Below are 144,179 nucleotides of genomic sequence, written 5' to 3'. Positions count from 1 at the left end.
CACTGGCAGGTCTAGATAAACAGTGAAAAATGGATCTGTTATAAGCCCAGATATAACCTTTACCCATTCAAAATACTTTTTCTTCAATTGCACATAATAATTATGTCCTTCTTTTCTTTTTAGAATACTGACCTTTTATTTCTATGGCTTGAATTTCAGATTTCAGTGAGAATCCACATGCAAGGGGCATAAACAAAAAATTCATCCAAGGACTTTCAAAATATGTTTAAAAGTTTTATTGCCTTCAGTTATCTGTGGACTAGACCCTATTTTTTTTTTTTTTTCAAGGTTCTGGTTATAATTGAATAAATGCAAGATAAAATTCATCTCCATGAAGTGCAGAGGTCAGCTCCAGCTCATTAGTGATCAGTCTGGGTTCACCAACATTTCCACTGAGCTCATATTCTAAGTAAGAGTGGGTGAGAAAAGGATCAGGGAATTTTTAATGAAAACAAATGGGGAAATATCTCAGCACTAAATTTAACCAGAAATCTGTGTCTCTTTGGGGTTTTTAACTCAAGAAGAGCAAAGAATGAGGAATAATGTATCATCAGATGCAATGAATCTTTAGGCAGCTACTCTAAAAAGTAGTGCACAACTGCCATCTTTCAGAGCTCTGCGAAGAATGATAAAATTTGTTACCCTTGTACAGCATTCAGATATCCTGCAATTAGAAACATAACACCTTGAGAAAACACAGAAATTACCTAGCCAGATGACAGTGAACCGATCCAGGTAATTGCTACACTTATAAATGTGCTCAGCCATAATCCAAAATCTCAGCTTTTCAATTTACCACATTCTTTCTCCCAGATCAGTGCTATCATAAGAAAACCTTTTCAGTGAGTTATCCACACTTTTCTAACAGGGAGAGAGGCATACAGCAGTCATTTCAACTTGCATTAACATGTGCCTGACAGGCATGCTTGTTTGTTGTTATCATTGTTACTGTTTTAGTGGCATAAAATGCAATACAATACCTTGGATTGGCCAGGGAAAGTTCACAAGCATTTTTCATTTCTTGACATTACCTGAATCTGGTCTGCCATGTCTCTCCAATGGAAAACAATGTTGATGCTGGATTTCTGCATAAGTTATCTTATATTATCTCATTTTCATTTTTTTTCCTACGTCGTATCATGCAGCCAGTCTAACTGGCTGTAAAACAAGCAGTATAGGTGCAAATGAATGTGCCCATGTCTTTACTAAGGAAAGATATTTCTTCATCTGGGAGAGATCCAGAATAATAGGAAATTGAGAATAAAATATTCCCAAAGCCACTAGAGGCCAAATGGTAGTATTCTCTGAAATGCATGAAAGCTGTGAAAGAAATTATCTTCCAGGTAAAATTAGTCATGTTATTATAGTTGACCCAATACTTCTATCAACTATTTCATATTCATGCCCCTCCGCTCCCCCAGAGGCCAGCTGCGAGAGAAGGCTTCAGGAAGCACAAGGCTAATTATTTGCATGAATAACATTTTCACATGTCCTCTAGCAATAGCATCTGAAAGTCTCTGTCACAGAGTGTTTTCAAAAAGAGCTATCCTCTGAACCTCCCAGGCTGTGAACAACACACAGCATCATTAGGGCAGTAAGAGGCAGGAGAAACAAAGAGTGAAAATAGAATCACCACCACTGACTCAGCACCTGCTTCTGCTCAGAACAGCTTCAGCACAGCTTTTTGATCTTTCTTGGGGTGGCTTTTGCACAGATTAAAGCTGAGTCTTAGTATGTGGGTCAGATTTAAACAATGATTATACATTTTGCAGAACTGGGGCATGGAGATGAGATCCGAAGAAGAGTAAGTTATTTGATTGACTTAGATTTTTTGTTATTGTTGAAAAAAATTGTTGAGGAATTCCATGAAACTGCTCATGCCATATATCTTGTCACCCAGATAGCAGTGGTGAGGTATTTATCCTCTACACTGGTTGAAATGGACCTCATTTAGCATTCAAAGTTCTCTGGACAGTTTTGATTATTTGAAATAGTATGGCATGTCCTAGAGATAAATGTTTTTACTCCAATAATGACTGAGTGGATGCCTTTATATGCATTTTTATGGGTTACTAGCACTAATTGTTACATTCCTGGATTATTTGCCTTTTTTCTTTTTACCCAGATATTCTTATTTCCTGTTTTGATTTTTTTTCCCTGAATATTTCTAGAGGTCAGAGTTTACACTGCAAATTTTTTACTAATTCTGGAGAGATGAATATGCATACAATTTATTTAAACCTATTTATAATATTTCAGAATACCCTGAATATTCTGTTTCACTTTGCCTTTGTTACAATCAAAAGAACCTATCTTCCAAGTTCATTTTCTGCAAGCTTCTGGCTCTGTCTGCCTGCACGAGGTTCACTGATGAACCAACACCACGTCTGCAGCATGCACTTGATCTTTCTGTGATAATTTCAGTTAAGCAGGTGCAACATGTGTAAACCAGGTGTAATGGTTTAACCCTAGCTGTCAACTAAGTACCATGCAGCTGTTCCCTCACACCCATCCCTATGGTGGGATGGCAATAGGAATTGGAAGAAAGAGGCAAAACTTGTGGATTGAGATAAGAACAGTTTAATAATTGAAACAAAGTAAAGATAACAACAACAACAACAACAAAATAGCAACAACAACTACAACAATAACAACAACAGTAATAAATAGGAGAGAAAAAAATAATACAACTGAAGGAAAACAAGTGATGCACAACACAGCTGCACACCACCTGCTGGCTGGTGCCCAGCCTGTCCCTGAGCAGTGACTGGTGACACCTGGCCAGCTCCCCCCAGTTTATACACTGAGCATGACACTCCGTGTGATGGGAAATCCCTTTGTCCAGTTCGCATCAGCTGCCCTGGCTGTGTCCCCTCTCAATTTCTTGTGCACCTGCTCATGTGGCAGAACACAGGAAACTGAAAAGTCTTTGATTTAGAGCAAGTACTACTTAGCAACAGCTAAAACATCAGTGTGTTATCAACATTATTCTCCTACTGAATCAAAAACACAGCACTGTACCAGCTATTAAGACAAAAATTAACTCTATCCCAGCAAAACCCAGGAGAGGATCTGCCTCTTATCCCATAACCTTTTTGTCATGCCAGGTCCCATGCTCCCCAGCACCCCATCACCTTTCCTATCTTTTGATTGATATACCCACTGCTATCATTCCCCAAGTCTATAGACCCTCCTTATAAGAGTCTGTTGCATTCATTTCGTCCAGGACCCCGGACTGTCATAACAGTCAGGCAGAAAAGATGGTGTGTAGTGTCTGATTGTTGCACGCTGTAGACAATTCTGATTCCATCACCACTGCTCTCATGCAGTTTCATCAAAGTTCATTAATGAGGAGATTGAAAATCTGGAGTTGAGGAGATGGATACTGTGAGGCACACTGTGTGATGAAGCAGCCATAGAAATGATGATAAACAGTATGTATATCTTTATATGCATGTAGCAAATAACATCATACAGTTTAATTAATCGGCTATTCTCACCCAAGATGAGGTACACCCCCTTGAGGTACACACTGGACTTCCCCATACTCCTGCACTACCCACCAGGTGCACCCAGGATCTTAAGCAAAAGGCATCCCACAGATGGGTTTGCCTATGCCTAAGGCAGAGATAACCCAAGTTGTTATCCCTTTTTGGTCTGTAAGTAGGCACTGCCCCACAGATGTGGAAATCTCTTGGCTGCAGCATAAACCCAGCCAGTTCCATGCAACAGAGAGTCCTGCTCATCCCAATTTGGAAGTAGCGATTGCAACTCGTGCCTTTAACGGTGCAGAAAGGTGATTTCAAGTGCACTTCGTTACAGTTTTGACTACAGAAATAAGTGATAATAAAGCTGTTCCTTGCAAGAAAACCTGTAACTGCTTGGAAGTCCAAAAAGGGATCATGTCTGCTGGGCCATTGCTGCATGGCATGCTGCATGTTGGAAGCTGACTCAGCTTGAGAGCAAGAAATTTGAGAAGTGAACAGGCATGAAACTGAAAGTTGTAAGTCGCGTGACCAATAGCAATAAACAATTACTAAGTTACTTAAAAACCAGAATAATTTATATTTAATTGAACCAAAGACTTCAATGACATTGAGAGCCCAGTGAAGTATATTTTATCAGCTGGGAAATCCAGAGATGAATTTATTCTCTCAGGTTAATTTCCATTTGCATAACTTGTTTTGCACATCCACTTAAAAATGACATGTTTTTTTCTTCAGGCTTTTTCTTGACTTAAGATTATTTAAATGTTGGGAACACAACAATCTTTGCTGTCTTCTAAGTTCAAAATTCTCAGCCAGATAAGAAACATCATGGCCAGCATGGAACCAGGACAGCCTCAGAGGGGAAAGGAAAAATAGTGAAAACAGGATTTTCTACTTACTACCCATATGACATGACCGAGTTCTTAAAGCACTCAGTGCTTTAAGATTCGAATTTTGCTTTCAGTAGGCCTCAAATTATGTTTCCCATGTTAACTAAGAGATTTCTTTAAAAATTACCCAAGCACTCAGACCTTAGCACTGCAGACCTGCAGCACTGGCCAAGGACTCTGTCATTCTGAGGAAGAAAAGGATGAAGGGGAGAGTCAGTTTGCAGTGGCTAATATATGGAAAAGTTTGAGTGGAGATGATTTTTTTATCCAGCTTCACAGGAGAATCCTATGACTTGGGCTGTACCTTCACTACAGGCTGCCAAAAGCAGTGAGGATGTAACAGATGCAGAGTTCTGGGCAGAAAGGCAAAGTGCAAAAGTCAAACCGATTAAGGACTGAAGGCCAAGGCATCCATTCTGCACAGTGCAGCATAGCACTGTCCAGGATCTACTCAGGAGAGCTGTTTTGTGGATCATTAGCTCTGAACAATAATCTTCTGTTCAGGATCACTACAATGGCCCATTCTATGTTCCTGAATACGTCTTGAGTTTACCTAAGCATACAGCTGTAGAATAGGATCCCAGCTATAGGATAGAATGAGGAATGTGAACATAATTAGTTAGGCATCATTGACATTTACCACTTCAGTTTTTAATCTAAATTTCTGTCTGCTGTTATCACTTGTTTCTTGGATGCCTGGTCAGACTCCAGAATGTTGTTGTGCTTTATAAAACTAAAAAAAAGTTATAATTCTTGCTTTAATGGTCTAATACAATAGGACTGGATAACATAGTGGAAAAACTATCTATGGAACAAGAAAATACAGAAGATGAAATTTAGTATAGCAACAAAGCCTTGCAAATATCTGACAAAGCCCAAGTAACTGTTGTTTGTCCTGAAATAATATGAAAAACCAGGAAACAAGTCAAAGAGAGTGAGTTTCCCCAGCAAAAAATCCATGTGAAAATTCTTAGTTCAGCTCCTGCATTCCTACTCTCAAGTTTCCACTCATTTAATGGTATTTTATGTTCCAACTTTCCTAGGAAAGCAAAAATCCTGGCACAACCTTAACAAAAGCACTGGAGCCAGTCAACACTTGTGTGAGCTGTTTACTGTCTTCATGCCATGGAGAAGCATGAGAGCCAGCTGGAGAGGTTGAGGCACTGCTTGTAGTGGTGGTGCTTCCTCTCGACATTTGCCTTTGCTATGGACATGAACCTGACTTTGGATAATGCAGTCTGAAGACTAAATAGGAGCTATGTTACAGAAAGGTGCAAATGAAACTCCACTCCAGGACAGCATCAAAAGGGCAGCTTTCCTGCCCAGGACACCTCGTTTTTGGTGAAATTTTCTTATCACCTCTTGGCCCCTTTGTTAGAGCAGTCTGAATGACCAGTTCAGTGGGCAAACTTTCCAGCAGAGGCATGCACTATAGCATTTGCTGGATCACAAAAGCTTTGGGATAATTTAGTGAATATATTTGCAGGGCCAGGGAATCAGTTCCCAGGCATTCTCACTCATAAATCAGAGTTCTCAGTTTTACAGAACTCAACTCACACCACAGTGTTTAACTCACAACCTAGCACCTCCCACTCAAAACAATGGAAATTCTTCCTTCATCACCCATTCTCAGGAGAAGAAAATGGGATATGATAATGGCCAGGATTTTTAAAATCTGGATGTCAATGTATCTTTGGGTTATTGTTTATTTTTATTGCAATTGCTTGAGTAAGAGAGAAGATACTGTTTTCCAAAACAAGACTTAGTGAGGAATGGAAGATCTGTAATACCATGGAATTTATACTACAGTGATAAACTATTTTATTTGTTTTTCCTTATTTTCCTTCTATTTATTCCATGTCCACAGTGCAAGAAGCATAGAACCAGCCAGACAAGAAACATCATGGCCAGCATGGAACCAGGTCAGCCTCAGAGGGGAAAGGAAAAAGAGTTACAACAGGAACAATGAATAAAAAACAGGACATATGAATAAGGTTATTAGCCAATATATGAGATTACTAGTGCAAAATACATATCCAGGTGTGAAGCACTGTAATTTAGTTTTACAGTCTACTTTCAGATCAACTAATCTGTAGCTCATTTAAATTCACCATTTTAGAAGAGACTTGTAGCACATGTGGTGGTGCATTCCTGCTATCTCCTAGACTGCTCTGAGATCTGAGCAATTCTTGTTAGGCTTTGTCCTGGATTAATTGTACTGGGGTGATGAATCTCCCCTTGAACTTATCAGAAACATCTTATCCTGGTCCATAGCAGGAAATTCTGTTACCTAACCAAGGAAGGGGACAAGAGATAACTCTGAAAGCCTTGGAACATTACTTGCCTGAATCATAGCCCAGGTGGAACTATATTATTGTTGCTGAAATTTTGAGGAAAATTACTGATCTGGATTGAGGCCAGGATGGAGACTGACTGACGACTAAAGCCAAGCAACTTGCAGCCCTACCAACAGTCCCAAGTGAGGCCCTTTGAGCTCCCCTGGGCTGCAGTGGCTGCACCAGCATCTTGCTCAGGGTCTCTTGGAGCTCACCAATTCACAGGTTTGAAGACTCAGGACAGTCACTGAAAACTGAAAGTGGGGTTTGTGCTGGTACCCAACTCCTTGAGGCTCAACCCTTCACCCACAGAGATGCAAAGACATTTGGTGTCAATCTTAACAGGTACATTTTAACGTCTATATCCGTATATGCATCTGTGTTTGTGTGTGTCTGAATTGATTCAAGTACCCTCTATCAAGTACAGTATGAGTCTGCCATCTTGAATCTATCATCATGTCACTGTTGTAATTGTAGTAAATCCTGCTGCTTCTCTTTTTAAATGTTAAATTTGTCAATGATCATGCACTGTCAAATCTTTTCGACATAAACCATTGACCGGGGGGCTGGGACTAAGATTGTGCTCTAGGAGCTGCACCTAGGCTCCATCAGGAGTTTAGAAAGCAAGGGGGCCCTCACTGAACTTCATGGCTCAACAGGAGGGTCTTCCTTACCATTTTGCATCCTTATCCTTTTGCATCCTCAGTCTATGTGTGAATCATTCTAAACTGACTCTAATCCAACTGTTTTAAGTATGCTTCATAATCTAATTATCCTCTGTAGGCTTCTTCTATACAGTAGGTAATAGAGTGAACCTTGCCACCAAACTTTGTTAAGTCACGCTTTCACAAATTTATAGTGAATGTGCTTTTGTCAATACCTTCAAGGGTGATTCGTTAAATGACCCAAATCACTCATTTGTGACATCATTGAAAGAAATCATCTTATTCAAAACATGATATAATTGTTATATGGAGACATAACTGTTTCTTCATGCCATTCACAGACCTCAGAGTATCCTGGATACTAAAATATGAGATTAAATTCAATAAAGGAAAAAGCAGTTAGAAAATTGAAAGACACAGTATGAGGTTCAGAAACCTCAGCTCACAGGTTGAAGAAAACCTGGTCTCAAACAAGTCCTAATACCTCCTGTACTGGCCAGTGTTACAGTCAGGGTTCTGGGCAGACTCACAGATCTTCTGAAAGAATACAGAAAGAGCATGGTTGTTTCTCCCAGTTAAGAGAAGGCTTGAAGGTGCTTGATTACTTTCTGTAAAAACATCAGATTACAAAATGCTGTGTTGGGTGAGGAACTTTAGAGATAAAACCTGATGTTGGCATAAGAACAAATGAGTACAGACTTGCTATTAATAAGTTTAGAATAGAAATTTGGGAAGGTCACTGGAGCAGGGAGGTTCCAGCAGTGCCTGCCCCCAGGACTGATAGAGACAGGCTGCCAGTCTGGCTTTTGAGAGAAGCATGGCTGAATCTTTCAGAGGGCAGTTTGATGAGGTCCCAGAAGGAATGAGGCCTCCTAAGCCAGGAACCAGTGCCAGTCTGGGTTCTTTACCTCAAAGCTTATCAGCAAAGGCATCTCTTGACTATAAATCACTTGCTTGGCACTCCGATACATGGCAATTCCTACATTCAGAATACCATACTTAAAGTGGAGGTGAAACACTATATCCTTGTCATAATCTGAGCACTTGAAATAATATATTTATTTTCCAGGAATTATTAACTGGAAATGACACATACAAGAGATTTTCACACATGGTTTTTCCTAGGCTGTATTACTAATAAAAGTCTGAATTGCAGACCTCTGACTTTTACTGCCTGTAGTCTGTCCAACTACTGTGATCAGCCATGAGGCAATGATGGCACCCGACATCACTAAAGGACAAGCAGTGAATATATTTTCTGTCACAGAGATGTGTTTATCCTTGTGTCTTCACTGTTATTTTGCAAATCTACTGTCAGACTAGCTACAGAATTCACACCACCAATTTGTATGGGAAAAAAACAGAAGAAGCATGACAGGATTTCTCTGATGTAGGCTTTGAAACCTCCCTGGGTAAAAGGACACATTTCTTTCAGCATTATGAGTGGAGAAGTGTTTGTTATGCCCATGTGAGCATGGCACCACTCAGAATTTTTGGTATTAAAAAAGCAAGTGACACTGATTGGCATGTAGCTGAAGTCTACCTCTCTTCTCTGCAGCAATATGAGCACAACAGGATACGGCTCATCTCACACTCCCTTTCATGGTGCTGGCTTGTCATCATGTTCTAAAAGAGAGCTTTCCACAAAATACTCTGCATTTAAAAACTTTTTCTCACAGGTGATGTGCGAGGACTACAGGTCCTCAGGATGGCTGTATGAGTCTGAGAGGAAACATGTGTCCTTAGAGTACCAGGTGGCCCCACTCAGGAATTGTGCTTACCTCAGGGAGGAACCAGGTCCTGGGTCCTCAGGCTGTGCCAGCCTAAGGTCAGGTCTTGGCAAAACAGCAGTTCACAGACTGCTTGGAGAAGCTCCAAGTTTCTTCCCTCAGTCTGACTGCTTGTGGCCTCAACACTTTTCACTTCCTCAGGCATTGTGCCCTTTCTGCCAGCCCTGACTGAGTAATCATAGTTATTTTCTCATCCCAGAAGACAGAAGGGGAAATGTTAATTTTCTACTTCCAAACTTGCTCTCCTTAACTTGTTTTTCTGAACAGACCTGTAATGTCTAATGAGAAACTCACTGGCTAAGAAGACTCACTTTGGAAAGCTCCTTCCTCATACTCATGAAAGCGTTTACATGAACCCTGGTGAGAACCAGGCTAGCAGAACAGATGAAGGTAAACTTTTATGCAAGAAGTTTCTAAATTAATCTCACACTTAAGAGAAAAATCTCCAGCTTGCCAGATCAAAGTGACCACTACTAGACTTACCCACCCCAAGCAGAAGTAATGCAACTAGAATGTGCAGGGCAAAGGCTGACACCAAAGAATTGCTCACATTTTTTCCACTTTAATATTTTGGCAGCCCTGAAGCAATCACAGTTTCTCCCACCATCTGGAATGATGGAAAAAAAATTAAACTATTTCCAAAATCAAATAACAGCTATAGTCCTTAGGTGGTCCTTGCAGAGCTATGCTGGTTTCCATGGCAGTAATTGGTAAATATCTTGACTAGATCAGCAATCACACTCTCACATATAGAACTGAGCAATATAATTTCTCAATTGTAAGACTGATTATTCTGTTTGAATATTTCAAGATAGAACCAGCAGATCATAATTAAGAGGGAAAAAAGAAAAAGGTGAAGTTCCAATTTTCCTTTTCTAGGGAAAAGATAGGGGGAAAACTGAAATAGGAAACTCACCACTCATCTGAGACTAGGATGTTACCTTACTGAGGACTTTCCAAATGTGAAAGTGAGGGATTTGATACTTGAAAGCAGGGTATTTTCATTCAGAAGATGAAATACAAAAGTTCTAACTTCTTACTGCTTCAAGTTATCTAGAGCAGCAGTATTTGACTGATCATGTTGACAAGGTTTTGTTAAAGTACTAGGAAAAAGATTTATTGTTCATATAGATGGAGAAAAAAAAATCCCACCTGGAATGTATGTAGCATTTAATAGCCAATGCTCTAGAAGGAGAAACAAAATTTTAATATTACCACAAGAACCTTCTATTTTTCTAGGAGTAAATGAGTAAGAGGTTCTAAGCAAAATGACAACCATCTGAGGAAAGCTGGAGTACTGTTGTGTGATTGAAGGTTTTGTTCTACACTTTGCACGGCTGTGTTAAAACAGAGCAATATTGCAAAATTGACTTGGCTTATCCTTTTCAATGGTATTCACATTAAAAAAGGAACGGCACTGCAGGTTTTGTGCCAGACAATGGGTGGTTTAAACAACATGTATTTCTCATTCCTAAGTGACTGATACTATTTCCTGTTTTCTCTAAAAGACTGTGCAGCTTGCAGGTCTGTCCTAAGTATCAATATGAAAAATCATGGATATTGTGCCACTTTCTATCTAGCTTTTTCTCTTATATCTAGAGAGAGAATTTAAATATTTATTCAAAGTTGGAACATAAGCATCTGAGCACAAAAGGAGATCCAGTACCACAAGCAGGCAAACAGCTACCAAACCTCACTCAGCATATTACTTCTTTTGTTGCTCATTACCAGAAAGTGGTATCTGTATGCAAACAGATGTTTCTAATCAGCCTCATTCAGTCCCATTTGCTACCTGTAATTTACAGTCTCTAATACCACACTCACTTCTATGCAAGTGTAACTCATGGAACAAGATTCATGAATAACTGCCAGGGTACCTTCTTCTCCTTTTTTATTTTGGACAAAAGTACTGATAACCCTCACTCCAGCTATAAAGCCACTTCCTCTGCAAGTGGTGAACAAACCAATCAGATTTATTCAGAGCAAGAGAAAACACTAACTCCTGGTGTAGGTAAGTTGACTAACAGTGCTGCATTTTGCTGCAATTAGATAATCACATCAGTTCATCCAGAAATGAGAAGGAGCTGTTTCAGCCAAACTCTGAATTTTGGGGAACCTCTCTGCATTGCTCCTTGCACACATAGATCTAGCACAAGAGTTTCTTCAAGATTCAACAGGTAAAGCTTCTTATGTGTACTATATGTATCACTGCATATTTCAGTTTCTTCTTCAGCTACTATAATATTGCAGGAGGGTCTCTGACTGACTTGTACTCAAGGAGAAAAAGCCCAGGTGTAAAAACAGTCTGTAGGGGTAAACCGAATGACACAACAAGATGAAAATGTCAAATAAATTTTTTGGTTGACATACTGAAATGATGCCCCAATGGAAATTATGGCCAGCTGAAAAACATATCCTGGAGTAAGATCAGACTGAAGCATCTATAAGAAAGGACTCTATCTTGTTGATAGAAGTTCAGATAATGGTGGACAATAACTCAGGAAGGACCAAATTAAAAAACAAATACCAAGGTGACTGTTGATCATCATAACCCTCTGAAGACAGCCTGCTCCTGCATGCCTAAAATTCCCACAAGGATGCCAACATGTAAAACTCTCCATTTGTCTTAAAACTCAGTCTAACATGTCTCATCTCTTGAACATCTAAGCCATACTCTTCCAAAACCCGTAATGCACAATTCAAACTAGCAATACAGTCCTAAACAGGATTATCTCTTTTTTTTCAGGCTTTCTTCCTCTGAAAGATAAGCATTTAAATAAGTGGTGTCATCTGTGTTTTTAAGAGGCAGGTAATGAAACAACTTGCAAAGAGTTCCACTTCTTCTCTACTAGAAAGGCTTTATACAAGTAATGAGTGAAACATTTGCAAACTACTCAGTTTCCTAACAACTCAGTTCTCTAACAAATGAATCCTGGGTCTGAAACTATGTGTTGTCCAAGAGCTTGTTATTTCTAAAGTCTAAAATATACTTTTCTTGCTGGAAGAATAACCCTGTCAGTGATGTGGCCTACAGAGAGAAGGTGGAGTGAATCATTAATCCCTAACTGAAAGATACCTCCTGGAGTTGCTTCCCAGTTGACTTCTTACAAGATCTGACTGTGCATTCAAATTTATTATTCTGAGCTATTGGGCAGAAGAACACAGGTCGGTTTAGCTAGCAGCAAACTGCCAGACAACCATCACACATGTCCAACACAAGAAAGAATTGGACCTGTTGGAATGAGTCCAGCAAAGGCACAAAGATGATCAGAGGGATGGGGCACCTTCTCTGTGAAGACAGGCTGAGAGGGCTGCATATCTTATGCCTGGAGAAGTCTTCAGGGAGATCTTACAGAACTTCCCAGTAACTAAGTGTCCTATAGGAAAGTTGGAGAGGGACATTTTACAGCATGTAGTGACAGGACAAAGAAGAATGGCTCCAAATTTAGAGAGAGTAAGTTTAGATTAGATATTAGGAAGAAATTCTTTACCATGAGGGTGGTGAGGCACTGGAACAGGCTGCCTGGAGATGTTGTGGATGCCTCATTTCTGGAAGTGTTCAAGGCAAAATTGGATGAGGCTTTGAGAAACCTGGGAGGCGTCCCTGCCCATGCCAGGGTGTTGAAATTAGCCAATCTTTAAGGTATTTCCAACCCAAACCATTCTATAACTCTGTGAAATGCTGAGACTCCAGGGCCTGATGAAAAAAAATCAGGTCCACTTTGAAAAAGCAGACACATTTTTGAGAAACGGGACATTCAGATCCCAAGGCATCCAAGAACTGATAGAGAAGCTGGAACCCTCTGCACCATGCAGAATCAGTTATCAGTCCAGTGCTCAGGGCAGTCTGCATGATTTCCTGCAAAGTCTCCACTCTGTGTATGTGACAGCACCTGCTCCAGGGTTGTGAGCAGATACCAGTCCTGCCTGTGACACTGGACCTGCCCAGAGGTGTTTGTGACACATATTTTGTTTACGCCTGGTTTTAAACCCGTGGTTTCCAGGCTTTATTTGTCTCCCGTTTATGGAGCGCAGTGCAGGTGCTGCCAGAAGAAGGTGTTTTGCATCTCCTCTTCTTTACAGCAAGATAGGAATGTGGTCTAGCAAGGTGCTAAGCCCTCAGGTTGGGAGCAAAAAAATATCAAACCATTATTCTGTCAAGGCAAACACCAGACATGGGAGTTAAAACTGCTAACTTTCAAGTTAGTACATTTGGCAGATGGCTTACCCAGGTCTATGTCAGTGTGGATACTGTAGATTTTGTATCTTTTTAAAAAGGGACCAGACTTTCAGTCATGTCTGGCTGACGGCTGTGTGCACATCTAATGTTAAACAGCATAACGGCAGTGGGAATACAAGAACAATGGCAATTAGTTAATATCATTAGCTACTCGTTTTCACTTCTTTTGCTTTAAGAATCTCAGGTTGCAGAGAATAGTACTGTGCTGAACCTGCATTTTCACTGATCTAGAAGTGCTGCTGCATGCCTAGTTTGTGCAAGAATTTGTTGCAGTTTTCTCTTATGCTGAAACACTTCTGTGAAAATACTGCCGTGTAGCTATTGATAGAGAAATACTCTAATATACTAATGAAATTACCAACTGTTTAAAATTTGAGCCAAATATCCCATTTGCCCCCGAATGCTGTTAGTAGAATAAACATAGCTATTATTAAAGTGACGAATCTGTGTTGCAGTCAGTGTTAGGCTTAGGTAGAATGCTGCTCCAACCAGTAAGCTCCTCTCCTCTCTTTGCCACTTACTGTTGCATTCTGTGGTGCTACATCCAACACACAGACCTGTTTTGGAAACATCTTCTAAGAACTGATCTCTTGTTTAACACTGGCAGCTCACCACTCTTTGTTGCTCGAAGCAAACTTTCAGCTTACCAAGCACAGCTTGTAGAGAAGTTTGTGGTTTATTCCAGTCTTTGATTTGCTGATTGGTCCTGTTTATCATAAACCGCAAGGGGTTGTGAACTGCCATGCACTGAAGATCCTCCTTTCTATTACTACAGCGTCCAAATAAGGGTGGCTTCAAAAGCCTCCTGTAAGGTGTAATCCACAGTCGAAAGCATTTCTACTCTGCTGCTGAAGAAAATGTAGCCATAAATGTTTAATGGGTTTAGGTAAAGTCTGACCACTATAGAGGAAAGTACATAAGGGCTTTACATACTTCTGTATATAGGTGTGTTCATGCTCAATAATATTTCTGATTCAGCCTCCTATTTAGTATCATTTCATTAACTGATCTCTAGACTCCAGTGTAAGGAAAGGTACAGCTCCACCGAAGGCACCCACAAGAGTTTTTATATGTTGAAGGGCCACATAATGTTGTTCTGTAAACACCACCAGGTATTAAAAAAAAATAAATATCAGGAGCCAGAAACAGAAGGAAACAGGGAAAAGGCAGGGAAATTGTACCAGCACAACCAATACTCATCCTTAGTAAGGAGTGTGTAGGTGATGGAGAGGAAATGAAAAATGTTTTGCAGAGCTTCCAGTGCCAGCTGAGCAGGTACATATAAATGCCACTGTATTTCTTTGCCTCAAAGATATTCTCTGTTCATTGAAACTGTAAAAGTACCTCTGCTGATTTAGACAATGCAAATGTTTTGCCTTGTGCAGTTAATATTTTTAACAAAAGAATGGAGGTTTTGTGTAACAGCGGTAAAAGCCAACAAACATGCTGCCATAAGCTTTTTTTTAAAAAAAGGTAGGGGGGGTGGGGAAACCACTGTTCATGCCCAGAGCAAGTCCATCATATAAGATAAAGAAGGTTAATGGTTATGAGGAAAAAACTCATCTCATGGTGACAGACAAAGCTGAAATATACTTTTGTACAGGGCCAAAGGAAAGGTCAGTGGTGGGCAGACCACACCTCTAATGGCAATTTACATGGGTAGATAGTGATAGGAGAAGGGGAAATGGTTTCAAGCTTAAAAAATAATTTTTTAAAAAATGGTGTGGGGGAATTTTAGATTAGATGGTAGGAAGAAATTCTTTATTCAGAGGGTGGTGTGGTACTGGAACAGATTGCCCAGAAAAGTTGTGGGTGCCCCATCCCAAGGCCAGGTCGGATGTGGCCTTGAACATCTTAATCTAATGGGTGACATTGCTGCCCAGGGTGGACAGGGTTGGAACTAGATGATCTTTAAGGTCCCTTCCAACCCACACCACTATACAATTCCATGATAATGCTGAGTCTGGCAAAGACCAGTTTCCAAATTTTAGCACTGTTCATTTTTGCAGGATTTTGTCATTAATAGTCTAATCATGCCTTGAATTTTCAGTCTGTTTACAGGCATTAAATTTTTAATTAACATTATTAATTCCATTTGTTATAGCTCCTTAAAGCATGATTTCTGAAGATGGTAAACATTTAACTGCATTCTGCTGAATGGATGTTCTGTATAGATTTATAAAATACTGAAAACTAATAGTTAACCATGAAAAGAAGTAGTAGAAAGTTACTTTTTTTTAACTTTGAAAATGCCATTTCCACAAAGTCTTGTGGGATTCCTGAAGGTCATAATTTTAATGCTGTGCATTCATCTAGCCAGTGTGAACTCCTGCTTGGCACAATGACTACTCAAATCTCACATGAACTCCTGCTTGGCACATGACTGCCATTGAAGATCTGGACCTTAACATCTCTGAACATCTTTGATGCCTGAATCATGCAGGCATTTAAGCATTTCCAGCTAAATCTTTTACTTTTGAGAGAGGTAGGCAGGCCTATAAAGCTCCTTCTTGTTGAGTCCTGAGTAGGTAATCCCACTAGGTATATGAAGCTACTTGTGGAATTATTTCTTTAGCACTCACACTGAGCCTCAAGACTCAACAGATCATTGAGCCACAGGTGCCAGATTTCAGGGGTCCTCTGCACATGTGAAGGAATTGAACTAATAAGACTGATGAAGAAAATGTGAAGAGCGTGTGCCATTGTTCACCACAAGAAGCAAGAGGAGATGCTACTTTGTGGTCTGGATCTGTGTTCTTACCTAGGAAAACAGCTTTGAAGTTGTTTGAAGAATATGGAACCAGTGGTTTGCCAGCATGTCACTGTAGTTGCACAAGTGTCTGCAGACAAAAGTCAGTTTCTGCTCAGATGTTACAGAGCTGCATGAAAAGTTAAAATTAGCAACATCAGAAAAAAAAAAAAGCATATATCCATGTCTTATGGCTCTTCTGCTTTGTTTGAAAGCCCTCCACTTCAGATACCATAGCAGTTAGCCTACTGTTGGCAGATTGTGATGGGCTGACCCCGGAAGGCAGCCAAACCCCACATAACCACTCCCATCCAGTGGGATGGGGAAGAGAATCAGAAAGCTTAAAGGCAGAAAAATCATGCGTTGTGATAAAAACAGTTTAACAGGTAAAGCAAAATCTGCCCAGGCAAGCAAAGAAAACCAAAGTATCCATTCACCACTTCCCATTAGCAGGCTCCAGGAAAACAGGGCTCCATCATGCGTCTTTCATCTATAATCATCACCAATGTACAAAAACAAAAATTAAAATTTCTTTCATAAATCTTTTCCATCTATCTGGACTTCTTTACTCCTCTAATGCTTAATCAACTAAAATGCAGTCCTTCTTCTGATGTTTGGAAGACTAATAAGCTTGTCATGTGAGGAGAGCTGTCCAATGACTTCCAGTTTCTCATCAGAACATGATCTTGCTTGGCCTGAATGGAGGACAGGAGAAGGAGGGGGAGTAAGCATCTTTCACTGCATTAATCAGCCCACAGTAGTCCCTCACACAGCTGATGTTCTTCTATGTGCTGAAAGCATGAAGAACATTAGAGTTCCTAGCATTAAGCTACAGCTAGCAGTGCAGATTTGGAATTTGCATTTTGCAGAGAGCAGCACTCATCTGCTTGGGCCATTTTTAGTGACGAGCTAAGAAGCAGCAATAAGCAGAGTGGCATTTGTGTCCCACTTAGCAGCGATCATGACTACTTATTGGCAAAAGCATTTTTGGATTTCTTTCTTTTTCAAAAATAAAAAGGACTGACATCTTATTTACAGAGGAGTTTTCAGAGATTATGACGTTTCTACATATCCTGACTTTGTTTCATCCTTTTATGCCTCTGGGCGTATTTGTGTACACATGTACGTGTTAGTGTATATTTATGTTCCTATATCTATGCCTGACACAGTGATTCTGGACTCTCTTTTGATATCTTATTGACCACTGAAACAAGAAATTGACCTTTGGAGACCCTGGAAGATTTCTATTCTTATTGATACACAAGTGAAAGCTGATGCTTGGGAGTATTTGTTCCTCACTGTCTGGATATATTGTGTGTTCTGTCACAAAACCCTCTCAGAAACTTGCATGCTCCCAATTCTGCTACATGCAGATTTATGATCTATCTGCTATCTGTTACAATAATACCTTGCCCTGCACTATCAGTCACTCTAGGCTGGTGCCAATCAAATGCCAGCAAACAAACATCTTCTCACAAACATCTGAGGGGTGTGAGCTGTTCAATCTGTTTCAGCACCAGCCACTGTTGTATTATGTTACTCATAAGCCATGCTGATAAAGCACAAATGACATTTTGTTTTAGGTATTAATCAAAGAGTTGTGGTCCTCCAGTGTGTCCCTTTCATCTGGTTAGCCAAGTGGCTTTAAAAGAGCTCAGTGGAAGAGCAGACCAATAACATGCTGACAGTAATAAAACGGCATTGGTTTGGCCAAACTCCTCCAGAAAATCTACTGTCCTGCTATATGGCAGGATTGTACTGATCAGGAGGGAAAGACATCTCAGTCAAAGAGAAATTAAAATATTCATTATATATCAAGCATGTAATCCAGTGAGGGAGACTCCTTTTAGAGCCTTGTCCTGCCTCCTTCAACCAAGCCATAAGTAGCACCGTGCTCTGGAGATGATTTTACAAAAGAAATAGGGCTCTCCACAGAGAGATCATTAAGAAATTGGGTGAGACAGACCACACTTAAACTATCGCACACTTCACTGCTTAACTGTCTCCACATGTTGACTGAATGCACCTGAGGGGTCTTTCTGTCTCATACATCTGAAAGTAATAGCAGACAATAAATTCTACCACCCCACAGAACTACATACATACCTCATGGTTGCAAATGTACAACACTTCCATAGCCTTAGTCTTAAAACAGCCAGTCTGGGGACACATGGATGGTTTGCCCTGATCAAACCAAAAGGGACTTTTGTCATGAAGGAAAAATTCAAATGGCAACTGCTCAGCAATGCCAATTTGTGACAGAGGAATTACCTGATGTAGTTCACAAGAAGACTTAACTGCAGAACTGGTTAAACTGACTGGAAGCAGGAATGCCAAAACACCATGGAAAGGAGTGAAGGTTCCCTTGCTGATGAGAACAGAAATGCTCCTGTGTGATGTTGCAGGACCATGTAATTCAAATGGTCAGGGGCCACTTTGGTAGGTGGAACAGTTGCTGGAGGATTAACCCAATGCTGGGCTGAGGTGCTCCATACCAATCATCACATGGTGGCTGCAGGTGCAAATGTACATTCAGATTCAGCTCATGCTGCATCTTTGTAGACTCCTTGGAGAACCATCAGTGACAGCAGGACTGTGTCAAAGGCTCTTCCCATTAGATCTCTTTATACTTAAGTAAAAACACATGTTTAATTCACCCCAAGGAGTACAATGAAACAGTCATTAGCTGCGTATTCTTCAGTAATATAAAGTCTTACTTGCCTAAACACAACGATGATCAGTTACCATCTTCTTTGCTCATATGTCAGCCAACACTTTACCACTAAGTCTTCTTTTAGTTTCTTCCATTGTATTCCTTGACAAATAGACTCTGGAATTGCCTGGAGTTTTTTCCTTCTGCATCCAGGTTTGTTTTTTCATAAACTCACTCTGGATGGAAAATGGTTATACAGACTGTACACACGGACATCCACATGTGCTCATGCACACACACAAACACCCCGTCCCCCCATTATAGCCATTCACCAAACACCAGCAGGAGCCTTAGCCTAAACCTAAATCAACCCACAAAAATGAATTGGCTTAGAGAATCTCACACTAATTCCAGAAGGTGGTGAGGTCGTCTTAACTCCATCAAGATTTCAAAAGTTTTTAAAGGCTTAAGTACAAATGCCTCTGACTCTGTCTCAGTCCTCAGTCAACTTCATAGTAGATGCATATATAAATATATGTGTATATACATATACATATGTATATATATGTATGTATATGCATATATTGGTGACAATATCTGAATTTGACAATTTTCTAGTCAGTATTTTCTGATTTGTAAATAACAAAGCCTTCAAAGACTAGTAGCCAAAACAAGCAACGTCAATCTTTGCCACCTCATCCTTGATTTGCTTCTCTGTGCACATGGACATTCACATGGAAATGCTAATTCACTTGTTGGGGTCTAACTGGAGAAAAGAAGGAAACTCAGTCCAGGTTCTCCATTAACAGAGACAGATGTTCTACTGCTCTCTTGGCTGAATCCTTTCTTTTCACTGAAGTGATACAGCACGTGAAACCAAAAAAAAAAAAAAAAAAAAAAGCACGTGCATCAATGAAATATGTAGCTCTGTCAAGCAAGGAGATAAATGTCACAGTGTAATTAGTCCCTCTGTAGGTGTGTTTTCTGGTTTTGGTGGATGAATGGGAAATTTCTCTACTACTTGCTAAATATGCCTAAGAGTGAAATGCAGCCTCCAGAGACACTGAGAGTCAGAGCCTGTCAATTCTGAATGTAGACATCTTGTAAATTCTCTTTGTGCCTCAGACTCCCACAGCCCCTAATGATGGTTTCTGTCATTCAAACCTGTTTTTTAAATTTCTGGTTTTATTTCTTCAGGAAACTTCAGCCTGGGATACGAGAAATTACTTCAGTGTGTCTTTGATGGGAATGTACACACAAAACCAGTGAAACATTAAACAAGGCAGACAACAAATTCTGTTACCTAAACAAAACCACTAGTTCTAATGTTCTGTCAAAGCTCTAGCTCAAGATGTATTACTCTAGCCTGTTCTCTTCTCACTCTGTAACTAAACTCCATTCACTATGACTGATAATCCTTCTGTTCTGAATCAAACATCTGCTTGTTCCATTCTTGGACCTCTCTAGTCTTTAGGGAAGGTACAATGATATTTAAAGGCATTTTGTGGAAAAAAAATTTAAAAATTGACACTTGGCCACAGTTCAAGACTGCATACTGATTATTTCTTCTAGCTAGGCTCTGTAGCCCTGCCAGTGAATAAGCAAATATAAACCTAGCTTTCAAGTAGTCCTTGCAGGTCTTCTGTTGATTATACATACATTTCTAATACCCTATGATGCAACATCTGGAAGGACATAGTATTGTCACTGGCAGGCAATCATTTAACAATCGATGCGCTAAATGTGAGATAATTTCAACATGTAGAGAAAAGCAATATGCAAACAGATCAGCATAAGAATAAAAAAAGCTAATAAAATAGAACACAATAATACGATGATCATAGGATGGAATATAAAATGCAATATGCCGGACGCAGATGGTGTGAATCCCATAAAAATATCACACCAATGATATCCAGCAGTTCGTTGAATTTCTCCTGCGATTAGAAAAATTCCAGCAGGTATCATGGTTGATTGCAACAGTCACTTGTTTTTGTTACATAACAGCCTTTCCATATCTGGTTTTTAAGGTTCCTAGTTCTTCAATTTGAGAGTATGCTGTGTTCCATATTGGTCCTAAGAGTACAGGCCAACTTGAAGTCCAGAATTCTGCTGGCATTGATGTGAGATTTTTGATATTTGCACCTCATGATCGAAGTTACTGCTGAGTTTACCAGTTTCTGAGGGTTTACATGATAGAACACAAGATTTCTCAACGCAAGGGTTACCACTGCCTGATACATGAAGCATCCTACCTTTTTAGATGTTGTCAACATTGTCTCCAGTTACAGCACCTCATCATCTGTGTATTCATAAAGTTCCAGGGAATGCTTAATATACTTTCTAGATAGTTACTTTCTGTGGTATGTAGGTTGAATGACAGCTTTCACTTGTTCATTTATCAGTTCCTAGTGGAGGAGAAAGAAGACTAAGTCTTGGATTGTATCTAACCCTCTGTAATGACTAGTTTCATTCTCACAGTATCCACGGTCTCCCTTATTCCTTTCCCTTGAAAGTCCAACAAAGTGACTCAGTCACTTTAACCACAGTTAAAACCACAGTTTTTTAAGTGATAGGTGTTGAATCCTCTCCTGATTTCCTGGATACCACAACAAGGTATTTAAAGTATACTGCTGATGTTGTTCAGGACACACATCTTATTCATTAAGAATATTAACTATATCACTTTTCTTGGGAACAGCTGCAGTGGGTGGTTCAGGGACACTGTTCAAGGCTCTGTAATCTACTGTCAGTTGCCATGTGCCATGACATTTCTTTTACTGGCAGCTACACAGGGAGAATGAGACTTGATAACAATTCCCCACTCCTCTACTCCTTTTATCAATTAATGATAATATTCATTATAGCAGTTCTTCTATCAATGCAAAATCATATCAATTCAATTATCTAATTCTTTCATCAATCCACAGGACTGATAGCATTAGAAGGTAACTTGTAATGTGAAGTATCAACTAGATTGCTATGGGATAAAGGAGCAGCTGTTTGCAACAGATTGACAGCCAGGGATGTATTTGCATGAGGTAAACTGTGGGCCAAATGGTGTGGTGCACCTTTTCCCACTTTCCCCATGAGACCACCCATGACTGTCCCTTCAATACATGCTAGCCAAAATCTGAGCAGGAGGTGAGTGAACAAGTCCAGGAGTCTAACTGCCTAAAGGTTAGCTTTTACATCTGCACTTCAACACTGCAATAGCAGGTCTACTATTCTTCAGTTTGATGTTCCGCTCAGTCTGGCTATACTCTGCAACCATTACTCAGTAGCTATGACTGATCATGCAACATCATATGGGGTTTACATATTAGCCACCATGTGTAATAGTCATTTGAAAAAGCTGGCCCATATTTCTGCTACTACTTGTTCAGAAACAGAGGGATGCATGCATGGTGTTTTACAGTGTGGGATAAAGCTGCAATATCTACTACAAACAACACTATACTCTCCATTGTAACATGGAAGAGCTTCACAACATCCCTCTTTGATGTGCATTTTAATATAACTGAAGACTAGAGTATAAGAAATTCAGAATGACTGAAGTTTTTTTACCCGGGCTTCTTGTGAGAAACCTGTGCGACCACAGGGCAAAACTCTTGTACTCTACATAGAGCCTGACTATCAGGCTTAACCCAGAGCATCAACTGAAAGGATGAGAAACATCCTGCCAGTGATAAAGTAAAATGCACTATGAAACCACCTATCCTTTTGCTTGCACTGTGCCTGCCACACTGTATCTCTCATACTCATTTGAACTGCAATTTTTTTCTGTACAAATCAAAACCTATTGGAGAAGAGTTACTCTAAATCAAAGAAGGGTTAATTTAGATTAGGTACAAGGGGCTTGAGAGATGTGGGAAGAGAGTTAACCACTGAAAACTGAGGCAAAAAAATGTTAAGTGCCTCAGTCTTTTCTGTATCAGACCACTTATCCTGTCTTATTTATTGGGGGCTTACATTTTCTTTGGTCTCCTTTTCTGAGCACATACCTGCAGAAGTCCTTCTTATTCTCATAATAAGAGTTTCTCCTCTGGTTGGGCTTTCTATCATCTGGATTAAGACCTCAAGGCACTCCAGGAGTCTCCTGGCCTGCTTACAGCTTGCTGTGCTGTTTTCCCAGCAAATTCAGAGTGGTTGAAGCCCCCCCATCAGGATCAGAGCCTGGAGTGTGAAATTTCCTGTAGCTGAAGTAAAACCACTTCATTAACATCCTCCCCTAGATCTGATGGCCTGTAGTAAACATCAGCCATGAGGTTTCCCTTGTTGACTGGACCCCAATTTTTACCCACAAATTTTTACCCATTTTTTCTGTTCATTGCTGGTTTTCTATGACAGCTCTGTGTAGTTCATCCATTTTTTACACAGAGGGCAACATCCTCCCCACTGCTGCCTGCTCCTCCTTCCTTGCCTGTCCCTTCTGAACAGTTTATAGCCGCTGATGCAGTGCTGCAGCCATGCAATTTGTCCCGCCACGTTTCAGTGATAGTGATTGACCACAGTGTTCCAGCTGCACAGTGGCTTCCAGATGTTGCTGTCTGTTACCCATGCTGTGGGTGTTGCTACACAGGCACTCCACCTGAGTTACAGGTTGTTTCACCTATTTAGGTGAATAGTCCCCAGTGTCTTTGAGGCATCCCACAGGTCAGTTATCATCAATTTTCAAGGTCCATAATCAGTTTTTTCAATCTTGCCAGACTTACTTGCAGTAAATTTTTTTCTATATGTCTGTCTAACAATCAGGCACTTCAGCAGCACCAATAGAAACAAAACAGAGATAATGAAGGATTCATGATAGAAATCATCCCACTGCAAAGTCTGGCTTATACCACTCCAGCTGCTACCAGTGTCTAAGAGATGCTCTGGGCACAGTAGATGTTTGTCAATTTTTAGTGAAACAATACATCTAATCTCGGAGTTTTCAACATTGTATCACAGTAAAAACCCTGAAAATCATACATGTAACTGATTCTTCCAGATCATTGGGAGAGGTATGGAAACCTAGGCTCCAATTTTGTATTGTTTTTTAGGCAGAATTGGTTATGAGGTTGGGAGAAAATCACTCCTGTTCTGCAAAGAGCTTGCATCAGTGTCAGATTTCTTGTAATGATCTAACTCAAACCAGTGAAATCTGAATCCACCTGAAGCAAGAAGAAGACAAAATACTGAGTGCGGTGGCTCTCCGATCATTGCAGCATTTCAAATTTGTAAACTTTAAAACAAAAATCACAACAAAGGGGGAAAAAAAAGCTTTTTATAACTTTTCCCTGGATCCGTTTGATATAAATTACCAAGGAGTGTAACTCTGGATATCCATCAGTATGTTTCTGTTTAGAAAAATGAGTTAACAGTTGTTTGAAACCTTAGATAAAACCTTGTCTTTAAGTACCTGAAGACCTTAAGTAGATCTGAAGAAGGCTATTTGTACATTGCTAAAAGTTTGCCTGTTTTCCAAATGTGTTACTTACCCTAATAGGGTATTAGACTAAAGGTAGTATCTCTTATCCTACTTGAGTAAAATGACACTCCAGAAAAAAAATCTGGATCTAGCTTTTGCAATGGCGTTATCTTGAAAAGGCTTTATTTAAATTTAGAACCAACAGGAAAATGGAACACCAAAGCTCCAGAAGAAAATGAAGTGCAGTGCACCACCACTGTCAGGTTATGGCTGCAAGACTCCTGCCCCAAATTGCAGAGAAAACAGCCTTCCTGAACTTCCAGACAGCCTGTAGCCTGGAGTGTGTGCTAGACTGATAGTTAAAGTAGCTTCATACTGCAGAAGTATCTTTGCTTATTTCTGGAAAACAGTCTACATACAGGAAGATTAAAAAGATTGTCTTAGCTGAAGGACCTGTGCTATTTTCACACCTTTCCTGTAGTGTAAAATTAGTATTTAAATTTCCTGGTTTTGGAGGACTCACAAAAAAGGAAGTCTGTGCCACAGTGCACTTTTAGGTATTACCTTCAGCATGGGAGTAGTTTTAAAGCAACTTCCCCCCAGGAAGTGAGTGAAAAATGAATCATCATAAAAGCAATAGTGGCTCTGTTCATCACTTTCTGCCAGCTGTCTACTGCCAGGAGCTTCATGCAGGCTGCATGTGTATGCCAGAGAGCAGCAATCTGAAAGAGGTGCAGACACCTTGGAAAGGTGAAGTGGAAGATACTTCAGACCCTCATGTTCCATAGAATCAGGAGATAGGAGCTGTTCAAGTTGTTTCCTGTTTCAGGGCTGGAGAACGAACACTCCATGACGCTTAAGCAAAAAAATCAAGAAAGGTTTTGAATGACCTTAAAAAAATTGTTGGGACACAAGAATCATATCAATAGTCTGCTACAAACCCCAGAGTTGTTAATCCTCTGGGGAGTCACGGTCACCTGCTCCCACACTGGATGAAAACCTCGACCAAATGACATGGAGTGAGGGAAAAGACTGGCACAGTGGGGCAATGCTGGCAAACGCAGGATTTGCAGAAACATTTCCAGGTCACAGCACTGCACAGAAGGCAGCACTGCTGTGATATGCAAAATGAAATTAATTCTCTGTCGGCCCATTTAGATCTCAGAGAATTACTGCTGTACAGCTGAGGACAGCAAGTACACCCCTCTAAGTAGTAAACTTCGCTGTGAATTTTCTTGGTTAATGCATGTGTTTTTTTCCCCACTGTTCTACTCTTCCGGAGAACCAAACCCGCTGGGCTCACTGTACATGCAGCTGTATCTCCGCATCGCAGGGACACACGGACGCATGCACACAGGCATTTCCCTCACTTCCAGAGAAACTCTTAGTTGCGTTCCTGGTGTCTTCTCATGTAAACGCATTTTCTAGAATGTTGTTCATTTGACAACGAAGGAATAAACCGGCGTCACCGTGACATCTTAAGGACATCCCCGTCCTTAACCTATCCCTTCACCGACATCCTTGACTTTGCTGCATACACCGGCAGGCGCGGTGTGTCCCTGTGAGGGACCAGTACCCACCGCCCCCCGCTGACGCCTGGATGGGGCGGTCCCCGCTCCCTACATGTGCCTGTGGGGGCCGGCTCGCCCGTCGATCGCGACCTTTGCCCCCTGCCCGCCGGCTGTCGCCCCCGTCCCCGCAGCGCCGTGCCGCCTCGGTGGGCGCGGAACCGGACAGCGAGGGCGAACGGCCCGCGGCGGTGCCCGTGCCCGCGGAGACGGAACGCGGGACAGGGCGAGGATGGTTCCGGGCTCTGGGCGCAGGGGTTGCTCGGGGAGGGCCGCGGCCCGCCGGGGGCCCCGGAACGGACCCCGCTCCCTCTGTCCCGAGGAGGCACCGCCGCAGTGCGGGGCGGCCGCGCCTGTGCGCGCCCCGCGGGTCGTCACGCCCTGCGGCAGCGCTGCTGCGAGCGGCGAGAGGCCTTGGGGAGGCGCCGGGCTGCCGGCGGGCCGCTGGGGCTGGAGGCAGGGAGGGAAGGAGGGAGGCAGGGAGGGAGGAAGCAGGCGGGGAGACTTCCTCCTCCTCCTCAGCGGCAGCAGTAAGCAGCTTCTCCGCTGGAGCGGCCGGCACGGCTGGGCACCGTCTCCCCCCGCCCGGCGGTGAGCTGTGCCCCGGCCGGACTCTCTCCACGCCGGCCAAGCCACCCACGCGTCCCCGCTGGCGCTGACCGCTCCGCCGTGCCCGCGGTGGGGCTGCTCCCGGGGCGGCGGCTGCCGCCGGCCGGCCAGAGCGGGAAGCGATGCCAGTGGCCGCCCGCTCGGCAGCCCCCGGGGCGCAGCCCGACGCCGGGTTCCTTGCCCCTGCCCGCCGGCGAGACCGCGGCGCCGCTCCGCGCGGCGAGGAGAGCGGCGGCGAGCGGCACCTCCGTCAGGCCGGCGAGGCGGGCCGGCGCGGCAGATGGGTGGCTTCTTCCGCCGCCCCCTTCCTGCCTGCCTTCTCCTCCTCCCCTCCGCCGCCCCCCGCCTCCTCCGTTGCCTCCTCCCCCGCTGCTGGGGCCGCCGTCGCCGCCTCCACCTCCCCCTCGGCTGCTTCCCTTCTCCCGGCACTCCCCCGGACCCGCGCCCGTGTCCGCTCCCGCTCCGGCTTCCCGGGACTCGCCATGAGCGGCGGTTCCGGTCGCTTACCGCCGCCCGCCGCCCTCTGCCCGCCGCCGCCCCTCCACGGGCCGAGCTTGCCGGAGGCGGGAGCGCGAAGCCAGGGCCGGGGCAGCCCCGCCGGGCACGGCGCACCCCGCGGCGTCCCGGGCGCCAGAGCCCCGCCACCAGGTGAGCGGGAGAGGGGCCCCGGGGGACGGGGACTGGGTCCGGGCGTCCCACCCCCGGCTGGCAGCGCAGCCGGCCCGCAGGGCCGCGGACTTGCCCTCCGCAGCGCCCGGGGTCCGTCCCCGGGTGGGGGCCACAGGCGGGGCGGGACGGGACGGGATGGGATGGAGGGCAAACTCCCGCTGTTCTGAGCACGGCGTGGCGAATCGCGGCTGCGACTGGCGGCAGGCCATGTGTCGCCTGGCCGGCAGCGAAGTGCTCGGCGCCGCCTTTGCGCCGGTGGCCGGCGCGGCGATGGCTCTTTCCCCGACGGTCGGTCGGGATGCGGCGGTGCGAAGCGCGGGCGGCCCGCAGTGCTGGCGCTCGGGCGGGCGCCTCCGGCTGCGCGCTGCTGCCGCCAGCGCTCCCCAGCCCCGCGCCCCTGCCCGCCAGCGCAGCCGCAGGGGTTGCGCCGTGCGGGGCATCGTGCGCGCTCGCCCTCTCTTCTGCGCCTCATCACACTTTGATGTGCCCTGGCCAGCGCTGGGGCCTCGCCGGCTCTGCCGCCCTCCCTCCTCTGCGCAGCGGCCGCCGGCCTGCTGCAGCCTGCCGGCTGTGCCCCGCTCCTGGAAGGATTTTTGTGTGTATGTGTGAGAGAGAGAGAGGGGGCGATGTGTCCGTGTCCGTGTCCGTGCCCGGAGCCAGGCTCCGCCCCTCGCAGCAGGCTGCCGGTAACTGCGGGAATTCACGGAGCACAGTGACCGGTCATATCAAGTTCCTGCGTGGAGCTCCAAAATGCTATTTGCAAGTCAGGTTCTTGCCCTGTGAGACCCTTCTTGAGTGTCTTCGGGCCTCTCATCGTCAGTCCTATAGACGTGTTCTTGGATTTCCTCTTAGAAAGCGCCCCACAGGAGGGTCTCTCTGAGGAGCTGGTTTTGCACATGTGGTTCATTCATCCTGAAGCTTCGATGTTTTCAGGACTATGGTCCCAACATATGGGTTGGTGTGCTTGTTTATAGTCAAACACAAGAGCCGCTTCCAAGGCTGTGCTGGAGTTTCCCACATGCTTATATTTAAACGCGTGTCTGTGTGGTTTTGGGATCAGGGCCTTAGATGTTTTCCTAAGCTGTTCTTTGTGAATGGCAACCAGAATGAAGTTGTTTATGCATATATGAAGTTACTAATTAGGAAGTGGTATGGGAGAAGGTCAGAAAACAAGACATCGTTCTTTGGGCCTGGAGGGTGAAGAAACAGGGTGTCTAATTAAGTCTTTTCTTAGAATGTATTTTTAGTGGTGCTTATGTCTTGGGCACTTAGTTGGGTGATGTACCAGAGTCTATGGTATGGGTGTTTATACTGATAGAAATCTTGCTCTGAAATGAAGTAGGTTTTATAGACAAGCTCCTCTTGAAATTCGTGATTGACAACATAGTAAAGGATTACAATGCAGACAGTTGAGGGAGAACTTGAATTTTTACCTTTGCATTGTGTTATATAGTTCAAAAGCAGCTTTTTCGGTGTCCTGAGACCACACAGTGCACGGGGCAGATTAGTCTCTCCCAGGCCTTCCAAATAAAATATATTGAAGAAAAAAATTTTTCCAGTATAGGTTATTTGGAAAAGGAGGTTTTACCCGATGAAGATCTATTTCAAATTTTTGTTTTAAAATTGCGTGGACATTCCTGGTGTAGATGATAACCTTATCTTAAAGCCTGATCTCAAAACCTCTCCTAATCTTCTTAAGCTCTTAGCAATCCTATAAACAAATTGACCTAGTATGCTACTGTTGGGAGATAAAAGCTTTTGTATTTTCCATTATTTGGAAAGTCATGGTGAAGAAAGAACTATAATTTTTATCATTTAATGAATTCTTCACAGGCCTAGTGTACAAAGACCTTAGTGTTAGATTAGGGAATGGTGGACTTTTTATCCTTCAGAAAGAGCCTTTTTTGAGTTTGTGCTGAAGTTTTGGTATTCACTAGCACTAGTTTAAAAGCCCTTAAAAGTCCTGCGTTTAATGGTAATTGCAATAGCCAGAACAATTTTGCTCAAAAGAGCTCTTGCAGGCACCCAGATTGAAAGGTTAAGTTTTACAGTATACTTAGGTCACAGTAGCAGGTGAATGTTTGTGGCCAGTCATCATTCAAAAATACATGAAGCATTTTCAAATAGTATGATATGTGAATATTCTTCTAATTTTGAAATAGTGTCATAATTTTCAGACAAATCCAGGAGATTTCTAGATTGGGCATGAGAAGTGTTTGTTTGTTTGTTTGCTTCCTTTTCTCCAAAGGGAAAGTCTTTTCATGAAGGTCTACCTTTTTCAGTCAAATATTTGTCACCAGGGGAAAGAATTATGCACTAAACTCAGGCATCAGGGCCAAACTTGGATTGTTTTGCTGAGCATCCTCTTAGTCGTACTCTTGATCATAGTATATTAACTTTCAATAAAAACCTGTATTGTGATCTAATCTTAAAACATCGAGGGGTAATGAAATTGCTATAGTTTACATGCAAGGTTAAGAGAATGTTTTCTATGTCTTTTCTCCCAGCAGAAAAATGATGGTTGGGTCTCTTCTGCTGTTGTTTCTTTTGTGTTTTTTTCCAGTATGTGTCAATAGAATAGAAAGTCTCCATTCGTAACTGTCAAATGTGAAAGGATATTGGACTAGAAATGCTGCTGATTCTTTGCTTCATTCAGAAAATTGATCCTGATCTTAAAAGGCATTTCACTGTCCATAAAGTTTTTTTGCCTCTCCTGGGATACCTACATCTCCTTGGTGAAAAAGAGTAATTCACCTAGAGGAGGACTTGTCAGCTAGGAAAAGGTTGTCTGTAGTGGAAATTTTTAGTGTTTTTGTATTTTGTTTTGGTTTGGGTTTTTTTGTTTATTTGTTTTTAAGGTCTGTATTGATGTTCTCAGGTTTTGCAACATCTGGAAAGGAAAGATGGCTTTTGAAAGTTTTTTGCTCTATTTAAGATGAAGTGTTATGTCCATAACTGGCAAAACCAGCTTTGCTCTTAAACATCTTTTTTACTTATATCAGCTCTTTGGATGTCACCTGATGAACTTTGATAAGTTTACTTAATATTGCTTTTTCTCCTTCTGTTGCTAAGTCTTTAGTTAGTTTAGTTGTTTTTTAAGGTGCACACGAGGTTAAGTCCTATATTAAGAGGGGTAATGGAAGGTGCTTATTTTGGCAGATAGCTACGCATTTGCTAAGTCTTTCAGTTTGGAGAAGCTGAAACTTCTGCCAAAAGGATTAGTGCCAGTTTTCAAACATAGTTGATTGTAGAACGTGGGAAGTTGGACTTCTTGTAAAGATTGTATGAATCAGTTAAGTGGAGTAGAAATCTGAATTAATATACAGCTTAATGCTGTATATGCTGAGCAGCTGTAATAGAATTGTGTGTTCATATTGACACATAAACTTCTGTGCTTTTAGTAGTTGTGCATAGTTATACCATCTCTGTGTGGTATTTGTGGTTTTATTCTTGAACTGGAGAGCAGTTAATGTGGCTTTACAGTGAGAGTCATATTTAATTCTGGCATACTTGGAGATAGATGCTAGTTTTTTTATTTATGACATGGTGATGCCTTCACGGCTTTATAACCATATAAAATAAAGTGAGATGGAAAGATAGCTTCTTGGTAGGAACAAGTGAAGTGTGTTCAATATGTGGAGACTTTTCAAGAGCAACAATTGATTTTGATAGATTAAAGAGAAAATAAACAAACAAAAAAAGCCCTACCGAAACCAGAAACTATCATTGGAGCATCTCCATCTTAATTTGGTCAAAGGGTGATGTAAAGAAATGGCTTGATGGTACTTCTTGGTTAGAATTACCACAATATTGTAAATCTATTACTTTGCATGTTTGAACATGATCTGTTTTGGACACAAGATTGCAATTACCTTTAGCATATCAGAATTATTCATTATAATGTTGGTATGTTAGTTCTGCTACTTTTGAATTATAAAGGAAGATAGTAGGCTTTGTTTTTTACATAAATTAGTTGTACTTTGAATAGACTGTAGTAATTGCAGAATTAATGTTAACAGACATATGATAAATGTTTGTTTCAAGAAGTTGGTTATAAGATATATGAGTTGCATATTTATAGGATTAATTTGGGAAATAAATGCAAATGTACTTCCTTAACAATTATTTTCAGATAATGCGCATTCATTTTTAGCCATGCTCTGTGAGCATCACTTCTATATTTTTATTTCACTTTTACTTCGTAGTGTTTATAGGAAGTGGAAATTATAATTTTATGGCCTGAAATTGTTCTTTGGAGGTGTGCCTTTAGGTGCCAGCATCAAGGCAGCTCAAGTGGATGCTAGGAAGTGTTGATATACTGCCACCCCCTACCCCCACCATAAGTATTTAAGGATAGTGTGAGACTGAAATAAGTCTATTTTAAATAAAATATATAAAATTAATATACAGTTCTTTTAATTGTAATTCACGAAGTATGAACAACTTGATCCTTTCCTAATCTGCCATATATTAGATGTAAAATATACAAAAGCACAGAAATAAAAAATTCAGAATATTCTCTAAAGTACAAATTTCAGTTTATAATCGCAAGAAGACCATAGATATGTCTTTAATTTGGAAATGCATGCTCTACTTTGCAACATCTGCTTATGAAATAATCAGAATTATCCTTTTGGTCTAAGCCATCATGATAATGAGTTTGAGAAATATGTTTGCCTTGTCACAGAAAGGTTAAAATGGGAAACTGCTTTAAAGAATATTAATAGGCATGATTGAGAACATTGTAAATTCTTGGAAAAGCTGAGTTCAATTAAAAAATAATGGTGGGGTTCAGGTGTTTTTTCTCTGCCTTTTTATATTTAATTTTGTTGCTTATACAGCCTTTTTCTCACCCACAAATTATCTTGGCAAAATGAAATCCACATGCAGACAAAATATTTGACCAATTTTTTTTTCTTTCTTCTTTTTTTCCATGAAAAAGATAGGTTTTAAACCTTTTTCAACCAATAGCTTTGCAACTTTTCTGTTAGGTCTTGCACCTTAGGTATTTTAAATGGTCTTATATGGCATCTGCTTCATATTAGAAGTTCAAATGGAGATGTCATCTAAATGTAAGGGTTGTCAGTGTTAGTGTGATGCAAGATGTGGATGGGTTAACAGGAAGGTAGGGTACCAGAATACGAGAGAGTGTTACAAATTTTGCAGTGTTCTGGTTTTGGGTGGAATAGAGTTAATTTTCTTCCTTGCAGGCACTCTGGGCATCAGTCAGCATGTGGTGAGTGATGGTATTGTGCATCACTTGTTTCTTTTGGGTTTTATTCCTGGGTCACCCCTTTCCCCCCACCCCCTCATCTCCCTTTTCATTATAATTATAATACTACATCATTATTGCTGTTTTGGTTTTACTTTATTTCAATTACTGAGCTGTTCTTATCTCAGTCCACGAGTTTTACCTTTCCTGATTCTCGCTCACATCCCAGTGGCAAAGGGGGAGAGTGATGGAGCGCTGCTGCTGGTGCTTAGTCAGGGTTAAACCGTGGCACACCGGGAGCTCCCTTTACATGAATATTTTAATACGATAGTACTGTTTTCCCCCACCTTTGTTTTACTTGGTTTTGTTTATTTTATGTTATGGCTTTTTTAATGCCTTTTTTTTAACACCTTCTGGTTGCATTCTTCTATGCTTGTTCTAAACCATTTTTTTATTGTTTGTGTATGTGAAGTACAGTAAATGCTTGGTGAAATTCCTTGCATAAAGAAAAGACAGTCCATTCTTGATGGGAAAAAAACTGTTGTTCTTGTGCTTTGATGACTTAAAATAAAGCTTCCTTCAGGAAGTTGCTTGATGTGTAATGTCGGGCAAAGAATGAGTACTTCACTTAAGGAAAGATGCAGGAAGTTTTTAAACAGTAAGTCATAGGTATTTTCACAACTATTTTAAGCAAGTATGATATAGAGTGTTTTCTGAGCTTCTGAAATGCACACACATGCTCCAAATGTTCATTCTTAAAACAATTTTCCTTAGATTTTCTCAGTGAAGAGCCTGGCATCGCAGCTCTACGCTCCTGAGTTGCTGTTCCCATTATCCCTGGCACTGTGTTTAGGTTGGGTCTCTACATCATGTGTCATGCAAGCCCTTTGCCACCATGATGCATGAAAAAGTAACATCTGTTATCAGTCTCTTGGTGGGAAGGTGTGTCAAGATGTTTCTCTAATGTCTTTTGTAATGACTGGGGTTCTGCATCCACACAAATAATCTGTGTTGCTTGCTGCATTGTCTGGCAGCTGGTGTGGTTTTCTTGAACATGGGCTGTCATAATAACCAGCCTTCAATGCAACAGTGTAGTATTTCAAAGCTCACATCTCTAAGCATTTGGACTTGGTCACCAGCTTCTAGGACAATCCCAAATTGGAAATTAAAATATTAAAGGAAACGTAGCCTAGCATTTAAATTACAAAAACCAAACCAAGCCTAAAAACCACCAAATAACCAAAAACCCACAAAATTCCAGCAGAATAAACCCCTGAAAAACTTACATAAGTCTTTAACTGAATTTCTGTTCTTCTGTGTAAGGAACACAACTGTAGCACAAGGGTGTGCAGCCAATATCAATTAAGAACATTGCTTAAACTGTTAGAGGTGTTTACGATTGTTTCTGATACCCTTTATGAATGGTGGAATTGCACTTCTTCCTGTAATACTACCGATCTCTGCTTCCAAAAAATGTGATTTGTGCTTGTGCACATTTTTCTGGAAGGAGGGTATGAGGAAGATTGTTACGTTATAAATTCTCTGCCAGCCTGTGGAGGAGTAAAGTATGAATTCTGTGAATCTTATTAAAATACTTTGTAATCTGCGTGCCTGGAAAATTCCCTGTTAGGAAGACTACCCTTAAATAGTTTATTTGTTTGCATGACTTCTAGTTGTGTAAGAGTCTGAGCAATGGCTATTAAACCACAAAGTATGGCTAGAAACATTAGCTGTGTATATGGAACAGTTCAGTCTGTCAGAGAATACTTGGAACAGCTCCTGTGCCGTATGATTGAACCTGCACCACGGAACAGCAACATACAGTTTGAAAACATTTTCTGCCTGTTTTTACAGCACAGCTGAAAGTTATCACCTCTTTATCTTTTGCTGCTTGGTTCCAGAGTGAAAATATTAGAGATTTATGTTTACTCTCTGCTTGGGTTCTTGCTCTGTGAAGTTTTGTTTTTTAGGCACATGGATACTTCCACTTTCATTAAGAGCCTGTGCAGATGTTTGAGGGATTTGAATTGTGATGGATTTTTTTCCCTCCCTGCCTACAAGTCGACATTTTGAAGTGATTTTTTGTATTTCCATTAAAAATGTGTTTATCTGTGTTTTTTTGGTGTGTGCAGGCTTTCTGTATAGATCTTTTCCATGGCATCACTTTTTTCCTTTTTATAAGTTGAAATGGCCCAAAGCCAAGCAGAGTAAGCAGTAGTTTTTGGAAAGAATTATCATGCAGATTTAGTAGTAGGATATTGAGCCTTTTGGCACAGAAACCCTGTAAGTCTGTGATCATTGTGGTTTGTGTGTGTTTTTGAGCAAGTTTACATAAAGTGTTTATGATATTATCTGAAAATTGCTTTTGCAGATTATTTTGGAGGTTGGGTACAGGTTAGACTTCTGAGTTGTTTCAGAAATGCGTTTTTGATTTTTGGAGGCTTGGGAGTGAAGGCTTTTAGCCACCAGTGTGACAAGTGTCTTCAAACTTAAGAAATATGTGATTATCCTTGTAAAGATCAATGAACTGGAGTACATATGGCAGGGACATATTTCAAGAAAGTGAGACTCAAGATGTATTTGATGTTGTTCTTCATAGGCGCCTGTGGAGTTGGACTGAAAAAGTGGATGAGATAGAAAAATACTATTTTATTTATCAAAACTTAATTTAATTTTTAAGACACTGTCAATGTCTTGTGCCCTTAGGGTATTGATTCTGCTTTTATGCAATGAGATACAAAAAAAAATATTACTAATGAAGAATTTGGACACTGAGGAAAAATAACTTAAAGAGTTTGTTGCATTTTGGCAGCTTTTTATTTGATAAGGCATTCTGAATGTGAAGGGGAAGAGCTATGAAAGTGGTAAATATGGTAAAAATTATAAATAGTGACTAGGATTGTGTCACCTTTCAAACCTGGAAAAAACCCTTTTATGGAACAACATATCTCTCCGGTGGGATAGTGATCCTCAGCTCTCTCACAGATTACATTATATGGTGAGGACCAGTCAGTATGTTGGAGCGCCCATGTGCTATTCAGAGGGACTTTGACAGCCTGGAGAGTTGGCAACCCTGTGGCATTCAGCAAAGGCCGAGTCTTGCACGGGGACAGAACAGCTCTGTGCCACGAGCGGGTGGAAGGGGTGGGTAGGAGCTCTGCGGAAAAGGCGGGTACTGACCTAGTGGAGTGAGCTCGCTCGAGGGCAGCAAGCTTATGGAATGGCTGCATCATGGCACCGTTGAGGAGAGAGGTAGATTGGACAGCCTGGTTGAAGAGATGGCCCAGGGGAGATCCTGACTGAGAGATCCCAATGGCGTCTATCCTCCTCTTACGGCAAATGAAGAAAAGATAGAGCAGACTTTTGCTTGCTGGTAGGGCAAGAGACTGGGAAGAGGGCTCAAGCTGAAACATTTGAATAGTGAAACACCTGAACATGTGATGTTATTAGGAAGAACCTTTCTTCACTCTGAAGCAGAGAACTGTGGACATTATGGACCTTACAACTTTGGAGAGATTCAGAACTTAGCCAGGCAAGGCACTGCTCTAAACTGGCCTGGTCTGAGCAGGGGATTGAATTATGGGATATCCAGCAGTCTCTTGCAGCCTGAATAACTCTCTATGACTCTGTAGTGAGTGTGTTACTTTTAGCCTGGGGATGCCTGCTTCAGGCATTGTAAATAGAGAAGGAACAGCAATTTGGGACTGGTTTAGTTGCACATGGTCAGAAGTGATGGTGAGAACTCAATTTGCTTCAGCATACAAATGTCACCTCAGTCCTGTGAGACTGCTTTTTTTTTTTAACTCTGATTTTTTCATATGCTTCTTCCCCACACACCCAACAGTACCTTTTGTGATGGGTATTTAATGTATGAATGTTTCTGGGTAAAGCATCAATAGCTCTTTGTATTTAAAGCAGAGCTACATTTCTGCCTCTCAGCCCTTCTTCCTAACTTACTTGCTGGTTTATGAAAAACAGTCTGTTTTTCATCTGACAGACAAAAGTATGCACTTTAATTTTTATTATTTTTCAGTCCTAGAGGTATAGGGCATGTTGGGTCTTGTCTTTGCTGTCATGCTTGGTACACTCTCAGAAAATGCCAGATAAAATAATTGAGAGATGTGTTCAGCAATGGGAGGAGGAGAGGTTTCCAAGCTTGGAAGGTATGTAAAAAATACAAGAATGTATTCACTGATGTATTTTTATCCTTTTTTGTTAGTCTTTACCAAACCAGTGTTTCTGATATGATGACTGTACTAGTGTATAAATTTTCTGTAGTGTTTTTAAGAGAGAATGATCCAAACAAGAATTCAGTCAATAATATAAAATATGAACACAGCAGAAAGTAGGAAAAGAGTGAAAAACTGTGGTATTTGACCTCCTCAGGCTGCCTTTCCACATAAAAGTGAAATTGGTGTTCTTAAGTAAAGCTGTCATACTTGTTAACTTAGTCCTGTTTCTCTGTAAATAGCTTCAAACTTGAGGGAGGCTTTTTAGGTTTTTAAAAAGACTTCTAGTAAATCACTGGTTAAGTAGCAGATAGATTAGTCTGCTCTCTGAAGCAAACAGCTTAAAGGGATCTGATACTGTTCCATTTGACATATTGATCTGTGGACATAGGTAGTTGTTGGGCAGTTAGACAGTATTTTGCTTCCAAACAGCTGCAGGGTATGGTCTGTCTTAGAAGGACATAGGAAATAATGGAGGATCCTGAGGAGTAGGGAAACCAAAGGAATTGCAGGGAATGGGAATTGTAAGGATTTGAAGGCAAACTGGGTTATTGAAGGGAGAAAACATAAAAATACAGAACAAAAGTCCATGAACACAGATTTTCATTATTTCTGATGTTCGTGTAACAACTGATTTCTTTTGAGGATCACTCTTAAAACATCTGTGCCATAAAAGGGAATTTTCAAAGTAAGTGAGTTGTCCATATTCTTATGGACTTGTTTACTGTGAATTAAGTGAAGCATCATCTGTATTTCTTGTTTATGGGCTGCGTGGAGGCTGTGTGGCAGGGTGGTAGTGAAGCCAAACAATGATGCCAGAGTGTTCTGGAGATACTGAGTCTTCAGCTAGGTTGGGGCAAAAGTGGATTTAAAGCATTTTAAAACAAAGGGTTGTGCCATTTGTTTCATTTATTATTCTGTAGTAGCGTTACATTTCTGCATTACAGGAGGTTTTTGTTTCCTGTTAGTTATTTCTTGGATGCTGCATTTTCTGTTTGCGACTGGTGTCATAGAGAGGTATCTGTTTCTAGCATCTTAGCTCTTCTGTACCTTTATGTTTCTCCATTTTCTGCTGGTTTAGCCGTTTGGGTTTTTTTGGTCTCAAGTAGCAAGACAGGTAAAGGAGCAGTCTAATAGTTTGCAATTAGAAGGCAAGACATAGGAGATCATTCTACCACTGTACAATGCTGTGCGAGAGCTCTTTTTTCCAGGCACCATGTCTAGTATATGGCCTTTTATGTCCCTATGGCTTTTCAAAATAGGGTTGATTGTCCAGAAAAGAGATACCTGAATGATTGCCACCTGGACTGGTTATCAAAATTAAAGATTTTACACAATTTGAAGAAGAAATGTTGTCTAAGGTTTGTTGAATCTCTTTAGGAGGATGGTCTAGAATAACCACAAAAGATCTTATGAACTCTCTCGAGAGCAATAGATGAGAATACTTCAAAATTGCTGAAAATTGCATAGTACATTTGTTACGACTGTTGTTAAGTATCTGTACACTGACATGCTTTGATATTTATTATGCAGTACTTTTGGAGTTACTGCTTAGGGATTGTCTGTGCTAGAAAGTTATGCTATGCTATCTTAGTCACTATATCCAAAGGGGCAAGGATGATCTTCTCAGACATAGAAGTGACTTTGAAATGCTCATTCTGGGAGAGTTTGTCCAATTTTGAGAAACAGGGTAACTCATCAGTATGAATATTTCAGTCTGATAACCCCATTGTTCTTGGATTATAGACACAGTGCATCTGGAGAATTGTGGCTTACAAATACACTTGCCTGTTCTCTTATGTAGAGCACCAGCTTATAGATGCTTGAAATTTGAAGTTCCTAGCATCTATGTGTGGTACAGAAAAAAAATTTTCAGCCACACTGGGGCCCATGTGGTGCCTTTTTGGAGTGTGTGTGTCAGCTGCCTCTTCCTTGCAGTCAGTCCATGTGGTGAAATTCAGAGGTGGTTTCCTATAAAACATTTGTATTTTAAGCTTTTACCTTGCTTTGCCTAACTCTTGCTGTCTTGGGTTTGCTGCTCCTTGTGTTTAAAAATTTTATGCTCCCCTCAGCTCATTTGAGGAGTCGTGCTGGAACCTCCTGGATTGTTCTCATGGCTTCCCAGGCTTTTTCCTTGCTTTTGCTACCTCCCAGGCCAATTAAGCTTGTCCTTTTCAAGGCTATTGCTGAAGGAACAAATTTCAAAGTGTAGTAAAAATCCTTTGCTGGTCTGAATTGCGCCTCTTGCAGATTATTATGTTCAGCATTCTTGTGACCACTGAAGCTTTTTATGTTATCACTGGAGCAGCGACATCAAAATTGGGAGCAAAGTCTTAGGAGAGGGGAAACCAGGTCGTGTGTTCTCCAGGGCTGTCCAGAGTGCTCAATGGAAGATACAGCTAGCAGGCTGAGGGTGAAGAATCATGTCCTGGGAGACACATTTCTGGGATGTGAAAGTGATTCTCAGCACCAGTAAACAAAATGCTGTCTTGCTTCAACTTCTTGGATTCCTTGTGAGGATTTTGTATGAACTGCAAAACTGGGCTCAGAACTTTCTTTTTACAGTGTTACCAAGAAAGACTTTTGCACATGAAGCAACCTGTTATTGTTATGAATGTACTACTTATGAAAGAAGGGGAAGTGGACTTTGGTTATTGTATATATTAAAAAGAAATGTGGCAGTCTGATCTCTGGTTAAGTCTGAACTTGTGGAGTTTTGCTCTGGCTATAGCATATTTTGTTTTGGAAAAACTTGGGTAGTGAGAGCTTGATTTCTAAATTTACTCACCCAAGCACTGCAGATGTTCCTTTCCAGAAAGTATTGTGAAACAGAGCAGATGGAGGCAGGTTTTGAGGAGCAGAATTGCTCTACTATCTTCAGAAGTGTAGACATAATTCTCGCCATCAACCACAAATAGTCATGCTTGAACTTTGTAAATCAAGTATCATGAAGACAGAATTAACGTGTGATCTACTGGTCTGTGTAGATTTCACTCTTTATGCCTATGTATAACGAGTAATGTGCTATTGTACTCTGAAATCTGTATTTATAAAGAGGAGGGCAAGGGACATTCTTCCACAAGTCCAATGGCCGATCTTCATTGCTATAGAGAAGCTGTTAGAAAGCTTTGTTTTGCTTTGAAGATGACACAGAAGCTGTTGAAGTTGAAAAGGGTAGTGTGCTGAAACAAAAATTGGATATCTCTCTGGTCATGAGGTCGTTAGTCATTCAGAGTCTCCTTTACATATACATTTCTGTTGACTATCCTCTATTTTTGCACTGGCTATTACTGTTATTAACATACTGGTGACCTTAAAGAGTGCTTGAGAGTTCAACACTGGTGATGAGATGACTGGTGTTAAATCCAGTGTCTTAAGTTCTAACCTTTTTTGTTTTGACATGCATACTTTGAGTTTGTTTGCATCTAGAGACAAAGAGCACATGCATGTGGAAATGCTCACAGACAGACACACGAACTTAGATACCTCAGATTTATAAACAGTCATCTCTCTGTCTCTTAAAAAGACCCGCCATTTGGCAGTGGCCACAGTCCTTCACTTCTAATTGTGCCTCAGTGCATTATGTAAGGTATAAAAAAAAGGTTTGCTGAAACTGGCTCTATGGTTTCCTAGAATTATGTGTGTTGAATGCATTGTAAACTTAGAGGGTTTTTTTTTGTGAAACGTGTCTACATTATGCAGTTGTATAGCTAATGGTTTGCTATGCGACTGGATGGCCCAGCAACTTTGACACTTCTCTTCCAGCTCTGTATGCTCCTTACTGAGATCTTGGCTTCAGCTGAAATATGCCTAAAAGAAAACTGGACTATATATGTGTCTTTAAATCTGTGTATGTACTTTTTGTGTGAATGTGGGAGCCCTGTGTTCTGGACTGGAGAGAGATGTGCCTTCATTAAGAGCAACAGTGGTAGTTTGTTCAGTTTAAAAATACTGGTAAATAACATTCCCCATCAACAGAAGTTAGTCTCTTAAAATGACCGTATAGCCTGGATGTAACTGCAGTAACTTGTGTCCTCTTTCTCAAAATTTTCCTGTCAAAGGGGTATTTTGGCTGCTAAGCTGCTAGACAAACAACTGAAAACTGCTGAGCTATGTGGATGTGTCACAGGTATTGGCTGACGTGAATCTGTGTTGCTGCTTTTGCTTTCAGATGTTACCATGAGTATCAGTTGGAGCACAAGGAGCTATGGTAGTAGGAGTGTTTGGGAGAGCTGGGTCTTGTTTACTTGAGAAAGGTAAGAGTGTGATGGGGTTGTGGGAATTCCTGATGGAACAGAGTGAGAATGGGTGATAACTAGCCAGGCAAGATCACCAAGCAATGAGATTCTTTACCTTACTAAGTCAAAGAGTATATCACAAGCTGAGAATTGGCAACTACAGAGAAGGAAATACTAAGTCCACTATTACCTCTGTAGCCTGTCACTGAATTAGGAGACATGAAGCAAATTCCAGAGTATAGTTCATTTGTGCAGAACAAAAAAAAATGAGACAGTATGGAAACTAAAATAAAATTCAGTGGAGAAGGGAGGTTATGTTGTGATGGGATAACTTTGGCTGAACACAAGATGCCTACCAAAGCCACTCTTATCACTCACCCTCCTCATCTGGATGGGGAAGAAAAGGTATAACACAAGGTTCAGGAAGTATGGTCACAGGCAAACCAGACTTGGTTTGGAGAAATTGGTTTAACTCATTGCCAGTGAAAAGTCAGAGAAGGATAATGAGGAATAAAAACAAACCTTAAAACATCTTTCCCCCACCCCTCCCTTCTTCCCAGATTCAACTTCAGCTCCAGCCTTCTCTTCCTCTTCTGGCTGAGTGGCTCAAGAAAATGGGGGATAGGGGCTGTGGTCAGTTTATCTCACTTGTCTCTGCTGCTCCTCCCTCCTCACATTCTTCCCCTACTCCAGCGTGAGGTCCCTCCCAACTTTTCCAGCATGAGACCTTCCCATGGGCTGCAGTTCTTCATGAACTGCCCCAGTATGTCTTCCAGCATGGTCACAGCCTCCTTCAGGCACCTGCTCAGATGTGGAGTCCTCTGTGGGCTGCAGGTGATCCTCTGCTGCACCGTGGACCTCAGTGGGCTTCAGGGGATTAGCCTGCCTCATCATAGTCTTCACCACAGTCTGCAAAAGAATTTCTGCTCCAGTGCCTAGAGTATCTCCTCTCCCACCTTTTTCACTGACCTTGGGGTCTGCTTCGTTGCTGTTGTGCAGCAGTCTTTCCCCTTTCTTAAATATATTCTCTTAGAGATGCAATCACTGTCACTGATGGGCTTGGCCTTGGCCAGTGGTGGTTCTGTTTTGGAGCTGGCTGCAGTAGCTCTTGTACTTAGAGGAAGCTTCTGACATCATCTGTCAGAAGTTATCCCTGTAGCCAACTACTGAAACCTTGCCACACAGGATGGCTTGAAAAAAATCTCTAATTATTCGCATAGGTAACATAGGTAATTGTCCGCATAGTGCAGACAAACATTGCCTGTATGTATGTGTTATCTGACCTTTGGCTACGCAAAGATTGCGATGTCATGATTTTGTCACAGCTCCAAGACAGTTGCTTGAAGAAGGAAACACAGCTTCTTTCCATAGGGTGTCCTGGAGCAAGACGAGTTGTATGATGAACTGGGCAGAAAAGCTAACGCAGGGAAGCAGAGTGAATTCAGCATGTTGTATTTTTTGGTTTGTGATTGCTTATGACTGAACAGTTTGCTGCTTAGAAAAGTTCTACGGCTGAAAAGGGTAATGTAGTTGACCCTAAAGGCAGGGTTTTCTGGGTTTCTCATCCTATAGCTTGCATCCAAAATTGAAAATGGACTGCATTGCAGCCATTATATTGAAAAAATAAATATGTATATACAGAAGGATCTAGATAAAGGCTATGAATCCTACTAGATTACTCACTTGTCAGAAATAAAAATGCTGTATATACTTGTAAGTTTGCCATTGGGGAGAGGTCTGGAATTATAAAAAAAATAAAAGAATGAAATTCAAAGTGAAATGCTAAACAGAAACTTTTTGATGTAGCTATAGATTAGTGTATTATGTCTTTTGCTTAGATTTTCAGGGATTTCAGGTTTTCAACTTTACCTTGAAGGCTTTCAGAAAGTTGTGAGGGGTTTGTGGTGGTGGTGTTTGTTTGGGGTTTTTTGTGGGTTTTGGTTTTTTTTTTTTCTCCCTCACGCATCAGAGAGAAAGCAACTGCAGAACTAAGAAAGATGCAGAAATAATCCAGCAATATAAATGGGATGGAAACAGTAGTGTTCAGACCAATCTCTGATTTTTAGTAAAATCTACTTATGACTGACCTGCTGCTTTGTCATTTGATTGAAATTTTTGCACTTTTTCTGTTGTCTTAGTAAATACAGTACCTAGATTTTTGAGCGTGTTTTTGCAACAATCTTTTAAGTGGATTATATCTATCTAATACCCATCTTCTGGTAAAATGTCAGTGTCTGTGATGTTCAGAGTAAACGTCAGAAAGCAGTCACATCCATCACAAGACAGAGGGAGCTTCAATAGCATATTTTCATGTACGGACAGAGGTCAGCAAGGTTGTTGACAGAAACAGAGAGTAATAAACTTTACTCAGCAGTGAAACCATGTTTCTGGAAGAGTGCATGGGTTTATGAGTAAGAAGAAAACGGAAATGACTTCTGTCCTCATGCTTATATAGAAGTGCTTCTTTCTGAGTAGCACTTGGTTTGCATACCAAGGAAAAACTCTTGGGTTTGTAAGGATCAGTTGGTGTTGCTGTAGGTGACCCATCATGTATTTTGTACAGTGTTGAAAATTTGCCCATTTCTAGCCTTTCCAAAGTGATCAAATACATCTGTATTGTTTGAAGAAAATTTTCTGATTTGTGTTTGAAGGGATCTGCTTTTCACTGGAATGAGTGAGTGTGGGGCCTTTTAATGAACTCTTTGGTAGATTGTCCCTCTGAGAAGTTTTCACTGTGGTGATGCACAGTCTCTTTAAAGAACACCATCTGAATCAATTACTAGAAGTGTTTCAATGTTTCTTTTTATTGAGTGTGATATTGTGGACCTTTGTGACAATACAGAGGAAGAAGGTGAAATCAAGACGTGCTGCAAGAGCTGCTTTAGTTTGTGGTGGTTTTTCGAGTGTTAGGCTGGCATTGGTAGTTTAAAGGAGATAAGGATAGCTTTGCTCTTTTCAGAGTTCATAAATCATTTGGCTCGTGTGTGTGTGTGTTTTCTCTGATTCATGCAATGAAGCTCTGAATCAGGCATCCACCCTTTTATTAGTTATGCAGAAACTAATAAAGGAATATCCCAAAAACTGTGTTTCTAGGGTAATAACTTCATGTACTCTTAAGCTGCAGCTGGAGCAGCAGAAGTAGCTGCACATTATCACCTGGTTTCTGACCACCTTACTGCTAAAGTGGCTGAATGTACTGCTCCAATTTAACACTAGCAGTAGGTATTAACTGAGTTAAACCACCTGTGCAGGTTCACTGGGTGTTCTTACAGATGTATACCTACAGTATGTGGGAAATATGGAAGTGTTTCTCTCATTGGTAATGCTGCTCTAATGTGGGATCAAGAAATAAAAGCAAAGAGATTGCAACCACTTATTTTCTGTCTGTGTAGTAACTTCCAGGTGATATTTGTTTCCTCCTTTTGTCATCCATTGTACCTATTGCAATCTATTTTGATAGTCTTTAGAGGGCTATTAGGGTATACAATAAACACAATAAAGAAGTGCTTTGTAAGAGTAAGTAAATAGTGATGGCATTGATTTTTTTATATTTTTGGCTCTTAAAAAAATTCCCCATGTGGAATAGTGATATAGATGTGATATAGTGATAGAGATGGCATCAGTGATGAAGGTACATATACTTGGGAACTTGGGAGGAAGATAAAAAGAGAGTAAACTTGTTTTTTCAGGAAGAAAAGTTTTTTTTCCATTGAATACAGTTCTACAGTAGTGTGAAATGAATGAAAAATTTCACACACACAATGGCCTCAATGTGCAGATATTTCTTTGAACTTAACCTTCATTTATGTGGTTCAGATTGTTCATGAATCAAGGAGAATAACTTAGGCGCTCTGTAACTGCAGTTTTGAGTAATCCTCATAAATCAGGGGACTGAAGCTAGAGACCTCTCACTTTGAGGTACTGATCCTTCCTGCCCGACCTCAAATAATATTGCAAAGCATAAGCTTGCAGGCTGGTAAATGCCAACCTCAGCTGCTGAATGAAATTTTTACCTGACCCTGCTGTATGGTTTGCTCATGTAGCCCCAGTGCTTTCCTCCTGTACAGTAGTAGTACAGGCTTGGTGTCATTTGTCTGGTACTTGATACACGCAAGCAAATACGATGTAAACCATGTACAAGGCATATAATGAGTATTAGACAGCTTTTCTTTCATATCAAGTGAAAAGCAGAAAACCTGTATTGTCCTTATCAGAAGCATGCTATCATTTCACAGAAATGTATTAACCCTGTCATAGAAAGCCGAGCGTTTCATTGCACTTCTTCCCCCCGCTGAACTGTTCATTAAAAACATTTTAGCATCACAGTTCTTTTCAACTTAGTGTTCATTCTCATAAGCTTTTTAGTATGGTTGACATTTTTGGAGAGAAACAATTTCCCGTAAAAACTGAGCGAGTTTCCCATCATAAGATGTTGTTTCTGTTATGAAAATAATGTAGACACATTGGCAGTTAGACAAGTGAGGATCTGTGTCTAGAAATCCAGAGCATAGCTTAGTCATTTGATTCTAGGAGAAATAACATTAAATTAAATGGTTTATTGAGGCAAACTGCTGATACTTGAGTTATATAATCTGAATTGTGCTTTTCTCTCTCAAAGTGGCTCTTGAAAGAAGATCTGGACCTAGGTCTATTAGGAGCAATAAGCAAGGCTTTCAGTCTTTCTGAGCGATTGTACTGAGAGCACTGAGAGCACTTACTTTAGTTGCTGCTCTGTGTTCAGCTCTCTTGAAAGGATGATTTGAAGATGTTATAACACCCCACTATTGGCAGAAGTGGAAATCTTTTAGTATTAGGCAGGTTGAGCTTGTGTCTGGGAGTTGTCTCCAGTTCCTTTTTTTCCCACTCTTTAGTCTTTGCCACACATACTCTTGCTTATTTCCTTGATATTCAGATCCTCATTCTGAATAATGTTCCCTGTGTTCCAACTTGTCTTGCCATCCATCACCTCTGGGTGTCTTGAGTAAGAAGAGAAATAAAGACATCATTTCCTCTGGAAATTCTTCTCTTTTGCCTTCTGTAGCCCTTATGTTAACCTGCTGTTCTTTCCTTTCAGTTTCCAGGCACCTGAGCCCAGAAGGTTCTGTCATGTACTAAGTGTTGAGCAATCTAAAGAAATTCAGCCTTCCCTCAGTGCTTGTATACTGCTAGAAATTGACAGCTGATGCTTGGTCATGTTCCAGGAAAATCACAGGCTTAGTATTGGCTTCTGAACCAGGAAACAACATGAGATGCTTTTTTCTTCATGGGGCAGAATCCTTTTGCTTACATTGCTGTTGTGCTTGGAGAGGCTGTATTTTGCAAAGTGCTGCAAATAGATGGTGCAAAAAAGAAAAACTGTAATCAAGCAGACTACTTTCATAGTGGGGAGAAAGTGTCATATAGATTTTATCTGACCTGGGGTCGGGAATGTTCTTTTGTCATGTTCAGGCACTTACCAGTCTGATAGGATTACTAGGGCTGTGGAAAACTGCTTGTCCCCAGTAACCACACAGTGTCTATTAAGGGGTTTCTTGTCCTGAAGAGGACTGCTGTCAGTTCTGTTGATGGTGCCCTGTTCTGTGTTGCAGCTTTATTGATACCACACAGAAGTACTGAAGAGTTTTCCAAAACCTGGAGCCTGTCTACAAATGGACTTAAAAGTCTGGAGGAATGTTTGTAGAAGGTGAACAATGGCTTTTGGAGCAAATTGTTCTTGTTTTTTCAGATACCAGCTAGTCCTAAGACAGGCTAGATTGAACCTGTCCCATCATATTACCAAGCTTCAGGAAGTCCTGGTCAGGAACTTCCTGAGGGGGAAGTTCTACCATGAATATTTTGTTCAGTGGGCTGGACTTTTTTTGAGGCACAATGAGTATTTTTCATCAACATTCTTTTTGGTGGTATTATACTCACTCAATCAATTTAAAAGCTGAAGAGTCCAGGTCTGTATGCTGTCTTCCTGCTTTTCCCCACACCCATCTATTTTATAAGTGTTCTGTGACTAATTAGAGGTTCTTAAGAATGCAGTTTTCAGGGTACTGGAACACCCTGAGGTATGTCTCAGTCTTGTTCTGTAGTCTTTTTCTGATAATTCTCAGTGCAGAACTTCTGATAAAATTAACAGATGAACAAATCGAATGTTTCCATTTAAGGGGAGGAGGCAAAAGGAAGTTTTTGGTCCACAAGTGTACCTGGGATGATTTTTCTCCTAGCGTGGACTTTTTTGTAGTTACTGGCACTGAATTTCATCAGTCACTTTACTTGCCCCTCACTTGCTATTGTTAAATCCTGTCATAACTCTGTTGTATTTTTCTTCCATTTGACCCCAGGTTGTGCCTGCTGCTGATTTTAATAGATTAGAAAACATGGATTGCTTTGAAATGGATTGCTTTGAAACTTTGAAGGCTTTGTCCATTAATTACAGAACCATGTTAGAGAGATGAGGATAAACACTCCTTAGTTGAACAATTCTGCCTATGCTTAATCAAGCACATTTGCCTGTCTGTGCAGCTGGCTGGGTCATGTCTTCACATTTACTTTGCTGGCAGTGTGCAGCTTTCCTTGCTCCTGAATAGAGCGTGTCCTGAGGATATTCTGGAAATGTGGAGGCTGTGCCCTGGCAATGGGAACAAAGGTTGCATGGAGTAACTTCCTCTGATTTCAATAATGATTTTGTCTTCTTGCTCCTCCTTTCATCTCCTTGAAGGTATTTTTTGGCCCTCTCCCTGCTTTTACTTATGAAGTTACTTAAATGATTTTTCCTCTTTAAAATGATAAGTAACTGGGTCAACAGCCTTGATATTTAATTGCTATGAATAATTAGGAAGCTTTTGTAGTAACCCATCAGTGCTTCTTCAAGATGACTTAGTGAATCTACTGATCTCTCCTTCCCCTGCTTTCTGGGAACGTGTTCACTCCACATTCCACTGCTGGGATTGCCTCTTTTCCATATCATTCCTAAGAGATATCTTAATAGAAAATCTTGCTGTTAAGCCAGAGCGTACAAAGCTGTAATTGCACTAGAGTGGGATGGAGATTGGAAGATCTCACAAAGCCCCACAAATCTTGTGGTTTTCTTTGAGGAGTACTTCCAGCTGTTTGCTCTACTCCAATTTTAGATTGTGTTTTTGCACCTGCTTGAGAAGTCTGGGTTCTCTTGACTAGCTAAATCAATTTGTTGCTTCCTTGAAATTAGCAATACCAAAAAGTATATCTTGTGTCTGCTTTGTTTGTGTTCTAAACAGAGAACAAAAGGCAGGTGGTAATTACACTGCAGGGTAAATAACTGTAAACAACTATAAATTTCTTAAATAAGATTTAAACAATGCTATTGAGGAGAAATCTCCTGAATGTAATTGACTACTAGTAGTATTACTACTACTATTAGTTAGTTACTAGTTATTAGTAGTACACTAGTAGTTAGTAGTACTACTAACTGTTAGTAGGACACCTAAGACAGTCTCCCTGTTCTTAGAACTTCGTTTTTCAGAGGCAAAGTAAATCATGTTCTGACAATGTTCTTGTAAATATATTCGCTTCTCATTGAGGTAAATGTCACAAAAGGATGAACTAAGCTCATGTGGACTTTTGCAGTAGTGGAAGTGCTGGAGGCAGGATTCATATCTTTCATCTGCAGTTGAGCTGGTGGGAAAAGAAAAGGCAAAAGGATTCACCCCGGGGAGTTGCTGTACTTAATGTGGCAGCCACGTCCTTAATTTTTTCCAAATAAGCTTTGGCTGGAGTTCTAAGCTTTCTGATACATAACATCTGCTTGCTGTGCAACTTAAGAAATGGGTGAATATTTGAGTCTTCTGATGGATGAGGAATCTGAAGTGTTCTCTCTGGATGGCATTAACACTTTCTATTTAAAAGAAGTCTTAGGTGAGATGTGCATTATCATTAGCATGCTAGTTGGTCTAGGTTACTGGCTAGGTGTTTAACTTCATGTTGTCACTCGTATTATTTGACAATATGCTTAGGTACAAAGGAGGATGAGTGAAATACTTTCTTTTAATTGCTGCAGTTAGAGAAATTGATATTTTGATATTTCTGTACAATGGTATAGCAGATCTAGTCATACTAGCAAAGAATTGTTACACATTTGGGGTTAAGAGAGAAGGAAAAGTGAACAGTTAAGGCAATGGTGTGATACTGAACCATACCTGCTTAAAGGATGAACTTCCAAGAGTACTCAAAAAACTTGTGTCCTGTGGTTTAATTTCTGCTGTAGCCATGAAAACATAGGATAACTTCCTTGTTTCTCCATTCTGCGTTAGAAGAGACTGTTTAATGATCACAGTTCAGCTCCTCAGTATTCAGGCAGTTACCTGAAGTTTTTCCACTGCTGTTTTTCTCCTGTGAGCAACATCTGCAGTTTCTTGTCCCTGTAAAGTCTGAAGTTTTAAAACATCTTCTTTAAGTTAGGAAACTGCAGGTTAAATATTCTGATGTGTGATTATCCCAAAAATTATTGTAATACTTACTATGTAGTATTATTGAACAGTATCATTCTTACTATCTTTATCTCATACCAGATACACTTAGGACTTTTTCCAGTTCCTCCTGTATAAAAGCTCCTTCTGGGTAATTTCTTTTAGACCTTTTGCAAAATTGCCCTCCTTAATATACATTATGCCCCTTGACCTTTTGCTTTCTCTTTTGGTGTGTCTTTCCTGTAGTCTTCAGAGATACTCTTCCCTGTATGATCACTGACTTTCATACTGTTATGTAAACCTATGACTTCAGGTTTTTAGGGTTAAGTATAGTGTCTTTTAGTTACCTTTCCTCTAAGTTAAAATGTACTGGTCTTTTTATGATCTCTTCATGTCGTGATCATTCTTGCTCCATGTCACTGTGCTGTCTGCCAGGTTTGAGCATAACCTGACGTGTATGCCTTTGATTCTTGCTGCTCTGTGTCTGCCTCCTTGACAAATTCAGCTCTCTTGTAATCTTCATACCTCAGTCACTGAAAGCTGGTGAAGGAGAGAAGTATATTAATGTGGAACTGAAATATGCTGTGAGTGTGTTGCTGCTACCTCCTAACTTACTCTCTCCTAACTTTTTAAGCCTTGTTCTGGCATGGTCCTTGTAGCCTCCTAGTGAGTGTGATAAGCTATGTTACCCTCAGCTAGCCTGGCCTCAGCTAGTAGACTTTGTCTAGCATAGGTATGCTGCACTGAACACTAGGCAAATAACCTGTTACAAATACAAGTGCTCATCCCAATACCTTGATAATTAGCTTCATTGAGTGTACAGTTTTTTTGTGTAGGGAGTAATTCAGAAAGCATATTAAATCTGGAAAGCTTGTACAGTTGGGTTCTCTGTTTCTTCATTTCCATATCAAATATAGTCATTTGGAGGGTATAAAGACTTTCCTGACTGTAAGCAAAATTAACATTTTACTTAAAATGTCTTTGAATTCTTTCTTCATTTTTCCTAGTAATAAATTAAGGTCCCTGTTATTCATGTGTGACCTCACAACAAAGTTTTGACAGTCTGAACTAGCAATTGGTATGTGCAATAAATAGCACTTGACTCCGTTCTTTGAGCACTACTGAAACTTAATCTTTTGTTTTCTCTCAGCACATGGTGTCTTCAGGTTTTTTCTTTGAAATTAGTTGGACTTTTAAGTTTGTGAGAAACAGAATCTTTGCAAGAGACCACCAATATATATAGCTGGTTTTTAGGAAGAGAAGCATTTTTAATTCAAAAAACTTAATTTGCTTATTTCCAGTAGTTAGTCCTTAGTTTCAATCACTGTATTGAATTACAGCTTTTTCAGATGAGATAGCACACATAGTGAACAGTGTTGTAATGGATTTCCTTAATACAAATAAATTGTGCCATGGACTTTATCACTCTGCTGGAAGAGCATTTGGATAAGTCTGTAAATTCTGTGTTGACCATGATTACATATTTGGCATTACATTCAGTTTGTTTTGCAGGCAGTTATGTAGGGCCCTCTACTTGGTAACTGTAGTGCTTTTATTTAAACTTCACAGAAAACAGCAAGCTGATAAAAGGGAGCATTTTGGGGAAGGCTTTTATAAGGTTTCCAGGTTCTAATAAACAATTGTTGTTCAAGGCTTGTAGCCCTTCCTATTTCTTGTCACATACATGCTGGAATTAATATTTGTGCATTGTTAAAATTGTGGAATTAGAACTTTTACTACAATCCAGTAAGCTCAGCAAGTTTCTCCCAAATTACACCTTTTTTAGAAGGAAAAAAGAATTAGGACACAGTCATTTCTAGTTCTTGCATTGAACTTTTCTAAGTTTAGTTAGCTTTTAAATTGAGCGTGCTTTCTAAATGCATAGCTTTTGATTGTCTGAATGTGTGTAGTTGGGGAACTAACTGTTCTTTTACTATACATTTCCTTTCCTCTGGTATACTACCTCCTACTGAGGATAAAAATGCCTTTTTATATTTTGATGTTGCAACTGAGAAGGTTGCAAATGCATGTTGGGGAAAAAAAAAAAAAAAGAATGCATGGATTTTCTTCCTTGTTCTCCAAGTAGGCAGACAGCAGTATGATTTTGGAATAATTTCATTTTCTTCTGCCTCAATATAGTCTCTCTGTAAATCAAGTGGACAGTATATTATGCTCTTGCATCCTCATTTGTGGGTTACATGCTATCTTGAGAAGTGGACAAAACAGCTGAAATTTGGACGAAAAGGTAGTGATTTTATTTCCTTCTGTTATGACAACTCTGGTTGTGGGATTGAGGATTAGAAGTAGTGAGCATGAACTGAAACACAGGAACTTCCTTCTGAACATCAAGAAACAGTGAAAGAGACTGCACTGAGGCACAGGTTGCCCAGGGAGATTTGGGAGTCTCCCACCTTGGAGATACAACTCATCTGGACATTGTGCTGAGCAACCTGCTCTGGGTAGTCTGGCTTGAGCAAAGGGGTTGGACAAGATGACCTTCCTTTTCCAACCTCAGCTCTTCTATGATTCTGTGATTCTTTGTCTTTTTCACCGCAGACTTGTTTCCATAGTAATTGGCAATGATGGAGGATTATTTCTTCCACATTAAAAAAGCTGTCAACATTTTTATTTGAAGCATGAAATGGGAAGTTCCTACCTCCAAAAAATGTTCTCTTTCTTCCAGAAGTGCTTTCTTTTCTAATACTTGGAAGTGACTTTTGAGGCATTTCAAATAAAAAAAAAATTACTAGAAATTTATACTAACTTCAGAAGGTCAAAATCAAATATTGTTAAGTTTCAGCTGAGGGCCTATAGATGAAGGTCAGTTTAGGTAGAGTATCCCAGCTTCTGTTTTGGAGAAGGCATCTTCCCATAGTAAGCTCTTTGGAGGAGAGGGACACCTGAAGCAAATACATGTTTGTGCTAAAGCATTCGCCCCTTAGTAATATATTTGACAAATTTAAACTTTAATTTTTTTTCAGAATGTCAACTGATGCTTTTATTTAGAATTTAAGTAAGAATTGACAGCTTTTCAGAGACGAAAAATACTTTCTTCTGACTGTCTTTTGTACCATATCAGATGAATTTTATGAAGGAAGGTGAGAGGTATGCTTTGACTTAATGGCTTTGATTTGAATTTCTCATCCTGTTCATAACTTTTCATGTTGCTGAGAAGCATAAGCCCTTGAAAGCTTTGTCAGTTAACAAGTGTGGTCTAACTTGTAACCCACCAGAAGAATTCCCATTCCATGAAAAGAAAAGAAGTGACACAAGGTTTCCTACAGTGAAAGTGAGAACTACTGTTGAGGCCGACAGCAGGTCTGGAGGCATCACAGACCTTAATTTGGACATGGTTAACTTCTATTTGTGAGAAAAGCCCGTGAGAAGAAAAGCAGTTAGTTTTTACCCATGAGAATGGAGTATCAACAGAAGCAAGAAAGTTAAACAGTAGAAGGAGAAAAACAGCAACATATCTGCACCTGTTATTTGACTGAATGCTTGAATGCTTATGCTATAGGTAGCCCATGACTATATGTTTTAGTTAATAGTAGCCAGTAAGTCTATTGTGGTAGTTTAGTAGCCAGTGAATATGTAACATGAATGATAACATACAAACAAACTATATGTTTTAGTTAATAGTAGCCAGTAAGTCTATTGTGGTAGTTTAGTAGCCAGTGAATATGTAACATGAATGATAACATACAAAAGGTGTATAAAAGAGGCTGATTTGTTTAATAAATGGCTTTTTGCACTTTATCTGAGGCAGTCTGTGTATGTCATGACCGCCCCAACAGCGACAAACTACTTATCTGGGGACAACAGAAACCTTCCAAGATTTAGCTGGCTAAAAAAAAAAAAAACAACAAACCAAAACAAACCCAAAACAAAACAAACCAGCTGGCTTCATTGCAGAAACATCTTGTTGTGTTATGACAGTCTTTTTGAAGGAAAGGTCATATGCTTGTTTTCACATTGAGATGATAAGGTCTTAAAACTCTTCAGTTTTATGTGTGGATAAAAGCAGATTTTAGGAAAGAAAAAAAAAATTATTTGAAAAATGAGGTATTTCTGATGAATCTATAAAGTGAAAATGCATATTCTGCCTCTGGAGTGCCAAATAGATGAGGTGATCCAACCAAGGCACACATTCAGTTGTGTCAGCAGTGAAAATTGCTGATCATTGAGGAAAATCTGTTCATGTATTCTTTAATTAAATGCTGAGGTAGTGCTTTACCTTGAAAGAACTTTCCTCCAATATGAAAGAAGAGATGCCAGAAAAAAAAGCTCATGTCATTCCAGAGTAATGTACAAGACAAAAAGATCTGTTGGGCCACTTTTACAAACTGTCACTTCTCCACATAGCTTTTGTTAAGTACCATGAATATGAATTTTAGGTTTTAGCAGCAAAAATAATTGGGGGTATGGGGGTGGGCTGGCAGTCTGTGAAGCAGTTTGCCATCTGGAGGTGGTATGAGCAGCCTGTTCACCAGAGCTTTCATACAGGAATGAACTCTGGACATTTTTGCAGAGGACACTGGTGAAAGAACGGCTAGACAAAGTGAAGCTCTTCAGAAAAATTTCCCACATCACACCTTGCAACAGCTACACAAGTTTCCAGTCATAGGGATCATAACAAATTCCTCCTGGGTTAGCAAAGATGATGTTACTGAATTAGGTGAACACTTTTTGTGCACTGTGGAAATCCAGTGGTTGCTTCTGACCTGGCTGTTTTGTGGATTGCTGTCAAAAAAATATTAGCTGGAGATCCTGTGTTTGGTAACTGGCTATTCCAGCTACTCCAACTCTGAAAGTTGTTCAGAAAACATAAGGAAAGAGCAGGGGGGTTTGTGTGTGTGTCATTGTTGGACTTTTACTACTTTGCTCCAACTTTCTGATATTATCTGACTTATGTCATCAAATGTTGGTGAGGGTAAAATTTGTGTCAGAAGTAATCTAAAGCATTTTATTCTTTTTAGAAACCAAATGTTCATGTTTTGCAACAGCTTTTTGAAGGTTTGTATCAAACTGCTCACATCCTACAGCAGAAATCGAGCATACTGAAATGGTTCGTAATTCTGTTGTACTGGTATTTTCTTTGAGCTCTTTAGCAACATGTTAGCAAAACTCTGCATCAACAGTTAAGGACTGTTAGTTGACGTTTGGATAAACCGGAACTCCAGCCAAGTGCAGTGACAAAGACTTGACTGAGATCACTTAGACTGCTCCCTGCAGTTTTCCTGACCAGAGGCATGTCACATACATGGTTGTTTGATTTGCCAGTAGCAGTTTATGTTTTTAGTGGCCAGTGTCCTCCTTTGCAGGGTAGATTCACTGACAGATTTATCGAGCTGTGGAATTGCCAGCAGCCCTGCAGGTTTGTACACTGCTGCTGCTGTGCAGTGACTGACTACTGCCATGGTATAGCAGCTTTTAGAAATGCTGCAGGTGAAATGCTGCACATGTCCTTTTATACTTAAAAGGACTTGAAGTTAGATCAGATTTTTGTACAGCTTTTTATTGCTCTTTACCTACACAGACCCCATTTCTTTCAATGCAAGAGTCTGTGCATTTTATTGGAAAATGTTAGTTTATTATCTGAAACACAAAGTGTTGGTGAATGTGGAAAACACCATTACTGTAGAGGTGTTTCTGATACTGGTCTGTGTCAGGGAAAAGCCTTTTCTAATGTTCCAAACAACCAAGGGCTGCCAGTTTAGCTTTAGGACACAAGCACAGAAATTCTTGGTGTTTCCCCAAAGATAAAATGTATTTCTGCTGTTGGACTGTTTTTGTGAATTTTTTGCATTGCATGGAAAATTTTTTCTGAAGAGGGAAAGGTAGGTACGGCTAGGAGTTGAAACAGCATTTCACTCCTTAAAATAATTCCCCCTTTCATTACAAAAACAACTCGTCTTTCTCCAAAATCAGTTAGAAACTTTGCTTTTCCTTTGACCTACCTTTGCATTCCCAGACATCCTCACCCTCTAACTGGTCAGATAGATTTTCTAACAGATCTCTCATTCAGAGTTGCCCTTCCATTTTGTCTACGTATTACTACATTTTGGAGTTTAACATGCATTCTTTTTCCCCATTTCCTTACTTCTGCTCTTAATTCCAAAGCACACAAAAGCAGGGATGACAATTGAAACATGTTTAGGTAGTAGTTACTTGCTCCCTAGTCAGGGCACAGGATATGTTGGGGAGGAGAACATTGGGGTTTTATGGAGGATTTGATTACTGCGGCGTTAGTGAATAGTCAGGAGTCTTGGGCAAGTCCTGCAGGTGGCCCCAGAGACACAGCCTGGGAGTGGTGGTCCAGACTCCTAGAGAACCTGGCTGGCAGGGGATTGCTATGGTGAGGGACCAATGGAACTCACTGAAACATTGTCAAAACCAAATTATTTTTACTAATTGGCTATTACCGCAGGCCTGGTTCCTACGGTATAGCACCGTGTCCCGCAGCCATAGGGAGGAGGAGGAGGAGAAGATCCAGCAGGCAGGAGTTGTGCAGCAAGATTGATTTATTTAATTATTTTACAAACTCTTTTATAGACTTTTTTCTTCATAGCCTAATTGGACAAAGGGCCAGCCACCCCTTGGGGGTGATTGGCTAAAATCCTAAAACATCCATTGTCAAAATATTTTTCTACTATACCATAAACAAGACTTTTCAAGGTTGCAGGTGTCTGGGTTGTTTACATTCCCTGCTACCTCTTCTGTGAGAGAGAAAAGTCTCTCACGGACTTAGAAAATAACAAGAAAATCCTCGCTAGCAGCATTTTTGTATCTACAATTCCCCCTTTTTGTTTTATAAGAGAACAACTCTACTATTAATGCCAAATAGAAATCTACATCAGTTATTAATTCTAAATATGTCCTTAAGGCTTTAACTATCTGACTCCATAACAAGAAATTTAAAGTTCAGTCTCTGCTTGTAGAAGGACCATCCCAGTCTCTGCTTGTAGAAGGACCATCTGCCTGATGGTTGACATCCTGGTCATCATCAGAAGAGTCATTAGGCTGATGATCTACATTCTGGTCGCCATTTGGATGATTGGCGTTCTGGTCATCATTTGGAGGTTGCCTGTTCTGCCTCTGGTGCCGTAGGTCAGGGCGAACGCATTTTGAAGGTAGCCACCGTATCCCAGTATCTGTGGAAACGCAAGCATACCCACGACCCCAAACGATAAGCTCATAAGGGCCTTCCCACTGGTTAGTGAGTAAATTCCGCACCCAGACTCTTGCCCGGGGCAGTTGTCTGTCACCTGCAGACTGCAATGAGAAAAAATGATTCAGAATAACAGGATTATTTGAATTTTGTGGTACTGTAAGGTGATTAATTGTATACAAAGCTTTTGCTAGTCGGCTCTGTGGGGTTTCTCCATGCATTCCCCTTTTCTGTTTGTCCAAAACACGCTTCAAGGTACCATGAGCGCATTCAACAATGGCTTGGCCAGTAGGAGAATGTGGGATACCAAAGGTATGGTCTACACCCCATAGGTGTAAAAACTGCCGTGTCTTCTCCGAGGCATAGGCAGGACCATTATCGGTTTTCACAGAAGCTGGCACGCCCAGGACTGAGAAAGCCAATTTCCAATGGGCAATGACATCACGGCCCTTCTCTCCAGTGTGAGCAGTAGCCCACATAGCCGAGGAGAAAGTGTCAACAGACACGTGCACATATTTCAGCCGACCAAATTCTGGGACGTGAGTTACATCCGTTTGCCAAATCTACAAGGCTTTTAGCCCTCTGGGGTTTACCCCCGCTGGCAAAGGCGCAGCGAGTCCATGACAGTCAGCACAAGCGCTGACAATGTCGCGCGCCTCGGTTGGCGTTAAATGAAACTGCTTCTGCAGGGTATGTGCACTTTGATGGAAGAAACCGTGCGATGCCTTGGCTTGTGCAATTTTGTCAGGCTGAGGCCCTACCCATGCAGGGTTTGCCAGCATGTCAGCCCTGGCATTGCCTTCCGTTAGAAAACCTGGTAAATTGGTGTGGCTTCGAATGTGCAGAATGTAATACGGATGCACTCGAGCCTGAATTGCAGACCACAAGGTTTGCAACAGCGAAAACAGAGCCGCATTATTCACCTCCTTCAGAAGGGAACAATCTAAGCGTTGGGTGATATCTGCTACATAAGCAGAGTCAGTAACCAAATTCAAAGGTTCCTGTGAGAATCGCTGAAAAGCCATGGTAACAGCCCTTAGTTCAACTAACTGAGCAGAGCCTGACTCGGATTGGTGTGTTGATGAACCACCACAAAGGCAGTGTAGGATACTGTGCGCTCTTACACACAGTGACCCCTGCTAAAATTTGTCCCAATCCGTACGCCCCAAGCTGCCAACACATCCCGTCCCCAAAGGTTACAGGAAGTGGTAGCAACATAAGGCCTAATTGTAGCTGTGTGTCCCTCTGAATCCTTCACCACCACAGGCCGTTCACTTAAATAGCTCTGTGTGGTTCCTCCTAATCCTGCGATGGCCGATCCCACCGGGGCTAAAGGCCATGAGGGAGGCCACGCAGAGAAGGAGATGATAGTTACATCAGCACCCGTATCAATCAAACCTCGAAGCTGAATCCGGGGTGGTTGGGCGCTTGGCAGGACCAGGGTACATGTCATCTGTGGCCTTTGGTCAGAGATGTCTGCAGTCCAGAAGGCCTGCGGAAGTCCCGTAGATCCACTGCCGTTATCTTCCTGAGTTTGTTCTACCCTGGGGACACAAGACTTAAAAGGCACTAATTTAGCAAGGCAGGTCTTTTCAGGAATAGTTACAGGGGGTTTTTGCGTGGAGACCATAGCGCAAATCTGGCCTTTAAAGTCAGCATCAATAACTCCTGAGTGCACTAAGATTCCTTGATGGGCAACGCCAGGTTTTCTCACCAGCATCGCGCTGGATCCCTGGGCTAAGGGTCCATATGCATCCAAGGGAACCTTATAAATACCGCTAGAGTCTAAGACGACTGCGGCTGCGGTGTGGACGTCAAACCCGTCTGATCCGTGGGTGCCGTCTGATCCCTGGGTGCTGTCTCTAGGGTGGCTGGGTAGGCCTGTGCCTGTACCTGTGCCACTCTCTGGGGGAGCGACTGCATCGGAGAGCAATTCCCCCTCCTTGCACCCCGGCGGAAGTTTCCCGACAAAGGCCGACCATCGGCATGAGTCCGGGATCTACAGTAGCCCGTACAATGGCCTGGCCTGCCACACCTCTTGCACTGGGGGATCGGTGTGTTCTCTTTTTGGCTCGGCTTAGGCCGCTTCCGTCTCTTCACCTGTTTTGGTGGCTTTGGTTCACGACCAGAAGATGCGTGAACAGGCTGCAGGAACGCAGCCAAGGCAGACCTTTTCTGGTTCCCAGATCCCACCTTAGCACAGGCTTCGACCATGTCTGTTACCTCAGGGTCCCCTGGTAAGGCATCTATGATTTTTCTGCACTCCTCGTTTGCGTTATCTCTCACTAACTGCCTTAACAACAACTGTCTTAACCTGTCATCCTCAACCTGCTTCTCGAGAGAAGCAGCAACTTTCTCTACAAAAGAGAGGAATGACTCTGATTTGCCTTGAACTATTTCAGTATATCGCTTTCTGGGCGCAGACAACTCTATGGTTTTCAACAGGGCAGCCATGCCGACCTGTTGGGCTTGCTGCAGGATGCTAGAGGGCAAGTTACCCTGTAGACTGGGATCAGAGAAGGGACCAGTCCCCATCAAAGCATCCACTCCTGCTGTCTGTCTAGGATCAGCAGCAGGGAGCTGCATATTTGCTAATGCAGTCTTGCCGGCCAGCTTTCTCCAGGTTTTCTCAAAAACTGTAAATTGTACAGGTTGAAATAGAATTTGACCTAAGTGTCTGATATCAAATGGAGAAAGCAAATCCGTATTTATCACCCTTATTATCTGCATAACCTCAGCAGAACCTAGTCCATATTGTGCCACCTTGGATTGGAGGTCCTGGGCAACTTTCCAGGCAATCACCTCATGCTTGTCATGCTCTCCTGAATCTGGGAGAGCCTTATACACTGGGAAAGCTTGGATCTCCCCTTTAGGGGAAGCACTACCATCCTGAACTTCTGGCACCGCCTGTGGATGGAGTGTAACAGCTCCCCGGTTACCCCCAGAATCCTCAGATCTATATGGCATTCCAAGGATTTCTAATGACCTCCAGTCACCCTCCTCCAATGCTCGCATCTTAAGGGACTCTAAGAAGCGATTGTAATGCGTCGGACGCACTGTTACCGTGCAGTCCTGAAAGGTCCAGGGGCGAGACCGGCGCAGCCTTTTCCTTCGCCGCGCGGCTACAGCCGCCTGACGACCTGGGGCCAGCACCTCATCTGCCTCACTTCCTGACGAGGAATCATCAGGCAAAGGCAACTTTGGGGTGCTGGGAGTGAACAGAAATTTACGTGGAGGGGCACTTTGGCTAAGTTCGCTAGAGGCAGAACAGACAGGACAGACTGCAGCTGGCTGTGCGGCAGTTTTTGCACCAGTTTCTATACGGGAGGCCGTCTCGGTCAGCCCCGACCGAAGTGGTACTGGAACTGCTGCCGCTGTCTCTGAGGCTACAGCCGCTCTCGGCGCCGCCGCCTCTGGCACAGCCGCTGCGTTCGGCGCGGTCGCCGCTGCCGCTGCTGTTTCGCGCTCCCCAGCCGCGCCCGGCGCTGCCGCCGCCGGCCCGCTCTCGGGGGTCGCTCTGGGCGCTTCCCCCCCTGCCCGCTGCTCCGCAGCCGCCGTCTCTGGCCGCATCTCCGCAGCCGCTGCCGGGTTCGCCGCCGGCCGCGCCGTTTCTCGGCTCGGAGCCGCGTCTCCCGCGGATGGCGGGGGGGGCGCGGGCGGCGCGGGCGGCGCTGGTTCGGGCATTCGCCGATCTAGCAGGGTGAGGAGTTCCTCCATCCTTCGGGATAAGTTTGGCAGCTCCATCAGCAAAGGCAAATGCTGCACTAAGAGGTCGATGGCTCGGTTCTGCGACTGCGCAGAACAGTCCAGCGCCAGGGAGGGCAGCGGACCACACCCAGGGAGTCCCGGGGCAGGCACGCCCGGCGCTACGCCGGCTAAGAAGTTAGATCCAGGTCCGTACGGAACCGAGCTAGGAGCCTCTCTGGGCATCCAAGTGGCTAAGCCGCTGATCTGAGGCACTGGATAAGCCGTGGCCGCTGCCCAGCCGAATGGCAAGGCAGGCTGTGCGCCATCTCGCTGCCCTGACCCCCCCGCCTCTGGCAGCGCGGGGTTGCTGGAGGCTGTGGAATCCTGCGATTGTGCAGGGTGAGCCGGCGCAGGCTCTGCCTGTGGAGCCGGGGGGTTTTTTCTGAATCCATTATCATTTTCCCCGGAAACCCAGTCAACGGGGCCCCCCTCGGACATTCCTCCATCACTCATCACCGAGATAGGCGAGCCAGCCCTGCTATCACAGTCAAGGTCTGTCAGCAGGAAAAATAATGAACGCCAGGTTTTGTATAATTCTAACGCTGCTGAGTCCCCAGTCGGGAGCTCCTGTCGGACAGCGCATCCGAGTTCCTGCCATAAGGCAAAGTCCAGGGCAGTATCTCTGTCCATGGAAATCCCTTTTAAAGTAGCCCAGTCTAATAATTCCCGAACTGAGTTTTCAGGAATGGAAGTGCGCAATATGCTAAACACACCTTTCCAGACCAGCATCGCAGCTTCGGTTTGTGAGCCGCTGTTTGCCATTTCTCAGTTCTGTCGGACCTCCCGGTCCCGGGGGCAAAGGGGAGCAGCGTACCTCTAGAGGAATTCGGCTTGGCTCGCAGCAGCAGGACACGTCAGAGAGTGCAGATCACGTCGGGCAGCACCAAATATTACCGCAGGCCTGGTTCCTACGGTATAGCACCGTGTCCCGCAGCCATAGGGAGGAGGAGGAGGAGAAGATCCAGCAGGCAGGAGTTGTGCAGCAAGATTGATTTATTTAATTATTTTACAAACTCTTTTATAGACTTTTTTCTTCATAGCCTAATTGGACAAAGGGCCAGCCACCCCTTGGGGGTGATTGGCTAAAATCCTAAAACATCCATTGTCAAAATATTTTTCTACTATACCATAAACAAGACTTTTCAAGGTTGCAGGTGTCTGGGTTGTTTACATTCCCTGCTACCTCTTCTGTGAGAGAGAAAAGTCTCTCACGGACTTAGAAAATAACAAGAAAATCCTCGCTAGCAGCATTTTTGTATCTACAATTGGCAGATTCTAATTTAAATTATGCTGAGTTTTTCGTAGCCTGCTCTACTTCTAACCCTCCAATTATCCTTTGTGTTTTCTTGTCTTTGATGCCTTTCTGCTATCAGCCCAAACAGCTTACTGTTTTCTATTTGGCAGAAGACAGGAAAATTGTTTTTAGTTGTCATTCAAATCTTAGCTGAGTGAACTCTCCTGAAGCTGGTAACTATCCCATGGATTTATATGTAATTTTGAGTAGTGGAATGGCATAAGTTTGTATATTGTTCTTATTGATTAGAAGTGTTGCTTTTTATTATCCGTTTGCCCTATAAGGAAAAAACACATTTAGAAGAAAGATCCATGGAAGTTTGAAGAAGCTAAGCTCAATCACTTGTCTTTTTCAAAATTGTTTAAAAGCTAAGAATGCTTGACTGTAGTAGCTGTGTAAATCAAAAGACTGATGATTTTCCTTTGGAGACCATGCAAACCGAAAACTAGAAGAGGTCAAGTGCATGTTTATTGTACCAGTCTTGGCTTGTACGGGGAGTTCTCACTCATTACAGAGCAGTTACGTAAGCAACCCACCCGGGATTGTAGACCTGTTGGTAAGCTCTGGTACTTCATTAGATAGTTTTAAATATTCCCAAAGTGCTCCATAAAGCAACTTGCATTGCTTTAAGCGTCCATTCTAGATGTGTGCAGTGCAGGAGGGGATTAAATGACTGAACCCTGTTGTCCAGTGCTGTGAGTGAATTCCTTCACTTGCGATGTCTGCTGGCCAAAAGCAGGCATTCACTCCTCTAAATGCAGATGGTAAAACTAAAGCAGAGCAAGATAATATTAGAGCTCTGCACGACACACGACACAAGAGGAGATACAAACCTTGCAATACCAGCAAACATGGATTCTGTGAAATTGTCAGCGGAACTGACTTTGAAGTTATAAGGCAGTGTTGGGGAGTCTCCTTAGCAATTTTTTTTGCTATTATTTATGTATTACAATTTTACTTATATGATCAGACAAGTCTTAAAATATTTACAGCCTTCCTTTCACCTTGGCTGGAGAATGAGTACATTCTCTCCCTGTGATACGGATCTTTAATTAGTTAAGAAAAGAAACAGAACAGCACAGTAGTCTCCGTTTTGAAAGAAGTAGACTACATTGTCCTAACTGGGATATAATCTGTTGGAAGCCATTTTTGGGTACATGAAGTAGGAGGTTTCACCAACCTCATTGTTTTCTGTGATGATATGACGAGATCTATGCATGATGGGAGAGTAGAGGCTGTCATCTACCTTGATTCTTAGCAAGGCTTTTGCTATGGTCTCCCATGGCATCCTTGCATCCAGGCTGGGATGGTAAAGTCTGGATGGATGAAAAACTGCTACCTGAGGGTAACAAAGAGGGTGAAGGTCCTTGAAGGAAGGTCCTGTGAAGAATGGCTGAGGTCACTTGGTCTGTTCAGGCTGAAAAAGAGGAGACTGAGGGGAGACTTCATTGCAGTCTGCAACTTCCTTGTGAGGGCAAGAGGAGGGGCAGGCACTGATCTCTCTGTGGTGCCCTGTGACAGAACCCAAGGGAATGGCCTGAAGTTGTGTCAGGGGAGGGTTAGGTTGGATACTAGGAAAAGTTTCTTTACCCAGAGGGTGGCTGGGCACTGGAACAGGCTCCCCAGGAAAGTGGTCACAGCACCAAGCCTGACAGAGTTCAAGAAGCATTTCGACAATGCTCCTGGGCACGTGGAGTGACTCTTGGGTGTGTCCTGTGCAGGGCCCAGAGCTGGACTTGATTATCCTGATTTGATTCCTCCCAAATCAGCATATGCTGTGATTCTTTGATCTGTGATTATGTGCATGAAAAACTGGCTAGATGTTTGAGCTTGGAAAGTAGTGGTTACTGGGTAATACTACTGGCCTCCTGATAGTAATATCATGGGTGTCTGTCCTAAACTCTGTTTAATGTCTTCACATCTCCTTGTTCAGCTGTTGATCATGCACGTCATTAAAATCTGTGAATGACTCCGCTCTGGATTTGCAGTTTATGCACTTGAAGTAAGGGCTGCCATCCAGAACAATCTAGACAGGCTAGAAGAGTGGACCAACAGGCATGTTGTGAAATTGAACAGAGTCACAGGCAGCAGGACATGCTGTTTCCCTCACAGGAGCTGACTGGCTCCTGCTGAAAAGCTCTTAGTGATCCTGGGTAACAGTGGCCACGCATGAACAAGGAGTGCGCTCTGCAACTGATGAAGGCCAACAGCATCCTGGGCTGTATTAACAGGAGCATAACAAGGAAATCAGACCAAGGGATTCCTCTTTACTTACCACTTGTTAAATTGCATCTGGAATACTGCATCCACTTTTGATGCCCCAGTATGAGAAAAAATGATGCAAAACTGGACTGAGCTCAGTACAGAATTATGAAGCACCACAGAATCTGAAGCGAGGAGAGGCTGAGGGACTGGGACTTATTTGGTGTGGAGAAAAGACAACTATAGAGCAGGGATATGTAGTAATAATCTGCCTACATCTATAAAGAAGTTACCTAAAATACAGATACGGGCTCTGTACTTGGATATACAGCAGGAGAATGAGAGAGTGTTCGTGAATTGAATCAGATGATATGGTGAATACCTTAAACTATTTTTAATAATAGCTTTACACACACTTTTTGAATGATTTGTTATTATTTTTAATAATGGCATTTCATACAGTGTTGTCCTTAAAGGAGTGTGGCAAGCTTTAAAATACCACGTTTGCTTGGGATAGTGTAGCTTGTTCTGGAGCTTCCTTAATTAAGCAAAAGTAAGCTCTGTCAGTGTATACAGATCATAAAATGGTTGACATTGGAAGGCATATTTTGAGATCATCAAGTCCAACCTCTCTGCTGAGGCAGGGTCATCTGGAACGGGCTGCCCAGGACAGTGTCCACTTGGATTTTGTCACTATCTCCAGATCCTGAAACTGATTTCAGGATAGATGCTGCTGTGAATTTTAATATGGAGACAGGGCCTCTCTGTGACAGCACAACTCATGTGGAAAAAAAATACTTAGGAGTCAAGTAGTGCAATTAAGTTTGGTCGCTGTTATGAAAAAAAACCAAACAACAACCCAACAAAATCCCACACCAAAAAAAAAGCCCCTAAAAAAAGAAACAATGCCTCCCAAAGCAAACAACCAAAAATACCCCAGAACAAAACACAAACAAAACACCCCAAATCAACCAAATAACACCCGGCCTGTATACACACATCACTTCTTCAGGAAGAGAGCCTGAGAAAGGATAGCTTTTTCCCCAAATTGCACTACTTTTAAGTCTTTATTATTTTACTTCTTCCAATTTGTTTTTAAGCGTGTGTATCCTTTGTTGTGGTATATAGACAGAATGCAGATGTTGCTTCTATGACCTTTACAAGTTGTATGTATTTGCAGTGTTTCTGTGAACTGTAATCATGAACTCTTATGTGTAACATTTAAAATTAACAAGTTTAGAAAGCACTTGAGAGAGTTTGGAATGTTTTTCCTAATTTGTTAACTTTAAGTATGTGATGACAATTGATGTGTGGAGTCTTACTTTTTAGTACTTCCATCTACTTCCTCAGATCTTTTCTGGTGATCTCTTTGTGCATTTCTTTCATGTATCAGTTAAGCAAGGAGAATGATGTTTTTCTGCTTTTATGTACAGTTACAAACCCACTCAGCAGCTGGTGTAGATACCCATATGGAACCTAATAGTGTTTTTCACTCATTTTTCTCTAATTCCATAGCAAATTTGGTGTGATTTTTTAAATTTGCTTGAATGTTCTGTCTTGAGGTATGATCAGTAAGTTTTAATAGCTGAAATGCATTTAACTGTTGAGAAGACAGGGAGTCAAACTTCTTTGCTGTTTCTTACCTACAGAGCTAGTGAAATGTGTAGCTTTGTGCTTAACTCAAACAAAAGGGACCCTGACCCTAGTGTACAGATCTCATTGACATTTTCTAGGTTTGAAAAAGGAATTATAAAGAACTACAGTGTGCTTGCTGCCTGAGTTGTGTGTCAAGTGTGGGTGTCACTGCAAGCCCATTTACTGATGTTATCAGCCTGCCAACAGGTGCCTTCCAACAGAGGCTGCTGCTTGTGTACACAGCAGGGAGCATTGTGAGGGCTGTGAGCCCTTAGACCCTTCAATGGCAATTGCAGGAGGACATTTTTCACCTAAGGAGACTTAAGAAATATGAGGCATAAAATTCTAAATGGAGGCTGTTCATATACTTATTTGAAGGCTGTTGGGATGAGAAAAGAGAGTTTGATTTAGATTATCCCTAGGGTAGCATGAGAGAATTATATAATGGCTTGGGTTGGAAGAGATCTCAAAGATCATCTAGTTCCAACCCTACTGTGGGCAGAGACAACTTCCCCTAGACCAGATTGCTCAGAGCTCCATCCAACTTGGCCTTGAACAATTCCAGGGTTGGGGCATCCACAACTTCTCTGGGCAACCTGTGCCTCAGCACACTCACAGTAAAGAATTTCTTCCTAGTATCTCATCTAAACCTGCTGCCTTTCAATTTGAAGGTGTTGCCCCTTGTTCTGTCATTACATGGTTTTGTAAGTAGTCTCTTTCCATCTGTCAGGTACTGGGAGACTGCATATAGGTCACCCCTAAGCCTTCTCCTTTCCCAGCTGAACAATCCCAATTCTCTCAGCCTTTCAGAAAGAACTGTGACTGTTTTGTTCTGATTGTAGAGGGTAGAAAGAATTAGGGTGTAATTTAGTAATGGTGCTGCATTCACCTACTTTGTTTTATCTGTTTCCTGTATTAACATGGGAAGGAATTTCCAGAACTGAATCCTGAAGAGAGGATCTTAGAAATAAAGGCTGGTAACAAAATTATTATTACAGATGTTTCTTCAGGCTCCTGTCACACACTAGATAGTCTTTCAGACTAGTCCTGAGAGACAAAACTACTTCAGGGTGCAGGTGTAGCTTTTTCAGTGGGTTTCTACATATTGACATAATCTCTCTGACTGCCCTTTGTTTGTGTACTGCATTCAGTTGTGTTTCTGTCCTGGATTTTAGCTATGTCCCCATGATTCCTCCCTTACTTGGGAGCTGGGCTGTGCCATGTGTGTGTGTAGCTTTCAGTCTTGCTGTTCCTGCTGAGGAGCATACTGGTAAGCTATACAGTGAAAATGTCTTTGGATTTTCTTTGACTAAGGAAAACTTGGAAGAAGTGAAAACCTTGAAAAACAAGTCTGAACGCTGGTAGCGTTCAGACTGTGAAATACCTGGCTAAACGCAATTCCTCATGTAAAACCAGCCAAGGACTATCCACAGTGTTGTCCTTGAATGTTGCAGATACTGGTTTCAGTCACTATATTAGCTAATTCTTGTAAGTGATTCTCTGCCTTTCCAAATAATTTGGAATCATTTGAAAATAGTCTAGCTTCCTTATAGAGTGGTTTTCACTAGCTAAAAGTTGGGTTAATTGTTAGATTTCCCTTCCTTATGAAGCCCAGTAAAACATTCTACAGCTCTCAGTTTGTGATTTTATAGCTGTGCATCAAACATTAGAATTAGAAATCATATTAAAGGTCAGCATGTCCTGCATGCAACAATATTTGTGTGTGTCAGATTTCCTGACATACAGTTAATCACTGAAAAATGTGATTTATCCCCTGTAGTAGTCAAGGCCTAACAAAAGTTCTGTATCTTGCTGGGAAAGACCTTTCTATTTTTACAAGTATATAATTCTGTCATTCCTTTTCTATTTGGTTTAACATGTGGGGTGTGTAGGAGTAGTGTCATTTTAAAGTTTGAATGTCAGCTGAGTTTCATTCAGCTTTTCTGAGTAAGCCAGGATGGTAAGAATGGTTCATTATACCTAGTCTACTGAAGCTGGAATACCCAGAGGTTTAGTTTTGTGTTTTGACATGCAGTTTATGGCTTTGATTAATACATCTGTGCTGGATCTACTGTGCTTCTATTCTTTTTCTTTGGTGCTACGTATGTTAACGTGAGGGCCTTCATCTTGGGCTTCCTTTCTTCCTTTTGTAATGATGAAAGGATTATTTGCACTTGGTTAAAAAGGATAAGGTATAAGAACTAAGAAAATTTATCAGCCTGATAAAGATACTTACTTTTGAAATTTTGCTCATGGAAAGCAGGTGGGGATGTGGTTTTCTTACATTTCGTTTGCCTTCCTCAAAATAACATCAACTATAAAACCGTATTTTAATTCAGAGCCCCATTTTCTGGCCGTTTTCCACCATCATCTACTTCATGTTAAGGCCACCATTGATTACAGTACCTTTTCAATTTCTCTTGAATCATAGGGTCACCCTGAAATTTACTCAAATTCTTTAGGATGCATCCAGGGGCAGAGCAAGGTAGAGCAATTTTTTTGTAGAAGCAGAGGAACCCATTTCATTACTGAAATTCTGCTTGTTTCATAAACTATCCAAATGCACACACCTTAAAACAAGTTTTCACACTACCAACAAGTCTGAAAAGTATGTGCAAAATACAAAAAATCCAAGACACATCACCAAAGTGTAGAAACAAAATATTTGTTCCTGCAGCTTCTGCAGAATCCCATCCCAAAATCCTCCTGCCTCTGTATCAGTTCCCAATCACCCCCATTTACTGATGAAATACCTCTCTAAAGCACCATGCTGGTTGTCCTGACTTCGGGGTTGGTTTTCTGAAGTCCCCAGTCAGGAAGTTGGTGTGTACTGGAATTTGTCTGACTGAGCCCATTTGCTTGGAGTGGCCAATCGATCTGGGCAGGGCACTGCATCTGTCCCACTTGGGTTCCAAAAACTTGTCCCAGCTGTGGGCTCCTTCCCTGGTGTGCAGCACCAACTCACACACCCAGGCGAGGTATTCCTACCTTTTATTCTGGTTTGTGCAAAGGAGGCAGCAGGGTGGTAGCCCACAGAAGGCTGGCTCCCCAGTCATCCAAACTTTACACCATTTGTACATTCTAACAAAGGCACCAGCATTCATTGCTTACAGATTACATGACTTTCTCATTAATTAGTACTCAACACCCTGTTTGCTCATTATATCTCTTGCTCCTTGTGCTAATCAGTCTGCAGGCGCAGTTCTTCCCTTTGTCTGCCTCTGGGGTCTGTCTGGAGGATGTGATCCTTGAGTTGGTGGTCAACATTTCCCACTGCTGGAATTACCTTTCTCCCAGTTACTGCTCAGTCCTGACCTTACTCCTGGTGGCTCTCATCCAGACAGCCCATTCATCTTGGGATTGTCTTCCCTTTTCCTTAAAACAAACATTAGCCAAGCATGTAATGTTCACAATGCAATTGCTTAATCACAACTGTCTAGCTACATCTACTGATTGACAGCAACAAAAAAAAATTGCAAAGTTGGTTTCAGATCTTGAGGGGCTTGATACAAGATGTGCATATGCTTTTGTCTGGATTCTGAGGTCTGCAGCTGGCCTCCATCACGTGAAGTGGTGCAAGGGTATGTGCAGATGGGGTGGGTGAGCTGTGGTGGGTTACTGTGAGAAAATAAAACATGCTTGAGGCTCTGTATATTCAGCCTGGAGATGCTGGGAAGCAAACTGTCCCAGCCGACTGTAACAACAGTGTAATACGTGCTCCTGACTGCATACTTGGTCAGGGGAGGTGAGCCATCCTGGGTTACCACATTCATAACCTTCTCATAGGGTTACAGGGTTTTCTTGCTATTTCTTGGTTATATTTACATGCCACAGTTACTAGAAAAATCATCTTTGTGTGCTTCGTTATCCCATGAAGTCTGTGTGAGAGCGACAAAATAGCAAACTTTACTGCATAGCCTCTTCACTTTTTCTGGTCTTTTTTGTTTCTTTGCCTCTCACATTTACATTCAACCTTTGAACACTGGGGGCAGAAAAACCCCAATAAACAAATGAAAAATAAGCAACCATGTGCTCACAATATTTTTGAGAAGAGACAGTTGTTTTCATTCATACTCAGTTTCTCCTTTATCAAAGTCAAGCCTCAATGAGGCCTTGGTAGGAGTAGGGAAGAGACTTTAGAAGGGATGTTGTAGCATAGATGCTGTTACATGAGCATGGGTTTTCAGTAAGTAATTTTAGGCCAGTATAATACACAAGAAGGGCAGTGTAGAGGTAGAATGAGAGAGGACCTGTGTGAAGCTGCAGATTGCTCAAAAGCTTTTAGTGAATGTTTCTGGACAATAATATTGTAATGAGGGAGCAGCTGGCATTTGTAGAATGCAAGCCTCTTCTTTCTGAGGGGTGGTCTGTGTGAGAACACAAGGAGTGCTGTCATTTCTTGCTTTGAGACTTGGGAGGATGCTGGTGCTGAGGGCCTCTCAGTTCCAGCTGAGTTCTTCAGAGCTACCTACAGCTCCCAGAGATAGTAATTTTCAGGAACATCTGCAAACATTCCTCTTTTTGAAAAAGAAAGCCCATTCTTTCTGTTTTAGAAGGTGTGTTGGGGTTTGTATGTTGGTGGATTTCAGTGGCAAAGATTGGCTTGCAATAATACTGACAGTTTGACAATTAAAAGAGCAGTTTCTTTCCTAAAAACTTGGGACTTTTATGAGCTTCCAGTGGAGGTTTTTCTGCAAAAATTGTGATAAACTGGTTTCTCTAAAACTAGTTTTTCTGTAAATTTGTCTCATTTATTTCATTGTTTTATCTGTTTGCTTAAGAAAGGTGTTAAAGTGAATGTAAGCTTTAGGATCTGTATTAATACTTCCATAGCCAGCTTTTAAGTGGAGGTTTCCAATTAGAGGTATGTGCATTTGACTCCTGTTCATCCTCCTCTCTCATCCCCACATATGTTGGTTCTTTAATCGCTTTCAGCTGCAGGTACTGATATGCATGAGATTCCATATAAACTTCAGCCTGTTGACTAGTGATAGAGTGAGGACTACAGGAGCAAATGCTGATTATTCACGGTCACCTTCCAGTTGTATGTTCAGAAAAAAAGCTCAGAGAACTCACTTGTTTCGTTATTTCCTCAGGGATTGAAGTGAATCTGACCATTCTGCAATTCCCCAATGACCTTTTGGCCTTCCCCCCCAGGCTGGTGTAACATCTGTTTTTTCCCAGTTATTAGGGGCCTCCCTGATCTCCATGCTTTTTACATGCCTTTAGATGTGAGAGAGAGGGGGCCTTGTCATGGCATTGCCCATCTCTCAGTATCATTGGATTCAGCAGGTTTCATCCCATGGATTTGTAAGGCTCAAGTTCTGTTATACAATTTCTGACTAAATCATCATCAGCTGATGGCTGTCCTTTGAACCTCCTTGAACCCTGCCTATAGGAACAGAAGGACTTTGCAGGTAAAAAACACAGGCAAAGAAGACATTATGTACCTCTCTCTTATCTGTTCCTGGGTACACTAAATCACCTACTCCATTCAGTACCTATCCCGTGTTTCAGTGGTCAGCCTTTTACTGTTCATGGAGCAGTAGAAACTCTTCTTGTTATCCTTCTGATGCTTGCAGGTCTTACTTGCCTTTCCTAATGCCATTCCTGCATGCCCAGGCAATGTTTCTAAACTCCTCCTTTGCAGCCTAATGTTGCTTTCACCTCTTGTATACTGCCTTTTAGCAGCAGAGTTCCACCATGAGTTCTTTGGCTGATACATGAACTTGATTTCCTGAGTATTGGGTCAGACTGTTCCTGTGCTTGGAGAATGTCCTTTGACCTCCTTGCTTTCTTGTGGTCCTTTACCCATTATTGCAGCTTTCAGTGGGGTCATACCTCCCAATCCCCAAATCTGCTTTCCAAAAGTCCATGGTCTGTACTCTACTGCTCACCTTTCTCTCTGCCCCCAGGGTTTAGAATTCCCCTATGTCATAATCATTACCACTGAGGCTGCCAGTGATTTTTATATCTTTAATTGGTACTTCAGAGCTAGTGAATCGCAGATGTACTTAGCTGTACACCAGCCCAGGTTAGCCTGTCCAGTACCAATCTTAAGGAGATATTCTTTATAGAAATTCTATTCTATTCTTTTTACTGTGTGTCCCCACCTGCTCTGTTGATTTTTCAAGGAGATGTCAAGGAGATTAAGATCATTCACAAGAACCAAGACTGTGATCAAGAGCAATCCTCAAGTTGTTTAGGGGGCTCCTTCTGTGTGGGAGGTCTGTAAAAAAGTCTTTTGTCATGATGCCACTTTTCCTGACATCTTTTCTCATGTGGATCCACAAACCCTCACCCACCTGTTCTCCCCTGCATAAAGGCACCCTTCACCTTCATCTTCCCTGTATTCATTTCCTGAAGAGCATCTGTTGGTCCATCACAGCTCTGTCATTCCCACCACATCTCAGTTATTCCAGTCACGTTGTGTGGTGACTGGATGCAGAGCTCTTACTTCTCCTCCTGTGTGTTTTCAGACTGGATGTGTTGCATGTACACTTCAGACAGGGGCCCCCTTCAGCCTGTAATGTTGGTCCTGAAGTGCCTCTTGTTCTTGTCACTCAGGGTCCTTTATTTTTTTCTACTGCTGCTCCCCAGTTCTTCGCTTATCTGTGAGTCTCTCTTTCCAGTTGGAGATGTTGAGTTTGAAAGTAACATAGCTGGTGAAAATTGATGTATTGCCTTGGCTAATGCTGCTGTGTAAGGAAGTGGAAAGCATGATATCCATTCATGTTGGAACCCTGAGTTCTGAGAATTTCAGCCTTTCAGTGGTGACAGACAGTGATCCTCAGAAGCACACTGCATTTGACCCGAGGCCTTGGGAAAGGCTTCCTAAATTGTGTGATAACACTGAGGTTGTTGCTGTGTAATTAAAAGTTATATCACTGGGTGGTATATGTAGAGATGTAGAAAAATTAGGTTTATGGGATATATGTAGCATTCACACTGACTATCTTCTGCCCATGGCAATCACTGGTACCTCCCTTGTCAAAATCTTGTGTGTTGGTTTGTGGGGTTTTGGGTTGTTCAATGATTTTGGTTTTTGGTTTTTTGGGTTTTTTTTAAGACTGTTCAAGAAAAGGAAGAGAGGAAAAGGAAGAGAGTTTGGTTACCAACTTCAAATCTTAAGACAGAATTAACAGTTTCATGAAATGTGTTAAGGGCTGTTCTTATTACTAGGGTTGTGTTAAAAATTGCTGCTTATCCTATAAGCTCTTCCATGGCAGAATTTATTACTTTGCAGTGAAAACATACTGCAGACAATAGATTTTGGCACTCCTGGGCAGAGCCCAAGGAAATGCTACTCTTTGGTTTCTTTGTTTCTGTTTTATTTAAAAACATAATTTCATTTTGGTTTGAAAGACCCTGAGTAGTAGAGGTTTTATGGACTTGGCTGGTGTTTGTAGCTCCTGCAGCTATATTCTGTTTGTATACAAATTTCTGGGTAATTAATAATGTGATCTAGTTTGTTTCCATTACATGTACGCAGTGTTAAAATTGTACTTGAATGTTTAATGTTAACTAACAGTAAAGCTTATGTCAAGAATGTATCAGGGTTTTTTTTTATACCCATTTGAATACATTTTATTGCTTCCCTACAAACACAGAAACAGACCATGCACACACAGAGTCTGCTGTAGCTGGAAAAACAGAGCTGTGACTTCGGCAACCTCAGTTTGCCTGTGAGCCCTCTCAGCTGATTGCAGTGAGACTGACAGTGTAGCTTAGCCTTCCTGGGCTGCATCTCCTGCCATCTGAGTGGGTGCACATTTCTGATTGTTTTTAATTCTTTTCAGTTCTTGCTGCAGGTACTGTGCAGTGACACAGTGATTCGAGCAGGTGATTAAAAGGAAGTCTCTATTTGTGAATTACTTCGCAAGACGGTGTTTTTGAGAGAAGCCTATTCAGCAGATGTTTACTGTGTAATGATAGGTAGTTCTGCATCAAGTTCTAGTTTTGTTTGCTAGCTTTTCTACAGTTTTGGAGAAGTGCAGGTGAACCTTTTGTACTCATAAGTGGCTTTCAGAGTGTAGGTTGTTGAGAGAAAGCTGGAGTAGGACTATAAACAATACTTTGTTTTGTAGTGAGTTGTGGGGGTGTTGTATGACAGAGTTTAGCTAGAATGAGTTTACTGATGTGATTAGGAAACCAAGGTTACAGCACTGAGGCAGTTTATATTGGCAAAAGCATATTCTGCTGGGAAAAACTGTCTCAGTCTCGTATATAAAAATTCTCTTTAGCCTAGGTTTGCTTTTAAAAAGAAGTCACTTATATTATTTTTTTTAAACTATGTTCATGTTTATGTGTGTCGCATTGGCCTTTTAAAGCTGATGGTAAAATAATAAAAGTTAAAGTTTGCGTCCCACTGTGCACTGTGTTGAGGCAACTCTCAGATTTTACAAACTATTGAACAGGCAGGTATAGTTACACACACACATTTAAAGAAGGAAAAAAATGAGCTCCCAGTAGATCATTTAGGATTTTAGTTCACTTGTTTGGTAGCTGAAGGCGCTTTGCTCTCAGCCTAACATCTGATAAGCCTGTTGAGGTACAGACCACACTACTCCTAGTTTTACTGGGTTTTAGTTACCTTGTAATGCCAGGTGGAACAGCACTGGGACAGGTTCACAAGCAAACTCTGTGCATTGCGTGTTTTTGTGAATGAAGCATTTGAGGCTTCTTGATTTTCTGTTCCTTTATTTTTCCTAAATATAATGAAGTTACAAGGCTGTTTTAATTCCATCAAAGGACAGTTCTGCACTGGGAAACTTTGGTTAGTCAATTTCTCTAGGTTATAGACTTAAAGTAGATGCAGTCTTTAGGACAGGGAGAAAAAATTTCTTTATATCCATTGTACTTGTGATGCTTAAAAAATGAGCAATCATTCAAGTTACTCTTCTCATGCTACTCCTCTGTTTATAGTGGAAGGAGCAAGGGGTAGTGCTTCTGTTCATAGCAGAGTTGCATTGTGGCAACTTTAGTCAAAGTTGCTCCAGATGAGACAACCCCATTTACAATTGAGCTTGGTAATGTTATGCCAGCTTTTCAAGTGATGCCCCTCTTGGTCAGTTGGTGACTGCTGAGCACGGAGTTAAATGATGTCTGAGAAGACTATGGATACACGGAGAGGAGTATTTCTACTGCTGTGTCAGGAGTCACTAAGCAGGTCTGTTGGAGACTGATCAAGGAGGCTGGCTAGCTGCAAGATCCTGGACTTCCTGTGCCCATTCTTGGCCACAGATTTCTCTCGTTGTTGTATACCACCCAGGCTGCTTGTGCTTATGGCTGTAGGAGTTACGAAGTAGCAAAGAAAGGCTCAGCAGGTGTGTGGTGCCTGGCCATGAATATACGAACTGCTGCATAGACAAGCTTATAGGAGAGGAGGCTGGTAATTGGAAGACCTCTCAAATGCCAGGTATCTGCGGGTTAAATATTGGATGCAGTTAACAGTTCAAACATTTTTACAGGACCATTTTTAATAATCATCCTGTAGGTTTTTAAAAATAAGTTATATTGTGGTTTCATAATTGTTCCATTCAGAGGTCTTTTGTTTATCTGGTAGTGCTTCCATCAACCACCCAACCCCAGTAACAAATTAGCAAGTTGCTTTACATTTCAATCTACTTAGGTTTTGCAACTTCATACCTTGAAAACAAATGCTGTTGTAAGTCAAAATATGATGTCCCTTACTTTGTTGTTGGTTTTACTTAGCATATGTTTACGCTAGTGTGCCTTACATCTTGCTTCTTTTGCATTCATAAAGGCTGTGCATGCTTTGTGTTCACCTCTAACATGGGGAAAAAAGCCTGAAGCACAACCCATAGGCCACCACAAAAATGCCTTCACAGGGAAACTGGGCAAGGTTGGTTTTAATTAATTTAAATTGCCAGTTAGGGTACTATTTTGATTTACGGTTTTCAGTTTAACTTTGGAGCATTCATTTAGAGAAACTTTGAATCTTACTAGTCAATAAGTCTATTTCCTATTGAACATAACATTTGAACTCTTATTTGCTAAATTTCGTGAGGAAAGAAGGTAGCTTACAGGCACATTTAAAGAATTATATAGCTGCACATTTTATTGGTTTCTTATGTTCTGTGTTTTAGTCTTTTGAAAAATTGCATGGTTTACTTTGTTTTCCTTGATAAGATCAGTTTTTATTTCTTAATTGATGATGGGCTTCTACCAAATAGAAATATAAATTAAATTTAGACAACAAGCTTGTTAAAACAGTCTTGAAAGGCAGGTGTGTTTTGTCAGTATGCTGAGAATAAAGCAGCTTTGAGAAATCAGGAAAATGGAAACAAAATTATTTGTGGCAAATGCAGATTTAAGCCTTTTTTTCTTGATATGTAGTATTTGTAGAACTAGTGATTTAGCATTCACTTGGCACTTTGCCTTCTTTTTCCAATATGTAAAACTTAGACTGTTTTCTCTTACAATTTGTAATAAATTTCCTAACTTTGAATGAGCAAGCTATTAAACTCTTTACAATGGAAAGAGGAACAAAAGGCATCAGCTTTTGAAAGAACAACCTCAACATCTCTGACTTCATTTGATTGGCCAAGAACTTCCTTCAGAGGCTTGACTGATTCAAAAAGTTCAGGACTAGTGTTCACTGTCTGAAATATTCTATTACTTTTTGGTTTTTGTTCTAGACAACTTAGGTTTCAATTTCAAGTACATTTGAAAATAGCTTTGATTAAGTGTAAATACAGTGTCTTAAACTTAAGTATTTTTACCTGCTAGTTTCTGGTGTTCAAAGCCTCTTCTTTGGATCAGGGAGTGTAAGCAAGGTTGTCCATACAATTTTTATATTGGTCCATCATGATTTTTCTTGGACAATGTGTTACCATGGCATTTCATTATTCTGCATTTTTTTGTCCTTTGTTATGAAACGGTTTGGAATAGAAATGCTCTCTGTAGAACTTCTCAGTACTCTTATCTTTTAAAATACTGACAAGTTGAATGTACAGTCCAAAAAATGGGGCTGTATGGCTGTTTGAGTCTCAGCAGACTTCCAGATGGAAGAATCTTTCTGCATGTGTATTCTGTATGCTGTGAAGTAATGAGAAACTGTCATTATGCTGCATATTTTACAGAACCAAAGGGAGCTAAACTTCACCCTTGGTATTACCTATCCCATTAGTTTTGATGTTGGTAGTGTTAGGCCATTTGATTCCAAATTTTTAACATGGACATATGGGTGCAATCCAGCTTGTGTTGCTTAAATAGATACTTGACAGAAGGGTAAATTACCTTTCTGATGGATATTACCTGCAGTGATTTCAGAACAGGATGTTAGAGCTAATTTTGTTAATGTGCTCTTTAAAAAAAAATTTCTTTTTTGTTGAGAAGCTTAGATGAGTTTTGGAAAATATAAGGATTATTAGAAGGGAAAAATTAAATGAAGTTTAAATTTGTTATGAAAAGTAGAGGACTGAGAATAGTTGGACAAATTCATGGGGGATGGATCCATCACTCTTCACTTGTCAACACCATCCACACGCAACGTGAAGATCCAGGGTCCCAGAACTATTGTTTGTTGTAGCAGATAGGCTGTGCCAAAAGAAGGAGAAACGCAGTGCTATCTTCTGTGCTCACTCCAGGCTGAATTGCTATTGACCAGTACTGCAACAAGATTATCTATGTGTTCTGAAGTATCAAAGCTTCCAGAGTTCCTTTACTAGAGTTATTAATGTCTAACAAAGGTAAAATAAATGTAAACACTTTCTCCTGTTTACAAACTTAACTCATTCCATGGCTGACAGGTTTCTAATCTGGGTGTTGGATATGTATCAGAAGGGTGCTTCTGTTAACCTTTAATGATCTTTCTAAGACTTGGTAGCCTGTGGAATATGGATAGACCGATTTCCGTTTTTAAAAGGGAAAAGACAACAGTATGCAAAAATGATGACTGACAAAACCATACTGAAAAGTTGCCCTATTTGCAGTACTCAATAGGGCAGTGTGAGTGTTCTTACACTGAGAAAGAAGCATATTTAACCCTGGAAGGTTTTCACCTCTATCATAGGGCATGTGGTTGTTTTCAGAAGAGTTTTTCTGTCTGTTGTTGTTGTTGGAGAAACTAAGGGATTTTTCCTGTGTTAAATTTGGGAAGACTTTAGAAGATCTATTCTGCAATCTCCAGGGTCCAGGACAGAGAGAAATGCATTTTGAGTCAGAAAGTTAACTGTCTCATGGAAGTGATTTTGATCCTCTCCTCTGCTCTTATGAGACCCCAGTGGGAGTACTGCACCCAGGTCTGGGGACCTCAGTACACAGAAAGCATGGACCTGTTGATACGCATTCAGAGGAGGGCCACAAAAATGGTCAGAGGGCTGAAGCACCCCCCCTTTGAGGAGAGGCTGAGAGCTGGGGCTGTTCAGTCTGGAGAAGCCTCTGGGAAGACCTTACTGTGACCTTTCAAAAGGAGATTTAAAAGACGGACAGAGACTTATTGTCAAAGCTTGTAGTGACAGGACAGGGAGCAAAGGTTTTAAATGTAAGTTTCTCAGAGTACTTCTTCATTTAAAAAAATTTCTAGTTACCTAATACACTGTTCAGATTTGAAACTTGGCAGAGGCTTGGTCTCTTGTGCCAATCTTCTGATTTACCCTCCTTATGGATATCCTTTTAAATTAAAGAACCTTTAAAACTCAAAATCATCAGAAAAGAAACCAGATTTCTGAAATGCTGGAAACTGAAAGCAACAAACCTGATGCTTTCTGCGTACCTGATTGCTGGCTGAATTACTTGTAGTTTTAACTGTGAGTTATGCCTGTAATAACTGCCTCTCATATTTGCATCAGATCTAAAACTGGGGACTTTATGTAACAGTTGATATCCTTCATCAGGATAGAGTAGAAGAAAAAGGTTTTGAAAATTAGCATAGAGCGTGGACAAGAGCAAGTGACAGGGACTGGGAGCTGTGGAGATGCCTAGGCAACTTAGGAAAGGAATACCAAGATCAGACAAAGTATGCGGTAGTACATCTTGATTTTAAAAGCCAGAGTACAAAAAAAGGAGTTGTAAAGAATTCTCCATGAGAGAATCAGCGCAGAATTGTTATTCTGTAAAGCTTAACATAATTTACTTACTGAATGCTACTCCAAAAACTTGGAACCTGCTTTTTCAGAGAAGCATTCAGCTGTGTAGATGTCAAATTTTCTTCTTATTTTCTCAGAAGCTTTGTCTTCTTGATGACAATGATACTGGCTGCTTGTGATGAACCAAGTTGAGGTTCCTTGGAATGTTTCTCTCTTTGTGAAAGCCTTGTCAGTTTGAGACAGGATATATCCAGAAAGGGAGGAAAACTCTGATATTGTGGAGTTGAAATCTCTATTATCATTTACTACAAGCAGCATTGGGTTAAAAGAGTTGTTCTGTCAATCTTTTGTTCTTTTCCTCCAAAGTAACTTCCGTGTTACCATCATAGCTTGGCTTGTTCAGGGGACAGACATATTGCTAAACATTTTCTATGATTTTTTTGAGAAGTTGGTGTGGTGTCTCTGGCTGCTGACGGCCTTAAGCTCTGTATATATGAGAAAAAGACATAAAATGTTGATTGTTAACATGGTTTTCTTTGAAACAAGACTGGGACAAGTGCCTACTAACTGGAACAAAACCAAAAAAGACAGGAAGAGAGAATGTTATTTCATGGCCTGTCAAATATAAATTAACTTTTTCATTTTGTTGGGGCAAGTCACTCCTTATGGATTATTAATGTAAGTTGCAGTTGTAAGCACTTAATCGGCCGCAGGGAGGTGAGGGATGTGGAGAATTCATACACAGTAACAGAGCACTACCTAACTCCCACTTCTCTGGTTTCTCTCTTAGACCAGTTTTAATTGTGTTCAGGTTTTTGCATTTTACCAAATAAGTTGTCTTTAGAGAGAGCTTGGGTCTCGTTTCAAACAATTTCCTAGAGATCGCTTGATCATGCACCTTTAACCATGTTTTCAGAATTTATTCTGTTTCAAACAGATATTTTCAAGGTCATTTCCTAAGTAGGAAATACCTCTTTATTACCCTTTGCTTTATGGTTAGATTGAATATGCAGTGAAAATAAAAGAATAAATAATTGAGGTGCATTTAAAACTTTGTTTCCAGGATTTTACTGACATTGGACTGGATTGCTCTTTCCTGTCTGTGTCAAAGACTGCAAGAATTGGGACCAATTTTACCATTCTCCAGGCTAGGCTGGATGGAAGCTTTAAGGCTTTAATTAGAAGAATCCAATCAAAACCAAAAACCCTAACCAAAAAAATACCCCAGCCTTTGTGCAAATTAATGTTACATTTGATGAGTGATACCAAAAAGAAACAGGCAGGGGACAACAAGCTAAGGTCTAGAGTTAAAGTTGTGCTTCTATGCCTGTTTGGGGTTTTTTTGTGGTAATGATGGTTGGTTTATGTTGGTAACAATAAATGTAAGCCATGAGAAGCCCTTTCTTCATTGCAGACAGAAAGTTTGTATAGGCAGTCTGATTTTTTTGAGTCTAAATGAGATTCTCAAGAGAAGATTAATTTGAAGAAAATCAGTTTGATAATGTAGTTACAAATAGAGAAGAACAAATGGCTTGAAATTTCAGGTAGCTTTTGAAAAATAACTTACATTCAGGAGGTTCAGAAATTCAAGACAACTGAATCTTCAAAACCAGTAATTCAAATTCCTAAAAAGATGGAAACAGTGTAGAGGATATCTGTGTGATCTTATCTGCTCATACCAGGCTTTTAATGTAGTTGTGCTTGGTATTTGCATCTCTTGCTTCAGCTCCCACACAGTGGTTGATGAAAACTGAATTCCAGGACAAGATTAAAAGATTTTATCTTTTTTAAATGCTTTGTGGCTTGCCAGTTTTATTCTTTGTTCTAGGATTGATTTACTTTCAGCAAAAGTCAGCCTTGAGTTATTGAAATACCTGTTTTCTCTCCTTTTCTAGCAGTTGCATATGCTTTATAGTAACTGTGTTTGGATGCCTTTTGGGCTTATGGTACTGCTGTTAGCCTCCTTTTGAAAGATGATAAGAACAGGCAAAAAGTTTCCTTCTTTCTAAGTAGATACTGAACTTCCTGGATAAGAGGCTCCTTCTGAAAAGGCACTGTTATATTTTGGCCCTTGGGTAGTATTTTCTCTGGTGAGCTTTACCTCACTCTTTGTCTGTATAAATGACATTGATATTGTTCTCTCTGGAATGGCATTAAATGTGCGTATGAAGGTTGCGAGCATCCTTCACTAGGCTGCACTTGCACAGAAGCAATCCTGATGAAACAACCTTCAGGGAACAGCAAGGAAACTGTGACTAACTACTAAGCAAAGCTGCCACAGGGACCAGACACCACAAACTGGAGATGCTGTTCAGAGTTTCTTAGCAATAGTGTCCTTCTCTTGCAGAATTTTAATGCAGAAAGGGAGTTTCCTTTTAGCTTGTTAATAAACTATGAATTATTTTTGTTACATATCAGAGATAACTCCAGTGTAGGAGCTGTGAATCTCACTGTACACAGGGGAGGATAGAATGGAAAATAAAACATTACTTGTCTTTAATCTCTGTGTTTTAAAGCATGAAGCTTTGTGTCTCAAGTATTCTTTGTTAGGTGGGTCTTGTAAGAGTCCTGTAGTACAGCAGTTAAGAGGAAGTATGTTTTTGTGCTTTAGCTACAGAGGTCATATGTTTCAAGATGCAATTTAAGTTTATGTCAATTCTTCAGAAAATCACCTCAGAGTTATTTGGTTATGAGAGAAGATCTAAAGAGAATGACTGCTTAGAGGGGGAGGAGCTCGTGATTGTGTTGTTCACTTGGTTCAAGTACCCGACTGCCACTTCCATGGGAGTAATCTTTTCTAAACCTGCGCATCTTGTCTGCAGCAGCATGGAAATTATTTGCAGAGTGTACAGGTAGATCACCCCTTAAGAAACAGGAACTTGTTGTGGGAATAAGTCAGTTTTTGGAAAATTGTTTCCGCACACAAAGGTTGGCTTGTATATTAGGTGTTATTTCTGTATGTCCTTAGAGCAGTTGAGATGATTCAGATTCATGTATCTATAATCAGTAATCCCACAGGCACCTTTGGCTTTCTTTTGGACATACCCTTTTTAAAAGGGTAAAAGGAAGGGCCTTGGGAATTACTGACCAGTCAGCCTCACCTCTGTGCCCAGCAAGATCATGGAACAGATCCTACTGGTAGCTATTTCAAATCATAAGGAAGCCATGGAGGTGCCTAGAGAGAGCAGCAGGGCTTCGCCAAGGGCAAATCATGCCTGACTAATCTCACAGCCTTCTGTGTTGGAGTGACTGCATCAGTGGACAAGGGAAGAGCTACAGATATCTCCCTAGACTTCTGTAAAGCCTTTAACATGGTCCTGCACAGCATTCTTGTTGCTGAATTGAAGAGAGAAAGATCTGATGAATGTACTGTTTGATGGATAAGACATTGGCTGGCTGGCCATATCCAAAGAGTTCAGCATCCACGTGAAAACTAGTAACAACTGGTGTCTCTTAGGGGTCTCTACTGGGACAAATACATTTTGATACCTTTAATCAATGGCATAAAAGAATTGAGCAGAACCTCAGCAAGTTTGTGGATGACAGCATGCTGAGTGGTGCAGTTGATAGGCTTGATGAAGGGGTTGCCATCCATTACTACATGGCATTGAGTGGACCCACATGAACCTCATGGCTTTTACAAGGCAAGGTCCTGCCCCTGGTCAGTGCAATTCCACATTTCCATAGAGACTAGTGGATGAATTGACTGAATGCAGTCCTGCAAAGAAAGATTTTAGGTGTACTTGTGGATGAACATTCACATGAGCCAGCAGTGTGTATTTACAGCTCACGACCATGTCCTCAGCTTTCTAAAGAGAAGCATGGCCAGCAGGTCGAGAGAGGTGATTCTGCTCCTTCTACTGCACTCAACTGTTGAGACCCTCATCTACTGTACTGCATCCAGCTCTGGGGTCTTTGTGGTTTTAGGGTAGATTTAGGAATATAAGGAAGAAAGTTTTAACAATGAGATTGGAGAAACACTGGAGCTGGTTGCCCTCGTGGATATTGTGGAGAAGTTGTAGAAGTCCCATCACAGAAAGTATTAAAGGTGAGATTGAACAGTGTTTTGCACAACCTGATCTAATGATAGGTAGACTAGATGGTATTTAAAGGTTCCTTAAAATCCAAGTGGTTCTATGATTCTCTGAAATTAGCCTGTACCCTATTGAATGAGCAGTGAATTTTCCCAGAGGACTTGAACAGTCATCTGATGCGGGTTTTTTGGTTGCAAAGTTCTTCAGTGGTCTCCTGGTTCTGATTTATTGTCAGTCTTCCATGTTTGACACTTGCATGAGACAGCCAGAAACAGGGTGATTTTTATGAACTCAGTTCATCAGAAATAGGAGGATGTAAAGGTAACAGAGCAGGAATGGTCTAAATAGCTTTTATGACACAAATAGAGTTTTTACCTTAGTTGTTTAGGTAGTTCATTTTCTCCAATTGTGACTTACTACTAAAAACCAGACTTAACACCCTGCTAACATTTTGTTGATGCTTGGCTGTGTAGTCTCTTCAGCTACAGGTCACGTCTTGACATTTTGAATGTTAAGAGCACCAGTAAAATACTGGTACTGTGTTTATGGGTGTAGTAGTATTTCTGCATTAAGCTGATTTCCTGAAGATTTATTCATGCTGTAAACTTTTTTACTGGATAATTTCTTGCTGAACAGCTCCTTGAATAAACAGGAAAAACTGATCCCCAGAGCAAAGCAAATAGCTGTCAATAAGCCTATGGAAAACATTCCTTCCTTTTGTATGTGCACTGTAAAGATATGAAAACACAAATTTTAGAATATTTCATGGTTATTGAGTCTTTGGTTATTCAGTGATGCTGCATTGTTAGTTGAGGAAAAAATCTTCCAATGTTGTACTTGATACATGACTTGAGCTGCGAAACTGTAGGGTATGTGCGGAATCATGTTGCTGATGAGTTGAATCCTTCAGACACTTCATAGTGTGAAAGTGACTCACATTTTTTAGCAGGTATGTGCTTAGCTTAAAAATATGCAAATCTTTTCAGAATTTGGACCTTGCAAGGTGAACTTGGGTGGCTGCCAAAGAAGTGGCCTCTTTCCTTGTCCCAGACTGCTGTGGAGGGGATGAAACCATATGGTTGACTCTGTGGGTTATCAGTCCATCTGAAGTGTAGTTGTTCTCATTCTTCACTAAAAAACATGTAGCTGCTAAAGTTAGTGCAGAAAGCAGAAGGCAACAGCTAGGCCATGGTAATTCCTCATATGAGGTGAGGGGGCCATTATTATAAGCTTGTTTGCAAGCACAGTGTTAAAATATTTGACAATATGTTCCCATCTCCATTAGGTAGGTTTATTGGCTATCTCTTATGTGACAGTCTGGACATATAGCAATGTTAGGGTCTGGGGTCTTCTTGCTCTGCATTGATTAATTGTTTCTTACCAAGTGGCTGCCATGTGGTCATCTTCACACCATCTTAGGTTGGTTTTGGTGGGAATTTCTGTTGGTTTTATAGTCCCTGTTGAGATATGGTTCTTACAGTTCATAAACCACAATCTGTGGGCTGTCTACTCTAGCTATTTATGTTAAAGTAATATTTAAGTTGCTAGGTTTGTCTGTCCTATTATTGATATTCAGATTGTTAGCTCCAGGTTTCACAATAATACCCCTTTGTCTTAGACAGCATAGCCTTATAGTTCAGGTAAAGTTCAGCTTGCATCCTAACAGTTCAAGTTACTGATGTCTACTTTCAAATAATATAAACTTTTCAACACAAAGGTAAAGAGTATATAGGTGGGGTTATATTCAGACGGCTGCTATGAAGGCCATTTTGTGGACAGTTCCTGGAGTAAGCTGTCCAGTTTGTACCTGTAAATTTAAATTAGATGTTCCTTGAAGCAAAAGTATGTAGTCTTGTAGAGACTTGTAGAGCAGAAACCTCAGGTAAAAAGATCTTTCCTCAGTACTGATTTATAGATGAGCTCTGTTTATGAAACTGAGGCCTGCCTCATATTTGGCCTTTTTGCTATATTAAAGTAAGTTTGTCTGTTCCTTTTTTAAGCTCTGGTATTGTTAAAATGTGTCAGACTTCAAGGTTTTAAAATACAAAGTCTTCCCTTCAGGTTCTTCTCCTTCTCTCCTAAAATGTCTTGAGAGGTGTCATTCAGTCAGAAGTTTGACTGGAAGATACAGTTAGCTTATATGAAAATAACATAGGCCCAGATTTCCTTTTGAACTCTCAGTTGTTTCATTTTCATCCCATTTCTTGCTGGTTAGTAAGCATGCTGTGTACTTCTCTGATAGCTGCAGAAAAAGGAAAAGCTGAGGGAGCTTTTCTTGCAGAGTGTACCATGCTTCCTGATGCTTACTGTATATAAGTTCTCACTGGGTATGTGGAATTGTGGACAGCATTCCTTGGCTGAGCATTGCGGTGGGGAAAAGGGGCTGGCAGGTTTACCAGTAAGGCTGACTGTGTGTGGAAGGGGACACCAGAACTCAGAAAACACCAGCAAACCTATGCTGTTTGCAGTTTGACAAGAGCATGGATTTCTTGACAAGTAGGGGAAGCAGGAGGAAAAGAAGGAGAGAAGTTCAGGAGGCATTTTGCCTTTTTTTTTCTTCTCTAGTGACTTTAGGCTGCTTCCTGGCTAGAATGTATGTGTTCCAGAGTTTTATCTCAGCGTCTTAGATAGGTGTACTCCATTTAAGCTCAGGAATTGCTTAAAATTATCAATGGTGTGCCCCATACCATGCAACTGAAAAATACTAGCTCTTCCTAGAGTGTAATAAATTCTTCCAAAAAACGTAAGCTTTTTTAAGCTCTGGTATTGTTAAAATGTGTCAGACTTTAACATAAGTTAAAGTGGATGCAAATCTGTAGGAAACCAGTGGAATTTCAATTTGTTGGAGTTCATAAAAAAAGGAGTGGAAGAAAGAAGGGAAGAATGGCAGTCCTGGCATGCATTGTATGCAGCTAGCATACAATGTAACATGTTTCTTCTTTGTGGTCAGATTTGCAAACACCAGGAAAAAAGTTAAAAAGCATTATAATGTAGTCAATTTGCAGCCTTGCTCTTACTTGACCAGCCTGAGTAGCTGTATCTTTTATTGAACTCACCTCTAACTTCCTGTTGTAACAGCAAAGTATTCTGTTCACCCATTAAGTAACTTCTTCATTTCAGTTTGAAAGGCTCTTGAATTAGAAGGGGCATCTAAAAATCTAAATAATGTGTTGCAGGTAGAGGGACATTGTTGACTAGCACATGATAATAATCTGCAGCTGTGGTTTGCATTGTTTTGTTGGAACTTGATGCTCCTAGATCACAGATAATTTAACCTCCCTTCCTTGTATATTTTCAAGTAGACTAGCCATCCATGGCTGTATCTCACCAGAGTATATATATGCTCTGTTCAACTCACAGGTTTTTTAAAGGGAGCAGTTAATTAAGAGTCTAAACTTGATCCAATTCGGACTTTGTTTCCATGCATTTCCTACTTAGCGAACTCTAGTCTGCAAATCAAACACTTAGCCCAGAACTTGTCTGATTTATGCAAGTTAGTAAGACTTAACAGCTTCACTTTAGATAAAGTAGGTTTAATAGTACAGGTGTCATGCACAAATGATTTCCTAATGAGACTGGTGCTGGAGAGGGCAGTCAGTGAATATATTAATCAGTGTCATTCATTTAAGCAATGAGATACTTTCATTAGTTCTGAAATTACTGAATTAAAAGGTTTGAATTCACACCTCTTTTTCCCTTGGACTAGCATTGTGTGTGTTTGGATGGTTTAAATTGGCAAACATGAAACAGGCCATTCAAACATGATACTGATTCTCTTTTTATTACAATGCACAAGTTAGACAGAACCCATGAAATAAGACTCTTTTTGCTCTTCAGTTTTAATGTGTGGGTTTAGAAGAAAAACAATCCCTTTCCTGTGGTAGCTGGGGAGTGCAGAACTCCTTATTTCTTGCCTGTTGCAAAAGAACTGATGTTTTTCCTGGAGTGCAACTTGTAATACTAAGCTGGGTATCTGACTTTATTTGAAGAAGGATGTGCAAAAGAATATAACTGTGTTACATATATATATATATATATACATATATATATATATAAAGTGCATCAATTGAAGGGCATTGCTCTCTACCCTGAGTGATACTGCTAATGGTGAAGGGATGTCTGATCTGATGTTTCATGGATGCCTGTTGTCTGTTGGTGGTGTCTCAGCATAAATTGAGGCTACTGTTTTGTCACCTAGGTATTAGAAGCTGCGAGTCTGAGAAAACAACTGTTATAAGTGCCCTGTTAGTTGCACAGCATGGAGATTGTTTTGGATTGTGGGAGACAATGGAGATCGTTTTGGATTGTGGGAGAGAGGATGGGATGTTGCTTGAGAAAATGATGGGCATTAGACCTCATGGTTGCATCTCCTGAACACAGTAGCAAGGAAGTGTGTTTGGAAGGTGCTGTGGGCAGTTGCCCTCGTGCCACATTCTGTCCCTTACGTAGGAGTCTTTATGGCATTTTCCCCACTCTCAGTCAGCTTCGCAGAGATAGTTCTTCAGTCAGAATTAAAAAGTTGATTGTAGTAGCCCTAGGATCTGCTAGCCCTGGAGTGCAATTAGTCTTGAGTTGTCTGAAATGCCCTGTGAATTTGGGGATATGAAGGTAGTTTAACTGAGTTGGTACCTACTCCCTGCAGTCAGTGCAATGCAAATTGGCTTTTGTTCCTTCCAGTCCTCTGGCATCTTTAACGGTTAAACAACAATTGAAAAGTCTTTGACGCAGACTAGAGAGCTGCTGAGGTCATCTTTTGAGATTCTGACTCTGATGTTCCTTGCAGGTGGGTGAAAGGTGATTAATCTGTCAGAAAGAAAATGCTGTAAAAACACAATAACTCAGTTATTAAAAACTGCTTTTATATTTTATGTGTATGTATATAAAAAATATTTTAAAGATCAGGAAAGTCCTACAGGATTTCCTGACTGTGTAACTCAACATTATAGTTTGCATTGTTGTGAAGCAAAGCCTGGTAGTCCTCTGTGTCCGTGTCTTCAGATATGTTACTTCTGGTGGCCCCATTCAAGGGACTGCATTATCAGTGCTGTCTTTGAAGTAAATCCTTTTCCGAAGGCAGCTTTTGGTGAGGTTGCTGGTGAGGTCAGCCAGCTCACTGGTGCAAAACAGTCAGGATGTCAGTAAAGCCTTCACTTGTCACAGTTAGGGATTGTGTCTTATATGTTGCTATTTTACTGTAGGGTATTAGGTGACTGAAAATGAAACAAATATGTCATAAAGGCCATGAATGATCCTGTTAAGGAAAAAAAAAAAGAATTGAAAGGACGACATTGCCATATTCTCTGCTAACTGCATTTGGTCATCTGAGGAAGAGTTGAGTATGACTGAAACATAGAGATAAAACCCAAGCTAGTTTTTTTTTCTTGGTAATGTGGATATTGTTAGAATTGAAGCTATGGCATCATGAAAAGTGATGAGCTGCCCAGGTGTCTTTTGTTGCATTTACTAACTGGAAGCCTTGGTATTGGAGCTGTGTTGCTACTGCTGGTATCGGTTGTTATAGTTAGAACAAAGTCAGCTTATCATTGTGACTGTGTATGTGATCACTGTTATTGAAAAGCCTATCTGTAAAGCATATAATGTAGCCTGTAATGCAAGGTCCACATTTATGAGTTTGAATTTGTTTGGGAATAAGTCTTAGGTGATAGGGTTAGATGTATGCTCTGCACCACCTCTGGAAATTCCTTTCATCATCCAGATGCCTGAAACAAGTTTATATGTATTAGTTTTAATTTAGCAGAAGTTAATTATTTTCATTTGTTACCTATTTTCTTATCTTAGACTAATTCAAGAGGTTGTATTTTACTTCAATTCTGCCTCTGGTTAATGGGCAGAAAGATAGCAAGCCTTTTCTTTAGCACTGTGTTCTCCTGGGTCTTATTGCTTGCTTTTGAGCTTGAATTGATTCCAATTTCAAGAAAACCTGTGGAGTGTTTGTAGTGAAACACTTGTGGTTTGCGTAAGTCTAAATCAAGTGGGACGGGGGCACTGCATATTTTGAACAGTGTAAAACTGGTTCTCTTTTTTCTTTTTCACCTTGAAACTTCAACTGTATAGTGATTTCTTCTTTGCCTTCCCTTCCTACAAAAAATACATAGTGTGATCATGCTCTACTGTGTTTAAGCCAGTACAATGACTCCTATGGCAAAATAGTATTTTTTCTGAAGTGATAAGACAGAAAGAAGATTTGTAAACTATTTTCATATATTCCTTGGACAGAAGTCTCAGGACTGGGGTAAGCCTTTGTAGGGGTGTACTGTTCCTTTTATTCCTAGGCATAAAGTAACTTGTATAGAGACATGAAGCAGGCAGAAATTAGAAATTTCATCACAAGAAAACTGGGTATAATTAAAACTTTGACCTTGGAATGTTCCTCTTTTATTCTTAATGTATTGCTGCAATGAGACTGCTGGTTAGTAGTTACCCAGGGTGCGGAAAATGTTGTGTAGTACAATGATACATTTGAATTGCGTAACTTCTCCTTATTTGTATATGTGCATATGTACTTTACTGCATTGTTTATTTTGGATTGATGAACAAGCTATAATTTTATTCTGCTTAAATTTCTTAAAAAAATATATGTGAAGACATTGGCACACTTGTAAAATGTCTCTCTGATGCTTATTCTGTTATCAGTCAGCTGTTTGGCAACTAAATCTTGGAGAAAAGAAAGTTTGCTAAATTTATCTTTATTTTTAGTGTTCACAGAAATTGGGTTATCATTTTAATTTTTTTTTCTCCCTTTCCTTCTTCTTTTCCAGGTAGTATTGGTACATCGTTTCAGTGCCACTCAATCCATCAAGATAACATTTGTACTGATGACAGTGACAAGGTGAGATTTACATGAATGTTTCATTCACAAGATGCATGTGCATTGCTGGGTTTTTATATATTGCTTTTACTACACAAAGATGTATTGTTTTGTAGATATAGCAGTCAGTTTTTAGTTACTTTTTAAACTGTCTCTTGCTTAATAAGATATATATTATTCTCCAGACAATCTTTTAGACAGTTAATGAGACATTTGTCTTTAGTATTGTATTTTTATTTTTTCTTGTATTCCTTTGCTGTTTTAAACATTTGTGATTTGCCATATTGACACCTTCAGTTAATAAATAACAGCAATGGTTTTTCCAATTTCTATATAAGGTATTATGTCTTGTTTCTTCTGACTTCAGAGATTAGAGCCTAACTAAGTGTTCAAAGCCTCTTTTTTTTTTCCACAGTAGCTGTATTTTCCTGGTTTGGAATTGGGAATTGAAGCTTTTACAGATTGGAACTTTCTGTGTGGTGCAACCTTAAAATAGCAACCTGTCTAATCGTGTGCATGAGTTTTCCTAAGCTTTTTTTGCGCATTTTCAGATTAGCTTGCTTGGGGTCAGTAGAATATTAAATGTTCAGTGATACTTGGATCACTACTGTAATTGTGGCATACAGACAAGAGTTTTGACATTGAACTGTTTGTGAGACTGACTGGCTGTTGATGGTTTTACCTTAAGCTCTATTGTCCCTAAATAATGCAAATTGATTAACTTTTGTTCAACATGTAATGTGTCTTACATTGTATGCAAGTATGACACTTCATAGTTGTCTCGGTTTGAAAGACAGGTGTCTGCTAAGGAAGGCAGAAGCCCCCCTTGAAGTGGCAGATATAACCCCTTTCCCCCTGAGTTATTATGATTTTGAAATCAAGGGTCTTTAGGCAAAGATGTGGGAAATAGGAATAACAGTTCTTTACTATATATATATTTATAGATAGATAGATAGATATATAACCAGTCGAACAAAACAACAACAACTATGACAGTAACAGCAAACACAAACCCAGTCCCAGCCTTCTCGGCTGTCAGGCTACTCCCCCTCAGGTGCAGTTCCGCTCGCAGCCGGCAGGGATCGCTGGCGGCTCCCGGTGAGCAGGGCAGGTGCGATGGTTCCCCCCGCGGCTGCAGGGGGCGCTCCGGAGCGAGCTCGGGGATCACGCGGCACTGGCGGTCTGGGATCCCGGGGAAGGGTGGAACAAAGGCTTCACAAACCCTGGGCCGCCGGTCCTGGACTCCTGGAACAGCAGGCTGGAAATGGCAAGGCCGGAGCGGCAGGCACAAACACAAATCCTGGGTGGCAGACGAGATGTATCCAAAAGGGGAACCCCCCGGGGCTCCAGGCAGTCAGGGTGAGCACGGCTACAGCGTAGCGAAGGCTCGAAACAGCAGCGGTGCAGGGCGGCCCCAGCCCTAGCCTCCAGCAGGGCAGGGAAAGCAGCCTTGGGATCCCGGTGTTGGTTCCAGCAGAGAGGAAAGACGCCGAAAAAAACGGGAACCAGCAGCTCTTCTCTCCGCGGCTTCTCTCTCCAGACGCTGAGAGCGAACTCCCCACACGCCCAGGTGAAACAAAGAGTAGCCAGGCCCACCTCGCCCCCAAAAACGGGGTGCTTTTGTCTTTCTTAAGTATGGTCATTTGTCCCCTAGCAACATGCATATGGGAGAAAATTCCTCTAACAGAAAAAAACTAGGACAAAACTAAAACCCCAACAATAGTAAACTAACTTTTTGGCCTGACATGCCTGGAAAGGGGCACGTATTGGTCAAATTCTATAAAATTTTTATTGGGAAGTGAAATGCAACCTGCATGGCACTGCCTTAATAAGTGCACTAATTGTTCTGTTTTGAAGTTCTGGAGTAAGTTAATTTCATAGTTGTTCCACCTTATCCTAGAGCTAGACTTGTTTTCAGAAAAACTTTCTTTTACTGATCTACTGCCTTATTATCTTTTTTCCTTTCTCACTCTCTTTCCTCCAGTTTTGTGGGGATTTTTTGTTTGTTTGTGTTTTTTGGTTGTTGTTTGGTTTCTTTGTTGTTGTTTTGGGGTTTTTTGGGGGGTTTTTTTGCTTGGTTTGGGTTTTATGTGTGTGTGTGTATTTGTTTTCTTGTTGTTTTTTTCTCTTTTTTTAGAGGGGTTGGGTTTTTTTGGTGTGGTTTGTTTTTTTAGTTTAATTTTATTTTTAGGTACCACCCTAGATTTGGTTAGTGGTTCGACCTACAGATACTGATCAAATATGCTATCCAGAACATGGCCAACATTATTTTAAGCTTCCACTTGATTATTTGGTTAGCTGTATTCAACAGTATTCACTGCTTTGTTTTTTGGGCCTGTACACTTTGCACTGGAGGATTCTTGGGTGAGGAGTGGGTGGGGGAAATTTCATTTCAGAGCCATCCTATTGCACCAACCTAACCATTCTTCCTTTTGTGTGCCATTATATGGAAGATCATTTCTTGTGTTACACTGATTGTCTTCCCTTAGTTTTATTTCATATCACAGCAATTAAAACTGGTTTAAATCTTGTTGGAAAATCTGTTTGTTGGGTGCTTCACTGGTTTGGGGGTAGGGGAGTAGCAAGGGGTGTGGCAGGTTACCTGGTATAAATTTCAGAAGAGCGGTTGTTTGGCACACCACCTGCCTCCATATTAGTAGAGGAACTGGGCCAAATGTTATTTTTTTGCCTATTTAGAGATGGTGGAAGGAAACAATCTTTCTCATTGGGGTTGATTCTGCACCAACTGAGAAAGAACTTCCAACTGTAAAGTTTAGTGAAGTAGATCTAGTATAAAAAGCAGAAAGAATATGGGTTTGGGTTTATTTAAAATACATGTTTTTCCCTCAGGTGTCAGTTTTATTTGGTAAGGGTTTTGATTTTTCTGTAAAATATATGAAGCTGTTTGTCTTGGATTTTATAACAAAGTCTAGTTGATACCTTGATAAAAATAACCACTCATTTGGAAAAACAATGAACAGTCCCCTTGTCCAGGTCCCTGTGGATGGCATCCTATCCTTCAGGAGTGTCAACCACATCACTCAGCTTGGTGTCATCTGCAAATTTGATGAGGATGCACTCGATTCCTTCACCTGTGTCACTAATGAAGATACTAACACTGGTCCCAGTACAGACCCCTGTGGCACACCACTTGTCACTGATGTCCATTGGGACTCTTAGCTTTTGGCCACTACCCTCTGGATGCCCACTGACTGGGTTTTTTTTATTTTTTTGTCAAAGGGTTTTTGTATATGGATATACTTTTTTAAAATCATGAGTAATGCTTCCTAAAAGTAGCTTGTTACAATACTAGGGTACAATTGCAATCCTCTATCACTCCTTGCTTGTATTCACATATGCCTACATTCTTGTGTCAGTTTCCGTCACAGTTTCCACTGTGAATTACTTTGAATATCAAGTTCTGATCTATTCTGCCCTTACTGAGAGATACCACCTGGTGTTTTTTTGTATGAATTACCATTTAAAGAAAAAATGCAGGATTTAATTGATTTGTCTACGAATTTATTAACTGTTGGGCCTTTTTGTATTTATTCTAGAAACTTTATGAAAAGCATGCATTTTAAATAGTTCGACATATCTTTGATTAGTCAATAGGCATACTTCAGCAAAATAATTTACTGCTCTTTGCCTGATTGTGTGTAACCAGTTTTTGCATTTTAGAAGAAATGTAAAGGTTAATATTTGACTGGCAATCTGCATATATTTTACAGTAGTTTCTCCACAAGACCAATCGTCATTTTCTGGGCAACGGCTTGAGAAAAGTTCTACATCACACATGCTAAAGGAATGTTGCAATCTTAATGAAAACAATTCCCAGGCTTCCACCCCAATTACTTGATTTTGTTGACTTGGCACATGAGAATCTTGAATTCATGTTGAGTGACATCAGCAGGAAACCAAAGTCTAAGATTTTTCATGTGTGGACTCACTGCATTAAGAGGGATGTGTCATTGTTGAGAGCATTACTGGTAGTGCTAAGAACTTGTCTAATTTTATAGCACCAAAAGCAGTGCTTCTTGTCTTACAGAGAAATCTAATATAGTATAGGTGTAGAATACATTTCCCATTTTACTTGCTGTAGCAAAGTGATTAGAATTGAGATTTATGTTAAAGTAATCATTGCTTTGGAAGTGGGAGCTTTTAAACCTCAGTGCATGAGTCAGGGCACCCTTTTTTCATGTTTGTAATTGCTTTCAATTTTGTTTAGAAGTATAAATATTAAATAAAATAACAATAAATTTCTTTATAGAGCACAGTATTTAGGGAAAGGTACCTGTAAGAAGGAACTGGTATTGCTTGGTATATTACTTTAATGCTCAAGCAGTGGACTCCTACTAGTGTTAAGAGATAAATGAAAGTATATCATCCTGCAGAGCCTTTCAATCATACCAAGTTTAAGTAGCTTTAAAAGTACTTCTTTGTCCCTTGGGTGGCTGTTTCACCAGTGGTGTGCTTCCATTAAAGAATGCTAATTCATCTTGAAAAGAAAGTCCGAAGACGCAACCCTTAACTTCTCTTGTGACATCTCTTTTCAGAGGTCTCATCAAGTTGTCTATTCTGTGCAGTTAAAAACGAAATTGACCACCCAGTAGTAATGAAAAAAATAAATCACTATGGGGCAATCCAGTGGAATTTTTTTCACTACTACCAAGGGGTTGTAATTATACTTTGCTTTTCTCCTTTTTAGCTTATTTTAATTTATTTTACTTTCATAGTATGTAAAGAATTTATTTTTGCTTTTTGGTTCTTATGACTGAAATACATAGCTACATAATTTATTTTACTATTTCTAACTTTTAAATTTCCCAGCTATAGTTAGTACATCTTCCACACACGTTTTTGTCACCTGCCTGAGGTGACCCTGCCTTGACAGGGAGGTTGGATGGGATGATCTCCAGAGGTCCCTTCCAACCTGAACAGTTCTGTGCTTCTGTGAATTTACTCTGATTTGCCTGTTAATGGACATCATCATGGATATCAGGTACTCAGTCTGTAATACAGAGGCCTGTCAACTCATTAAAAAGATATTTTCACAAGAAGGGAAGTATTTGTAAGTTTTAATCCTGAAGTAAAAATTACCAGCTTTGTGTTCCACTTTGGATGGTGCAGTGTCTGGTAGCATAAGCCTACAAAATTCACACATAGCTGAACAAAAAATGATTCACGAATTCAGACATTTGAAGGACCCATCACATTTATTTGTAAGTGATGTCTAATATAGGACTATATTCACCTCCTGTGGGGAATGTGTGAGGGACAGTACATAGAAAAGCAGGAGTGTTAGGAGGAATTTTTTTTGCCCCCTCCAATTTCAAAAATAGAAAAAAAATCTTCCTGTCAAATAGGACAGGTCAGATTCATTCCTCATGGTGTGTACTGTTGTCACATCCCCACGCCCTCACACTCTTAGTCCCAGTTCATTCTGTCTATGTTTACTGAGCAGCTTTATGCCTTTTTCATTTCACCTCTGGCAGCTGTAAGGATGTAATTTACCAATTTTCAACCACTTTCACACCTACTGAATCATCTTTAGAACATTAATTCTTTATATGTGCAGTAGATGGTTTGTTTTCCTGGATCAGAGTTGGGGAAAACTTTAATTAGGCTGAGGTAGAGAGTGCAGGGAGGTTTTTGAAAGGTGAAAAATAAGGCGGTAATATCTTATTGAAGGGGAATAGCTCGAGTGTATCAGTTGTATGAGGCTCCGTTTGCTCCCTGTGCTGCAGTGCTGCAGCTCAGAGCCCGGCCCCCTGTGCCACTGTCAGCAGAAGGCTGATCCTGTTTCTCCAGTGACTCCGAAAGGAGGTTAGAGCCAGGTGTGGTTCGGTCTCCTCAATCGACAGAACAAGAGGACGTGGCATCAAGCTGCACCAGCGAAGGTTCGGGTGGGACATGAGGCAGGATTTCAGCCGGTGGTTAGACACTGGAACGGGCTGCCCAGGGATGCGGTGGAGTCGCCGTCGCTCAAGGTGTTTAAGGAAAGACTGAACGTGACACCCGGTGCCACGGTCTGCTTGACGAGGTGGAGATCGGTCCCAGGTTGGCCTCGGTGATCTCGGAGGTGTTTCCCGACGCAGTCAGCTCCGTGATCCTGTGAAACCGAAACTAAAAAAGGGGGCCGACGCGGCCAGGCCGGGCGGGGGCCGCGCCGTCACCGCGCCGCGCAGGCGCGCTGGGGGTTCGGCCGCCGCCGGGCGCAGACAAAGGACGCCCCGCGCCGGCCGTGTGTGACGTCACCGGTCCGCGGGGAGTGACGTCAGCGGCCCGCGGGGTGGGGGCCGCGCTCCCGGAAGCGCTCGCGGAAGGGTCAGGCCCGGCCCGGGGCGGCCGCGGCGGCCCCGAGGTGGAGGCGGGGCAGCCCCCGCGGGAGCCGCGGCGGGGCCGCAGGGCCGCAGGTACCGGCGCGGGGAGCGGCGGGGCGCGCGGGGCGGGGCCTCGCCGGCGCCGCTTGGTGCCCGCGGCTCGTCAGCCGGGGAGGGGAAGGGGAGATCTCCCGTCGGGCCCGGCGGCGCCGGGACGCCGTCCGCACAGGTAGTGGGTGGAGGAGGCCCAGTGGCCTGGGCCGACGGCGAGCCCGAGCTTCTTCCACGTGGGGCGGCCCGCGAGGTGCGCGAGAGCTAGGGAAGGGGTGTAATTGTCTGATCTTGTTAAAGTTGCTTTATCTGCTTTGACAGACGGTAGAACTGGAACCTGAAAATTAACAGACTTTCCAGAACTGCCGTGCTGTGTGCTGTCCTCAGACAGGCAGGTTCAATGTGCAAGGCGGTGGCAAGTGTTTCTGAAGCACTGAAGGTCCTACCGTATAGTAAAATGATGTCTCTAGGTATCTCTAATCTTCTTATATTAGTCAAAAGGACAACTGTTTGAGTAAACACTGATGTTAGCGAGCATACATGTTAGGGCATTCAGTGTTTTTCAGTACACATGAGTTAATTGGTATTCATAAATGACACAAAGGGGATTTCTTTTTTTTATGCTTAAACTGTAAAGTTGCATCTTGTTTCCTTAAGAAGTGTGTTTTTAAACTGACTGTGCATTGAGACGTTAACTGAGGACATCAGTTTCAAGTTGTAACAGTTCAGAGCAAGTAGCTTAGTTATTACTTACACAGAAGTTCATTGAACTGGAAGTCATGACAATGTTTATGAATGTATAGCATTTGCATTTTGAAACAGATTTTTGGAGTATTTGAAGCAGATGTGTATTTCCTGATAAGTTCTTCACATGTACAGTGGGGCAGCTGGAATGGTAAGATGAACAGGATTGCTAGAAGTCTGCGTTATTCAAGTACTAAATACAATTGCATTACAATTGATTTGGTATTGCTGATGATATGCTTGTTCTTAAATGTCATTCACTGATGCAACTGCTTTGGTTGTATTTGCCAAATTTATGATATTTATCCACATCCCGGGGATCTTGCTATCTGCGGACCCAACAGACTCCTTAACTGCTTTGCAACATCGTATTACATTATCTTTTGTACCTTCAAGGGGGTATTGCAGCTGTGGAAATAGAGACTCACTGTTCTGAGAGAGTAAAAAACTGCATTTGGATACTAATGTGTGCAGGAAGAGAAAGGATGGTGCAGTCATTAGAGGATTAAGTACAAGATGGAAGAGCAAATACGTTCTTTGTCAGATTTCATGGCTAGTGATAGTTGATAATGTTTTTGATCTTCCTTAATCACCAAATCTCTGGCAAAAAATGAAACCTATGCACACATAGAGTAACATGGGGAGAAAGTTTTCGGGGAACTGTTACTAGAGATACACTTTTGTGAAAAGTGTTAATTGTGAAAAGTGGTATGTAAATAAAAGGGTCTTCTAAAGGTCTCATGAATCTGCTTTGTGAATCGTGCTTCATTATCTCACGGACTTAACAGAGCAGGTTAAACTTAATTTGATTCTCATCTGGTTCACTTTGTGGGGTTTTTTAATTAATACAAGTGTAATAAATACTAAATTAAAGGTGCATGTTGAGCAGTCCTTGCTTTGTACTTGTAGTGGTGTATATAATTGTCTTTTCTTTTTCTGAAATACAAGGATTTGACTCAGAAACTGGTATTACTTGAATCAGTTCCTGTTGTGATTTGTCAAGTTTATGTGCCAGCTTGTCTAAATAAATTTTTTGATACGGTTTATTCACTTTATAATAAGAGATAACTTTTATGATTTAAAGTGATACTGTTGATGAAGTCAAGTTACTTTTTCAACTCTGCTAAGAAAGTCTTTAAGATTTGTGACGGTTTTTAAGCAAAGTCTTACTGAAGTATAAAAATGGTGTGGTTAGGAAGGGACGTTACTTCTTCTGACCTGCTCTTGAACTGTAGTCTTGTACTAAGAAGTTGTAGTCTTATTGTAAGTCAAAGCTGTCATACATGTTTGTTTGTAGAGAGAGATTCCATGGGCTGAATTGCTAGGGAATCTAATGAGAATTTGTACAGAGCAAGTCTTTGAGTTGCAAAGTTCTCACTTAGTCTTCGTATGTAGCTTTACCATCCCCACCTGCTCTTGCTCCGGAAGGATTTGAAAGGCAGATATAAGGGTAGAGGAAAGATGTGGAACTTCTTTTTTCCTATTTTCAGTCAGAAAGTTGTTTTGACTGTGGAGGAGTGATTGTTGAAACTTGTGGAAGATATAGGCTTGACTTAGTCAGTTCATACAGAAATAGAACTTGTGGCTTCTTTCCCTATATAAGAATTTATATCAAGTTAAATAATCTAATACAGAATATTTAAATTCTGCTATGGGCGGAACTTGACTAGGTTTATGATTTAACTGGATGGTTTGCATTTTTTTTACTCTTCATCTTCTCCTGGGAGTGGGTAGGTTCCTCTTTTACTACACTCTTTAAAGATAAGGAAACTTGTTCTGCTTTTTGGTGCCCTCTGCTGATGTCTGTTTGTCAGAACATCGAAAACTGGTGCTGTGTGTTTGGTCTTTACCATCACTAACTGCTAACAATAGCAGCTCTTTAAGAGCAGTGGGAAGCGGAAAGAGGGAAAGGAAGCTCTTTTATACTTTAAGTATTTCGCTGGTTGCCTTCCGACCAGTTTGTCTGGATTGCACTGGAACTATACCTCACCTGGTAGAAAAGGAGGTAAGCAGCCTATATCTGACCTGCCTTCTGTTGGCACTGCAGCAGTAAAAAGACTGATTCCGTAGCTTTTCTCCTATCAGGAAAACAGGGACATTTTTTCTTTAATGTCTACAGTTCCTGGTTTCAGTAAATACATTCCAGGTTTGCTGTCTCAGAATTTTTTATCTCCCTGTTTATTTTCAATAACTTTGCTTTTTTTTTGTATTTCCCACTACTACCTCAGATACTACAAAAATTCCTGGTGCTTCATGTGAGCACCACTATGTATGGTGTGCTTTGCTTACTTTCAGTTAAAGTAGCCCTTTCATACTATCAGTCTTGCAGGTTTGTGCCTGTTGAAAAAATCTGTGAACACCTCTATCCTAGAAAAACTCAGAAATTGCATTAAGTCAGCTGCATTCTCTCTACAGAACCTTAGAACCTCTTAGCCTTATGGTCTGTCTTTGCCAGCTTTGTTGATTTCTGACAGAGGTGGTCAATTTTATTTTTTTTTTTTGGTCACACTGCAGTAACAGTAGATTGTGTGAGAAGGGATGAAAACATTCATGGCACAGTTTATGGTGCTGCTGAGCAGATGCTCTGTCTGGCAGTCTTCATGAAGGCTACAGGAGGTGGCATTCTAGACTAAAATTTATGAGTTTTCTTATTTACGTTATTTCTTTAGATGATCTGTGTTGGGATTGTTCTTTAAAAAAGTTGGTATGTGATGAGTATTTTTCATGAGCTGCATTTTCAAAATCTAATTCTTGGAAAGAGATTTAAGACTATTTTGTTAGTAAGTACTGAGGGAGGGCATTTTTGATCTGTCTTCTGTGTTTGTGTCTTGGGAAAACATCCGAACTGAATATGAAGCAAGATGGGAAATGAAGAGATGGGAGACATGAAAGACTAGAATATTCATTTAAAATAGTGTTCTGGAAGGAACTTGAGGAGATGAGTAAGTTTCAAGTGGATGAGAAAAACATTCAGATGTGGACATAAAGAACCTGATAATACCAGTATGCGTTTGGTCATTTTGTATGTGAAGCTGTACTGAGCATAGGTTAGAGACCATATGTGATGCCTTCTTCCTCTTTATTTAATTTCCTTGCTGTATCAGAGAACAGTCAGAACACTTTTTCTCAAACTGAAATACGGAGACCTCATACAGTGTTTGTATCCTTTGGCTCTGCTTTCTGTATGTGAATGTTTACGGCTACCTGTTGTGTTGTTCAACACTGGGCAGAACTTGAGAATGTTTTGGAGAAGGAAACATCTCACCTAATTTCTTACATGGTTTAGGTTCTTAATGCCTTTTTTTTTTTTTTCCTTATCAAAGGTGTGAGATGAGGTTTAATAAGTGAGTCAGCAAACTGTACTTATTTGAGTGTGTTTGGGGGAGTGAGGCTTGTGTTCCTTCGCATATCATCTAATGTGTATCGTGGTTTGTTTTTTATTAGCAGACCTTCCTGTGACTTTGTGTGAGGATAATCTTGTTTTCTAAAGTAAATTAAAAGATCTACACAAGTAGAAGCTGTTTCTTGAAGCTGAAAACCTTCAGTATTTTCTCATCTATTCCTTGTTTTGGTTAACTTAACAGAAAATGCCAATTCTTTCTTAGTTTTGCCATTTCAAATAATTTGTCACTTACACTGAGGAGTGAGAACAGATTTCAAATGCTGACTTGCACTTGTGCCCATTACGGGCATCAGTTATAGTAGTGTGAGTAATGTTTTTTTGGTTGTAAGTGTTCAGATGTTCTTTTGATGCTTTGTCAACAGAAACAATCAGTATAACATTCATTCACACAAATAAAAGATTTCAGTCTTCAGTGCTCGAGTGACAGCTTGTCCATTTATGTATGTTGTGTTTCATATATGTGTGTGCATACCTGGTGCATCTATATATGTGCAGTTTAAGACAGGGAAAAAAGTCTTTAAGTGGGAAGAGTGTGATTTTGTTTTTTTTCTTTTGATGATTGTCCTAATTACCCTGTCTCAGCTGAGGTGCCTGTGTTGTTAGTTTCACATGCGTAAATGGCAAAATCATTGGTGAATACACACTGAATATGCAACCTATCTGTAGGGAATACTTTGCTGTGAAGCAATTTTGAGCCAGATTTCTCTTCAGACCCCTTGTCCAATCAAAGCAGAAAGACCAGAATTATTTTTAAAATTGAAAACTTAATCTTTTTGAGATGTGCTTGTATCTGAACACCTTGTCTTGATTTCACCGCTTTACTCTTGCCCTGGCATCATTTTAAGTATGTCAATTTCAGCACATTTTATGACATTTAAAGAAATTTCTTTACAGTAATGAATACATTTTAATAGTATGCATGCAAAGTTTAATGTGTTTCAGCTTTGTATATAAGAAAATTAATTTTCTTTCTGTATCTTTATTTCTGTGATTTTAATTAAAAATTTATCTTCTGTTTACATACGAAAGAAGAGATCGGGACTCTGTGGAGTCTGTGGAGATAGCTTTTAGCACCATCACCTGAAAATTGACACTTTCTATATTGTGTGAGGTACTGATGTCAAAACAGACATTTTATCTCAGATCTTGGTAGGCACTTTGGAGATTGACTGATAGAAAATGATTAATGGAAAATATTTTTTTAAATTCTTATTGGATACTAGTACTGTTTGTTGCAGAACTCTTTAAATTTTCAGTTTTAAGAAAGCTTGAAATGTTTACTGTCATAGTACATTCTAATTGCAGGGAGCATCTGCAGAAATAGCACAATTTTTTTTCCATTTTCTATCACACATACCACTGACAAAGTTGAGTTGAAAACTGAGACCATAAGGCGGGATTTTAAGGTGAAGTGAATATTTTTCCAACGATCTGGTTTTTTTTTTTAATAGAGAGGGAGGTACAGCTGAGGTTTCTTCCCTTATTGACATTTTGTTGGTGTTTTTATATTGAGAGTTAAGGATTCCCATTCAGAAAAAATACGATGATATGCTACAAAAATAAATACTTGTTAATGTCTTTGTGAGTTTGAAGCATTTAAGTTGCTTTGATTTATTCCTCCAAAAAATGATTGCAAAAGCTTTTCGTATTCCAAAGGATTCTCGTTTGCATGCAGCAAGTACTGCAAGCAGTAGCAAATACTCATAAAATTCAATTTGAAGAACTTTGAGATGGCAGTGTCCTGCCTCAGTTCTTAAGCCTGCTGCAGTATTAGAAAAGGAGGTGCTACAGTTGTGATATGGTTTTCACTGTCCCTTTTGTATGAGCAGGAGAGCTTGAAAATAAGAAACATGTAGTCTTACTAAATATGGTTTCCTTCTTTTTTTAATGCTATTGAGTCCTGCAGTGCTAAATATGATGCTGATATTTTTACGTTTTCCTAATGTTTTTGTGTATTTTAAATTCATGTGCAGCAAAGTAATATTGCAGTGTTTGGAATGAGAAATTGATATCTAATAATCAAATTCTTAGGACTGTTTCAAGTACTTACTGTGTGAAACTTAAGCAGTTCAGACGTAGCAGTCTCTGAATGTTGTTTTTTTGTATATCCTAAACATCCAGTTAAGTGAGAAATGCATTTCAGAGAAGAAACTGATACAGAGAAAGCACTGGCGATAAATGTCAATCCGACGTAGAATAAGCAACAAATTAAATACTAAAGTTTTTAATGGTGTTTTGACCATAAGTAAAAAAATTCTCTATTGGACTCTCCAGTATGTCAGTATTTCTGTAGTAGTAAGAGCCCAGAACTGCACACAGTACTCCAGATGCTATCTCCTAGGACTTTTACAAGAATCGGCTCATTTTGGCCTTTCTTTCAGTCACCTGCTTTTTTTGAACCAGTTCTAAGCTATTGCTGTGCGATTTGCTATTGCATGCCTCAGGTCTTTACAAATAAACTTTGCATGGAGGATTCATTGTCATTTCTGGTTGCTGAAGAACAAACTGGCTTTTGTGCCCATGGTCAGTAAATAATGAATTAATCCTGTTAGTCATGAGTGAATTATGGATGGCCAGAAAGATTACTGAGGGATGTTCTTGGTACAGTTGTTAGCTATAGTAACAGTGTAATTGATATATACCATCATAGCTTTGAAAGACAAAAAAAGAGATGAACTTGCATATTTTTACCATGTCTGGTAATGTTGCTCTTATTTTACAAATTGTGTTCCTTTTACTAAATACTGTGGAAAGTTCTGCTGTTCCACTGTGAGAAGGGCTCTTTAATCACATAAATTACTAAGAAACCTGATATATATATATAGATATATATATATATATATAGATATATATATATATATATATATATAAAGCTGCTGCAGCAAATTTTGTGCCAGCAACCTGACATGGCTGTTGAACATTGGTTTCCATTTTAAGACGGAGTGGCTAGCTTTCTTCTTACCATATAATCATATTTCAAAAGCAAGTTAAAGGAAACATTGTAGGCTTCATTTCAGAATGATGTGCCTTGCTAAGCACTCTTCTGTCTGAAGTACAAAATACTTTCTTTATAAATCCATGGAGATGTCATGAGGAGGGTGGGGGGTTTTAACTGCTTTTTTATTGTTGTTTTGCTTTTTTCGGAGATTTTGCTGTGGCTATAGGAAATAGTTTACTAGCTGCTTAGTGGTTTTTGATCTCTGTTTGTGGAATTTTTATCCCAAGTACTAGTTACAGATTCATTTTCTTAATTCCTGACAGTGTGAGAATTAAGAAAAAAAATTAATAAAAAGTTCTGAAGCACTGAAAGAAATGGTCTTCCTTTTTGAATACTCAGATGTATCACATGTTCAGTTGGGAACTATAGACACTCACAGGGATACTTTGTGTCTCAAGGGTATGTCTTGAAGTACCCCAAAGCACTATTTGAGTTGCACTTTGCTTCTTTCACAGTAAAAAAGCTCAAAAAGCCTTGTGTTTAGCATTGCATGAAAATCAATTGCAGGATCACATTGGCTCATTTTGTCCTTCCTTTCATTCGTCTACTTTTTTTAAAACATTTTGGAGCTTTGTGAAGGTCTGCCTTTCTTTGTGAATTTTTTATTAGACCAAATTCAGATATTCCTTAGTGTTCCTTCATCAGGAAGTTGTCTGGTATGCACCCAGACAGCCACATTTCCAAGTTATGTCCTGGTCACAACTCTGAAATCAAAGCTTGGCTAGAAAGAAATGGCTCTGAATATTATTGGTAATGAGGTTTTTAGGTAAAATTTAAATGGTTCTTTAAAAACAAAAAATGAAGCATTTTTTGCATTCTAGGATTTATATGTGGTGCCTGGAGGATGCAGGGTATGGACATCAATATCAAAATTCTTATATTCTCACCATGTACCCATTTACCTTTACTTTATCACTTTGTTATACCAAGATTGTGTGTATCAAGTTTGCAGTTATTACCAGAGAAACCACTGTATCTGTTCCAGGTGTTCTCTTATTCATGAAAAGATGTATAACAATTATGTGAATGGTGGTGAGTTGAAGCAAAGGCTCTGAATCCTGCTTACCCTGCAGAAGTTGAACAAGCAGTGTTATATGCTCTATTTGGAATGGCACACAGTTGGCAGGATGAGGAATATCACTGTGTTGGCCAATGCAGCTAAGCCAGCAAAATTCTTTGGGCAAATCCAATTATACTAGCAAAAGATTCTTATTTCTGATGTTTATTTTGTCAGCTGAAGTTCCTCTAAAGAGCTTTTGCCAATAAAAGATGTGTGTCATTGCAGTATGATTCTGCTGGCAAATCTTTATACATGGACAAGTTCTTTGTCCTGCCGCTCTGAGTCCAACTGGATGAACCTTGTTTGTCTTGAAAAAAGCACATCAATTAGGCTTGGAAGTAGTCCACTTGTTTATAAAATCTGTTACTTTATTGCCACTTGTGGCACAGGGCTTTTACTTTACTGCTCATCCTTGCTTCTTAAAGTAGCTCCTTCCTGGTTTAAAGCTAGAATGTTAAAAATATATTTAAAGGAAATGTCAAACTTCATGGTTCCCAAGAGCTTTTAATCTGTCAGCTTACAAGTTAATATGATCCCACTTTTTTCATCCTGTTGTTTTTTTCCCCACTTACACAGAATGCAGGTGTGGATCCTTCAGGAGTAAGTCAGGACAATGAGCATGTGAAAGCTTTGGCTCTCGTGAAAGCTAAGAGTTACCACCGTGGGAGTCCTGAGACACCAGTGCTAATCAAATGGGGACCTGATTGGGAGTGAAGCTCAAGGGAGAGCACCGCAGGGAAGGATGATAAAACCTATGCTTATTAACATATGATGTTTATGTAGTGTCCTGGTTTGCTCATTGGGGAATTGGCAGATGTAGTGCAGGTGCTGTCTGGATTCCAAGATCTGCAGCTGGCCTCTGTCATGTGTACTGATGCTAAAGTTTGTGCAGGTTAGGGTGTGTGAACTATGCTGGCTTATCATGGCAAGGAGATAGAATGTCCTTTGGACTTCATGTATCTGGATGGGAGAGACAAACTTTCCTGGTTTGCCATAACAAATTCTTCTCATCCCCTACACCAACCCTGTGCATTTACATTAAATATTCTTGTTTAGGGCACAAGGTGTAGTGCTGTTGTTTATTCCCATATTCTTGTTACTTTTTACTGTTTTGAGAAGTAGTTTTCATCTCACACTTCCTGGATTGTAGTATCTAACAGAGTCCTTGTGTATTGTTAGTGGAAGAGTTCTGTGATCCGTAAGGGAACATGGAAGGAGAGAGCATCAGCTCATGTAAGTTGTGTCTGGTCAAGGAACTTTTCAGTACCATGAGGGGATAATAAGAAAAAGAAATAAATAGGAACATTCTGAGTCACAAATCTGTTGAACCAAAACATAAGGGAGACAGATAAAAGGACCAAACCTGATCAGTCACTAACTGAAGAGGGTAAGTAGAATGTGGGAATGTTTATTTCAGTGAGATTATTTGATCGTAGACCTCATGCAATGGTATTATAAGGGAAAGGAGGAAGCCATAAACAAGATGTAGAGAGAGACACAAACCTGCCAAGCAAACTTAATGGAGACAAAGACAAGAAGTAAAACCTGGTCTGTCACACTAACTGAGGAGCTGTCAGAAAAGTGCATACAAACAAGGATTCTGTGACTGATAAGGATGCAGACCTGAGGGTCCAGGTTGTTGGGGCAGGTCAGTGAGACTGTGCTAGCTGAGGAAGTGATAGGCAAGGGAAGGGAGTTGGGAAAGGAGCAAAACAGGGCCAGACAGAAAAAGGACCACTATAGGTAAACTGTGGCCAGTCTTTACACTTGTCTGGCTGAGCCTTGTGCCTGATCCCTGCAGTCTGTCCTGTTTTATTAGATCTTTTCTTAACTACTTCTCAATGTAATTTCACTTTCTATACCATGTGTGTGCAGTGGCTAAGTGAGTCCAGCTTGAGTAGAAACCTAGGCCAGCAACTGGAGTCTCACTGGAGGTGTTGGCACCAACCAGGTTTGCGGTGACAGCAGTTGAAGGGAGTGAGGCTCTTGGTGGCAGGAGCTGGGGGGGCTGTAGCTCTCAGTATCTATAGTGCTAGCTACAGGGGACTTGTGTGAGCTTGTAAACTCTACCTTGTAATGCCACACCTAAGTTAAACTTCTGCCTCTGCTGCTTTCAATGGGAGAGATGCAAAAAGGCAGTAATGCTCACAAAGCCATCTGGGCTGCAATGGCTCCATCCAGTCACATAAATCATTTCCCTTGTCTTGGTTTTAGGGTTGTGGGGCACAGCTCTTACACAGCATACTAGACCTAGGCCAAAAAATGTACTTAAAATTAGGTTGGTCTTGGATTATGAATAAGCCACTGCATTTGAATGTGTCTGTTCAGCCCAAGAATTTACTGTTACTGTAGGTACAATCAGACTAATAGAAATGTTGAAATGTAATTCAAATTACAGTTGTTAGAATTCTTGGAGCAGATAGGATATGCAGAGTACTCAGTTTACTAGCTGATTAGATGCTTATAGTTAAATTTGAAAATGCTTATAAATGTTGATGTTTACCAGTGTATATCATGAGGAAAAATAATTTCCTTTTCAGTCTGCACTCATGAAGAGGAAACATGCAGCTGCAGATTTCTAGTCGGCCTGGTAGGGTTTGATAGCATATACCCATCAGATTGTCCTTGTGTAAAGCCTTCTATAGGAAAGGGCTGTGCTTGAGAATACTCCTGAAGTATTAGTTTACTTTTCAAATACAGGTCTTTTGCAGGCTACAGAATAGATGTAGTTTATTCTCTGAATTTGAGATGGACAGTACGGAGAAGATGTTTGTGCTTCCCAGGACCATTAAGTAAGAATATACAGGGAGTTGGAAAGTGATTTTCAGATATTTGCAGGAATTACTTTGGTAATAGTTCCCTTCTGTGATGGTTGATAATCAGTGTGTGGCTGCAGTATTTATAATTTTACTGGAAAAGGACAGTGAAAAAGATACACCTCAAAGGATGTTGTCTTGGTGAGAATACGTCATTTTTCCCAAATAAAATGGAAAAGCTTTTAGATAAAACATTACTGCAAGAAATGTATACAGAAATAGAACAAACACTTTTAAAGGTGTTTTACAAGCAGCCATATTCTTTATTCACTTTTGTTACCATTACATTTATGAGAGTTTATAGGGTACACAGATGAGAATGAGACAAAACTGTACTGGGTTTGTCAGTGAAATGCTGACTTTTAGGGATGAGACTGTAGGTTTTAGTGGTCTGACATATACTGCTCCTTTTACTATGAACAACCTGATGAATTTGTCCTGATACTGCTTCCTTTAAATATGATGTTATCTGTGTTCCTGCTCATCGTGCTCTTCTTGTTAAGTGTATATTTAAAGAAGGGCAGTGAGTTTATCTTGTTAGTTAAAAGCTAGATAGTGTGTTCTTGATAACTGTCATCCAGTCTGTTCTTGTTGCCTGTTGGACATGAGAAAAATACTAGCATAAAGTATCAGTAGTCCCAGAAAATATTTTGAATACTAACAAGAAACAACTAGAGTGATTTGGGATTTGGAGAGCTCCTGTCATTGTGGAAAGTATTGTATTCCACAATAATAGGGTAGAATGAAAAAACATACTGTCAGTGTATAGTTATTCCACATGCTGATTGAAAATAACATAAAACCAAAATTATACAGGATTTATGTCTGTTACTAGTTCCTTGTACTTTCCTGCATGCTAGTATTATCTTGATACAGTGTTCACATGAGAATTGGTTTCTTAATAAACGCTAAGACCAAACACCAAGTCTTCAATGAATTCAGGTTTGTGTTGGGGTTTTTTGTAATACATGTTTGCAAATAAATTGGACTTAGCTTTAGGTTATTTCTGTACTTTCAGTACAGAAAAAGACACTATTACATTTTAAGTCTCTGTACATGTAGTTCCAAGAAATTATTTTAGTTTTATTTTCTTGCTGATGGGAAACAATTTTGACTAAAATTACTGTCGCTTACTGCAGAAGGCAGTTAGCACTTACAGAATTTGAAATATCTGTGAGAGCTAGTAATCTGGAGTGATGATGAAGGCAAACCACTTAGCAGTTTGCATCTCCACTGTCTTTGAAATGGTGCACTCCTGAAGCAAAAGGAAAATAGTAATAATACTACTGCTAGTAATAAAAGAACTTTTTCCAAAGTAGACTGCTTTCTACAGGGCAGAGTATGTTAGTGTTAATGCTTGGGAAAGCTGTCACATTTAAATTAGGGCAGTAGCAGTGGGAGATCCCCACCCAGGTATGTATAGATCGTATTAGGACAGGAGTGCTTATTTGATTAGTTCAAGGTTTTGTTTTCTTATAGCTTCGCTAAATCCAGTATTTTCCTTCCTCCATTTGACATTTTCTTTTGCACTCACAAAATCCCAGCATACCAATTTACCAGCATTTTTATTACCTGTCTTTTTCTTGGAATAGACTTAGTCATCATGGTGCAAAAAATTGGGCCACAAATCATCCTTCTCGTATTCTTGTAGCATAGTTCCTTTAAGATTTGTCCTTTGTCAGTGTTCTCTGAAGTCTAATAAAATACGTGTTTTCACAGAAGCTGTGCTCTCTAGGTGCTTATTGACTAGCTCTTCCAGTTTTTTTTTTTTTTTTGGTGTTGAGCTGCTGAGGGCGAGCAGCCTTCTGGAAGAGTCACCCTTTGCCTGGACATCTACTGTCATGAACTGCCAGGTGCAGACCTGCCTTTTCACCTGTTTTTCTCTAAAACATTATAGTGCAGTTGGTTAAGGAGTTCAGAAGAGATTGAACAACAAACAGATGCATCATCAAGCTGGTTCCCTAGGGAAGCTGACTGCTTTAGATAAGATACAGTAGGGGAAAACTACAATCTGTGTTAAAGTATTTGAAAGCAAGAGACTGAAAAGCTATAAAATTTTGTTTAAAATGGCCACAAGTCAAAGAGAGGAAAAATACCTTTTTTCTCTTGAACATCTGGACAAAATTTCTAGTTCTTAAAAAGAGTGTCCTTGCACTGGAAAGAATGCTGGAGTACAGACTTATATGGTGGTGGAAACCTACCAAGAAGCATCTTAATAGAGTTCAGAAAATAAAATGCCCCTGTAAAGCTAGGAGCCAGGAGAGGTCCACAGTCCAGTCTAGAACTAAGTCTGAAATGAGACCTCTTAACAATCTAGGGGGAGGAGGCAGTTCTGGAACCCAGAGGCATTGCAGACAAGTTGTTTTCTCTGCTTCAGCTCTCTGCAATTACATGCAAATGTAATGGAAGTAGTGCTGTGGTGGACTGAAACAGAAGTGTTCGAGTGAGTGGACAAGCTGGAGAGCAGCTAAATACTATAAGTTTGCTTGCACAAGCAGCTCTGTCAGAGAAGTTCACATGATGTTTGGACTCAAGGATGGTTCCAGTGGTAGTTCATGTGTTTCTAGTTTTTGTTTGTTCAGTTGGTGATCTCTGAAGTATGACATGTACTTTTCTATACTTTCAGTTGCCATGCCTGTTAACAGCACAATGTGTTTTAATTTTGGCAGAATAGTGGAGTGGAGGGGAGGGATGTTTATTGCATTTGCTGAGGGCTTCATAGGCATTGGTGGGAACTTCTGAGAAGAATGACAGCTCTATTGAATTGTTCAATAGCATGGACACACAGTGAAGAGGAAAAGCAGTTGTGCTCATAACCAACTGGGAAAACATTCCTTGGAGGTGAATGACCTCCAACATCACTAGCACTGGAAACTTCAGGCACTATGTAGGCCCTGTGGAATTTTAATGAAGTACACAGACTTAACCAGAGATTGATGATTTGTTTTTTTCAGGTTATGTGTATGAATGGCTATTATTACACGAATAACTAGATGGATGAAGCATCTCTGTGCTGAAATAGCAGAATTAAAATAGGCTACAGTACAGAGCAAATGTCTGCCTAGCTAAGTACAGACCTGATAGGGAAAGGATGCAATGCAGAGAGCAAGCTCTGTGTGGCAGCTGCTTACTGACCTTACAGATTCCATTGCTGTGCATATGTGCAAATACGTTTGTACATATTTCCATGCTTCTGTAGCCTGTAAGTGCCGAGGCAGGAGGAATGTAAAATAGGTGATGTCTTATTTTCTTCATGTTACTCTTTTCTGATAGAGTTTTGATTTTGTGTGGATGTTGGAGTTTTTATATTTTAGTGCTGCTGAAGTATAATTTAGTAGTAATTCTTCCAGGGGTTAGGGAACCATCAAAAATCTGTGTTTATAAACACAATATAAAGGTGAATACTTGCAGGTGATAAATTTCATGGTGTTTAAGTCTTCAATAAATCACTCCTAATGCTAGCTGTGAAGCAGTAACTGAAGTATGGCTTGTAATTCACTCATTTGGAGGTGGGTTTTGTTTTTGTTTTGATTTTCTCTGCACTGGCATAGAGCGAAGACAGTCCTAGTCCCAAGCGACAACGCCTTTCCCATTCAGTCTTCGACTACACAGCAGCATCACCAGCCCCATCACCACCAATGCGACCATGGGAGATGACATCAAATAGGCAGCCTCCTTTGGCTCGACCCAACCAACACCACTTCTCAGGGGAACGATGCAACACACCTGCACGAAACAGGAGGAGGTAAGCAAGCTGTGTAGCTTGGGAAACAAGTTCTTATTCTTTCTGATTTTACCTCAAGGAGGGTGTATTTTTGGGCAGCACTGACTAGATTAAATGTGGTAAACATGTTAACATTTCCTGGGCTGTAAGATACTGCATTTGGGACTAAAAAGTTACTGGAAGTAATTCAGGCTTTTGCATCATCATGTAATTTATGTGAATAGTCCACTTGAGGAAAAGAGTGCTCAAAACATGTTTTATTATGAATCTAATTCTCTATTACTCTGCACTGAGGCAAAAAGCACGTAGAAAAGTGCAATGAAAAATCTTTCTCATCTGGATACTTTTAAAGGTGTTAAGAGTTGCTCATGTAATACCATCGTTTTCATTAAAGTCACAGTTATATTTGTACTTAAAACCAATCAAAATAAAGATGAGAGATACTAGCTGGGGAGATGAAGAGGTTAGCATAGTGTCAAATGTTTGCTGAGGTGGGTGATTCACATATAACAGGATATAGATTTTCATGTTGGTTTTACCTTGTGGCTCATTAACTTCTCAAAGCAGAGCTTTCAGAATAAGTTCCAGTGGTCATGGAAGAGAGATTGGAACTGGTGCCTGGACAGATGACAGTCTAGCAAAACATAAAACCACAAACTTTTTTGCTATTCTAGTTAAACACATTATCCAAAACAGAAGCTTTCATTTCCTCACCTTCTGCCTCAAAGTACTGAGTCATGTTATGCAAGTTAAAACACACTGTCTCTGTTTGCTTCTAAGAAATGTTTTGGCTTGGTTTGTACTAAAAAAAAAAAAGTGAATATGCTTTTTAATGAATATAAAATTTAGGCTTAAGATATATTTAACTGTTTTTCTTCAGATTGCACAAATCAGATTTGTCAACAATGATCAGTCAGTAATTTTGAAGCAAGGAATTTTAGAGCCTACTAGTTTGGTATCTTTGCTGTCCAGTCAGCTTACACAAATTTCTTTGCAGTGTTCATTAACATCTGCAGGGTTAAGCACCATGCTTAACAAGATAAATGCTAGATAGCAGAATCTCAACAGTTTGGATATACTGTGGGATGGAGGATAAGAACAGAAATGTGTAAGAGGTGAATGTGCATGGGACAAGTGTCTTGACATTCAGATGCAGTCATATGTCACTGAGGTAGTAGTCTGTGGCTTTTGCAGGTAAGCCATTTGCAAACAGCAAGACACCTCATTGCAAAGCCATCTTCAGTCTGACAGGAGCTGTTAGGTTGACTGCAGCATTGTAGACACAAATTGTTACTCTTTCTAGGGCCAGCTCGCCTGCTTCTGGGTAGTAACACAAGTTTTTGCTCTAATCAGAGACATTTGAATGTGTCAGTACTTTGTTTCCCTGCACTTGAGTCAGGGCATTTTTTAGCTTGGGTGCAGTGTTGCATTTGAGCTATCTTTAGGTCAGTTCCAGAATAGCATTGGACCCAGTTTCTTCTTCGGGAACCAGGATTTTTAGGGAGAACACCACATATGTGTTTCTTGTTTTGCAGGAGTCTTTTTGAGTCTTAAGAATGCTCTGGAGTCATATCAGAACTAATAGCCATTCTTACGGATCAAAAGTTTGATTCCTTAAGATCATTATGAGTACATCTGTTATTAATGCTTTAGGTGAGGTTATGCATATGCTTTTGAAGCAAATTTCCTGTTTTGCTTGCTTTGTTTTCTCTTCTCATTGCAAAGTGGTTTCAGAGTTCACCAGGTTTTCAGGTTAAAATAAGATGAAAGGTGCACTCCAGCTGCAAATGGTCATTGAGCTTAAGGAAACAGGCTAGGGCAAGTGCAGACAAAACCTATGAAGCGTGTGTAGTGTGGACATTACTGCCCCAGTGTCATCAGCATTAACTCTTTCGTCCTACCAGTTGACTCCTGTTGGTCAGGACAGCTTGTTTTGGGTTTTTTTATTACCTGGATTTTTTTTAATTACCTGGCTTACTATTTAGACCTTACCTCTTGGTATCAGTGATTTTGTATTGTGCCTAACATAACAGTGCCCTAACTTTTTGGGTTTTTTTTTATTCTGATTCATTGTAAGCAAATACATATTGCATTAAGAAAGATAGCCTTCTGGTGTAAATTTGCAGGAAGATTATTTTTGTCGAGATACTTATATGTAGTACAGATAAATTATGGATGTAAAAGCATGATGTATACCTATATGAAACAGAGAAGGCCATTCCAATTTATCAGTCATTGTGAAATGGGGGGATCTGTTGCATTGCTGTGCCTCATCTTTCATCTGTGCTTCCTTTCCTCCTTGTCTTGAATGTAATTCTGAAGTAAAAGGATTCAAGAATGTCTTACTGCAAAGAAATCACCCTTGTTAGAAATACTAAGATCTGCACATACTAACTCTGCAGTTATGGATACCTTTTGATGACTGTTCTTACCTTAGGGTAGGAATTCCTGCAATTTTTTCACCACTTTATCCTGTCTCTTTGTTTTAACCTGGCATTTACCGGATTTATACTGTGCATGTAGTAACAGAGGATTTTTTGTGGCTGTTTTAAAAAAGACTTTAAGCAGAAATTAATTACTGATGTTTAATAATAGTTTAGACCCATGACTTGACAATTATTCTGAAGTAATTTCCAATAATTCAGAAGCTAATAAAGCTATGTATCCTGATGGTCTGAATTTTGCTGACTGAAAGTATAGTATAATTTATAATTCTGCACAGGAAATAATGCAGCTTTGCTTTTTACCAGAGAATGATACTTCTTTGTTCATTTAAAAAGACATACCAGAAGCTTTGCCAGCTTTTGTTGGCGTTTTCATAATTCTGGGTTCATAGAAAAGTAAAGCCAGGCCTTTTAACCAAGACAGAGGCAAGACTAGGTTTATGAGAACTGCCTTGTCTGAGAAGCCACCTTGTCTAAGTGCTGGTGGCAGTCAAGAGAATTTCTGTTCTTCTGAAGCACTGGTGCTGTCTTTCGTAACTTTCCTCTATTTTTGGAGCTTTTCCAAAGAAAAATCTTCACACAGACATTTTTATATTAAAATATTCAGACCATTTCTATTTCATAGCAGGAAATAGCAAATTTAAAACAACCTGAGCACTCCAAACAGGAGAACATCTTCTGCATTACTAGTTCCATGGTTAGAAATTATATGCCAATTTTACCTAAGGAGAATGTAGCAGTTGTATCATATTAGTAATATAGCAATAGAGGATGCAGGAAAAACTTAATGAAAGAAAACTGGATTTAAGAAAAAATACATTTGTAAGAATGTAAATTTAGGTTCTCGATGCTTAGAAGAAAACACAGCTTGTATGTTCTGCCATGGTAGTTTATAAAAATAAAGGTGGCTATGCGTTTTTTAGTTTGTTTGGGTTTTTCTTTACTGTGTTACAGCCTGGCCTTATGCCTTCTGTCTGACCTGTTGAGAATTAGTATTTGTTTCAGTTCCAGAGGCAATAACGTCATAAAATCTCTGTGAAGTAGGGTTGAAAAATAGTGGCTTGAGACATTGTATCATATACTCACAGTAGCATGTGGATAGCTGGTAAAGTGGTCTCACTTCCCCAGAGTATGTCTGTTTCATGCAGCACGAAAATTGGACTCAACCTGAGAAAGACCTGGGATTTGCCAACAGGTTTCAGGTTTATTTGATTTTTATTCAGTAATAGAAGTTCTGTTCCATGCACTGTTGGAGAGGACATGTTCTAATAATGATCACAGATCCTTTTTGTCTGTTCTCTGCAGTTTGGGTCCTTTAGCCTGTTTCATAAATGGGAAACCATTTCACCCCATGTAGCTTTAATTTGCTGTTACTTCTGGGACCTGTAACTTGTGTGTGTCGTGGAGATTGGAAGGCATGTGCTGGAAGTATTGCAAGATCATTTTGTGCTTTCAGTGCAGTGCTTTCCCCTTCCAAATAAATGAGAAGTGACTTGTTCAAAATTTCTTATAGTGAGTTTATCACCTCTTTGTGCATCGTTTTCTGAGTGCTGAACCTGAGCCACTGGTCTCTGATTTATGTAAGTTTCAGCTCAAGGTATTTGCAGCTCTGCCCAGAACATACACACAATTATATAAGAATATATAATCAAATCTTACACACCTGTAGATCAGTTGCTCAAAAGAGGTATATGCTTTGGTCTAAATCTGTCTATCTACAGAAGTTCTCCACTCCAAAAAAGAAAAAATACTGCAATCATGATTTCCTGGGATCTTCTGGAGAGAGTTTTAGAAAGCACTCAGTTATGTAGTGAGAGCTGAAAAATTAATTTGTTTCTTCAAAGAAGTCTGCTGTTTTTTCTGCTGTCACTAAGCAAGCAATCATTCTGTGGCATGGTTGAAACAAAGACCCTGGGGAAATCTGTGATCATTTAATGAAGGATTTTTACCTAGATAGAATAAAGGCATGGAAATACTATGAAGATTTCTGTCTTTACTTTTGAGCACTACTGCGGCAATCCAAGTGTCGCATTTTTTAACAAGGTAATATTTACATAGGAGTTCTTCTGTTGGTTTCCCTAACAGCATTAAGCTATGCTCTGTTAAGCGTTTCCATACTGATAAAAGTATAATTTTTAAGGATTCTAACAGTTCTGTCAGTAAAAGTTTTATTCCAATCTAATAAGCTTGTTCTAGTAAAATTTTCCAGTTTAAAATTTTCTTGGTATTTGATTGTCTTGAGGTTTTAGTTATTAAGAAGGATTTGTGTCATTTATATAACCTCTAATTTTTTTAATGCATTTCCAGTCCTCCTGTTCGACGTCAGAGAACAAGGAGAGATCGTTTGTCTAGACATAATTCTGTTAGCCAGGATGAAAACTATCACCATCTCTCCTATGGACAGCAGCAAGCAATAGAAGAGCCTCGAGCCTTTCGCCCGCCGAATGTATCTCCTCGTATGTTGCACCCAGCTGCTCACCCACCACAGCAGAATGCAGTGATGGTTGACATTCATGATCAGGTAAAATTTTTAGAGTACAAACAGAAGGCTGTTCAAGATGTGTTTGGTTTTGGGGGAGTTTCCCAACATCTTCAAGATCCCTCTCCTCACTAAATAGTTCACCTCACCTTATAGTTGACAATGAAGGTCACAGAGCACTAAATTCTATTTAACTTCTTACAGAGTAGTGGTTTTTGTTGACTATTACGTGTATGATGCATTGCAGTAGGCAATAAAAAAAAAAACGAAAAGGAAGTTCACTCTTCTAATAAAGAAGATTGATACTTAACAATTTGTCAAGGTATTAATTGGCATATTTCTCTAGGTCTCTGTCTAAAACCTTTGAAATCAGTTATTTTGCTTTCGTAATTAGTTTCTTGTGATGAGGATGTGACATGGTACTTACTAATTGTGTGTTCAATTTCACGTGAAATACCTCACCTTAGCTTAGGAGTCATTAAATTGTTAAAATTTACTATTTAGAAGTAGAATTCACAATGCCTATTGTTGGTTGCTTACATAACAGCAGAACTCACAGTAGTTTTGTTGCATAACTAAATTAACCTTTCAAGCCTAGTCAATTCCTCCATAAATTATATGAAAAAGTTACATACATAGTTGGTCCAGAAAGTAAAGAATTCCTCTCTGTGACAGCACTTTGTATAGAATTCTGTAATGAGGACCTGTAAAAGAAGTTTTGGGCCCCTCACTACAGCAAGGACATTGCCGGTGATGGAGCATGTCCTCGGAAGAGCAATGGAGCTCGTGAAGGGACTGGAGCACAAATCATATGAGGAGTGGCTGAGGGAGCTGGGTGGGTTTAGCCTGGAAAAAAGGAGGCTCTGGGAGGACCTTAGCAATCTCTAAAACTACCTGAAAGGAGGTTGTAACCAGATGAGGGTTGGTCTCCCACATGGCAAGTGACAGGACAAGAAGAAATTGTGCCAAATTGCACAGGGATAGTTTAGATTGGATATTAGGAAAAATTACTGAAAGGATTGTCAAATGTTGGAACTGGCTGGAAGTGGTGGAGTCACCATGCCTGGAGGTGTTTAAGAGACACATAGGTGTGGCAATTACAGACATGATTTAGGAGTGGCAGTGCTGGGTTAGTGGTTAGACTTGATGAACTTAGGGGTCTTTTCCAGCCTAAATGATTCTGTGATCCTGTTGAGGTAACGTTTGTTGTTGTCTGCTAAATTAACAGGCTGCAGCACAAGTACACTAGTTGCTACATAGCCACGACTAGACCTGGCTGTGTGGATGTCCACATCTGAAGCTGCATGTGCTCAGAATGCAGCTCTAACATCCCTGCTTAAAAGCTGGTTTGCATTCTGTGCAGTTGCATAGCACTGATGTGTCATAAGATGTGTGCAGAGCAGTTCTCAGCAGGGAAGTATTTGCGTTTGGGACCAAGCGCAAGGATGGAAGCCAATGCCATTCTAGCCATCTCACAAACTTATATTTTTAACAATTCTTCTGCTGCAGATCAGATAATGCTCTTGCTTTATGTTGTAAGCTTACATCATGACAAGTCTGGCTGAACAGTGTTCCATCCCACTGCCACACACCATCTGTGCTCAGATGTCAGTATTTCCAGACTAAATGGGATCTTCCATGGTGCTACTTTACAGTTCAGGGGCGTGAATATTTTGAGAAGTCATTTTTTACTATTATTATGACCAATAAACATTCCAGGATCATGCACAGCATTACACTTACACCCAACTTTTGTTGCAAAGCCAGAACTGGTTCAAGTTCAGTGTCTCTCCTGAGAGTGGTTTCTGTCATTGATACACAGGTTGAGATTTTAACCTCTGTTCAGTGATCTGTGTTCTGTTTTGGACTCTTTGTCTGGCTGTACACTACCGGTTCGATAGTTTAGCTCTCTTTATTCATTCTCACCTTCCTGAGGAGCTGTTTTTCCATTTTAAATAAGTAGGTTCTGTTTTGGCTGGTCATTAAGGAAGAGAGAGATTCGAAATAATTACTTTCAATTAATCTGTGCTGCCTGACTCTTAAGCCTTTTCAGTTTTATTAGTGTTAAAAGATTGTTTAGTGTTAAAAAATCCAACAGAACAAAACCAACAACAAAATTTCAAACAAGCAGAACAACCCGTGTGGTTTGTTGGTTGAGAATATCTTTGAATCTTAGTTTGATGATTAAATTTTAGGGATTGCCACTAGTTAGAGAATTGGGTTACATGGTTTCCTAATATGAATCTGGATAGTTAGGGTCTACTGCCTCTTAGTCATGTTAACTTTTCCTTTTCAGCTTCCTGGTTAGCTGTTCTGTTACTTAGGTTAGGAATTTAGCTTAAATGTTGTCCTGAAAGTGAATCAAGAGAGCAGTCTCTTTGGAAGAAAGAAAATCTTTAGATACAAGTCTCTTGAGTTAATACTGAATCAATCCCTTCAGAAATAAAAACATAACTTGAACTGCTTGTAGATTAGCTTTTATGTGGGAGTTACTACCTTCTTATTTCATAAGATTAACCTGGGGGAAAGAAGGGAGGGTGGTCAGGTCTGACATGCTTCTGAGTGACTAAGGTGCCACTGAAATTTTAACATTTTAAACTGAGAGATCCCTCTTGCCCAGAAACTTCAATCAATAAATAACATTCCATTGATAAAAACATTTTAATGAACAGAAATTACAACCATGTGCCTTCTTTCACACTTTCTATGTGAATATATTATTTTTCTGAAATGTAAGTAAAAGCTTTTAATCGTACTGTGCTGTGTTAGTGTTAAGACTTTGCAGTAAGTTATTAAATACTTTTTTTTCCCCCTTTTGCTGCAGATCCATCAGGGCACAGTTCCTGTTTCATACACAGTGACAACTGTGGCTCCGCATGGGATACCACTTTGCACAGGCCAGCACATTCCAGCCTGCAGCACACAGCAGGTCCCAGGGTGCTCAGTGGTTTTCAGTGGCCAGCACCTTCCAGTTTGCAGTGTGCCTCCCCCAGTAAGTGGGTCTCTGTAACCTACAGCTGCTTCAGTCTTCTTCTAGTATAAATCTATAATGTCATACACAGTACTTTATACGGCATCTGGTGAACATTTTTGATGTTGGTGTAATGTTGGTCTCTGCCAGCAGTGTGTGACTTTGCTTTCCCAGTGGTGCATTCTGTGACATGAATAAGCCTGTGTGGCGCTGAAACAAAACCCTTGATATGACCCATCTATTTCTTTAAGCTGCTTATTGAAGAGTAAAGGTAATTTGCGTTTATCATGTCCAAGTGCCATTTATCCCCATGAGAGGCAACAAGGTCTGGAGCATACTGCTGGCTAGTCTGGAGTATTTGTGAGAATCAGTTCTCCTTACCTGTCAAATTGGTGAAAATCTGTTATAAACTGCTGTGTATCCCTGAGGCAGCATGAGAGACAGCCTTTTTCTTCTGTTTAGTGGTGGTGTTAGTGTAGCAAAGCAATCTCAGAATGAGTACCCAGAGACTGGAGCAATACTTACATAGTAAATTCAGCAAGGCAAGAAAGCAACATGTCCTAAGAAACAGCAACAAAGAAAAATCTGAAACTATATTGGGCCTTAGGGAAATCCATCCAATGGATACTAACAATCTTACCCTCTGCTTTGAATAGGTATATTATCTGTGCAATTCCTAAAATATTTTCTAATTCATTGATGCAGTTGTCCTTTTAATACATATGGGACTAAAGCTCTAGTTTTTATTTTGAATGTACAACAGCTAATAAGTGTGTTGAGAGAATAGATCCAGTACAAGTGGATATAAACAGTTACGTTTCTGTAGTATCAGCAAGCAGACTTTATGCTTTCTTCTGTTAGAGCATAAAACTGAGGAACAGTTTTTAAGTTAAGAGGGGACTCTGGGCATCATCTGGTGGTCACCTGCTGCAGTACCAATTTCCAAGTATGGAGATTTCACAACCCCTCTGAACTTCTGCTCCAGTGTTTGACTGTTCCTGTAATGAAGAATTTCCTCTGTTTGTCTGCTTGAGTTTTCTTTGCTGCATCTTGGTCCCATTGGTGCTTGTGCTTTTTCACTTTGCTTCTTGAGGAGGATTTGGATTCTTCCTGTCCACTCTTGAGAAGTAGTTAGACACAGTGGTAAGGTATTTGCTTAGTTTTCTCTTTTAAAGCAGAACAAGTCTAGTTATGACACTTCTTCTATGGAGTTTCCTCCAAGCTCCTGGTCATCATGTTGTCACTGTCTTTGTTTTGCACTGGGACGCCCAAAACTGGGCCCAGGACTTGAGATTAGTGTCACAAGTTCTGAATGGAGGGGCAGAATCACTTCACTGGTTTCACGAGTTGCTTTCTTAGCAACGCAGCCCAGCATGCCATAAGCCTTTTTGACTGAGTGCACTGTGGGTATTGTGTACATGTCCACCACAAACCCACTATTTTTTCTGCAAATCTGACTGCAACCAATTAGTCTCAAGAGTGTCCTGCTCCATGGAGTTACTCTCTTCCGGTGCCAGACTTCACATTTGCCTTTGAACTTTACATAGTTTCTGTCAGCCGATTTCTCCAGCCTATAAAAATTCATCTCAAAGGTAGCCTGTGCCCTCCAGCATGTCACCTGCTCACCAGCTTAATCTGTGAACTTCCCAATATCCTTTTCTTATTTTCACAATGTTTGTCTCTCTCACTGCATGTGTAACTGTGAAGTAAACAAATGCCATTTAGTAAATACCTTCATCAGTTTTAAAAGTTCTTCGAAGGACAGGATAGCATCCAGAGGGACATGGACAAGCTTGAGAAGTGGGCCCGTGTGAAATCTCATGTGGTTTAACAAGACCAAACACAAAGTGCTACACCTGGGTCACATCAACACGGGCTGGGTTGAACAGATGGAGAGCAGCCCTGTGAGAAGGCCTTGGGGGTGCTGGGGGATGAGAGGCTGGACATGACCCAGCCATGGGCACTCACAGCCCAGAGAGCCAAACGTGCCCTGGGCTGCATCCAAAGCAGCGTGGGCAGCAGGGGAGGGAGGGGATTCTGCCCCTCTGCTCTGCTCTGCTGAGACCCCACCTGGAACACTGCATCCAGCTCTGGGGTCCCAGCACAGGAAGGACAGGGATCTGTTGGAGTGAGTCCAGAGGAGGCCACCAAGGTAATCAGAGGGGTGGATCACCTCTTATACAAAGAGAGGCTAAGAGAATTGGGTTTGTTCAGCCTGGACAAGAGAAGGCTTTGGGGTGCCCTAATTTCAGTACTTGAAGGCAGCCTACAAGAAGGGCAAAGAGAGGCCTTTTACAAGTGCATGTAGTGACAGAACAAGGTGGGGAATGGCCTTAAACTAAAAAAGAGTAGGTTTAGATTAGATACTAGGAAAAAAGTTCCTTACTAGGAGGGTGGTGGGGCACTGGAATGAGTTGCCCAGAAAAGTCATGGATGCCCCATCCCTGAAAGTGTTCAAGGCAAGATTGGATGAAGCTCTGAGCAGCCTGGTCTAGTGAAAGTTGTCCCTGCCCATGGCAGGGGGTTTGGAACAAAATGATCTTTAAGGTGCCTTCTAACCCATTCTGTCATTCTGTGATATGTCCAAACAGAAAAACTCTTTTAAAAGCTTGCATGAATAAACAGGTAATTTTCATTTCTTTCTGCTTGAAAGTTAGGTGGCCTCATTTGCTCTAACTTAAAAAAGTGACATGGGCATAGCACAAATCAAACATTCCAAATATATATAGGAGCTAGAGTACTCTTTACCGTGTAAAATCCTATTTTGATGTTTCCCAAAGAATGTCATGTTTTGAAGAGGACTGTGAGATGTTCTAGCTGCAAAATTATCTTCAGCTATTTCAGAGGACAGTTTTCAACTTAATAAAATACAATAAAAATACGTTATAACCATAGAAACACTTGCCTACAGTATTTGTTTTTTAGAAAAATGATGCAGTAACTGAGGGAAAAGAATAGTCAGCATTTAAGGAAAAAATAGTAGTCAAGTCAAATTAATCTATTACTGTTTTGGTGCATTTGAAGATTTATGTTTGGTCATGGTCACAGCAAATTGAGATGATAGTTCTTCCTCCACTACTGAAATCTAATTTTAAGTTGGTTCCTTTTACCATTTTGTGCTCTTATAGTCAATATGCAAATGTATGCTGTGTGACATGACTAATAAGAAAAAAAAAAGTGAGATATAAAACTGGGTGGGTAGTGTTTCTTTTCAAGATTTGATAATGAATATTTTAATTAAATGCTGTTTTAATTGTTAAAAGTGTAAAAGACATACCTGACATTCTCATAATGGATCAAAGCGTAACAAAAAAGAGAATGCAGGTTCCTTGCTCTGCCATATAGAAAGGTGGAAGTAAAACTGAACAGTGCTATAAACCACATTCCGGTTCCCCTGCAGTGCCTTCATCATTTTATTGTTCAAACTTTAGTACCCAAAGTTGCTTTTATGTCAGGAATTTAAAGGAGGAGAGAAAAAGAACTATTTCTCATAGTATCTGTCACTAGGGAGCTGCTTTTAGAGCATAGGACTCACCCAAAAGTGCAAAACCGAGCAGACTGTAGGAATTATTCATAGTATATGAGGCAGCAGAAGTCTTTAGGTACAGTCTGACAGCTAAGAGTCCCTCAGCTGCATCTAGAGCTTGAAGTGATTGCAAGACGATTGCTTTGGCATATTATTTTGATGGCGATATGTGGGAAAAATGAAATGAACTAGGATGAATGTATCTTCTCATTACTCAGGAGCCTGTCTAATCCTGGAGTATCGAAAATCCGAACTCCTGCTGACCTCATGAGCACCTAGCAGATGTCACACTATGCTACTTCCTAGAGCCTGTTCTGTACTCATCACTGTTCCTTGGGTATTTGAATGAGTTTTTATTTATGTGTATTCTGGAGGCTTTTTCAACAAGGCAAAAAAACTGTTCTCTTATAAGGATACCTTTCCATAATAAATACATAGAATATGGAACATTGTATAGGGAATATTTGTGCTACAAAAATATATTGTTTTCATTTTGTTTCAGATGCTTCAGGCATGCTCAGTCCAGCACCTACCTGTACCATATGCAGCATTTCCACCCCTCATTTCTAGTGACCCATTCCTTTTGCATCCTCCTCATATCTCTACACACCACCCTCCTCACTTACCTCCTCCAGGACAATTTGTTCCTTTCCAAGCACAGCAGTCACGGTCGGTAAGTAATGCTTCTTACCCCACTCTCAGTAGACCTGGTGGGCTGGATGGGTACACAGTACTGATACCTGATTGAGGAAACAAGGATTTTCTTCCAAGCTGTAACCACTTGGTTGATGAAAAAGATGAAAAAATACTTCTGAAGTTCAGTGTTTTGCTTCAGATTTCATCATTGTCTGTGCTGTTTTTTCATATGCTTTTACTTCTCTCAGAAAGATGGGTATTTTCTTTACCATCAGGTATTTTTTCCCAGGAAGCAGAATAGAATCCAGAGGAGGTTGTGTAAGCATAGTAAGCATGTCAGAGAAAAGCTCAGCAGAGAAAGAAGTACTGAATGTTACTTTAATTACATGCTTCTTTTGTATTACTTCTTGATTAATTTTTAGATGACCAGTCCTTTTCCTGGAACTTTTTTTCACACTTAGAAAAGTTACTGATCTTGTCTGCTTAAGCAGATTTGGCTTAGTGATAGGGACTATGCAAACACAGGAAAATGTGACCCTGTTTTAGATTTAGGGGGAAACCAGGTTTACAGTTTTGGCCTACCACACTTTCTGTGTGGTTATCTGAGTACTGGACCATTTGTTTGCCCCACTAAGTAGAAGATGCAGATATTTCAGTAATGCAGAAATAGGATATAGCTTTATTGTTGCAAACACTGCTGAGACTTCTTCATGCTGTGTCTCAGGTGTGGATAGGGTTGTAATCACTTCATTACAGTCATGGGAGAACAGTTTCCATCATCATAACAAAGTGGTTTTCTGTGGTAGTAACCTTTATAAGACTTTCCTTTACAAAATGTGTGGACTCAGGTTTTAGCTTGAGTTGCTTACTTAGGTTTTTACCCAGGCTTGTCTGTCAACTTTCAGCTCTGGCAAAAAGCTTGCATTGTAGTGGTTTAAGAATATCTTGTTTGTTCTGCATAACAGGAAAACAGAATATTCCTTTGGTTCCACAAGGTGGCTTTCTTAGCTGAATTTCTTGAAATGGTGGAATTCAGTGTCAGTAACAGAAAGATGTATTTGTGAAACAGGGAGGATTTCTGGTTGTTTCTTGGGCACTTTTGGACCTGACTGATGTAATAGATTTGACTAGCTACAAAACTAATCTGGAATCTCATGCTTCTGCAACCTCTGGACTGCTTGTTAGGACTACTTGCATGACCCTCCTAGGAAAGCCTCTGCTTGATTACTGAATATCATTATCAGTTTCATCTACTGGAACCACCATGTTTCCTCTCCGCTTTTCAGTTTTTCTGGCACAATTTCAGTTCTTGTCTATGGTTGTTTATTTTTTTCTCTCGCATAGTTATACAGTGAGAGGAGCCTGGCAAGAAGGAGAGCAAATATTTTTCCTGAAAAATGCAAGATACAGGAAATTACAGCCACTCCTATATTTGCTAGATCTCATAAATTCCTGGTCTATAAGCATGGCTAGCTGGAAAAGGTGAATTTATATCAAATGTGTAGTGTTGTCTTTGCTTTTTTGGGTAGTGTTAATGACCCAGGAATTGTTCACAGAGTTAGTACAAAATTGATCACAGCAGCACAGAATATACAGCTGGGACTGCAGTTCTTTATTGGGGAAAAATTTCATCTCTATTACTGCAACAAAGGCTATCTCTGGTTTTTTTTTAGCCGCTTCAAAGGATAGAAAATGACGTAGAATTGCTTGGAGAACACCTTCCTGTAGGAGGTTTTACATACCCTCCCTCAGCCCATCCACCAACGTTGCCTCCCTCAGCTCCTCTTCAATTCTTAGCCCATGATCCATTACACCAGGAGATGTCATTTGGGGTAGTAAGTATTGTTTTCTATGCTACGCTCTCTTTCATACTGCATTAACATTCTTGATCTTTATTCTGTAGTACATTTTGTTGGAAAGTCACACCTTTGCAATCATATTCCATTATTGGAATAGCTGCATACTGTGATATTTTCTTTTAAGCTTGTGTTAATCAAGTTAAGGGTAATTTAATGACACCAGCAAATTATTTCCAGTAACGTTATCTGCGGAGTGCAGCAGCATTTACTTAGAAAACTTTCCATGTTGTCACACAGTCCGGGACTTCTATTGCAGGGACTAATTAATACAGTTTAGAAAAACTGTTGTCACTTTTGTTAATTCTTCATCATATGTTGAGTTTCCACAGCTCAGGAAAGCCAGAATGCTTTAAAAACAGTTCTTCTCTTGAAGCAGTTGTAGAGTGCTTCCATAATTTAGACCACACCATACCATACTATACTATACATACTATAAAGATAGCCATGTTACAAACCTTGATTTAAGTCAGCTTTCAGGTGATCTACAGGCGGTTCAGCTGCAGCAGCACAAAATAAAATTAAAAGTGTGCAGGATAGTCTGTGTTGAACTTTGTTGAATTGTATGTTTCTGTGGTGTGTCCAGTGGTGCTACTTATAGGATCTTTGTCTTGTACTTGAACCTGCAATTATATTAGTCCTGAAATGGGTCAGGGGTTTGTTGTTGTTGCTGTTCTTGTTGTTTTGTGTGGGTCACTTTTTAAAAACACAAACAAACAAACAAAAAACCTCTCCTGCCTGTGTGATGCTGGGAGAAATAGCTAGATCCCAAGTATGGGTGCTGATATTATTTATTGTTTGACATGTGTATCAAGTTGTCAGTGTTTTAGAGGGCATATTATTTAAATTTTAAATAAGAATTAAATTTTAGATCCTGCAGCTACAGAATATACAGATATCTGTCTTTAATTAATCTCCTTGAAATCACAGAACCTAGTCAAATGTTTGCTGCAGTTTTTATAAAGGTTCAAGTAAGTGTTCACCATTTTAAAAAGTGGTCAACTTATGGTTAATTTAAAGATGCACAGATTTTCAATGAAGTTTTCAGTCACTATGAGACACTCTGGAGACCAGGACACTTGAAAGCTCCTGTATGCTTCAATGCATTAGTCAAATTATACATGTTTTGCTGGGAGTCAGACTTCCTTCATTTTTAAGTTCAGTTGTTAAAATAGGTAGGGAACATAATACCATTTTCTGCAGATAGTAGCATGTGTCTCCTCTCTGATGCTTCAGTTCCATGTTGTTTATTGCTAAGGAGTAGAATAGAGACTTATTACAAGTAACCATGTCGCCTTTTATAAAGTAATACTAAATCTTTATAAAGCTTTATTTGCATTACCATTAGAATGGAATAGCTGCATTTCTGATTCTTTTTCATTCAGTGAACACAATAGTTTCTAATTATGTTTTTGGATTGCAGAATTCGCAAAGCAGTAAAATTAATATTTGTTATGCCTAGTTTGAGACTTCAACCCAAAGGAACCTGGCTCTTCTGCATTGTGTTTATATTCATAAGTTAATTTTATGTATGACTGTGGCTACCTAATCATAATGTAAAATTTGGGAATTTTAGGTTAGTCATTGGGGTTGTTGGGGTTTGGTGCTTTCCAGTTTCAAACATGTAAGAAGAAAAATGTGTTTGTAAAGACTTAGGGTCTTTGTTTCAAAAATGAGGTCTGAAGGCCCTCAAATATGAATTCAATAGGGATACATGAATTTCAGTTGTAGAAAATACAAAACAATTTTTAGTAAAAGATGACAGAAAGTGCCCTGATTTATCCATGGAACGAATGCATTGAAGCTTTAGTCTTGAGTGTCTCTCTAGGTGTGGTCAGCTGCAGAAACTGTACTGATTAAACTTTCCACATACACTTGAAAGGCTTCAAGCCTTTAAGCCTAAATGTAAATATATACCACTGCCTAAAAGTTAGAGGTTTTTTAAAGATATTTTTTAAAAATTCTCATTTTAAAGAATTTTTTAAGGGCTTCTTTACTCAACTACTTGTGTGGAAGCCTGCGTAATAGCCCTTGGACTTTACAACAGGCTCAGCAGTTCATGTCCTGTTTCCCAAAATATACTGACTGTAGACCAAAACACAGGAACTTCCAAGGAGTTCTGTTGTAGATTACTACCTTTTGTGCAGGTTGGTCTGATTGTGTATTATAGATGGGAATAGTAATTTCAAATTGAGGCTGAGATTCTTTTGGATTTTAGCAGAGGCTGGATTTTTTAAATAATGCTTTACTGAAAGTGGATTTCATTATTGAGGGTGGAGATTAAGGATAGAAAATGTTGAATCGTGGGCTCACAGACTGGAAGGCTGGAAGGGTGATCATCTGGTCAAGCAGGGCCACCTAAAACCGTGTGTCCAGGACTATGTCCAGCCAGCTTCTGAGTACCTCCAGGAAGGGAGACTCCACCATCTCCTTAGGCAACCTGTGCCAGTGCTCAGTCACCCTCAGAGTAAAGAAGTGTTTGTTGATGTTCAGATGAAGCCTCCTGTATTTCAGTCTGTGCCCAATGTCTCTGGTCCTGCCACTGGGCACCACTGAAAAGAGCCTGGCCCAATCTTCTTTGCACCCTCCCTTCAGGTATTTATATACTTTGATAAGATCCCCCCCAAGCCTTCTCTTCTCCAGGCTGAACAGGCTCAGCTCTCTCAGCCTTTTCTCAGATGTGAGATGCTCCAGACCCATCTTAGTGACCCTTTGTTGGACTCTCTCCAGTATGTCCATGTCTGTCTTGTGCTGGGGAGCCCAAAACTGGACACAAGTTCCAGTTCCACAAGTTTCAGTTGAAGCTTATTTTCTTCTTTCTTGCAGCCTTACCCACCTTTTATGCCTCGAAGACTCACAGGGCGCAGCAGATACCGATCACAGCAGCCAATACCACCACACCCTTACCATCCCAGCCTATTACCTTATGTGCTGTAAGTGAAAAGTACATTTGCTTCCATGTAGGCTATTAAGAAGGCAGCAAGCATCTTGGCACTTTCTATGGTTGGACTCTACCAGAGACCAGGCATATTTCACCTGTCTCGGAGGAAAACTTCCATTTCTGTGTAAACTTTTCAGCCTGTTTTGAATAACCTACACCGCTGAGTAAGATAAAATACAAGTGAACAGTTTTTGTCCAGTGTAGTTTTGCAGGTATTTTGAGGCACGGTAGCCTCTTGTTTCTGAACTCTTGGTAAAGTCTTCAACAGATTTTAAATCATAGTTCTGTGATACTCTTACAGAGGCATGGTTACACTGTAGGATCACATTGTAGGAGTCTTCACTTACGGAATACATTAATTTGGTTTGGTTCTTACTTATAAAATACAAGGGTGGGAGCTTCTGTGATGTGTTACTCTTTATTGGCTGAAGTGCTACTCTGTCGCAGCTGTCACATTTCTGTTCTGCTTCTGATTAGCTGTTTCTGGAAAAGATGTGGAACAATTAACATTTAGGAATTATCTGTAGTGTGTTATGGTAGACTCTCTGGAAGAGTTTGGGTCTATGACATGAGATGTATTAGTCTTCTAATGTTCTGTATTGGAAGTAAGAGTTACATGTTTGGAAAACAAAGATTAAGTTTCTGGTGGCAAAGGTGACATTGACAAGGAAATGATCAAACACTGACACCAGATCTGTAGTTTCTCTGTGCGCAGTGTCAGACGTGGCATGAAAATGGCACCAGAAATCTGATTCAGCAAAGTTGTTCAGCTTTGCATCTTGCAGTCTGAGAGTAATGTCATAGCTTCTTGCCTATTCATTGTGGACATGATGTGGCACAGTAATTCCTGATTCTACTATATTAGTGCTTTGAATTTGTCATTTCCATGTGTGTGGATGAAGTTTTGACCCATTGTACTGTCTTGGGGGGTAAAAATACAAGCAGAAAAACATCTCTCTGATCTCTCAGTTTGAAGGGGTTCGGCTTTAACCAACATCACAGTACATGAGAAAATGAATTTGTGCTTGCCTTCAGTATGGAAGTTTGTCTGGTAGCAAATCCTATTTGTCTTCATCGTGTATTTTAGGCTTGCAGAACTTGAAAGACTTTTGTGTTGGAGACCTAAATGAACTTAGCATTCCTCTTTGATGGTCTTTTATCCACTTAAAGAAATACATTTAAAACCAGAATGTCAATTTTTTGTCAGTTTTAGTTCTCCATAGTGTGTGGTAATTAAGACATTAGTTTTTGTAATGAAGCTGAGCTTGGTTAAAAGTACCAAGTGAAATGTGCATGCAGTTAAAAAGGCAGCACTCCCAATATCAGAAAGTAGCAGAAAAAGCTTTTTCCTGTGACTCTTTCACTTCAAATGTCTGTTCTTGACTTCAAACATAACATTTTTGCCAGTTCTGAGAACATGTTGACTAGAGAGGCATCAGAAAGGTTACTTTACCTCTGCCAGATGTTTCTGTGCTTTCCTTCAGCAAGATGCTGAACCTTATCCTTGTTTGCTCTCGTGGTAGATCAATGCTCCCAGTTCCACCGGCAGTTGGACCAGCTTTCAGCTTTGAGTTGGATGTGGAAGATGGAGAGGTAGAAAACTATGAGGTTGGTGTGTGAACTACAACTACCTTTAAAGAAAAGATGTTAGCTCAAGCAATAGATGAAATTTTATTATATTTTGCTTTTAATCCTGGTTTGTCTTTCAAATAAATGTAATGACTGTGAAGACAGAATCCAAAAACAGTCCTTCCACATTCTTTTTGTAAAACTGGATACTAGAGTGTTTAGCTTTCTTCCTTGTCTATTGCTCTTTCCCAGAATTCACCTTTCCAGGCTAGTAATCATTAAATTGTTCAACTTTTATGTTCTACATGCTACTCTTCTCCTTTCAAAATTTAATTGATTTTAAATACCAGACAGAAGTGAAACACTTTCAAAAAAGGGTAAGTTATTGGTTTTATGAGTGTAACTTTCAGAATAGTTTTAATATCATAGGATTAATTAATCTAAAATGTAATGTTTATAAAACTGCCTTACTGCCTGTTCTTCTTGCCGTCATAAGGGGATGGTAATTCACATCTAGAGATGCAGAACCCTCTTAAATACCCTAGATAATTATGGGGCTGTTCCAACTGTTGTTTCTTTGCTGGTTCTGAAGCTAATGGATTCCATTTGATTTCTCTTCAGTTAGTCATCATTAACCCTGATTTTTGCATCTCTTTGCCTGTGCTCCACTTAAGATCTCTGTGTAGTTGCACATCTTCAGTTTAACAATGAGCACTTCTGTAATAACTTCTGTGGTGGTTCAGAAGAAGCAATGTCTTCTGAGAATTTGGGCCCTAGTTTCAGTAGTGTAAGAAATCAGTACCATTTGCAGCTTTCACAGGGTCTTTTCTGTGCATTGATTCTCTATCACACGTTTCCTAGGCCCCTCATGAAGGAGTGTGAGTTAAATACATGACAGACTGCAAATTATATACATGGAAGGATTTTAGTTGCAATGCTTGGCTTACAGAAAATTAACATAAAAAATTAGCAGCCAAAAAAAGCACTTAAAGTTCGATGGTATGTATTTGTTTTCCAGATTGAGGATAAAATCTCCATATTTTAATTCAACTAGCCCTCAATGTGGAGTGGAAATCATAAACTGTCCCATTAAATTTATGATTTCTCTCACAAGACCAGACTCACATATTCTTATGAAGAAAATTAGTTGACAGTTTTTTTCTGGTTTACCAGCATTGTTAATTTCGTAGCAGGGTGAGGGGATCCCTCAGAAGCAAATTACTTACTGAGCTGTACATGCAGTCACAATAGTAATTGGAAATTGGGTCCTTGGAGTGGGTTTTGAAATCCCAAAGATAATATGTTAAATAATTACAAAGATGGTTAAGTTCTGAAGGACTTTCCAAGGAGCTTCTACTGTGTAGGAGAACTAAAGTTCTAAGTATTTCTTAATAGAGTGGTGTTTTGTGCAACCAGCTGGGGTAGTGAGATGTGATGGCAGTCCCAACACCAACAGAACCAGAGCCTGTTTGATCAGTGAATTTTTAAATGTCTAGTTTCCATGTTTTGCAGGCACTGCTGAATTTGGCGGAACGTCTGGGAGAAGCCAAACCACGGGGATTAACAAAAGCAGACATTGAGCAGCTTCCATCCTACAGGTTCAATCCAAACAATCACCAATCAGAGCAGACACTGTAAGTATATTGGTCTCTTTCAAAGATCCATGATTTAGATGGCTTGATTTTCATTTCTTTAACTTGCAGTCACAGCTAGGTCAGAAGAGCAAGAATACGTGCTTTGCAATGTGAAAGCACAGTAAATAAGAAAAGCAACAAAACACCCATAAAACCCCACAGAGTCAATTCTCAGTTTCCATTGTCAGATGTCAATCACTGTAGCTACTGAAGGAGTAAAATAGCTGCTGTGTTGCAATCATACCTGTAAAGTTTTGTATGGAATTGCATATTTGTTGTTCTTACATAGCAGATGTATTTAAACTTCATTCTCTTTTTTAGATGTGTGGTGTGCATGTGTGATTTTGAGTCAAGGCAGCTACTTAGAGTCTTACCTTGTAATCACGAGTTCCATGCCAAGTGTGTTGATAAATGGTTGAAGGTAAGAAAAAATCCTATCTTAGATGAAATTGATTATGTAGTTTTATAGGAGAGGGTGGGGATATTTTGCTCTTGCACTTCATTTCACCTTGTTTCGTGTTTCTGATACTTAGAAATGCCAGCAGAGTGGAAGCACTGCTTAGATAGGATATTATTCTAATAATTGATGAAGATTGTTTCTTCATAATCTTTGGCACAAGGGAAAATGAATGTGAATACAATTATTTTCATGGACAGCTCTTACTGTGTTTTCCATTTGCTTAAAACAATAACTGTGCATTAGAGTAATACATGACATTAGAGAATACTTGAAAAAAAGTAAATAATATAGGTGGTATGACATAGATGATGATGGTGGCTTCAACTGTTTTACATAGCTTGTCTGGCAAGAATGAGTACCAACACGTTTCCTTCCCCACTTTGCTATTAATGTTAGTTTCTGGGGCAAATAAAGTGGGTTACATGTGTACGTTTATGTGTATGCATATACACAAAAAAGTAATACATACAAATAGAAATTATAGTTTTTCAAAATTATTTACCCATCTAAGAGCATCTGAACAAAAAAGAAAGGCTCAAGAATCAGGGCAGCCCAGTAAGAGCATAGATGAAATAGCAGCTATGCAGAAGGCAAGAAGAACAAGAAATACAAGTAAATTATGGCAGACATTTCTACCAGCTGCATTTAGCCAGATCTACTTTCAGCAAGATGTTGATTACCATCTTGCCTCAGTTTTTTTACTATTCTATTCAGCTTTAATCCATTTAGTCTGTTGTGTAGAACATTGGAAACTGCAATGATACTATGTTGATATGGTCCCTAGAGAATTACAGATGGTGTTTGTTGTTCTGAAAAAAGAAATAAAAACCCCTTGCCTTTGTGGCATCATGTCTTAGGCAAGTGCTGAAATGTGCAGAGAATGAAAAAATCAAATTAATATTGATGGTATTTTTTTTGCTAACAAGATACGAAGAATAACGAGAAGGATTTGAAAGGTGGGATATGAAATTGCCCTTTGGCTACAGTATCCACGGTAGTCTATGTCTGAAGCTTCTACAAAATCTAGGGCCAGTGAAACTATTTCTACAGCAATGCTCAGAATTTTTGGTAGAAGTGGTCCAAAAATATCTGAATTCACGTACATGCTCAAGAATCAGCAAGAGGAACTAAATACCTGGTTGTTTTATTGTCATATTAAAACCCACATGCACACATCCCACATAATATTAGCAGTTTCTCTCTGCTAGATGTATGCAGTTTTATTCACTTACTACAAATTAAGAATAGACTCTGTATGTATCAAAGTTGTGTTCTTCAGTGTCCCCTCCTCTTCTTGAGCAGTGCTCACACTGCATGTGTCAACTTCATTGCATGAAACTCTCTAACTCAGTTGTGGTGTGGACATTGAGTATCCAGGGATGGTATTATCTAAAGAAAATATCATTTGACCCAGCCTGTGAGATAGTGGATGCTATAGGTTTATTATGTGGACTTTTTTAAAGATAGCTCTTTCCAGGCTATTGATGCAAAAAAAAAAAAAAAAAAATATATATACTTCTGATTCATAGAACCCCTGATCTGCAGATTTCTGGAAGTTAGAAGAACGTGTCAGGAAAGTATCATGCATGCTTGTCTTGTTCTTAATGCTCTTTCTTACCTGACATCTCACTCAGGAGTCAGACAAGTATGTTGAGTTAAGCTTTTTTGGGACTCAGTGTAGAACGTTTAAAGTTAAGAGTTAGTCCATTCAATTGGTAATGAACTGGCAATAGCATTTGGAACTGCAAAGTGAAAAAAGTAGATTTAGTTTAGTCTGTTTTCAAAATCATAGTGTACTGTTCTAGTGGTGAAATAGTTTTGCTGCTGTTCTTGTCCCATTTTAGAAACTGCATTTTCTAACAGATCTTCACATGTGGTATTTTGTAAAGGTTGTGTTCAGAATGAGGTGCAAGATACACAATCAAAATGTAGGGGGTTGCAGTTAAACCTACTAAAACTTGCATTGACATCATTATTCCAGAGCTGAGTACAAAGTAAGATAGACAAGGTTAAACCATCCTAGTGTAGGATGACTAAGGCAATACTTTTACACTATGTGGGTTCAGTTATAGTGGTACAAAGATGGTATATGGAAATAAAGATGATTTTGCTTGCAAGCTGTACCGAATTACCTGTAACACTAGTCTGTTTTAGTTAAGCCTCTGCCTAAACTTGGTTACAGTTAATAAGCCAACATCTGGAAGTGATAATAACTGGAAAGTATTCTGTGCTTTGGTTTTGCTTCTGTTCATTCATCTATGAATTTGAAAACCTTTTTAAATATATCTTGATTGTATAATTATGTCCACATCTACTTAATTCACCTCATCCCGTCAACATCATGTTCATAAATTCTGCAAGGGAAGGTTAAAATTGTGGCTTTCAGCACTTGTACTGTTATTCCACAAGATAGAAAAAGAAGAAAATTATTGGTTTGTTGCTATTTTTTACCGATTTAATCTCATTTTTTTGAAGAGAGTATTTGCTATCTAGGACTTTTTCTAGAACTATGGAGTCAAATTGGTTCTAAGTTTCATTGTATGTCACTTTAGTGAAAGATCTAAGTAAAAGGTTAGTGATTCAATCTCATTACTTTAAAAAATACTCTTCTTGGGCTGCCTGTTGGTGATGATGGAGGAGTAAAGAAACTATCTAAAAAAAGTTTTGTGGCTTGTACGCATGGATAATTGACAGTACTATCTTCTTAGGTAGTTTGAGCAAGTAAGAGGAAATGTTCTATAACAATGCATTTGGTTGCCCACTTTAGCTAAAATACTTCCCTATTTAAGCAAGGTTAAAGTCTTAAGGAGAGAAGATGTGATACAGTGGAGGAAACAATAGAATTAGAAAGAGGGAGGTTATCCTTTTACTTTTTGTAGTATTCCTAATTCTCATATTTCACAGTATTTGGCTACTTCTTACCCTATATCCTCTTGTCAAATATGAATACGTGAGAAATGTGTTCTTCTATAAAACAAAAGTCATCATTCCAAAGGAGAGCTTGACACCATGACCTGTGTTCAGCCTGAAGGCTTAGAACAACGTTAAAAGGACAATTTGCCTTTATATTTAGCAGTCTAATAGGAAATGTTGTATTATGTATGAAAAAAGACAAACTGTAACTATACTTCAACTTATTTCTGATGGACTAACACCAAAGCAGTGCAATGGTTTTTAGAGGATTCTAGTAGTCCTATAGTTTCATTATTCTAAATGCAGTTCACTTTAACTGTAAATTTCTATAAAAAATATAAAGCAGTAAATCCATTTATTGTGCAGCACTCTCTAGTTACAGTACAAAATTAAGTCTGCCTGGAAGAGTGGCAAGTTAGAAGGTCAATATTACAATATTATGTCCCCCTTACTCCTCTTTTGGCATGAAAGAGTCATGTTAAATGCCAGGAAGGGAAAATTAATTTCATGAAAGACACAAGAATGTGACTAAATTTAAAGCACATGTTCATGTAGGATCTTGAAAAGTTCCTTGAAAAGCAGTGGTGTGGTGTCCATGAGTATTTATTTTATCCTGGCACAGTAGATCTATTTCTGCAGTTCCTGTCAGGAAATCACTCCTACTGAATGCTGTTTTGTGGTGCAAGTGGTTGTTACTTCATTATCGATCTAAGGGAATAGCTCCTGATTCATTAATCCACTGAATGTTGAATAACACGCCTTTTTATTTTAAACATTTTATTAGCCAGATTATATTTAAAATCATGCACATGAAATGACCAGGTAAGGACATTTTGAAGTATATTTTGAAACTGCTAGTGAAAGAGAGAGAAATAAAATTTTAATTTCTACTCCAATCCATGATATACTAAAAATTAAAAATTAAAAAATTTAAAAATTAGGGACAGTGGTAACAGTTGACAGCAGGAAAATTGACAGGAAAAATAAACCTTCACTTTAACTTCCATTACTGAATAATGTTTTTCAGCAATAAATAACGTATTACTTTCATTGGATTACTTATTATCTGGATTTAAAATATTTGATAAAGAATTCTGGCCTACAGAGTCATATTTCTTGATGCTCTTTGCTTGTATTTTCATTGAAAAATCTAGTTTCCTTAGAAGACTTGCTGTAGACAGTGGTTGGTCCTGCAGTTTTGGTAGCTATGAAATAGAGAATTTGGGACAGGGAAAAGTTCTCTTCACTCTTCCCCTTTCAAGGGAAATATTGACTCACAGATGTTACATAATTGTCTGGGGATTTTTCTCATCATTTGCTAAAATTAAATTAGCCATTATTTGAAAAGGGGAGTGAGAAAGCAGAAATACTTTCCCAGTAGCTTAAGAAATATTACTTCTTATCTGTCTTACTTTTTAAGGAAGCTATAAAAGTAAACAAGTCACAGGACTTAATTTTCAGTGTGTGCTTTAATGAAGAGCTAAATCTAGGCCTGCTGGTGTGTGCTACTTGAATACCTGCTTGGTCAGGTCATCTTACTCTTTCTTTGTATTTCTTTTTTTTATTCCCTTCCGCTTTACTAAAACCCCCTCCCTTTTTCCCTGGTTTGCTTTCAACTTTGACCAAATCTGTATGATGATTTTATGTGATGGTAACTGAATAAACAATGATGTCATTCCTGATCGGTAGGGTTTGTGATAACATGACATCTTCACACAGGATGTTTATTTGCAGCCCAAGATGTCTCAATTTGTTTTGGCGGCTTTCTCTACAGCATACAGTACAGGTTGTTAGTTCCACCCATCTGACTGCAGTATACTGTAACTGTGAATCTGCATTAATAAAACCACCATCACTTTGCTAGAGCCTAATTTGTTGTCTTGCTTTGTCTTAAAAAATAAAAGGCACAATTACTTTTTGTAAATGTAATTTTGAATTGAAAAACTCACCACACCACTCAAACATAACAAAACAAACTACGAAAAGGCCTAAGCACATCTATCTTCTCTTGAATTGGTCTTCAGTGGTCATAGATGTCAGTGTCACATACACATTGCCTTAACAATGTATTTGTCAGTCTTAACCCTCTTTAACCCTCTTTTGTTTTTCTGGTTTTACAGGCGAATCGTACCTGCCCGATTTGTAGAGCTGATGCCTCGGAAGTGCATCGTGATTCAGAATGACCAATCTAAGAGCACAAATCTGGTTTGGGTGTTTCTCGTCACCTGTATATATGAACTCTCTATTGAACTTACCTACCCATGTGGCTTCCAGCCTACCCTTTACACAAAAGGGTCAGTGGACCTTACTTTGCACTGTGTGACTTAATCAATTATAAAGCTTATAACTAGTCTTCACAGTTATGGGATTGTTATACTAACAAGTGTGATTGGAACTCCAAAGATTTTTTTTTTTTTTAGCTTAATTTTGTGTGTGCACTAACATTCCCTGGGTTTTGTGTGATCATTCCGAGTATTGCTGCGAGATTACTGTGGATGTGATCTTTTAGCATGTGCTTTTATATAAAAGAAAAAGAAAAAAAAAAAAGTGGTAGCTCCAAACAATATAGCAATCTACCTTATATAGAGCCTTCAGATACTGTGAGTGGGGATGAACGGTATGAGTGTGAGAGGCTGTGAGAGGGTGAGTGAAGTGTGCTTGTGGCGGGGTGTGCGTGCGTGTTTGAGAACCTATATACCAGCATGTACTGAGAACGTATGTGTGTAGTAATAATTATGCTGCAATGTATAATCTTGTGTGTTATTTAAACAGTACTAGTACTGTACACTGGTTCCTTTCCTTGTGTTTGCAGTTGCACACTGAATGCGATGGGTGCAGCAATTACAGACATTTAGTATTTCCTCCCCAATGTACTTACAGGTGTAAAGACCTTTTTACCTACTGCTACTCAAACAGCTGTTATGCTTCCCCTTCATTGGAGGCTTTAAGTGTGTACCACTAAAGAATGCATTGATTGTTCATACATGAGTAACCTTGGGGGTTTTATCATATGTTACAAAGTCTGGATTTTTTTAATGACTGATTTCCAAGTTATTTTATCAATATAGAGTTGCAATATCGCATTTAGCAATATTAATGTTTTCAATTGCTAATATGAATATCAATATTTTTCTGTTTTCCTTTTAAATTTTTCTAGCTGGTTTTACCAGTTCTGTGTTTCTTCCATGAAAGGAAGCAGAAAGTACACTGAGGGTGTCCTGGTTTTGTGGAACAGCTCTTAACTTTTAGCCATTGTACTTGCTAAGGACATCATCTTTTAGCTTATAAACACTGGCTTTAATCACATACATTCTTTGTCATCTACAAGGAAGTTTGTATGTAACTAAAATAACTTGTAAAAGGTTACAATTTTATTCCTGCAACTTCATGAATAAAATACAATTTTTAGCATTTTCTTAGAGAAGTAGAATTTCCTATTTTTTTCACCGTATCTCAAGAGGAGGTAGGTTTTGGTCATTAACCGCAGAACTCAGTTGCCCTGATGCTGCTTCTTTCCCTTCCTTATTTCATGATGAGTGTAATAGGAAGAAGGGACTCCCTTAGTTTTTGCAATCAAGTTTCCAGAGTGCTCCACTATAGGAGAAATTTGGAATACTTTCCAGAACAGTGCTGTGAAATAGAGGGGATAATGTCTATTCAAGTGCTCTGAATAATACTTTATTTGGGCTATTGAAAAAAATTAGCTTTCTTTTTAACATTCACACTGTTAACATCTCTGATACATTCTAGCAAAATATTTAGGTCGGCATATACCACAGTTACTAAAAGGATGCACTTTTTGCAATTAAACTCTTTTCATAAATTCAGTGTCATTACTTTAGTTGCAGCACCACAAGTGGCACAATTACCAGTATTGCTACAACTTGCTGCCAGTCTCAGCTTTAAGTTTCTTCTTTATCATTTCTGATGCTTTTGTATGCTGCTATGCTTTAGTATCAGTTACAATTTCAAACAGTGTTAGATGTTCTCCATGCTGTTTTTTTTCTTTGAACATTCTACAGACCAGTCACAGCTCTTTGTGCAGCTAAATAAAAGCACAATTTTGCCCTGTTTCAGATGTTTTTCCGTCTGTCTAGTTATGCTGATGCCTTTTCTTGGTCTTAAAATCAAGAGTCAAACACAGTTAGAAGGGAAGAAGGGATTTTACCTTGGTATTTATTTTAAGGATCCTTAGGTGCACTGAAGGTGCAGCTCCAGGTCGAATGCACCGAAATGCACACCGCAATGCCCCCCCCAAAGATCTGGTATAACATTATAGGTCTTACTAATTAGCATATTTATCAAAAATTCCTCAATGAGAGGCTTGAATGAGCCCCCCTCCCCAAGGAACCTTCCCCTGGATGGTTCTATCTTAGTTTACAGAATGTGATCTGGAGAGGACCTTGGGGTCTGGGGCACACTAACCCTTGCTTATGAGGCTTCTAAAATGTTAAGTCTCCTAGCTGGACAAACAAGTCAGAGAATGTAGGCTGTAAAATACAGAAGCTGTAAAAAGGTATAATAGGGGTATAAAAGAAAAGGCAAAAAATCTTCATGGCGTCAATGCAGATAGTTCTCAAAAACAGTGAAGTTTTCCATACCTATCCTTACTTAGGAACACTGAATAAATAAAAATCCTGTTACTTCCACTTCAAAATATTAGAATTTCTTTCTCCTCTCTTCCAGTGGAGTTAAGAATAGGCTTTTCACAATAGCACCTAGCAGGTTAAATTACATTTGATAAAATTTATTTTTTTAACAAATAAATCATGTTGTTTAAAAAGCATATGCCACATATGTCTTACAAAACTTAGCCTCTTTTATATAACTGCAAAATAAAAAAATCCTTGTGTACAGATTTAAAAATTACTAACATTTCTGTGTTTAGTATTCAGTTCAAAGCATGGAAAAGGGTACTTTTTCTAAACTTGATACAAGTGAACAAGACACATCCTTCTGAAGCCAAGAGAAAGTAGTTCTCTTTCTGGAACTAGAGGAATGTCCCTTTTCCCCCTACTAAAATCCAGTGAGACAGTGGGAGATCTAGGAGATTGAGGGTCTAAGTTGGTAAAATCCTGCAATTAATTGTTGCACTCTTATGGCTCATCTCTTCTGGAATGGTTCTTTGGTTTGCATGGATGAATGTGGACTTGCTTCCCGTGGTTAGTGTGTACAAACAGCACACGTGCTTATGTTCTGAATCAGCTCAGACAAGCTACAACCACATCCTCTGTGGTGGCTGTCAAGGGCAGGGGATTTCTGTTCAGCTCTTAACTGCCATGTCTTATGCACAGCTGCCATGGTGCCTGACAGCACCTGAATTCAGCAACACTTCTTTTATGTTCATTGCCTTTCTGCCATCCACTGACTCTTTTTTCTCCAAAAAACAAACAAAAACATCCAACCTCTAATATGTTTGCTTTATCATATTGGCACTGCTGTGGTTTTTTTGCATAAACTGTCAATTTAATTTGACGTTTTAGTGGATATCAAGGCCTACAGATAATTCCAGTGTCTCATTTTTGGGCTTTCTTTAGAAGAAGAAATAAGGCCATGTGTTGTATGTCATTATGTACAGGGTCTTGAATGTGACTTCAGAGCTGTTAATACAATGCATAATACTTGGGATGAGATTTACCAACTGTTTTAATTGTAGAAAACAGTTTCAACTGAGTTATCTTTGGGCCTTTGTAAAAGCTGTGGTTTTTTCCTTTGGTACATTGTTACCTCATTTTGCTACTTGTGTTTCAGACTTGCTAATTATTATGAAAGCTTATGGTTTTTGTTGGAATCATATTTTGTTAAGTGTTTTCTTTAAATCATATGCTATTGTATCATTTAACATGTAGTTTTAAATGTATTATAAATATCTGTAACCAAATCATTTGAAGGCTTGATAAATTTTTAACAAAATTTGTACATTTTTTATGAGAGTTACTAGTAATGCTTTACTAGGTAGTGCAATGAATTTTTATTTTTAATCCCTGTGCCCAATTTTGGAGTTGAGAGAGTTGTTCAGTAATAAATGTATGATGTACACTTACACAATTTTGTCCTGTTCTTTCTCTGAGGGGTGTATTGTTTTCTTTTGTTACTGGACATATTTCTGTGCATGATCGTGCAAGTTGAAATATTATTGGCAACAGCCACTTGTATTGTAGGGGGACATTTTGCCACCTTAACTGCAGCACACAACATTTTTTTTAATCTTATGTTGAGCATAAGAAACTGATGCAAAATCCTGTACCATATTTTTGAGAATGTGAGAACTCAAAGTACTCAAAGCCTTGCCTAAAAGGACAGCGTTCTAAAGATCTTACTTAGCCAGAAAAAATTTGCAGGGATGAAGGCGCTCCTTAGCCATACTATTGGCACTGTGTATCAGCTGAAGATGCGTTACCCTTTTGCAGTGCCCTAACAGTAGTAAATGATGCATCCTGAGTTATAATGGGTTTTATTAGCCAGGGTCACATGAGAAACTGGTTGTGAAACAAAACAAAAGAAAAGACTTGTGTGGTTTTGGTTTTAAGATAATGCAAACTAAGGTGTAGTTGACAGGTGTAGTTACTTAAGAGGTTTTCATTTGCAGAGGACATTTAATAGCTACATCAGTAGCAGGTGTTCTTGGTACTCAGACATATTTGAAGATTCATTTGTGCTTTTGAGAATCCTTATGCAGGTTCACACACATAACTTTTGGATTTGGGAGATACTGGAAAAGAGAAAGGTGCCAATCTGTGAGCTCGGGTACTTGCAAAGCCACATTTTTTGCACTCAAGTATATTGCAGAGCAGCTTCCAGGATCATCACTACTTTGGCCATGACTAGTCCTAGCCTGAAGAACAGAGTTGCCCTTCTCCTCTTTCCTGATCTGCTCTCTGCTCCCACCCTCTTTGTGTCACAGCATCTCACTCTCTTGCTTAGCCTGTGCAGTGTCTGTCTTTGTTGGTCCTGTGTAACCACTGCTTGTGAGTCTCCTGGTGTTCTCGATAATTAGCTGGCAAATTAGCTTTCTGTTGCTAAGTTCTAGTAAATCATATCACTGCCACCAGATGCTGCATCCTATGTACTCTTCTGTGGTTCTTTTTTCTTGTCTTGCTTTCAGCTACTGGCTACAGCTCTGGTTTCTCCATCTTGTGTGTCTGCTGTAACCCTCCTTCCCCCGCAGTTCACACTTGTGCACGTGACCGTGTGACTTTCAGGTGTGGTGTTTCCTTGCAACTGATCCTTGATTTGCATGCCCACAGTGCTTATCAACTGATTCAGGAACGACAGCTTGTTTAAGAACAGATGGAGTTCCTCATTTCTTTATTTTGTCTTACATGTGCAGAAGATGGGCTTGGCTTTTCAGGAGCAGTGGCACTGCTGCAGCTTTTGTCCAATTCTAGCCTTTGCTAACCTTGGTAGGTTTAGATGGCTTTATTTAATGGCATAAGGATCTTCCCTTATCAATGATTCTTTGGAGAACTGGGGTACACTTCCAGTTCAACTGCCCTTGCCCTTATGGGGGACTTCCATTTGCCAGAAATCAACTGGGAGCATCCCATAGCTGGTACAACCCAGGTTGCAGCATTCTTAAAAAACCTTGGTGACAGCTTTGTCAAAGCTAAGGCAGCAGTTGGGAAAGATTCGCTCCTTGCTCTGCTGCTTGTCAGCAGAGAGGATCTCGTGAGCAGGGAATGGCGTCTGTCTTGGCCATACTGACCACGAAGCAGTTGAGTTTAAAATCTTTGTTGATGGGAGGGAAAATGCCAGCAAAACCTCAGCTCTAGACATGAGGAGAGCAGACTGCTGAGGGAACTAGTAAGTAAAATCCTCTGGGAAAATGTTCGGGCAGATGCTGGGGTCCATCAGTGCTGGTCCCTTTTTAAACATCACTTCCTAAGGGCACAGGAGCAGGCAATTCCTCAATGTTGGAAGTCAGGCAGGCAAGGCAGGAGGCCAACTTGGCTGAGCAGGGATCTTCTCTTGGAAATAAGGCAAAAAAGGAAAGTGTCTGCCCAGTGGATGTAAGATCAGGTAACACGAGGAGAATGCAGAGATTCTGCTTCCCACTGTAGGGAGAAAATTTATGTGGCCAAAGCTCGCCCAGAGTTGAAGCTGGCCAGAAACAGGGACAATAAAAACAGTCTTTTCAAATACATTAATGACAAAAGGCAGTGTAGAAATAGCATCAGCCCATTACAGGATGAGGAAAGCCACCTCACAAACAGGGAGAGGGACAAAGCAGAGGTGTTTAATGCATTCTTTGACTCAGTCTTTACATGGATTATGGACCAAGGGGGTCTCAGTGCCCTGAGCTGGAGGACCATGACTGTGAGAAATATCAGCTCCCAGTTGACCCTGTGCAGGATCTGCTGCTCCAGCTGGATCCGTGCAAATCTATGGGGCCTGATGGGATTCATCCAGGAATCCTCAAAGAGCTGGCTGATACCACCACAAAGCCTCTCTCCGTGCTCTTTGAGCAGTCTTGGGAATCTGGAGAGGTTCCAGCTGACTGGAAGCTGGTGACATCCTAATTTTCAAGGAAGACCCCGAAAACTACAGTGAAGTCTCACTTTGGTGGCCGGTAAAATCATGGAAAAGATTTCTCTGGGAGTACTGAAAAACATCTGGAGGACAACCCAGTCAGCAGTCACAGTCAGCACATCTTCATGAGGGGAAAGTCCTGCTTGTCAAATGTGATTTCCTTCTACAACAGGGTAACTCACCTAGCTGACCAAGGGAAGCCAGGTGATGTAATCCTTTTGGGTCTCAGTAAAGCTTTCCATAGTGGCTCTCACAGTGTCCTTCTGGACAGAACATCCAGCACACAGCTGGATAAACACATCATGGGATGGGTGAGCAACTGGCTCATGGGTCAGGTGCAAAGGGTTACAGTGAATGGGGTGACATCAGACTGGTGACCTGTCACTGGTGGGGTTCCACAGAGCTCCATCCTCAGCCCTGTGCTCTTCAACATCTTCATAAATGACCTGGACGCAGGACTGGAAGGGATACTAAGTAAGTTTGCCGACAACACTAAATTGAGAGGAGCTGTCTGCTCCCTCAGAGGCCTTGCAGAGAAACCTGGACAAATGAGAGAGCTGGGCAGTCGCCAACTGTATGGAGTTCAATGAGGGAAGGTGCCAGATTCTGTGCCTGGGACAGGGCAACTGGGTGTGTGTATAGACTGGGGAGTGAGAGGCTGGAGAGCAGCTCATGGAATGAGAGTTGGGGGTCCTGGTTGGTGGCAAGTTGGACATGAGCCAGCAGTGCCCTGGCAGCCAGGAGGGCCACCCGTGTCCTGGGGTGCATCAGGCACAGCATCACCAGCCAGGCAAGGGAGGGGATTGTCCTGCTCTGCTCTGCACTGGGGTGGCCTCACCTCGAGTGCTGGGGGCAGTTCTGGGTGCCACAATATAAAAAAGGTCTTGAGCTGTTAGAGTCCAAAGGAGGCCACAAGGATGGTGAAGGGCCTTGAAGGGAAGCCGTATGAGGAGTGGCTGAGGTCACTTGGTCTGTTCAGCCTGGAGGAGACTGAGGGGAGACCTCATTGTGGTTTTCAATATCCTCACAAGTGAATGGCAGACACCGATCTCTTCACCCTCGTGACCAGTGACATGATTTGAGGAAGTGGCCTGAAGCTGAGTCAGGGGAGGTTTAGGTTGTATTATCAGAAAAGGTCCTTCACCCAGAGGGTGGTTTGCCGCTGGAATGGGCTTTCCAAGGAAGTCGTCATGACGCCAAGCCTGGCAGAATTCAAGAAGGGTTAGGACAATACTCCTGGGCACATGGTGTGATTCTAGGGGATGGTGGTGTGCTAGGCCAGGGGTTGGGCAGAATGATCATGATGGGTCCTTTGCAACTTAGCAAATTCTCTGAGTGTATGAATTACTGCACCCACAAAGCTCTGTGCTTTTTTCAAACACCCAAATAAAAATGTGAGCCATCAGTTCTGAAATACATATTCTGCCTAAAACAGTGTCACATGCTGGCTTTTTGCAGTGGATTGCACTGGGCCACTTAACACATCACTATGTCCCAAAGTGCAGTTTCCAGCTGTGAAAGGATTCAGGTACCATCAGACTTCTACCTATAACAAAATTTAGCAAATTTTCATTTTGAAATGGACATCTTGGAGAGGCTCATCCTGGCACCAGCAGAAGAGTCTGAAGTTAATGGTTGTGCACATGCCCAAGCCAGCAAAGTCCTCCATGATAAATGTCCTGGGAGATACCTGATGAACCTCCTCCATCTCACTGTTTCTTCCCATAGATTTGTGTTTGCAGGAGAATCATGTTCACCAAGCCATGCTTGCTAAAGTTTGGAGAATGTCTGATTTTTTTTGAGAGGCAGTTAAGGGAAGAATATGGAGAGAGAAATTAAGAAGCAATTCACAGCTCATTTGAGTACTTGGGCCATCATATAGTCTTATTCAAAAACTGAAGATAAATCTCTGAGTTCAACAAGAGAAACAAGAAGGAACTGTACTCAAAACAAGGAATGGAAA

General features: G+C 40.4%; 1 protein-coding gene across 6 annotated transcripts; it reads left to right on the top strand.

Annotated features, from left to right (window-relative positions):
* The first annotated feature begins 26,520 nt into the window (after positions 1-26,520).
* On the top strand, positions 26,521-137,858 carry RNF38 (ring finger protein 38). Of its 6 annotated transcripts, XM_069001264.1 has the most exons (13): positions 26,969-27,046; positions 40,680-40,764; positions 89,090-89,160; positions 110,086-110,279; positions 115,010-115,223; positions 118,006-118,173; positions 122,181-122,351; positions 123,988-124,149; positions 126,997-127,103; positions 128,635-128,719; positions 130,193-130,314; positions 130,636-130,735; positions 135,808-137,858. In XM_069001264.1, exons 2-13 carry the CDS (start codon positions 40,716-40,718, stop codon positions 135,868-135,870), a joined length of 1,506 nt encoding a protein of 501 aa, XP_068857365.1. In that variant the 5' UTR covers positions 26,969-27,046; positions 40,680-40,715; the 3' UTR covers positions 135,871-137,858. The 6 variants fall into 6 exon arrangements, with proteins under 6 accessions (XP_068857364.1, XP_068857365.1, XP_068857366.1 ...); XM_069001263.1 differs by lacking the exon at positions 40,680-40,764 and having other exon boundaries at positions 26,521-27,046; XM_069001265.1 differs by lacking the exons at positions 26,969-27,046; positions 40,680-40,764 and adding an exon at positions 86,803-87,093.
* The last annotated feature ends 6,321 nt before the right edge of the window (positions 137,859-144,179 follow it).

This window comes from Aphelocoma coerulescens (assembly GCF_041296385.1).
Source record: "Aphelocoma coerulescens isolate FSJ_1873_10779 chromosome Z unlocalized genomic scaffold, UR_Acoe_1.0 ChrZ, whole genome shotgun sequence".
Classification (NCBI taxonomy): Eukaryota; Metazoa; Chordata; class Aves; order Passeriformes; family Corvidae; genus Aphelocoma; species Aphelocoma coerulescens.
This window is presented reverse-complemented; position numbering and strand designations above follow the sequence as displayed.

Coding starts and splice junctions, on each gene's coding strand:
- RNF38 (XM_069001263.1), top strand. CDS start 26,521: ATGCCAGTGGCCGCCCGCTCGGCAGCCCCCGGGGCGCAGCCCGACGCC. Junction 118,174..122,180: donor TTTGCAGTGTGCCTCCCCCA/GTAAGTGGGTCT, acceptor ATTTTGTTTCAG/ATGCTTCAGGCATGCTCAGT. Junction 130,736..135,807: donor GTGTTGATAAATGGTTGAAG/GTAAGAAAAAAT, acceptor CTGGTTTTACAG/GCGAATCGTACCTGCCCGAT.